This window comes from Scyliorhinus torazame, chromosome 21, assembly GCF_047496885.1.
Source record: "Scyliorhinus torazame isolate Kashiwa2021f chromosome 21, sScyTor2.1, whole genome shotgun sequence".
In the NCBI taxonomy this organism is placed as follows: Eukaryota; Metazoa; Chordata; class Chondrichthyes; order Carcharhiniformes; family Scyliorhinidae; genus Scyliorhinus; species Scyliorhinus torazame.
The window spans coordinates 71,947,022-72,091,200 of record NC_092727.1 but is presented as its reverse complement, the minus strand read 5'-3'; the positions used below and the strand labels follow the sequence as shown (position 1 = coordinate 72,091,200).

The following is a 144,179-nucleotide window of genomic DNA, read 5'->3' as shown; positions in this document are numbered from 1 at the left end:
CCTGGATTCAGTGCCTGAACGCTGTGCCTGGACACTGTGCCTGGACTCTGTGCCTGAACGCTGTGCCTGGATTCAGTGCCTGAACGCTGTGCCTGGACAATGTGCCTGAACGCTGTGCCTGAACGCTGTGCCTGGACTCTGTGCCCTGGACACTGTGTCTGGACACTGTGCCTGAACACTGTCTCTGGACACTGTCTCTGGACACTGCCTGAATACTGTGCCTGGACACTGGGCTTGAACACTGGGCCTGAACACTGTGCCTGGACTCTGTGCCTGGACACTGTCTCATGACACTGCCTGAATACTGTGCCTGGACACTGTGTCTGGACACTGTGCCTGAACACTGTGCGTGGACACTGTGCCTGGACACTGTGCACTGGACACTGTGCCTGGACACTGTGCGTGGACACTGTGGCTGGACAATGTGCCTGAACACTGTGCCCTGGACACTGTGCCCTGGACACTGTGCCCTGGACACTGTGCCCTGGACACTGTGCCTGGACTCTGTGCCTGGACTCTGTGCTTGGACATTGTGCCTGGACTCTGTGCTTGGACACTGTGTCTGGACACTGTGCATGAACACTGTGCCCTGGACTCTGTGCCTGGACACTGTGTCTGGACACTGTGCATGAACACTGTGCCTGGACTCTGTGCCTGGACTCTGTGCCTGGACACTGTGTCTGGACACTGTGCATGAACACTGTGCCCTGGACTCTGTGCCTGGACTCTGTGCATGAACACTGTGTCTGGACACTGTGCCTGAACACTGTGCATGAACACTGTGCCTGGACACTGTGTCTGGACACTGTGCATGAACACTGTGCCCTGGATTCAGTGCCTGAACGCTGTGCCTGAACTCTGTGCCTGGATTCAGTGCCTGAACGCTGTGCCTGAACGCTGTGCCTGGACTCTGTGCCTGAACACTGTGCCTGGACTCTGTGCCTGGACACTGTGCCTGAACACTGTGACACTGTGCCTGGACTCAAGCCTGGATTCAGTGCTTGAACGCTGTGCCTGAACACTGTGCCTGGACTCTGTGCCTGGACTCTGTGCCTGGATTCAGTGCCTGAACGCTGTGCCTGAACACTGTGCCTGGACACTGCGGGAGGCAACACCACACACGCAGCAGAGATCCGAACACCCATAGAACGGGACCAGCGCCCGGTCGAGGTGATGTTATGAGCTGATGTCTGGAATACAGGGTCTGGGATCCGGTGACTAGAGCCCGCTGAGGATGTGTGTGTGTGAGCAGGGAGGCGTTCTGGATTGTGAAGGGGGGGGCGGGGGGGTAAGAGGGTCCTGGGGTGGGAGCACCCAGTGTTTGTCAGTCTAACACCTTCTCCCAATGCCTTTGAGATATTGAACGCTATGGCAGGGATTTTGGACCCAGAATGTTCCCTCGTGGTGCTGATGGTAGTCTGAGTGGCAAGACGCCAGAGACGGTGGCAGCAGCAGCGTCTGCAGACGCTTGAGGCGGCAGCCCATGTACCGGATCCCACCCCACACCCTGAGGACCCGGCTAATGACGCCAGTACAGGGGCTTGAGACCGAAACAGAGACCGGTACAATGAGGCGCATGTGGCCATCTGGGCTGTGATTGAGCGGTGCATCGGACTCCTCAAGATGCAGTTCCAGTGCCTCAACCGTTCCGGTGGTGCACTGCAGTACACCTCCCAGAGGGTCACCCGCTTTGTGGTGGTCTGCTGTGCTCTCCACAACCTCACACAGCAGCCGGGCGAGGTGAGGATTCTTATGTCTGACATGCCTCCGCCAGTCTGGGCCCTCTCACGGCGATTATGGGAAAACCTTTCCAGAGGTGACATAGAGAGGGCATCGTTAGCCACACGCGTGGTTCACAGTGATGATGGTGGTGAGAGGGGGGTTGTAACGGAAGGATTGGAGGGGTTGAAGGGGGAGGGGCTGGAGGGAGAGTTTTGGTCCCATGGAGAGTTGGGGGTGGATGCTCGCATTGGGGCGGAAAGGTCTTGGGGAGGGTGGGGTGTCTACTCACTCGTGCTGCCCGGTGTAGGTCGTTGACCTTTTTCCTGCACTGGAGTCCAGTCCTCCTGGTCGCAAGTCCGGCGCTCACAGTCGCCACCACCTCGTCCCTGGCAGCACTGGCTGCCCTATGGTTTCCCTGCATATACCGAAAACTTTCCACCGCACCAGCCCATACTTCTCACCCAACTCCTTCAAGCTTGCAAATCACCCTCCCAGGAACAGATCCTTCATTTCCTTAATCCCCCTCTCTTCCCATCCCTGAAACCTTTCATCCATCCTCCCCGGCTCAAACCCATGATTTCCCCTAATCAGCATCCCCCCGGCCCCAACCTAAAATGCTGTCAACTGTCTCCATATCTTCAATGTGGCCTAATACTTCCCTGGGGCCATCGGGGGCGGTGCCGTTGCCAGTGTCTGCTACCCCAATCCCCTACAAGAGCCCACCTCCACCCTTACCCACAGAGATCCCCCTCCGTGTTCCAGCCCCGCACTTTCTCTGCATTTGCCGCCCAATAATAATACAACACATTTGGGAGGCCTAAAATACTCACTTCTCCCTAAATTCAGTTTTTATCCTGAAAACAGCCCAATTATACTTCCCACCTACGTACCCGGCTCTGAACTGTGCAGTAGCAAATCATCTGCATATAAGGACACCCTATGTTCCACCCCCTCCCCCACTCATATCCCCTTCCACTACCCTGAGCTCCTCAGCGCAATAGCCAAGGGCCAAGGACTCTACAGCCAATGCAAACAGAAGGGGAGACATGGGGCAGCCCTGCCTCGTACCCCAATGTAATGCAAAATATCCTGAATTCATACTGTTTCTGCGCACACTTGCCATTGGCTCCTTATAAAGCAGCTGCATCCACGCCACAAACTTCGTCCGAATCCCGGATTTCTCCAGTACCGCAATCAAATAACTCCATTCCACCCGATCAAGTGCCTTCTCCACATCCAACGCCACCACCACCTCCATCTCCCTCCCTTCTCCTGGACAGAGCACCACATTCAGCAATCTGCTCACATTCGAGAACAACTGCCTTCCCTTTACGAACCCTGTCTGATCCTCCCTGATCACCTTTGGGAGACATCCTTCTAACCTTAACGCCAACACCTTTGCCAGTATTTTGGCATCTACATTCAGCAGAGATATGAACCAATACGTCCCATACTCCACCAATTCCTTGTCTTTCTTTACCAGGAACGAGATGGAAGCCTGTCCCATTGTTTGCGGCAAGACACCCCTACCCATTGCGTCCTCAAACATTCCAACCATCAACAGCGCTTGCTTGTCTGCAAAGTTTTTGTAAAATTCAACCGGGAACCCATCTGGCCCCGCCACCTTCCCTGCCTGCATCCTCCCAATTGCCACCTTTACCTCCTTCTCCCCCACCAGCTCCTCCAACTCTGCCTCTCTCAACCTCAGACACTCCAGCCCACCCAAAAACTCCCTCATCTCCCACTCCTCCTCCAGTGGCTCTGACCTATACGGGTCCCTATGAAATACCTTGAAAACTTTAAATAATCTTTATTGTCACAACTAGTCTTACATTAACACTGCAATTAAGTTACTGTGAAAAGCCCCTAATCGACACATTCCGGCGTCTGTTCGGGTACACTGAGGGAGAATTCAGAATGTCCAATTCACCTAACAAGCACGTCTTTTGGGACTTGTGGGAGGACATGTGTATGTAGACAGTCCAACTAGGGAAGGGGCGGTACTGGACCTGGTATTGGGGAAGGAGCCCGGCCAGGTGGGAGAAGTTTCAGTAGGGGAGCATTTCGGGAACAGTGACCACAATTCAGTAAGTTTTAAAGTGCTGGTGGACAAGGATAAGAGTGGTCCTAGGATGAATGTGCTAAATTGGGGAAGGTTAATTATAACAATATTAGGCAGGAACTGAAGAACCTACATTGGGGGCGGATGTTTGAGGGCAAATCAACATCTGACATGTGGGATGCTTTCAAGTGTCAGTTGAAAGGAATTCAGGACCGGCATGTTCCTGTGAGGAAGAAGGATAAATAAGGCAATTTTCGGGAACCTTGGATAACGAGATATATTGTAGGCCTCGTCAAAAAGAAAAAGGAGGCATTTGTCAGGGTTAAAAGGCTGGGAACAGACAAAGCCTGTGTGGAATATAAGGAAAGTAGGAAGGAACTTAAGCAAGGAGTCAGGAGGGCTAGAAGGGGTCACGAAAAGTCATTGGCAAATAGGGTTAAGGAAAATCCCAAGGCTTTTTACACGTACATAAAAAGCAAGAGGGTAGCCAGGGAAAGGGTTGGCCCACTGAAGGATAGGCAAGGGAATCTATGTGTGGAGCCAGAGGAAATGGGCGAGGTACTAAATGAATACTTTGCATCAGTATTCACCAAAGAGAAAGAATTGGCAGATGTTAGTCTGGAGAAGGGTGTGTAGATAGCCTGAGTCACATTGAGATCCAAAAAGACGTGGTGTTGGGCGTCTTAAAAAATATTAAGGTAGATAACTCCCCAGGGCCTGATGGGATCTACCCCAGAATACTGAAGGAGGCTGGAGAGGAAATTGCTGAGGCATTGACAGAAATCTTTGGATCCTCACTGTCTTCAGGTGATGTCCCGGAGGACTGGAGAATAGCCAATGTTGTTCCTCTGTTTAAGAAGGGTAGCAAGGATAATCCAGGGAACTACATGCCGGTGAGCCTTACTAGAGCACCGAAGAATAAGAAGAGGGAGGAAAGGGGGTACGGAATCAGCCACACAAAGGGGCGCTTAGAACAAGGCCGCAGAGATAGAACCATACGGCAGGGATAAAGTGTCATAGGTCAGAATGGGGGCCAGCACAGGCCGAATTAACCCTGTACCCACCACCCACCCCTCCACCCACCTCCCACCCTCAAGATGGAAAAGTGCAAATATAACCGGCGAATGAACAGAGCCATTTGTACGACCGGTGGGCAGAGACGGAGGCGAGGTACCCCACAAGTATCACACCCCTCTCCCACCTTTGCTATTCCTTTTGTTGTGGTCGACACAAGTAAATATGTAAAACCCTGTAAATACGTAAGACAACATGTGACGCCAATGAAACACCCAAATTGTAGAGGGGGAGGAGAGGGGGATTATTCAACATTGCGGAGGAAGGGGGCTATTCCTTTTTGTAAACATTGTTAAAAAAAACCACAAAAATCTTAATTAAAATATATATTTTTTAAATTACCACATCTTTCAGGCGACGAGGATTAAAAAGGGACCGAAAAGGATTTGAGGTGTAGCACGATAACACAAAGTTTTGTAAAGTGAGTAGCTACTTTGCAACGTCATCAGCGGCAATGGCTATGTTCAGGACTCTCAGTGAGTTTGTGGAGGCTCATAAGAACCGGACTGAGTATGTGACAAGGCTGGGACACTTTTTCCTGACAAATAAAATTGCAGACGAGGCTAAAAAGCCCTCAATTCTCCTGAGTGGATGTGGGGCAAAGACCTATGAGCTAATGAGGAATTTAGTAACACCATAGAACAGTGTGGACATTCCATTTGCAGGGTTAGTTGCACTCATTCAGAATCATCACCATCCTAATCCCTCAGTGATTGTCCAACATTTAAGTTCCATAGTAATTTTCAAAAGGCAGGACGGTCTGTAGCTGCTCTTGTTGCTGAACTGCATCAACTCTCTGAGCACTGAGTATTTGGGTCAATGTTAGAGGATATGCTGTGGGACAGAGTGGTCTGTGGCATTAATGAAGACAGCATACACGTTGTTTGTTGGGGGTAGTCACACTAACTTTCAAGAAGGACAGCACGGTGGCACAGTGGTTAGCATTGCTGCCTCACAGCGCTGAGGTCCCAGGTTTGATCACAGCTCTGGGTCACAGTTTGCACATTCTCCCTGTGTTTGCTTGGTTTCGCCCCACAACCCAAAGATGTGCAGGGTAGGTGGATTGGCCATGCTAAATTGCTCCTTAATTAGAAAAAAATAATTGGGTATCCTAAATTTATTTTTAAAAACTTTTAAGAAGGCTCTAGAAGTTTATCAGGGCCTGGTGATGGCTGGCAACAATGCAAAGGATATTCAAAAGCCACATAGTGAGGCGCAGGCTGCACATCAAGTAAGAAGAGCCAGCAAAAAAAAAAGCAAATACAGTGGCGTGGAGGCACACACTATGCCAATCATTGCAAGTTCAGGGATGCTGTGTGCCACAATTGCAACAAAAAGGGACATTTGGCTAGAAAGTGCAAGAGTGCTAAGAGCAAGTCGAAGGCTGGGCAGGGAATTTCAAATTCAAAGAAACCTCAGTCTGCTACGCATCACCTGGAAAGCACAGAACAGGAACAACATGTTCAATGTGAATGAGGTGCATGCAAAGCCTATTTATGCTGCAGTGGATGTTGATGGACAGAAACTTAAGTTGGAGATGGACACAGGAGCCTCTACATCTGTCATCGGTGAGGAGATCTTCAGGAGGATGTGGGGCCCTATGCAGGCAGGGATAAACCTTCGAACATACACTGGCGAGATTATGCCATGACTTGGCGTTTGAGGTGGACATTGTGCATCACAGCCAAGAAACAAGACCACGGCTCCTGGTAGTAATAAGGCATAGGCCTACTCTGGCATGACTGGCTCAGCATTACAATCCTGGACTAGTGCCCAACTGTAGCGAGGATACTAGACAGAAACCCCAATATTTTATTTAATTTGTAAGACTGTGAGGAAAGGATACTTTGCTCCAAGATTGATTCGACGCACAAATAGGGAGATGGTTTATTGAAACAAACTTTATTATGAACACAATATTACTAACTTTAACATCATAAAGAAAATAGCTTACAATTACCAGTTAAACAATGGTTAACAATGAAATGAAACACTCCTAACTGCTATCTTTTATCTGCACTTAAGCAAAACCCAACTCAGGTCAAAATCTACATTTAAATACAGTTAGCAGACCCAGGAATATTTGCTGTACACTTGAATAAAGTTCCCTTTAAAACACTGATTGGAGAGGGAGAGAAATCTGGTCAGGAAACAGGCTTTACTACTGTTTAACCTGCCAGCCTTTGAGAAACTGCTCCTGTTCTATTCACAGGCAAATCTTTAACTCACAGTTTTTAGAGAAGCTGCTTGTCTGTCCACGTCCCAATCTAAAACTGAATTTCAAGAGTAAAAACTCAACACTGCTTCAGCCCTTGGCTCCACCCATTTACTATATCATCTTACTAAATTTAAACACAAGCATTTCTAATTATCCTCTCCCCAGGGAACCTCCTTTATATTAACAAAATTTGTTTGCCAATTTTTTACAATGCTTTAATTGCACCTCTGTAGCCAAAGTATCTGCTTTTAAACCGGGACATTTTAAAACAGTCACATACAAACCCAGGCTTTTAACCCTTATGGCACCAATTACATATCATACAATATATATCTATGGGGCAGGATTCTGCATCCCGCCAGCCCCTTTTTCCGGCCACGGCGTGCCCCCGCTGGCACTGGAATCCTCCCTTCCGGCAGCTGGCCAATGGGGTTTCCCATTGTGGCCATCCCACACCATCAGGAAACCCGCGATCGTGGGTGTGCTGCTGGCGAAGTGGAGGATCCCGCTGAAAGAGAATTCCGCAGAGGATTCCTACATTAACACAGGAAAATTCAGTTGAGCTGGGGTGAGATAAAGCACACAACAGTGACAGAGGGTGTTATTCAGAAAAATCTTGATGTTTTCAAAGTTGAACTTGGTACATTGCATGCCATTTGTTTGTGGATCCTCAGGCTACTCCTTGCTTTTTCAAGCCCAGTGCCGTACGTCATGAAAGGCAAAGTGGAGGAGTTGGAGCGGCTACAGAGGCTAGGAATCATTGAGTCCATTTAGTTCTCACGTTGGGCAGCTCCAATTATACCAGTTCTTAAAAGTGATGATACTGTGTGTGTATGTGGAAATTACAACTTAACATGAATCAAGTTTCCAAGCTGGGCACTTACCCATTGATGATCTGTTTTCAGCAGGAGGCAAGACGTTCTCCAAAATTGACATGAGTCAAGCCTACCAACAGCTCTCATTGGAGGAGAACTCAAAACAGTATGTCACTATCAACACCCACAAAGATTTGTTCAAATACAACTGTCTGTTTTTTGTGATGTCTTCCAGTCTGACGATTTTTCAATCGACATGTGGCAGTTTATTTGAATGATATCCTGACACAGTGAAAACAGAGGAGGAGCGCATCAGCAACCTGGATCAAGTGCTAAATACATTTTCAGATGCAAGTCTATGTCTGAAGCATGTGACGAATGTAGAAAATTGTTATATATTATATTTTATATTTTGTTCTAGTAATGTTATTAAAAACCCTGGGTTCAAATATGTAATGGCAGTATGCCTGCGAAAACTGTGGTTAAGGAGTCAAAAAGGTGAGCTAATCATTGATTTTAACCATTTGTTTATATATAGGTGTGTAGCGCACAATGACTTACAAGAGAGACGAGTAGAGATGAAGTCGATGAGGTTTTATTAAGCGAGACTTGTCCCCAGCAGTTCAGCAACAGAATGGAGCGGCGGGGAGAAGCTCGGGTTCTTATACTCCGCCTTCAGGGCGGAGCCAGGAGTCAACAGCCAACCAGGACCCGGGATCTGTCAGCCAATAGCATCACGGCTTCACAGTCCCACATGACCCCTAATACATACTACCACATTCACCCCTTGTTAAAAATGAACCCGGCGGGGTGGTGGTTTGCATGGTGGTAGGGGTTTACAAGGCTGGTCCTGGGAGGAAAATTTCGGGCATGTCATTACAGTTTTAGCCCTACACTGGGCTATGTACAAGGTTTGTGAAACTATTTACAATATTAGTAAGAGAAAAATGTTTTGTTACAATCCAGCAACATTCTTGGTGTCACGCCGATGCCACGAGTCGAGCGGGCGGTCTGGTCTTCCTCGTCGATCGCCTCAGCCCCGGTGGTGGTGCAGGTCCTTGTTCCGGCGTTGTCGTCTCCGGGAGCGTTTCAGTGTTTGTTCCTGTTTCACTCCTGGGCGGACACGGGAGGAGGACCGAACCTCCCGGGAAGGGGGCGGTCGCGGGGTGCGCCGGTGGCAGGGAGGGTATGATCGGTGTCGGGGGGGGGTGTGTGTGTTGCCGGCGGGCGCCAGGTCTCGCAGGGAGACCGTGTCCTGTCGGCCGTCGGGGTACACCACGTAGGCGTACTGCGGGTTCGCATGGAGGAGGTGAACCCTCTCGACCAACGGGTCCGACTTGTGCGCCCGCACATGTTTCCGGAGCAAGATGGGTCCTGGGGCCGCCAGCCAGGTCGGCAGCGACGTTCCGGAGGAGGACTTCCTGGGGAAGACAAGGAGGCGCTCATGAGGCGTTTGGTTAGTGGTGGTACACAGCAGCGACCGGATGGAGTGGAGAGCATCCGGGAGGACCTCCTGCCACCGGGAAACTGGGAGATCCCTGGACTGTAGGGCCAGTGGGACGGTCTTCCAGACCGTGCCGTTCTCCCTCTCTACTTGCCCGTTCCCCCGGGGGTTGTAGCTGGTCGTCCTGCTCGAGGCTATGCCCTTGCTGAGCAGAAACTGGCGCAGCTCGTCACTCATGAAGGAGGACCCCCTGTCGCTATGGATATATGCGGGGCAACCGAACAGTGTGAATATGGTGCCAAGGGCTTTAAGGACTGTGGCCGCTGTCATGTCGGGGCAGGGGATGGCGAAGGGGAAACGGGAGTACTCGTCCACCACGTTCAGGAAGTATGTGTTGCAGTCGGTGGAGGGGAGGGGCCCTTTGAAATCCAGACTGAGGCGTTCAAAGGGGCGGGAAGCCTTGATCAGGTGCGCTCTATCCGGCCTGAAAAAGTGCGGTTTGCACTCCGCGCAGATGTGGCAGTTCCTGGTGACTGTGCGGACCTCCTCCATAGAGTAGGGGAGGTTGCGGGACTTTATAAAATGGTAGAACCGAGTGACCCCCGAGTGGCAGAGGTCCTCGTGGAGGGCTTGGAGACGGTCTATTTGTGCGTTGGCACATGTGCCGCGGGATAGGGCATCGGACGGCTCGTTCAGCTTTCCGGGACGGTACAAGATCTCGTAGTTGAAGGTGGAGAGCTCAATCCTCCACCTTAAGATCTTGTCATTTTTAATTTTGCCCCGCTGTGCATTATCGAACATGAAGGCTACCGACCGTTGGTCGGTGAGGAGAGTGAATCTCCTGCCGGACAGGTAATGCCTCCAATGTCGCACAGCTTCCACTATGGCTTGGGCTTCCTTTTCCACTGAGGAGTGGCGGATTTCTGAGGCGTGGAGGGTTCGGGAGAAAAAGGCCACGGGTCTGCCCGCTTGGTTAAGGGTGGCCGCCAGAGCTACGTCGGAGGCGTCGCTCTCGACCTGGAAGGGGAGGGACTCATCGATGGCGCGCATCGTGGCCTTTGCGATATCCGCTTTGATGCGGCTGAAGGCCTGGCGAGCCTCTGTCGACAGGGGGAAGGTAGTGGTCTGTATTAGCGGGCGGGCCTTGTCTGCATACTGGGGGACCCACTGGGCGTAATATGAAAAGAACCCCAGGCAACGTTTCAGGGCTTTGGAGCGGCGGGGGAGGGGAAATTCCATGAGGGGGCGCATGCGTTCGGGGTCGGGGCCTATTATCCCATTGCGCACTACGTATCCCAGGATGGCCAACCGGTTTGTGCTAAAAACGCACTTTTCCTCGTTGTATGTGAGGTTCAAGGCGTTAGCGGTCTGGAGGAATTTTTGGAGGTTGGCGTCGTGGTCCTGCTGATCGTGGCCGCAGATGGTTACGTTGTCGAGATACGGGAACGTGGCCTGCAATCCGTGCTGGTCAACCATTCGGTCCATCTCCCGTTGGAAGACCGAGACCCCGTTCGTGACACCAAATGGGACCCTTAGGAAGTGGTATAGACGCCCGTCTGCCTCGAAGGCTGTGTACTTGCTGTCACCTGGGCGGATGGGGAGCTGGTGGTAGGCGGACTTGAGGTCCACGGTGGAGAAAACCTTATACTGGGCAATCCGATTTACCATGTCGGATATGCGGGGGAGAGGGTACGCATCTAGCTGTGTGTACCTGTTGATGGTCTGGCTATAGTCTATGACCATCCTTTGCTTTTCCCCGGTCTTTACTACTACCACCTGGGCTCTCCAGGGACTATTGTTGGCCTGGATTATGCCTTCCTTCAGCAACCGCTGGACTTCAGACCGAATAAATATCCGGTCCTGGGCGCTGTACCGTCTGCTCCTAGTGGCGACGGGTTTGCAATCCGGGGTGAGGTTTGCAAACAAGGACGGCGGTTCAACCTTGAGAGTTGCGAGGCCGCAGATAGTGAGTGGGGGTATTGGGCCGCCAAATTGAAATGTTAGGCTCTGCAGGTCACACTGGAAATCTAATCCCCGTAATGTGGGCGCGCAGAGTTGGGGAAGGACGTAGAGCCTGTAGTTTTTAAACTCCCTCCCTTGCACCGTTAGGTTCGCGATGCAGAACCCTTTGATCTCTACGGAGTGGGATCCTGCAGCTAGGGAAATCTTTTGCGTACTTGGATGGATGGTCAGAAAACAGCATCTTACCGTGTCGGGGTGAATGAAACTTTCGGTGCTCCCGGAGTCGATCAGGCATGATGTCTCGTGTCTGTTGATCAGCACCTTTGTTGTCGTCGTCTGGAGCGTCCGGGGCCGTGATTGATGCAGCGTCACCGAAGCCAGTCGTGGTCGGAGTGTCTCGGCGTCTTCTTCGGACCCCGTGGAGCCGTCGATGCTGGGGTCCTTTGTTGTCATCCAAGATGGCGGCGTCCATGAATCGCACGCGGCCGGGGGTGGACAAAATGGCCGCCCCCATGGATCGCACGTGGTCGGGGGCGGACAAAATGGCCGCCCCCATGAATCGCACGTGGCTGGGGAGTCACAAGATGGCGGTGCCCATCCTCCCCTCGTGGTGCCCGGGACCCAAAATGGCGGCGCCCGCGGGTCGCACATGGGGCGCTGGGGGGGTTGGGGAGCGTTTGGGATGCGCTGGGCTCGTTCTTCTCTGGGGATTGCGGCGACCCCCCGGGACCGGCACACAGCCGCGTAATGGCCCTTCTTGCCGCAGCTTTTGCAAATAGCTGCGCGGGCCAGGCAGCGCTGCCGGGGGTGTTTCGCTTGCCCGCAGAAATAGCAGCGGGCCCCCCCGGGATGATCTGGCGCTTTAACCGCGCAAGCCTGCGAGGGGGGGGGTTTATCGCGACGGGGGTCCACGGAGCCCAAGGGGCTGCCGCGCGGTCGGGGCCGTAGGCGCGGGCGTTTTGCGAGGCCACATCTAGGGAAGCTGCAATGGCCCGTGCCTCTGAGAGTCCTAGCGACTCTCTTTCTAAAAGTCTTTGGCGGATTTGGGGAGAGTTCATACCTGCCACAAACGCATTGCGAATTAGCATGTCCGTGTGTTCAATCGCGGTCACCGGCGGGCAGCTGCAGCCCCGTCCCAAAATTAGCAGCGCGGCGTAGAATTCCTCTAACGATTCTCCGGGACTTTGCCGTCTCGTTGTGAGTTGGTAGCGTGCGTAGACCTGGTTCACGGGGCGAACTTAGATGTTCTTCAGTGCTGCGAGCGCTGTCGGGAAATCCTCTGCGTCTTCTATGAGAGGGTAAATTTCTGGACTTACCCTCGAATGCAGAACCTGCATTTTAGGTCTTCTGTGATCCGGCCGGGGGCCGTTCGGAGGTAGCCTTCAAAACAAGCTTGCCAGTGTTTAAAAACTGCTGCCGAGTTCGCTGCATGGGGGCTGATCCGCAGGCATTCCGGGGCGATCCGGAGCTCCATAGTCCTTTAAGCTCGCTTAATAAATTGTAGCGCACAATGACTTACGAGAGAGACGAGTAGAGATGAAGTCGATGAGGCTTTATTAAGCGAGACTTGTCCCCAGAAGTTCAGCAACAGAATGGAGCGGCGGGGAGAAGCTCGGGTTCTTATCCTCCGCCTTCAGGGCGGAGCCAGGAGTCAACAGCCAACCAGGACCCGGAATCTGTCAGCCAATAGCATCACGGCTTCACAGACCCACATGACCCCTAATACATACTACCACAAGGTGGTTAATGGAATATTGTTTGTTTAGTTTGCTGGGGAGTAGATAATTTATGAGGGATTGTGTTTCGTCCGAGCTGAGTAGGTCAGGCGCGAGAATGTGGCGACTAGGGGCTTTTCACAGTAACTTCATTGAAGCCGACTTGTGACAATAAGCGATTATTATTATTATGAGACATCTCAGTGCCAGACTGGAGAGCTTGGAATACAAGTGATCTAATTAGTGCGAGGAGCCAGGTCTGTCTGGAGTTTTGCAGTTTGCCATAGGATTTTAGTCTGACAAGACAGAAGGATTTTCAGGTTGTTCCTGAAAGTCTCTCTACAAACATCTGCACAGAGATGCAAATAACCCTGAGTGTTAACTTTATTTTTAAATTTTTTGTTAAAAAATGTATTTATTAAGAATTATAACACAATTTTTCACCCTAACAAACTGCCCCCCCCCCCCCCCCCCCCGGCCGGAACAAAAAGAAAGCGCACATAGCAAGACATGAACATGGTAAATCAATATGATACAGAGCTTTGTACATTGGATTCCTCTCGTACATGTCAGTTTTCCAGATCCTTCATGTATTTTCTTGCTCCAATACCCCCCAAACAAGCCCCCCTCCCCCCCCCCCCCCCCCCACCCCCCCACGGGTTTCTGCTGCTGACCGACCTTCATCTAACGGTCCGCGAGATAGTCTAGGAACGGTTGCCACCGCCTGTAGAACCCCTGCGCAGACCCTCTCAAGGCAAACTTTATCCTCTCCAATTTGATAAACCCTGCCATATCATTCATCCAGGCCTCCACGCTGGAGGGCTTCGCCTCCTTCCACATTAGCAAGATCCTTCTCCGGGCTACTAGGGACGCAAAGGCCAGAATGCCGGCCTCTTTCGCCTCCTGCAATCCCGTCTCGTCCACTACTCCAAATTGTGCTAGCCCCCAGCTTGGCTTGACCCAGACTTTCGCCACCTTAGATACTGTTCCCGCCACTCCCCTCCAGAACCCCTCCAGTACCGGGCGTGACCAAAACATATGGACATGGTTTGCCGGACTTCCTGAGCACCTCCCACATCTGTCCTCTACCCCAAAGAACCTACTCAGCCTCGCCCCCGTCATGTGCGCTCTATGAACCACCTTAAATTGTATCAGGCTAAGCCTGGCACACGAAGAAGAGGAATTAACCCTACTTAGGGCATCAGCCCATAGCCCCTCCTCAATCTCCTCCCCCAGCTCCTCCTCCCATTTACCCTTCAGCTCCTCTACCAACACCTCGCCCTCTTCTTTCATCTCCTGGTATATCGCCGTCACCTTGCCCTCTCCGACCCATACACCCGAGATCACCCTGTCTTGAATCTCCTGTGCCGGGAGCAACGGAAATTCCCTCACCTGTCGCCTCACAAACGCCCTCAACTGCATGTATCTGAAAGCATTTCCCGGGGTAGCCCAAACGTCTCCTCCAGTGCCCCTAGGCTCGCAAACGTCCCATCAATGAACAGGTCCCCCATTCATCTAATCCCTGCTCGATGCCAGCTCTGAAACCCCCCGTCCATCCTCCCTGGGACAAACAGATGGTTACCCCTGATCGGGGACCACACCGAGGCTCCCATCGCTCCCCTATGTCGTCTCCACTGGCCCCAGACCGGACCCATGGTGTACCTTGTCGGCGAGAGCGGCAGCGGTGCCGTCACCAGCGCCCCCAGGTTCGTTTCCTTGCAGGACGCCATCTCCAACCTCTTCCATGCTGCCCCCTCTCCCTCTATCACCCACTTACGGATCATCGCCACATTTGCTGCCCAGTAGTAGCCACCCAGATTCGGCAGCGCCAACCCTCCTCGGTCCCTACTGCGCTCCAGAAACCCTCTCCTTACCCTCAGGGTATTATTCGCCCACACAAAACCCATAATACTCTTGCCTACCCTCTTAAAAAAGGCCTTGGTGATTACAATTGGAAGGCACTGGAACACAAAAAGAAACCTCGGGAGGACCACCATTTTGACCGCCTGCACTCTACCCGCTGGCGAGAGCGGCAACATGTCACATCGTTTGAAATCCTCCTCCATCTGCTCCACCAGCCTCGTCAGGTTAAGTTTATGTAGGGCCCCCCAACTCCTAGCTATTTGGATCCCCAGGTACCGAAAGCTCCTTTCCGCCCTCCTCAGCGGTAGATCGTCTATCCCCCTTTCCTGGGCTCCTGACTGTACTACAAAAAACTCACTCTTCCCTACATTAAGCTTAGATCCCGAAAAATCCCCAAACTCCCTTAGAGTCTGCAAGACCTCCACCACCCCCTCCACTGGATCCGCCACATACAGCAAGAGGCCGTCTGCATAAAGCGACACTCGATGCTCCCCTCCGCTTGGACCACCCTCCTCCATTTCCTAGACTCCCTTAATGACAGAGCCAAGGGTTCAATTGCTAATGCAAATAACAAGGGGGACAGGGGGCACCCCTGCCTCGTCCCACGATACAGCCGACAATACTCCGACCTCCGCCGATTCGTAACCACACTCGCCACCGGGGCTCTGTATAGGAGCCAACTAATAAACCCTTCCCCGAACCCAAACCTACGCAGCACTTCCCAGAGGTACTCCCACTCTACTCGGTCAAAGGCCTTCTCCGCGTCCATAGCCGCCACTATCTCCGCCTCTCCCTCCACCGATGACATCATTATCACGTTTAAAGCACATTGGTGTTTAGCTGCCTACCCTTTACAAATCCTATCTGGTCCTCGTGAATCACCCCCGGGACACAGTCCTCGATCCTCGTAGCCAGCACTTTTGCCAGCAACTTAGCATCCACGTTGAGGAGCGAGATCGGCCTGTACGACCCACATTGCAGTGGGTCCTTGTCCCGCTTCAGGATCAAAGAGATCGTCCCTCCCTCCCTTGCCTCATTAAAAGTCCTCACTAACAATGGGGCCAACAGGTCTACGTAGTTCCGAAAGAACTCAACCGGGAACCCGTCCGGTCCCGGGGCCTTCCCTGCCTGCATACTCCCCAGACCTGTGATCAGCTCCTCCAACCCAATTGGTGCCCCCAAACCAGCCACCTCCTGCTCCTCCACCCTCGGGAACATCAGTTGGTCCAAGAATCGTCGCATCCCCTCTTCCCCCGCTGGGGGCTGGGATCTGTACAGCTCCTCATAGAAGGCCTTGAATGCCTCATTTGCTTTTGTCGCACTCCGCACCGTAGCTCCCCTTCCATCCTTGACTCCACCTATTTCCCTCGCTGCCATCCTCTTACGGAGCTGGTGTGCCAGCATCCGACTCGCATTCTCCCCATATTCATACGTCGCCCCCTGCGCTTTCCTCCACTGTGCCTCTGCCTTCCCTGTGGTCAACAGGTCAAACTCCGTCTGGAGACGTCGCCTTTCCCTAAGTTGTCCCTCTTCAGGGGCCTCTGCGTATCTCCTGTCCACTCTTAAAATCTCCCCCACTAACCTCTCCCTTTCCATGCCCTCTATCTTCTCCCTATGAGCCCTGATGGAGATTAGCTCTCCTCTGATCACCGCCTTCAGCGCCTCCCATACCACCTCCACCTGCACCTCCCCGTTGTCGTTGGCCTCCAAGTACCTTTCAATACACCCCCTCACCCTCCCACACACCGCCTCATCTGCCAGCAGGCCCACATCCAACCGCCACAACGGGCGTTGGTCCCTCTCCTCTCCCAACTCCAGTTCCACCCAGTGCGGGGCGTGATCTGAAATGGTTATGGCCGAATACTCCGTTCCCTCCACTTTCGGGATCAGCGCCCTGCCCAGAACAAAAAAATCTATCAGGGAGTAGGCTTTATGCACGTGGGAGAAAAAAGAAAATTCCCTGGCCTGCGGCCTGGCAAACCACCACGGATCCACTCCCCCCATCTGGTCCATAAACCCCCCAAGCACCTTGGCCGCAGCCGGCCTCTTTCCAGTCCTAGATCTGGAGCGATCCAGTGCTGGGTCCAACACCGTATTAAAATCCCCACCCATTATCAAGCTTCCTACCTCCAGGTCCGGAATGCGCCCCAACATGCGCTTCATGAATCCGGCATCATCCCAGTTCGGGGCGTATACATTTACCAATATCACCCACGTCCCCTGCAACTTACCGCTCACCATCACGTATCGACCTCCATTGCCCACTACGATATTCTTGGCCTCAAACGACACCCGCTTCCCGACCAATATTGCCACCCCTCTGTTCTTCGCATCCAGCCCCGAATGGAATACCTGTCCTACCCATCCCTTTCTTAACCCGACCTGATCTGCCACCTTCAAATGTGTCTCCTGGAGCATGACCACGTCTGCCTTCAGTCTCTTTAAGTGCGCGAACACTCGGGCCCTCTTCAGCCGGATTGGGGGGGCCTCCCATCCCCCCCCCCCCCGACTAGCCATCTCCTTTTCTAGGCCAGTCCCGTGCCCGGGCCGCCCTCACCCTCCAGTCCCCCAGACGGGAGACCCCCGCCCCGACCACCTCTTCTGTCTCCCATTCCCCTTCGGCCAGTGCAGCAGCAACCCTATTTCCCCCCCCCCTCCCCGCTAGACCCGTGTCCAGCTCTTTTGCTCCCGCCATATCACTCCCGTAAGTCAGCTGACTCTGCTGACCCCGGCTTCCCCCGCCATCCCATTGACCCCCCCGTGTGGGAATCTCCCAATCAGTGTGCGCTCCTCCATTCCCCCCCACCCTCCGTCCTTCCCTAGCGCGGGAAAAAGCCCGCGCTTTCCTAAGCCTGCCCCGCCCCCTCTGGCGCAGCTCCTGTCGCGGCCTTGTCTCAGTTCCCCCATCCCCTAGCCTCCTCCCCCTCCAGCACCAGCGGCCACCGTCTCGTACGGTCTTCTCACCCGGTCCCTTTCCCCATCCCCATCCATCCCCCAACCCGTGGAACATTTCCTGCGCGTGATTAACACCCTATGTACAACAAACATCAAACATCCCCCCACCCTCACAAACCCTCAGTTTGAGTCCAACTTTTCAGTTTGAATAAAGGTCCAAGCCTCCTCAGGCGTTTCAAAATAGTGATGTTGATCCTTGAATGTGACCCACAATCGCGCTGGCTGCAGCATTCCGAATCTCATTCCTTTCCGGTGCAACACCGCCTTGGCCCGGTTGAAACCCGCTCTCCTCTTTGCTACCTCCCTGCTCCAGTCCGGGTATATTCGGATCTCCACATTCTCCCAGCTGCTGCTCCGCTCTTTCTTGGCCCATTTCAAGACCCTCTCTCTGGCCGTGGAACGGTGAAACCTCACCACAACAGCCCTTGGGGGCTCATTAGCCTTGGGCCTCCTCGCCAGCACCCGGTGCGCCCCATCCAGCTCCAAAGGCCTCGAAGGGGCCTCCGCGCCCATCATCGACTCGAGCATCGTGCTCGCATATGCCCCGGCATCGGCCCCCTCCACTCCTTCAGGGAGACCCAGGATCCGAAGATTCTTTCTCCTCGACCTGTTCTCCAGGTCTTCGAATCTTCCTGCCCACCTTTTGTGCAGCGCCTCCACCCTCACCGCCAGGCCCAAGAGCTCATCCTCGTTCTCATTAACGTTTTTCTGCACCTCCTGGATCTTTACCTCGTGGGCTTTCTGGGTCATCCTTAATCCTTCAATCGCCGACAGCATAGGCACCTGCATCTCTTTCCACAGCTCCTCAAAACAGCGCTTAATGAACTCTTACAGCTCCACTTTATCTCCGGCCGCCGCCATCTTGTTTTTCTTCCCCTGCTTCTCCCGTTGCTCCACGCCGCTTTTTTGGCCGTTTCACTTGTTGTTCGATCCATAAACCATGAAGGGGGACCTCACTCTCCCCTTCCCACACGGAACGTCTTCAAAAAATTCCCGTTGGGGCTCTTCTAGAGAGCCCGAAAGTCCGTGATCGCGGGAGCTGCCGAATCATGCGGCTTAGCTCCGCATCGCCGCAACCGGAAGTGTCGTTAACTTTATTTATAAGTAGCATTTGAACTGTTTTGGATTGCTTAATTGGAATATACAATGGAAGATATAGATAGTGACTTAAAGATTTTTAAATTTTATTTAAGAACTGTTTTAACTGTCAATTGGAAAGCTATTACTGTTTTGCTAATTTGATTGATTCTGTGTTTAAATTAAAGTTTCTTTAAACATTAAAAGATACCTACTGGTCAGTGTTATCACTCCTGTAGTTTAGTCGTCTTCCCTCACAGTCTTATAAATTTAAAATTGTTGGGATTCTTGTTGTACAGTCTGAACAAGCGCACCAAATGCATCTTCCAGGTACAGAATATCTGGGTAATAGAACTGTCTGTCCCATGGAGGAAAATGTTGGAGCTTTGAAGGGAGCTCCAAATCCCAAGAATGTATCCGAGCTAGATTTAATGAATGGCAAAGAACAAAGAAATGTACAGCACAGGAAGAGGCCCTTCGGCCCTTCGGCCCTCCAAGCCCGTGCCGACCATGCTGCCCGACTAAACTACAATCTTCTACACTTCCTGGGTCCGTATCCCTCTATTCCCATCCTATTCATGTATTTGTCAAGATGCCCCTTAAATGTCACTATCGTCCCTGCTTCCACCACCTCCTCCGGTAGAGAGTTCCAGGCACCTACTACCCTCTGTGTAAAAAACTTGCCTCGTACATCTACTCTAAACCTTGCCCTTCTCACCTTAAACCTATTGACAAATCCCAAATTTCATTACCCGTCAGTCTGGCCTCAATAAAAGTCGAGATGGATTTGCAGGTACAGCATTAGTTATTTTATTTGGCTTGCAAGCCTGACTCAGTTCACAGCGGTACAAAGCACATCTTGCTTCGTACACCTCTGGAATCAAGTGAGTCTGTAGAACAAAGAAGTCTCTACTGATACATTCAAATGGCATCAGGTTTCACATACACAATTCCCATATGTCATCCTATACCCCTCCTGACCTGGTGATACATTCTGATTGGCTCACTTCCAATCCCTTCCTCTGGCCCCTATTACCCAGCATCCTTTTCTCCTCCTTTGGTGGACACACCTCTTCCTTTGCTTTGCCATGCGGTCTGAAATCCTTTGTCTGTGAACTCACCAGGATTAGACTGGCCTATCTCTACATTACATTAACTAATATCACTAAAGTAACTATTTTATATCACATTCGTCACTATGCCCCCTAGTAATTGACCCCTCTACCCTGGGGAAAAGCCTCTGACTATCCACTCTGTCTATGCCCCTCATAATTTTGTAGACCTCTATCAGGTCGCCCCTCAACCTCCTTCGTTCCAGTAAGAACAAACCGAGTTTATTCAACCGCTCCGCTAATGCCCTCCATACCAGGCAACATTCTGGTAAATCTCTTCTGCACCCTCTCTAAAGCCTCCACATCCTTCTGGTAGTGTGGCGACCAGAATTGAACACTATACTCCAAGTGTGGCCTAACTAAGGTTCTATACAGCTGCAACATGACTTGCCAATTCTTATACTCAATGCCCCGGCCAATGAAGGCAAGCATGCCGTATGCCTTCTTGACTACCTTCTCCACCTGTGTTGCCCCTTTCAGTGACCTGTGGACCTGTACTCCTAGATCTCTCTGACTTTCAATACTCTTGAGGGTTCTACCATTCACGGTATATTCCCTACCTGCATTAGACCTTCCAAAATGCATTACCTCACATTTGTCCGGATTAAACTCCATCTGCCATCTCTCCGCCCAAGTCTCCAAACAATCTAAATCCTGCTGTATCCTCTGACAGTCCTCATCGCTATCCGCAATTCGAATGACTACTAGAAGTTTCTGCTAGACCTTTCAGCAGTGTATCTGTTGCTCCACAAAGGGACCAAATGCAAGTGGGGCCAGCACAAGGACAAACTTTCAAAGATGTGAAAGCACTGCTACAATCAGCTAATCTGAATGTTTGCACATTCTCCCTGTGTTTGCGTGGGTTTCACCCCCACAACCCAAAAGATGTGCAGGGTAGGTGGATTGGTCAAGAAAGAGAGTTCATTCTGTCATGTGATGCCTCGCCTTCTGATGTCAGGGCAGTTCTCTCTCATCTGATGGAGGACGGGTCAGAAAAACCCATTGGATTTGCATCTGCACGCTGACAACGGCTGAGAAGGGGTATTCCCAGCTCTACAAGGAAGGTCTAGCCAACATTTTCACTGTGAAACAGTTTCATCAGTACCTTTTTGGGCGTACGTTCACCATATGTACAGACACAAGTCATTGATGAGTCTTTTTGGTGGGTCCAGATGTATTTCTCCCATGGCCTCAGTGAGATTACAGCACTGGGCTCTCACACTGTCAGCCTACCAGTGCAACATCACGTACAGGGTGTGGTAGTCACCACTGTTTGTATATAGTACACATGAGATGTAATACGGTAAGGCTCGTGTACTACAGGTACGGGGGGGGTAGATCCCTGCCTCCTGGTTCCGCCCAGTAGGCGGAGTATAAATGTGTGTGCTCACTGAGCTGCAGCCATTTCGGCAGCAGCTGGAGGAGGCAACACATCTCTGCGTAATAAAGCCTCGATTACTCTCTACTCTCGTCTCGACGTAATTGATAGTGCATCACAGGGGAGGCAAGTACAACACAAAGGCAGAAGCACTGAGTCATCTTCCTTTACCGGACATGCCAACCAAGATATTATTATCTCCGGAGATAGTTTTCTTGCTTGAACGACTTTCAAATTCTGCTGTGAATGCAAAACAGTTTAAACAGTGGACGGACTGGGATACTGTTTTGTCCCGGGTGAGAAGAGTCCTAATGCGGGGTTGGCATATGACAGGCAAGCCTGTTATAGATGAGGAATTAAGACCATGGGCAGGATCTACTGGCCACATTGCACTGGAAGTCAGCGTGTCACGTGCAACGTGGCCGGTAGATGCCGCTCCCGGGATCTGTCCAGTTCACTGTGTCTCGCGAGGTCTAATGCAATCTTCCGAGACGTCGTAATGTGTTTCCTGCCCATTGTGGGCAGGATCACTTTTTGGCAAATCTGCATATTAGAAGGATACAGTCTCACTATAATATGCAGTTCCCTGAGGTAACTGGGGCGTTGGAATCTATCCCCTTCGCCTCGGAGACCTCAGATGAGCGCCATGAGTACTGGTACCTACAAACTGGGACTGGGTGGAACGGCACGTGGGGGTTTCCCAGGGGATCAGAGGCCCCCAGGTGCTGGCCCTCTGGGCAGGGTGGTACCCTGGCACTGCTGGTGCCAGCCTGACACTTCCAAGCTGGCATTTTGTTTACTGATGGGGATTGGACCCGGCAGTGCCCAGGGTGGGGGGGGAGGTGCCAAGGAACCCCTTTCAGGTGAGTTGGGGTTTGGGAGGAGTTCGGGGGTTGCGTCTGGGGCTCAAGAGATTGGGGCGCCATTTAAAAATGGCATCCTGATCTCTGCCTGCACTAAGGAGTACCGTCGAGCAGGGCTCCTCAGTGCAGGAAACAGGACTAAGGGCGGCCTCGGCCGGGCATTCCCTGCTGAGGCCCCATATCTAACTGGAGTTAGTTAGATAGCATTGTGTTTCTCAGTTCGGCACCAGGAAGCACACGGCTAAATGCATACACTTATGGGACTCTTCCCCTTTGGTTAGATTGGGCCCCATATGCGGAATTCAAGGGTGAGCTAAGTGTGCAGGTTGGTTGCATTCTTTGGGGCTCTGGAGTGGTTATTCTATCTCCTGGTCATCCGCAAGTCGTAGACGAAGTCCATGTAGCTTATTCGAATGAAAAGATTAAATGGTCATATGTTTGGTGGCCATAAATGGATCAGGACTTGGAGAACAAGGTGAAATCCTGTTCTACATGTCAAATAAGCCAAAAGATGGCACCACCACTCCATCACGGGAGTGGCCTGACCTCCCTGGTCTAGACTGCATGTAAACCTTGCAAGACCTTTTATGGGTCATATGTTTCCAGTCATTGTGAATTCACGTTCAAGTGGTTAGAAGTGCACATCATGAGCAACATTAAAGCTCCCATTGCAATAGAGAAGTTACGCCAGTCTTTGTGACTCATGGCTCTCTGCTTTCTGGTAACAGGACATTTATGAGTGATTCATTTCAAGAGTTTATGCAAATAAATAGGATACGCCTGTGCATAATGCTCCGTTTCATCCAACGTCAAATGGTCTAGTAGACCGAGCTATTCAGACACTGAATGAAGGTACTTTGTGAACTAAACTCTCAGTTCTTGGTTCAATACCGCACCACAAACGACAACAGGACTTTCACCGGCTGAAATGTTGACATGTCGGAAGCCAAAGTCTGACCTTGATCTGCTACAGCCAGATGTCAAAAGCGTAATCTAGAATCACAAATCCTTTGATGTTATTAACTATAGACTTAGCACAGGGCTGCATCGCTGGCTTTGAAAGCAGACCAAGGCAGCCCAGCAGCACGGTTCAATTCCCGCACCAGCCTCCCCGAACAGGCGCCGGAATGTGGCGACTCGGGGCTTTTCACAGTAACTTCATTTGAAGCCCACTTGTGACAATAAGCGATTTTCATTTCATATAGACTTAGCATGTACAATATATTGCGGTGCCCAACTCAAACTTTGACAGAACTTCATTAAGAACCATATTGCCATATGTTTGGTGTATAATCTGATCCTGCTGCTCTCTGACCCAGTCTAAGAACATTCTTAGAATTGGTTATGTGGGAGGTGGGCAAATCTTTCTCTTGAAAGCCTAGAAACAATCTGGAAGGTGGGTGGGAGTAAGGAAACATTTCTCTGAGACCTTCACCGGATACAAATCCAACACAGATCCAGTGAATTCACTTGCCTTGCACACAGTGTGGTTATCCTGAGGTTGCACTGAATGTTCACGTCTCCTCCAGCTTACAAGCAACATTCCCAAGCAGAGCAGCAGAAAATAGAAATCTGTTACAAATAAAAAGTGCTTGCATAGCGTTGATGTTGTTGAAAGCTTAATAAAAAGGTAACCTGCAACTGCTGTAAAACCCAAATAAAAGTTGAGATTGCCAGGTTTGAGGAGCAGGTCAATTAGTAAAAGAACCTGAACGAGAGGAGGTCAGGTCAACATCTCAGCTCGATACCACTGCGCATGGAATGTTATCCTGTCATTTCTCTCTCACCTTTATATAAAGTATATCCCAGGGACCAGTGATTTTTGTGTAAACAGCTAGTGTTGCACAAAAAGTAATTTAACTCCTTGAAAGCTTTTCTTCTCCTTTATCACTGGTTATCCTCCTCTCCTATCCCATCATCCCAGCTTCAATCTGTAATCTCTGACCCGACAGTAAATTTTCTGGAAGCTAGGGCAGCACGGTGGCGCAGTGGGTTAGCCCAGCAGCCTCACGGCGCCGAGGTCCCAGGTTCGGTCCCGGCCCTGGGTCACTGTCTGTGTGGTGTTTGCACATTCTCCCTGTGTTTGCGTGGGTTTCACCCCCACAACCCAAAAGATGTGCAGGGTAGGTGGATTGGCGATGCTAATTGGCCCTTAATTGGAAAAAATGAATTGGGTACTCTAAATTTTTTTTTAAAACTAAAAATTTTCTGGAAGCTGGAGATTCTCACATACTTCCCTTATACTCAGTACTATCCCTATCTTGGGCATTGCCTGTGCGGAGTCTGCACGTTCTCCCCGTGTCTGAACATAGAACATTACAGCACAGTACAGGCCCTTCGGCCCTCGATGTAACGCCGACCTGTGAAACCACTCTGAAGCCCATCTACACTATTCCCTTATTGTCCATATGTCTATCCAATGACCATTTAAATACCCTTAGTGTTGGCGAGTCCACTACTGTTGCAGGCAGGGCATTCCACGCCCTTACTACTCTCTGAGTAAAGAACCTACCTCTGACATCTGTCTTATATCTATCTCCCCTCAATTTAAAGCTATGTCCCCTTGTGCTCAACATCACCATCAGAGGAAAAAGGCTCTCACTGTCCACCCTATCCAATCCTCTGATCATCTTGTATGCCTCAATTAAATCACCTCTTAACCTTCTTCTCTCTAACGAAAACAGCCTCAAGTCCCTCAGCCTTTCCTCATAAAATCTTCCCTCCATACCAGGCAACATTCTGGTAAATCTCCTCTGCACCCTTTCCAATGCTTCCACATCCTTCCGATAATGCCGCGACCAGAATTGCACGCAATACTCCAAATGCGGCCGCACCAGAGTGTTGTATAGCTGCAACATGACCTCATGGCTCCTAAACTCAATCCCTCTACCAATAAAAGACAAAGGGTGGTGGTTGATGGGAAATGTTCAGACTGGAGTCCAGTTACTAGTGGTGTACCACAAGGATCTGTTTTGGGGCCACTGCTGTTTGTCATTTTTATAAATGACCTGGAGGAGGACGTAGAAGGATGGGTGAGTAAATTTGCAGATGACACTAAAGTCGGTGGAGTTGTGGACAGTGCGGAAGGATGTTACAAGTTACAGAGGGACATAGATAAGCTGCAGCGCTGGGTTTCCTCCCACAAGTGCTGTTAGGTTAATTGGACATTCTGCATTCTCCCTGTGTACGGAATGTGGCGACTCGGGGCTTTGCACAGTAACTTCATTGCAGTGTTAATGTCAACCTACTTGTGACAATAATAAAAATTATCTCTGGGTGTTGTAAATATTTTCACTGTGAGCCTCCTTGTGACTCGTGTACCGACCACTACACTCCCATTTAAATGAAACCAACACAAATAATCAAAAGGAACACAAATTTACATTTTGAAATGTTATATCTGCACATATTTTATTCATCACACCAATCTAATTTTTTTTCACTGAGTAAAGTTAAAGAAACAGCATTTGCAATGTATGGAAAACCCCTCAGGAGCAGAACATGCTGAAGCCACAATACCTGAAAGCTGCTAATTCAATATCCATAAAACTACGGTTCTGTACTCCAGCCGAATAACAATGGGCTGGATTCTCCATTGGATGACTCTGAAATCGGGAAACGCGATTGGTCGGAGAATAGGTTCCGACGCCAAAGTCTCAGCAGGCAGCGATCGGAGGCCAAAATGCAATTCTCCGTCACCTCGACACCATAGATCATAGATCATAGAATTTACAGTGCAGAAGGAGGCCATTCGGCCCACCGAGTCTGCACCGGCTCTTGGAAAGAGCACCCCACCCAAGGTCAACACCGCCACCCTATCCCCATAACCCAGTAACCCCACCCAACACCAAGGGCAATTTTGGACACTAAGGGCAATTTATCATGGCCAATCCACCTAACCTGCACATCTTTGGACTGTGGGAGGAAACCGGAGCACCCGGAGGAAACCCACGCACACACGGGGAGGATGTGCAGACTCCGCACAGACAGTGACCCAAGCTGGAATCGAACCTGGGACCCTGGAGCTGTGAAGCAATTGTGCTATCCACAAGGCTACCGTGCTGCCCCAGACACTGCTACCAGTGTCAATGCTGTCCAGAATGCATGTACAGCAAATACCATTTGCATATCATTAGCGTGCCTGACCTGGTATTCGCCAGGGTCTCCGCTATTCTGCCTCCGACGGGCTGAGTTCCCGATGGCACAGTTCACTTGTGCTTTTAAAAATCATGAAACCGGCGTCATGGCTGTTGAGAGAGAGGGGGATACGGAAAGTGTCCAACATTGCCATAGCTAGCTGACAGTTGCTCGCCGGTGGTCTTCTGCCAGGGCTGTGCGTAGTAGTGGGGGATGGTGTAGAAGCCAAGTATTTCAAATACAACTAGTATAGGTAAAAGATAGCTGTTTAAGCATAAATGTTGAGCCCCAGTTTTTAATACCCATTTATACAGCATAATTCACTTTTACTGAAGTCCGTTGTTCTGGCAAATGCATATTTTCAAAGACAGTGTGACATTAAAACAGCAAGATAATTTGACACTGCTTGTGCTAATTGTCAAGGACAGGGACTGAATACACAGCAACATTGTTCACAATGCAGATAACAGCTGGGTCAGAAAAGCTGATGTTGCACATTGAAGATGGACGGCTTGCCATCAAATCAAATGTGTTTGAGTCTAACCCAAACCAATTAGGATTATATTGGGGTGTAATTAGATGACTTAAGACAGATATGAAAGTGTATAACTAAAAAGTTTCTCCCTGCCATTTTGGGTTTTGTTGTCTTTGTGAGTATTGTCTTTGTAGGTTAGGTTTAGTTTTTAGTGTGTTGTCTGTGGTGTATTGTCTTTGGGGGTGTGTTGTGCTGTGTTGTCTTTCTGTTAGTTTAGTGTTTTTTGCCTTTGATTCTAGTCTCCATTTTAGTTTATGTCTTTTGGGGGTTGTCAGTCTAACAGTCTGTGTCAGTGATGTTAGTCCACTTTTGACTTTGAGTTTGAGTTTAGCTGAAGATTAGCTTTCTCTCTCTCTTCATGTTTCATTGCCAGACTTTGACCTTTAAAAAGTTACTTTCGAGCTGTCTGCCTAAGCAAAGAAAGATAATGTCTGTAATTCTCTGAAAGCTTCGAATTGTCTACGAATTGCCTTTTAAATGACTTTCAAATTGTAATCAAGCGACTACAAATAAAACAATTATTTTTGGCACCTGAGGAGTTTATACTGCAAATTTCTGCTGAGTTCCAGTATTCGCAAAGTACTACTGATAACCGAATAGCAGAGATGATATAAATTCCTTCAACTTTACACAGTCGAATAATACAAGGAATCAAACAACTTAACACAGTCTACAAATAGTACAAATCTTACAACTTGTCGTATTGCGCCAGGACTTGATTCATCAACTAAGTTTCCCCCAAACTTGGCGTAGTTCGACAGGTTAAGATCCTATAAATTAAAGATTCCTTCAGATGGCCAGGTGGGCTGTGGGGTCAGGATGGACGTCCAAGGAACATCATCGCCGCAGCCGGAAAGGCAGCCATGAGGCTGTGCATGCAGCTGACTGCCCACTGTGAATTTAGGGCCACAGGTCGTTCAGGTATCCCCCTCGGCCACCCCCCCACCCAGGTGTCCTCTGGCCCCAGCCAACCCATCAGCTCTATGGACGTGCTCCAGCACAACCAGTGCCATCTTGTTCGCTGGGATGAGTGTGAGCGTGGGGATTGTAATGTGCATATGCGGCTGCAGCTTGTCAGCGTCCCGAGTGTCAATCACAGGCCCGCCGAGTCCCGCACCGTTTTTCATTGGAATCGATTGTGTTCCACGTGGCTGGTGCCGGTGCTAGCTCCTCCACAGTTGCTGAATTGGTCCAGATTCGGCACCAGTTTTGCAGTCGTGAAAGTCCACGAATCCTGCCCCAGCATCAACACTTATTCTCAGGAACGGAGAATCCAGCCCTATAAATGAACTCATCCAGTGTTTATTTAACACCAGTTGAGCTTGATAGCCTTAAAGGAGGACACCAAAGGTTACATATAATAATTCACTGTCCATCAGCAAACACTGATATTCCAGTGGAGTATTAGGGGATGGTCAGTTAGAGGTGTTGTCATTTGAACGTAATCATAGAATTTACAGTGCAGAAGGAGGCCATTCGGCCCATCGAGTCTGCACCGGCTCTTTGAAAGAGCACCCTACCTAAGCTCACACCTCCACCCTATCACCATAACCCAGTAACCCCACCCAACACTAAGGGCAATTTTGGACACTAAGGGCAATTTATCATGGCCAATCCACCTAACCTGCACATCTTTGGACTGTGGGAGGAAACCGGAGCACCCGGAGGAAACCCACGCACACACGGGGAGAACGTGCAGACTCCGCACAGTGACCCAAGCTGGGAATCGAACCTGGGATCCTGGAGCTGTGAAGCAATTGTGCTAACCACCATGCTGCTGTGCTGCCCAATGTAATGTTAAATATCCTCGCAGGTGGACATAACAAATCCCGCAACATTAACTGAAGAGGAGCAAATGGGTTTGCCCCAATCTCCTGCCCAGCATTTACTTCTCAACCAACGTTAAAAATACGATTTGGTCATGAATGTGCAAATTGCCTGCCATATTTAACTGTCAGCACGGTAGCATTGTGGATAGCACAATTGCTTCACAGCTCCAGGGTCCCAGGTTCGATTCCCCATTGGGTCACTGTCTGTGCGGAGTCTGCACGTTCTCCCCGTGTGTGCGTGGGTTTCCTCCGGGTGCTCCGGTTTCCTCCCACAGTCCAAAGATGTGCAGGTTAGGTGGATTGGCCATGATAAATTGCCCTTAGTGTCCAAAATTGCCCTTAGTGTTGGGTGGGGTTACTGGGTTATGGGGATAGGGTGGAGGAGTTGACCTTGTGTAGGGTGCAGACTCGATGGGCCGAATGGCCTCCTTCTGCACTGTATTTTCTATGATATTTCCTATATTACAACAGTGAATACACTTCAAAAGTATTTCAATGGCCGTAAAATGCTTTGAGACATCTTGGTGTGGTAAAAGCTGACATTATATGCAAGGTATTTTCCTCCTAGACAGGCAGTGGCATAATGGTATTGTCGCTGGACTAGTAAACCAGAAACCCAGGGTAATGCTCTGGGGACCCAGGTTAAAATCCCACCACTGCAGATGGTGAAAATAAAAAATCTGGAATTAAAAGTCTAATGACGGTCGATTGTTGTTAAAAAAAAAAAAAAAACTGGTTCACCAAGGAAATCTGCTGTCCTTACCTGGTCTGGCCGACATGCGACTCCAGAACCACAGCAATGTAGTTGACTCTTAACTGCCCCCTCAAGGGTAATTAGGGATGGGCAACAAATGCTGGCCCAGCCAATGGCACCCACATCCAATGGATAAAAAGAAAATGTATCACCTACTGGACTGTGAGCAGTGCTGCAGGATATTTACCAGAATGATAACCAGAATTCTCAGGGAATTAATGGATTTGGTGAGCGAGAGAATTGAAGCCCAAGATCAGCAATGATCAGATTGAAGCATGGAGCAGGCTCGATGGGTTTACTCCTGCCCCTATTTCTTATGTTCTTCTGATAAATAATCATAGGTATTAGTATGCCTCCACTAATTAGATGTTCAGAAACTCAAAACAAGGATAGCTACAGACTGCAGTTAGATGCTACATTTTTTTTAAAGCCCTGAAATAGAATGGGTGGAGTAGGGAGTTAAATGCTGACCATTGACTCCATGAAACCTAGGCTCAAATCATGACTGAATGAAAGTCTCCCGTGTCTGCTGGGTGCACGAGTTCCATGTCAAATGAATTGGCCAGTCTCAATCCAGTTCCTAATTGAATAGGGCACAAAGCATAGAGGAATCGCTAATTCAGTAACAATTGGCTGTCTCCCTCAGATAGGCTACAGGATGCCTGCAGTGAGGAATAGAAAATGATCATATTGTGGTTAGGTGAAGCATTTTCTTTAAGCTAAGGGGCATTCACGCGAGTGTTACCCTCTCCTACACTGTTTCCGAACTGGGAGTGCAATGACAGACACTGGAGTTAACTTGGCAGTGGGGCAATATCAGATACCACCTGCTTCACAGCCTTCCCCATATCCCTATCCATTGCCAGAAGTTAATTTATCCTTGTTGAAGGCTATTTGAAAAGAGAAAATAACCTAATCCTATCTTAATTAGTGAAAAATTCATGCAAAAATAGCTACAAAAATGCCACAGAAGCAGTCAGAATCAAATGTTTGTTTTAATAATTAATCTTATTTTGACAGCAGAAAACATTGTTAATATTAGAATATCAGACTCAGAAATGCGAATGTTATGAGTGAGCACCCAATAGCCATTAAAAACCCATTTAAACAAAAAGATTATGAAATTTGTCAGGGTTAACATATTGGGAACAAAATATAAACCCCAGAATCTTCCCCAAATCAACAAAACTTAATCTCATTCAGTATCTGATACCACCCTCCGACAGATCACAATTCCAGAGTCACCCACCCACTCCCCACCTGCAACCCACTCCAAACCTGCCACCTTGGCACAGCACTGGTCTGGAAGGGGAGGCTGGACTCTCTGATGCCCAGGAATCTCCCAAACACATTCACCCGCTCAGAAGCACCGCTGAGGGTTTTCCAGAGTAACATCTTTCTCAGGTTTTGCAGCCACATACAGAACCTGCACCAGCAGAGGGCACTGGAGTCAACTGTTCAATGCAGGCAAGGGATGTATGAGCTTCACTCTGAGAAAATAAAAGATAGTGGGAGCCAGGGCCTTGAACCGGGGCTTGAGGAGAAGCCTGGAATCGGGGCACAGAAAGGAGGGGCATGGACAAATAAACTGTTGTATGGGACACAGATTGCCCACACCACAGCAATATTTCTGTGTACCAGCGATGCACAATTTGTCCTAGTTTCTGCACAAAGCGTGTGCACAATGAGGGAATCATAGAATCCCTACAGTGCAGGAACCATTCACCCCATCGAGTCTGCACTGACCCTTCGAATGAGCACTCTACTCATTCCCACACCCTCTATCCCCGTAACCTAACCTGCACCTCCCTGGACACTAAGGGGCAATTACCATGGTCAATCCACCTAACCTGCACATCTTTAGGGGGCCTGTTTCATGAAATATGATAGCACCTTCCTCCAATTAAGGCATAAAGAATTTTCCAACTGGATCAAAGACAAATGGAAATCTTAATAAATATTTTTCTGAATATGGATAGAGATGCGTTCAGCATTTTATTCTCTTTAAACGACAATTTTTCAAACCTCAGCAGAGTGCCTCCGACCCAAGGCTCTGTTCCTCCATTTTGCAGCGCTAATATCACTGCCAGGAATTAGCCACACATGCCCCAGGAGCAGAGCAGCCCTTTTGGTTGCAACAGAAACTGTGACTTTTCAAGCATGCGAGGTAATCCAGTTCTACCAAATCCCATGAAAACACATGATGGCCGAGATGTGCCATGGTTAATCACTCCCAACAAATACAGCCTTCACCACATGTGGCTGTGTTCGTGCAACATCAATTTGACCGCCATACACCATAGCCAGTACAAAGGGATAGCATTAAAAATTAAATTCATATGAGAGAGAAAGGAATGGTTAATGTTTACATTGCAGCACATGATAAAAGAGTACTGAACCATAAAAAATGTTGCAAAAACCAGCAACTCCATCGGTGGGAAGAAAACTAGTCAAACTAAAAAGTAGGACCTCAAAAGGTAGTAATCTCAGGATTGCTACCAGTGCCACGTGATAGTCAGAGTAGGAATGACAGGATAGCTAGGATGAATACGTGGCTTGAGAGATGGTGCAAGAGGGAGGGTTTCAAATTCCTGGGACATTGGGACCGATTCTGGGGGAGGTGGGACCTGTACAAATCGGACGGTCTGCATCTGGGTGGGACCGGAACCAATGTTCTCGGGGGGGTGTTTGCTAGTGCAGTTGGGGAGGGTTTAAACTAATGTGCCAGGGGGATGGGAACCGATGTAGGAAGTCAGTGGGGACAGAAACAAAAGGCAGGAAGGGAGAGTGTGTAAAGCATGACCAGAGAAAGCAGGGCAGAGAGCAAGGAAGGTCTACATTAAACTGCATTTATTTCAATGCAAGGGGCCTGACGGGCAAAGCGGATGAACTCAGGGCATGGACGGGCACATGGGACTGGGATATTATAGCTATGACTGAAACATGGCTAAGGGAGGGGCAGGACTGGCAGCTCAATGTTCCGGGCTACAGATGCTATAGAAAGGATAGAACAGGAGGTAAGAGAGGAGGGGGAGTGGCGTTTTTGATTAGGGAGAACATCACGGCAGTACTTAGAGGGGATATATCCGAGGGTTCGCCCACTGAGTCTATATGGGTGGAACTGAAAAATAAGAAGGGAGAGATCACCTTGGTAGGACTGTACTACAGGCCCCCAAATAGTCAGCGGGAAATTGAGGAGCAAATATGTAAGGAGATTACAGATAGCTGCAAGAATAATAGGGTGGTAGTAGTAGGGGACTTTAACTTTCCCAACATTGACTGGGACAGTCATAGCATTAGGGGCTTGGATGGAGGGAAATTTGTTGAGTGTATTCAGGAGGAATTTCTCATTCAGTATGTGGATGGACCGACTAGAGAGGGGGCAAAACTTGACCTCGTCTTGGGAAATAAGGAAGGGCAAGTGATAGAAGTGCTAGTGAGGGATCACTTTGGGACAAGTGACCATAATTCCATTAGTTTTAAGATAGCTATGGAGAATGATAGGTCTGGCCCAAGAGTTAAAATTCTTAATTGGGGCAAGGCCAATTTTGATGGTATCAGACAGGAACTTGCAGAGGTAGATTGGGGGAGACTATTGGCAGACAAAGGGACGGCTGGTAAATGGGAGGCTTTTAAAAATGTGTTAACCAGGGTGCAGGGTAAGCACATTCCCTTTAGAGTGAAGGGCAAGGCTGGTAGAAGTAGGGAACCCTGGATGACTCGAGATATTGAGACTCTGGTCAAAAAGAAGAAGGAGGCATATGACGTACATAAGCAACTGGAATCAAGTAGATCCCTTGAAGAGTATAGAGATTGTCGAAATAGAGTTAAGAGGGAAATCAGGAGGGCAAAAAGGGGACATGAAATTGCTTTGGCAAATAATGCAAGGGAGAATCCAAAGAGATTCTACAGATACATAAAGGGGAAAAGAGTAACTAGGGACAGAGTAGGGCCTCTTAAGGATCAACAAGGGCATTTATGTGCAGAGCCACAAGAGTTGGGTGAGATCCTGAATGAATATTTCTCATCGGTATTCACGGTGGAGAAAGGCATGGATGTTAGGAAACTAAGGGAAATAAATAGTGATGTCTTGAGAAGTGTGCATATTACAGAGGAGGAGGTGCTGGAAGTCTTAAAGCGCATCAAGGTAGATAAATCCCCGGGACCTGATGAAATGTATCCCAGGATGTTGTGGGAGGCTAGGGAGGAAATTGCGGGTCCCCTAACCGAGATATTTGAATCATCGGCAGCCACAGGTGAGGTGCCTGAAGATTGGAGAGTGGCGAATGTTGTGCCCTTGTTTAAGAAGGGCAGCAGGGAAAAGCCTGGGAACTACAGACCGGTGAGCCTAACGTCTGTAGTAGGTAAGTTGCTAGAAGGTATTCTGAGAGACAGGATCTACAAGCATTTAGAGAGGCAAGGACTGATTCGGGGCAGTCAGCATGGCTTTGTGCGTGGAAAATCATGTCTCACAAATTTGATTGAGTTTTTTGAGGGAGTGACCAAGAAGGTAGATGAGGGTAGTGCAGTAGACGTTGTCTACATGGACTTTAGCAAAGCCTTTGACAAGGTACCGCATGGTAGGTTGTTGCAGAAGGTTAAAGCTCACGGGATCCAGGGTGAGGTTGCCAATTGGATTCAAAATTGGCTGGACGACAGAAGGCAGAGGGTGGTTGTAGAGGGTTGTTTTTCAAACTGGAGGCCTGTGACCAGTGGTGTGCCTCAGGGATCGGTGCTGGGTCCACTGTTATTTGTGATTTATATTAATGATTTGGATGAGAATTTAGGAGGCATGGTTAGTAAGTTTGCAGATGACACCAAGATTGGTGGCATAGTGGATAGTGAAGAAGGTTATCTAGGATTGCAACGGGATCTTGATCAATTAGGCCAGTGGGCCGACGAATGGCAGATGGAGTTTAATTTAGATAAATGTGAGGTGATGCATTTTGGCAGATCGAATCAGACCAGGACCTACTCAGTTAAATGGTATGGCGTTGGGGAGAGTTATAGAACAAAGAGATCTAGGAGTACAGGTTCATAGCTCCTTGAAGGTGGAGTCGCAGGTGGACAGGGTGGTGAAGAAGGCATTCGGCATGCTTGGTTTCATTGGTCAGAACATTGAATATAGGAGTTGGGACGTCTTGTTGAAGTTGTACAAGACATTGGTACGGCCACACTTTGAATACTGTGTGCAGTTCTGGTCACCCTATTATAGAAAGGATATTATTAAACTAGAAAGAGTGCAGAAAAGATTTACTAGGATGTTGCCGGGACTTGATGGTTTGAGTTATAAGGAGAGGCTGGATAGACTGGGACTTTTTTCCCTGGAGCGTAGGAGGCTTAGGGGTGATCTTATAGAGGTCTATAAAATAATGAGGGGCATAGATAAGGTAGATAGTCAACATCTTTTCCCAAAGGTAGGGGAGTCTAAAACTAGAGGGCATAGGTTTAAGGTGAGAGGGGAGAGATTCAGAAGGGCCCAGAGGGGCAATTTCTTCACTCAGAGGGTAGTGAGTGTCTGGAATGGGCTGCCAGAGGTAGTAGTAGAAGCGGGTACAATTGTGTCTTTCAAAAAGCATTTAGATGGTTACATGGGTAAGATGGGTATAGAGGGTTATGGGCCAAGTGCGGGCAACTGGGACTAGCTTAATGGTAAAAAACTGGGCGGCATGGACTGGTTGGGCCGAAGGGCCTGTTTCCATGCTGTAAACTTCTATGATTCTATGATTCTAAAATATGGGCTTATGCTTCATTAACTTTATTAAAAACAACACTAATCCAACTAGTGATTTAATATGTTTCAATCGTGCTGATGGACTGATGGATTAAGCACAAATAGTTCTTTCTCTCTCATTTCTTCTTTGACCTGAAATAAACAGAGCCTTAAGTTGCTATAACCAGCAATTTTTAATTTGACATGAACACAAATGGATAATGATTATCACATTTTGGTCAAAGTAGAAAATTTTTAAAGGTGGACATTTTAAGTGGTGAGAGCTATATTTCTTTGAATGGACAGCGGTGGAATTACCTTGGACCAAAACTACCACCCCACAGGCTGACCCTCTCACATAATAACATATTTTACTCTATCTGAAGTGCAGGGAGAACCACAATGGTGTGAAATGGGAAAGAATTTTTCAGAGCTGCAAAGGCTGGACTAGCTCAACTTGTATGCGTCCATTAACTGTTGTAGCATTGCTGCATTTACCGTCTCCCCCACAGCACATTCCTCTTTTACAGCTTCCTGGACAGATTCCAGCTCCACCTCATTGCCCAACCGCAGAGGGCCATCTAGCTCCTGCCGCAGGATCTGAAATAACCTCATGCTTTTCTCTCTCTCTATGCCGTTCAGGAAATCCACATTCAGGTCAAATCTTTGAGTTTGTGAGAGATGCAGCAGGATCCAGTAAATTGCCTGGCCGTCTGTCGGTTGGAAGTGATCGCAAAGGATGACGAGGAACTCACCGAGGAATCCAAATCCAATTTCAGTATGGAAGATTTTCCCCAAAAGCTGACCGCCTAGGTTGAGAAGGAAGGTGTATTTCTCTGGTTCAGTGCTGTAGTATCGTCTCCAATCACGGCTAAACTCCGCTGCTGTCTTCGGTAGGGAATTCGAGTGCTACGTTTTAGGAAGAGATAATATGATACTGGCTTCAATCTAAATCAACATCAGTAATGTGACAAAGTGTTTAGAAATGTTGCTGTTTCACTAGCATGCGCTTCAGTGACATGAAATGGGCAGACTCAACCTAGCTCCAAGGAAATAAGGTCCATAGAAGGAAATGTGCCCATGGCTCAGTACTGATTTGGCAATCTCACTCCCTTTTGGACAGCTCACGCCTGAACATAGAACATAGAAAAATACAGCACAGAACAGGCCCTTCGGCCCACGATGTTGTGCCGAACCTTTGTCCCAGATTAATCATACATTATCATTGAATTTACAGTGCAGAAGGAGGCCATTCGGCCCATAGAGTCTGCACCGGCTCTTGGAAAGAGCACCCTACCCATAGTCAACAACTCCACCCAACACTAAGGGCAATTTTGGACACGAAGGGCAATTTATCATGGCCAATCCACCTAACCTGCACATCTTTGGACTGTGGGAGGAAACCGGAGCACCCGAAGGAAACCCACGCAGACACGGGGAGGATGTGCAGACTCCACACAGACAGTGACCCAAGCCGGAATCGAACCTGGGACCCTGGAGCTGTGAAGCATTGTGCTATCCACAATGCTACCGTGCTGCCCTTAAGAACAAATAAATCTACACTATATCATTTTACCGTAATCCATGTACCTATCCAATAGCTGCTTGAAGGTCCCTAATGTTTCCGACTCAACTACTTCCACAGGCAGTGCATTCCATGCCCCCACTACTCTCTGGGTAAAGAACCTACCTCTGACATCCCCCCCTATATCTTCCACCATTCACCTTAAATTTATGTCCCCTTGTAATGGTTTGTTCCACCCGGGGAAAAAGTTTCTGACTGTCTACTCTATCTATTATCATTATTTAGGTAATGCATTTTGGAAGGGCTAATGCAGGTAGGGAATATACAGTGAATGGTAGAACCCTCAAGAGTATTGAAAGTCAAAGAGATCTAGGAGTACAGGTCCACAGGTCATTGAAAGGGGCAACACAGGTGGAGAAGGTAGTCAAGAAGGCATACGGCATGCTTGCCTTCATTGGCCGGGGCATTGAGTACAAGAATTGGCAAGTCATGTTGCAGCTGTATAGAACCTTAGTTAGGCCACACTTGGAGTATAGTGTTCAATTCTGGTCGCCACACTACCAGAAGGATGTGGAGGCTTTAGAGAGGGTGCAGAAGAGATTTACCAGAATGTTGCCTGGTATGGAGGGCATAAGCTATGAGGAGCGATTGAATAAACTCGGTTTGTTCTCACTGGAACGAAGGAGGTTGAGGGGCGACCTGATAGAGGTATACAAAATTATGAGGGGCATAGACAGAGTGGATAGTCAGAGGCTTTTCCCCAGGGTAGAGGGGTCAATTACTAGGGGGCATAGGTTTAAGGTGAGAGGGGCAAGGTTTAGAGGAGATGTACGAGGCAAGTTTTTTACGCAGAGGGTAGTGGGTGCCTGGAACTTACTACCGGAGGAGGTAGTGGAAGCAGGGACGATAGGGACATTTAAGGGGCATCTTGACAAATATATGAATAGGATGGGAATAGAAGGATACGGACCCAGGAAGTGTAGAAGATTGTAGTTTAGTCGGGCAGTATGGTCGGCACGGGCTTGGAGGGCCGAAGGGCCTGTTCCTGTGCTGTACATTTCTTTGTTCTTTGTTTTGTTTTGTTCTATTCCCCTGATCATCTTATAAACCTCTATCAAGTCGCCCCTCATCCTTCTCCGTTCTAATGAGAAAAGGCCTAGCACCCTCAACCTTTCCTCGTAAGACCTACTCTCCATTCCAGGCATCATCCTGGTAAATCACCTTTTCCAAAGCTTCCACATCCTTCCTAAAATGAGGCGACCAGAACTGTACACAGTACTCCAAATGTGGCCTTACCAAAGTTTTGTACAGCTGCATCATCACCTCACAGCTCTTAAATTCAATCCCTCTGTTAATGAACGCTAGCACACCATAGGCCTTCTTTACAGCTCTATTCACTTGAGTGGCAACTTTCAAAGATGTATGAACATAGACCCCAAGATCTCTCTGCTCCTCCACATTGCCAAGAACTCTACCGTTAACCCTGTATTCCGCATTCATATTTGTCCTTCCAAAATGGACAACCTCACACTTTTCAGGGTTAAACTCCATCTGCCACTTCTCAGCCCAGCTCTGCATCCTATCTATGTCTCTTTGCAGCCGACAACAGCCCTCCTCACTATCCACAACTCCACTAATCTTCGTATCATCTGCAAATTTACTGACCCACCCTTCAACTCCCTCATCCAAGTCATTAATGAAAATCACAAACAGCAGAGGACCCAGAACTGATCCCTGCGGTACACCACTGGTAACTGGATCCAGGCTGAATATTCGCCATCTACCACCACTCTCTGACTTCTCTCGGTTAGCCAGTTCGTTATCCAACTGGCCAAATTTCCCACTATCTCATGCCTCCTTACTTTCTGCAGAAGTCCACCATGGGGAACCTTATCAAATGCCTTACTAAAATCCATGTATACTACATCCACTGCTTTACCTTCATCCACATGCTTGGTCACCTCCTCAAAGAATTCAATAAGACTTGTAAGGCAAGGCCTACCCCTCACAAATCTGTGTTGACTATCCCTAATCAAGCAGTGTCTTTCCAGATGCTCAGAAATCCTATCCTTCAGTACCCTTTCCATTACTTTGCCTACCACCGAAGTAAGACTAACTGGCCTGTAATTCCCAGGGTTATCCCTATTCCCTTTTTTGAACAGGGGCACGACATTCGCCACTCTCTAATCCCCTGGTACCACCCCTGTTGACAGTGAGGACAAAAAGATAATTGCCAACGGCTCTGCAATTTCATCTCTTGCTTCCCGTAGAATCCTTGGATATATCCCGTCAGGCCCGGGGGATTTGTCTATCCTCAAGTTTTTCAAAATGCCCAACACATCTTCCTTCCTAACAAGTATTTCCTCGAGCTTACCAATCTGTTTCACATTGTCCTCTCCAACAATATGGCCCCTCTCAATTTTAAATACAGAAGAAAAGTACTCGTTCAAGATCTCTCCTATCTCTTCAGACTCCATACACAATCTCCCGCTACTGTCCTTGATCGGACCTACCCTCGCTCTCGTCATTCTCATATTTCTCACATATGTGTAAAAGGCCTTGGGGTTTTCCTTGATCCTACCCGCCAAAGATTGTTCATGCCCTCTCTTAGCTCTCCTAATCCCTTTCTTCAGTTCCCTCCTGGCTATCTTGTATCCCTCCAACGCCCTGTCTGAACCTTGTTTCCTCAGCCTTACATAAGTCTCCTTTTTCCTCTTAACAAGACATTCAACCTCTCTTGTCAACCATGGTTCCCTCACTCGACCATCTCTTCCCTGCCTGACAGGGACATACATGTCAAGGACACGTAGTACCTGTTCCTTGAACAAGTTCCACATTTCACTTGTGTCCTTCCCTGACAGCCTATGTTCCCAACTTATGCACTTCAATTCTTGTCTGACAACATCGGATTTACCCTTCCCCCAATTGTAAACCTTGCCCTGTTGCACGTACCTATCCCTCTCCATTACTAAAGTGAAAGTCACAGAATTGTGGTCACTATCTCCAAAATGCTCTCCCACTAACAAATCTATCACTTGCCCTGGTTCATTACCAAGTACTAAATCCAATATTGCCCCTCCTCTGGTCGGACAATCTACATACTGTGTTAGAAAAGCTTCCTGGACACACTGCACAAACACCACCCCATCCAAACTATTTGATCGAAAGAGTTTCCACTCAATGTTTGGGAAGTTAAAGTCACCCATGACTACTACCCTGTGACTTCTGCACCGTTCCAAAATCTGTTTCCCAATCTGTTCCTCCACATCTCTGCTACTAAACTCCTAACAAGGTGACTGCTCCTTTCCTATTTCTGACTTCAACCCATACTGCCTCAGTAGGCTGATACTCCTCGAACTGCCTTTCTGCAGCTGTTATACTATCTCTAATTAACAATGCCACCCCCCCGCCCATCTCTTTTACCACCCTCCCTAATCTTATTGAAACATCTATAACCAGGGACCTTCAAAAACCATTTCTGCCCCTCTTCTATCCAAGTTTCCGTGATGGCCACCACATCGTAGTCCCAAGTACCGATCCATGCCTTAGGTTCACCCACCTTATTCCTGATGCTTCTTGCGTTGAAGTATACACACTTCAACCCATCTCCATGCCTGCAAGTACTCTCCTTTGTCAGTGTTCCCTTCCCCACTGCCTCATTACACTCTTTGGCGTCCTGAATATCGGCTACCTTAGTTGCTGGACTACAAATCCGGTTCCCATTCCCCTGCTAAATTAGTTTAAACCCTCCCGAAGAGTACTAGAAAACCTCCCTCCCAGGAGATTGGTGCCCCTCTGGTTCAGATGCAACCCGTCCTGCTTGTACAGGTCCCAACTTCCCCAGAATGTGCTCCAATTATCCAAATACCTGAAGCCCTCCCTCCTACACCATTCCTGCAGCCACGTGTTCAGCTGCACTCTCTCCCTATTCCTAGCCTCGCTATCATGTGGCACCGGCAACAAACCAGAGATGACAACTCTGTCTGTCCTGGCTTTTAACTTCCAGCCTAACTCCCTAAACTCATTTATTACCTCCACACCCCTTTTCCTACCTAAGTCGTTGGTACCAATGTGCACCACGACTTCTGGCTGCTCCCCCTTAAGGATCCTGAAGACACGATCCGAGACATCCCTGGCCCTGGCACCCGGGAGGCAACATACCTTCCGGGAGTCTCGCTCGCGACCACAGAATCTCCTATCTATTCCCCTAACCATTAAATCTCCTACAACTATTGCTTTTCTATTCTCCCCCCTTCCCTTCTGAGCCCCAGAGCCAGACTCAGTGCCAGAGACCTGGCCGCTAGGGCCTTCCCCCGGTAGGTCATCCCCCCCAACAGCATCCAAAACGGTATACTTGTTTTGAAAGGGAACGGCCAGGAGGGATCCCTGGACTATCTGCCTGTTGTTTTTTTTTCCCCCTGACTGTAACCCAGCTATTCTTGTCCTGTACCTTGGGTGTGGTTACCTCCCTGTAACTCTTCTCTATCACCCCCTCTGCCTCCCGGATGATCCGAAGTTCATCCAGCTTCAGCTCCAGTTCCCTAACACGGTCTTTGAGGAGATGGAGTTGGGTGCACTTCCCACAGGTATAGTCAGCGGTGACACCGGTGGTATCCCTCACCACCCACATCCTACAGGAGGAGCATGCAACTGTCCTAGCCTCCATCCCCTCTTACCTTACAGAATATAGCTGCCCTGAGGACCAACTGGATCTCCGCCCTCCGACTCTGCTCCCAGTCAGCTGCACTCTCTGTAAACTCCTGGCTCTCTTCTCACTCTTTGCGGAAATGTAGGAAACAAAATGAAAGGAGCACCTTACTCCCTCCTCACCTAACTCCCTCCTCACCTAACTCCCTAATCACCAAACTCTCACTATAGCACTCAAATGCACCAAATTCAGCACTCCCTCAATCACCAAACTCTCACTATAGCACTTAAATGCACCAAATTCAGCACTCAGTGCAAACAAAGTCTGCACTGTAGGGGATCACTTTTATACTGTGAATCTAGCCTCTGAAAACTGGCCTAATCCAATTAACTAATTAACAAGCTCCAGCTGCAAGTGCCTACAAGTAGAAGCTTTGTTTAAAGCTGATTGAAAACTCACCTTCTTCTAAACCAAACAGCAACTTTTAAGTTAATTAACTACATAAAAGACTAGACTTTAGATAAAAATGAAGCCTTATACTCCCTCAGTCACCAAACTCTCACTATAGCACTCAAATGCACCAAATTCAGCACTCAGTGCCTGGAGAGCCGAACTAGTTGAAGCAGAGCTGTTCCTCTGATGTTAGGGCTGAAGCACACAGGTGGGCAGTACAGAGGGAGCTCTACTCTGTAAATAATCATGCCAGATCTTCTCTGGGAGTAATTAAACTTAACATTGGGTATCTGAAAGTTTTGCATTGTCCAGCGCAAACATCCCACCTTTTCCAGCATACCTCAATGTGCTCATTAACTAGCTGTTAGGAGGCGCAGGAAAGAAGCCCTTGTGGGAACCTCGACCCTTCCTCACGTCAGAATTCAGGGAAGCATTATATGAGTAACTATGTTTTAGATTGTCTCTGATTATCAATATACCTCACTTTCATTTCCAGCATTGAGGTCCCACACCAGAACACTCCACCCAGCTGCTTCCCTCAACATCAGACATCTTCTGGTAATCATAGAATAGAACTACAGTGCAGAAGGAGGCCATTCGGCCCTTCAAGTTTGCACCGGCCCTTACAAAGAGCACCCCACCGAAGCCCACGTATCCACCCTACCCCATAACCCAGTAACCCCCACTTAACATTTTTTGGACATGAAGGGCAATTTAGCATGGCCAATCCACCTAACACACATCTTTGGACTGTGGGAGGAAACCGGAGTACCCGGAGGAAACCCACGCAGACATGGGGGGAAAACGTGCAGACTCCGCACATACAATGACCCAGCCGGGAATCGAACCGGGGACCCTGGAGCTGTGAAGCAATTGTGCTAACCACTATGCTACCGTGCTGCTGGTAAGAAACCTTCAATCTCACATCATTGATAAATTAGGACCAAACTTTTGAGCTACAGGTTTATAATCAGAGGATATCTACAGATACTCCATGGCGCATTTTTATGAACTGTAAGAGGCCATGAACTGCAGCCTCTGACCATCTTATACACAACACTTTACATTGTGTATACATTAAATACTATGGGTGGGATTCTCCGGCGGCGTCTGCCTAGCGACTGGAGAATCCTGCCCGAGGTCAATGGACTTCTCCATTGCCCGCCACTCGCCCTTGGAGTTCTTGCAGTGGGCCAGGCAAAAGAATCCAGCCCTATATGTAAATATCCTCAAAGATTCTCCAACTCTGTCATGGAACAACCAAAACAATTCAATATCATGAACAGAAGTTAAACTGAAAGGAAAATTAAATGCAAATATGAAAGTGGAAAATTGAAGTGATGAAGAGAACAGGGAAAAAGGTTACAATGAAAGAATGCACAAAAGCTTGGGGCGCGATTTAACAGAGAAGTCTCTGTGTCATTTCAGGCAGGTTTGGCTGGGAGTTTGTCCCCAGCTCTGTCAGCAAGTCCCCCACCGGTATCTAACCACACTTGGTCATTAATGGGCCCTGGGGAGTTTCTCTCCGGGCTAGCCCACACAGATGAGTTTCTCATCTGTGGGGAGCTGAACTCGCTGGCCAAACCACTCCTCAGAGATCAGGCCATCATTCTGATCTTTAAGAGAGCTTGAGGGTCCCCCACACCCTCACCCAAGGGAAATGTCCCCCACCCACCCACACACACACACACACACACACACACACACACACACACACACACAGGCATTACTCCTCGCCCCTCCAAGTGAGGACACCCCACTATGGGGTCGCTGAGGGGCCCTTTTTCAGTCCCTCCAAAGGCCCCCCTCCTCTCAGCACCCCTACCATTCACCCCCACCCACAACCTTCCAGATACCCCTTTGTACCCTCCCTCCATTCCCCCATCTTCATACACCCCTTCAGCCCTCCTTTCATGGGCATGGCCCCCCTCAGAGTCTGACCCTTGGCAGTGCCACTCTGGCATCTTGGCACTGCCACCCTGGCAGTGCTCCTGCCAATGTCATTGCCACCCAGGCACCCTAGCAGTGTCCAATGACCTCGGGGACCCTCCAGGTGCCGTGATACCTGGTCCACGTGGGTCCCAATTTGGACCTCTCCCCTGCTGTCCCTGCATCATCGGGCACTGCTAGCCCTGGTGGTTCCGCATCGTCGGCACCATCATGTCGACGCCCTCAGCGGTGCTCCGCAGTGACTGGATCATGCTCTGCAGTGCCTCAGTAATGCCCACCTGCGACTGGAACAAGCTCCACAGCGCCTCGGCCATTCCCAACTGAGAGCAGGACATGTCCCGCAGAACCTCATTAAGGTCGGCCTGGTACTGGGTGACAACCCCCAGCAAGGCAGACATTCTGCCGAGACCCTCAGCCATGGCTGTCACCGACTGCTCAAAGCCTTGGATACCTTCACTCCTGGTGTCGACATCGTGCACCATGCACTCCACTGCGAAGGCATTTGATAACGTCCCACACAAGAGACAGTCTACTAAGGTGAAAGCCCACGGAGTTGAGGGCAAATTATTGGCATGGTTGAGTGGCAGGTGACATAGAGGGAATAATTGGTAAGTGCCCTAATTAGCAGGATGTGGCTAGTGGTGTGTGTTGGGGCCTCAATTATTAACATTATTCATTAACGACTTGGATGATGGCATTGAAAGTCATATATCCAAATTTACTGATGATACAAAGTTAGGCGGCATTGTAGACAGTCTAAATAATAGTATAAAATTGCACGGCGATATGAACAGACTGGGTAAATGGGCAAAATTGTGGCAGATTAAATTCAATGTAAGCAAGTGTGAAGTTATCCATTTTGGACCAAAAAAGGATAGGGTGCTTTCCAAATGGGAAGAGGTTAAGTACAGTAAATGACCAAAGAGACTTGGGGATTCAGGTGCATAGATCTTTAAAATGCCATGAACAAGTGCAGAAAATAATCAAAAAGGCTAATGGAATGCTAGCCTTTACATCGCGAGCATTGGACAATCGCTGCAGCTGTACAAAACCCTAGTTAGACCCCACTTGGAGTACTGTGAGCAGTTTTGAGCACCACACCGAAGAAAGGATATACTGGCCTTAGAAGGCGTGTAACAGGTTTACACGCCTTCCAATGAAACCTGGACTACAGGAGTTAAGTTACAAGGAGAGATTACACAAATTAGGCCCGTTTTCACTAGAATTTAGAAGATTAAGGAGTGATCTGATCGAAATCTTCAAGATAATAACTGGAAAAGACAGGGTAGATGAAGATAAATTATTTCCACTGGTTGGAGATTCTAAAACTAGGGGGCATAGTCTAAAAATTAGGGCCAGACCGTTCAGGAGAGATGTTAAAAAGCATTTCTTCATGCAAAGGGTGGTAAAGGTTTGGAACTCTCTCCCACAAACAGCAGCTGAAGTTATAGTTGTTAAATTTAAATCTGAGATAGTTTTCTTTCAGCAAAGGTATTAAGGGATATGGGTCAAAGGCAGGTGTATGGAGTTAGGCCACAGATCAGCCATGATCTCACTGAATGGCGGGAGGGGTATGAGGGGCTGAATGGCCTGTTCCTATGTTCAGGGTTTGAGGGGCAGTAAAGAATCAGGAATAGGAGAATGATATTCCCCCCTCAACCCGATTCTGTCAATTAAATAGACAGCTGATTTGTAGCTTAACTTCATCTAGCCTTCCTGGTTCTATACCCTATCCTATCCTTAACTAATAAAAATCTCATCAATCTCAGCTTCAAAATTTTCAATTGACCCCAGACGGATCAGCTTTTTGCGGGAGGAAATTCTGCATTTTTAATACTCATGTGAAGAAGTGCTTCCTGACATCATCCCTGAACAACTTAATTTTAAGGTGACACCCCTTTGTTGTTGACTGTCACAGCAGAGGAAAGAGTTCATCTCTACATACCCTATCAAATCCTTTAATCATTTTAAACACCTCAATTAGACCACTCCAATTGGTGAAGTGCAAAGCTTTAATGTTGCATTAAAGATTGCATTGATTCCAACTCCTGCAGAAATCCACCTGTATTTAACCCTATGCCATGACCATTAGACACTCACCTTGGATAGTCTCACCTGAACACTGTCCTTTGTGCTCGTTGACCGGGCACATATATTCCAGGGTTGATTCCTTGCTCCCAACTTGTCTCGCAAGTCCAGGGGTTTCAGGTGCGATGCCAGCACAATATCCCTACACAAAGTAGAAACATCGGATTCATTTCTTGCGATTCTTCTGATCTCTCATTCTTCCAACCTCTAATTTTCATGTTGGAAGCCTTGTGATGCTCTGCAGGTAAGGGCTCGAGCTGGTTCAGCACTGATCCACACACATGATGTTCACAGGGTATCATTCCTAATATGGGCAACAACTGAGGTACCAATGGACAGAAATATGGCAGGGACAAGCATAAGAATGGCAGCACGGTAGCACAGTGGTTAGCACTGCAGCCTCACAGCACCAGGGACCAGTGTTCAATTCCAGCCTTGGCTGACTGTCTATGTGGAGTTTGCACATTCTCCCGGTGTCTGCGTGGGTTTCCTCCGGGTGCTCCGGTTTCCTCCCACAGTCCAATGACGTGCAGGTTAGGTGGATTAGCAGTGCTAAATTTCCCCTCAGCATCCAAAAGGTTAGGTGGGGTTACTGGGTTACGGGGATAGGGTGGAAATGTGGGCCTAGGTAGAGTGCTCTTTCCAAGGGTCGGTGCAGACCCGATGGACCGAGTGGCCTCCTTTTGAACTGTAGGGATTCGATTCTATGAAGAATGTTTTTGAATAGAAACAGATTTTTAAGTTTAAATGTCCCTTGTAGATAGACTTTGTAGAACACTCACTCGTCCGCAAAGAATTAATTCCTTTGCCAAAACTAAACCTTCAGTTCAAACAAACGTCGGAATTAGGAGGAGTAGGCCACTCGGCCCTGCAAGCCTGCTCTACCATTCAATAAGATCATGGTTGGTCTAATTTTACCTCAGCTCCACATTCCTGCCTACTCGCAATAACCTTTCACCACCCCATGCTTATAGAATCATAGAATACCTACAAGTAAAGGAGGCCATTCGGCCCATTAAGGCTGCACGGACCCTCTGAAAGAGCACCACACCCAGGCCCACTCTCCCACCCTATCCCCGTAACCCCACCCAACCTTGAACACTAAGGGGCAATTTAGCACGGCCAATCCACCTAACCTGCACACCTTTGGACAATGGGAGGAAACGGGAGTACCCGGAGGAAACCCGTGCAGATATGTGGGAGAATGTGCAAAGTCCACACAGACGGAAAGTCTTCCAAGGCCAGAACTGAACCCGGGTCGCTGGTGCTGTGAGGCAACAGTGTTAACCACTGTGCCACAATGCCGCCCACTATCAAGAAGTTATCTTCTTCTGAGAGTCAGAAATTCAAAGACTCTGCTCAACCACCTTTTGAAGAAGAGAATTCCAAAGTCTTAAAGAGAAACATTTAACACTTAAGAGGAAAACGTTTCCTCATCTCCGTCTTAAATGGGTGATCCCTAGTTTGGATTCTCCCACAACAAGAAACATCTTTTCGACATTCACCCTAATAGGATCTTATGGGCACGATCTTATGGGCGCGAACTACTGGCCACACTGCAGCGGAAAAGCGCAACGTGGCTGGTAAATGCTGGGAGACTCTGCTCCTGGGATCTACCCGGATTGCCACACCTCGTGAGATCTAACACGATCGTGCCACACGTCGCAATGTGAAATCTGCACGACCACGTTTTGGCAAATCTGCACGTTGGGAGCGAGACAGCTAGTCTCACTCTAATATGCTTTTCCCTGGAGTAACCGAGGTATTGTAATCCACCCCCTTCGCCTTGGAGACCTCGGGCAAGTATCATTCAGCACGAACGGGAACCAGACGGAACGGCACTCATGGGGGTCTCTCAAGGGATCAGAGACCCCCAGGTACTTGCCCTCTGGCCAGGGTGATATTCTGGCACTGCCAGCCTAGCACCCTGGCACTGCCAGCTGGCAGGGGCACTGCCAGGGTGCTAGGCTGCATTTTTGCACGGCGGTGATTGGTCTGGGGGTTCCATGTGCGTGTGTGGTGGGGTGTGTGAGGTGCGTGGGAAGACCCCCTTACAGGTGAGTTGGGGCTTTGGCGGGGTTTAGGGGTCAAGAGATTGGGAAACGCGATTTACAAATGGTGTCCAGATCTGTCCCTGCAACAAGTGTTGCCGAGCAGGGCTCCTCAGTGCAGGAAACAGGATTAAGTGAGGCCTCGGCTGTGCATTCCCCACTGAGGCTCCGTATCTAACCGGAATCGAGTTACATAGTGTTGTTTCTCGGCGCTGCAAGCTTCGGGAAACACACGGCTAAACGCGCTCACTATGGGTCATAATTCCCATTTGGATCGATCACGCCCTATATGTTTCAATTAAGTCATCTCTTACTGTTAAAATCCAGCGGATACAAGCATAGCCTGTCCAGCCTTTCCTCATACGACAAACCACCCATTACAGGTATTAATCTAGTAAACCTTCTCTGAACTGTTTCCAATGAATTTACATCTTTCCTTAAATAAGGAGAACGATACTGCACACAGTACCCCAGTTATGGTCTCACCAATGCCCTGTGTAACAGAAGCACAACCTTCTTACTCGTGTTCAATTCCCCTTGTAATAAATGATAACAATCTATTAGCTTTCCTAATTACTTGCTGTCTTGGGTTTCTGACCTTTTATGATTCATGCAGAACATTCAGATCCTTCTGAATCGGAGCTCTGTAATCTCCCGCCATTTAGATCATATTCTTATTTTTTATTTATCCTGTTGAAATGGACCTCATACTTTCCCACATTATTTTTATTTGCTAGATCTTTGCTCACTCACCTAACCTATCTATAGCCTTTTGTAGCCTCCTTATGTCCACTTCACAACTTATTTTTCTACATAACTTTGTGTCATCAGCAAATGTAGCAATTCCTTTAGTCCCTTCATTCAAATCATTTCTATAAATTGAAAAGAGTTGAGGCCCCAGCACTGATCTCTGTGGCACACTACTCATCATATCCTGCCAACCAGAAAATGACCTATTTATGCCTTAATTGCAAGAGGACTCAAACACAGGAGCATGGATATCTTACTGCAGCTGTACAAGGCCTTGGTGAGACCACATCTGGAGTAGTGTGTATAATTTTGGTTTCCTTATCCAAGAAAGGATATACTTGCCATAGAGGGAGTGCAGGCAAGGTTCACCAGACAGATTCCTGAGATGGCTGGATTGTCATACGAGGAGAAATTGGGTCAACAAAGCCTGTTTTCACTTAAATTTAGAAGAATGTGAAGAGATCTCATTCAAATGTATAAATTTCTAACAGGGCTGGACCGACTGAATGCAAGGGATGTTGTTTCCTCTGGCTGGAGGATCCAGAACAATGGGTCACAGTCTCAGGATATAGGTAAATCATTTAGGACTGAGATGAGGAGAAACTTCACACTCGAGGGTGAATTCTCTACCACAGAAGGCTGTGGAGGCCAAATCGCTGAATATATTTAAGAAGGAAATAGATAGATTTCTAGACTCTAAATATGTCAAGGAGTACGGGGAGAGTATTAGAGTATGGGGTTGAAATAGAGGATCGGCCATAATCATGTTGAATGGCAGAACTGGCTCGAAGGGCCGAATGGCCTACCCCTGCTCCTATTTTTTATGTCCAGTTTCTGTCTCCTGTTACCTAGCCAATCTTCTATCCATATAAATGTGTTACCCCCCTACACCAGGAGTTTTTATTTTCCGCAATAACCTCCGATTGCGTTCAATCATTGATCAATTCAGTGCCTTCCCAGGTAATTCCATATATCTATTATCCTTGGAGTGAAAATGTTCCACCTGACTTCCCTTGCTTCCCTCCCAACTTCCTAATTTTCAACTTCTGGCCCAATATTTGAAGTGTTCGCCAGCAAATGGTAGTTCCTGTTCCTGGTCATTATCCAGTAAAGCCTTTTCTGGGGAGGGGATGTGGACATTAGGCAAAAGCCAAGTTTCAGCTGACTCCCATAGTTTAATAACTTTGAAACGCTCAATGCCTCGTACCACACTTGAAGAACAGATCATAGAGCTGTTAATGCCTGTGAAATTTCTCCGGCACAAGTGAATGTATTTGGGAGAAGAGGAGGTGGAATTGGATGAGTAGGTCCATGGCTGATTTGCCAGGAATTGAAGACAATTAGGATGCTGTAGAAACCGCTGGTCTGACTTCAACAGCAAATAGTCCTGGGATCCAATTAGTTCCTATTTGGATTTTCTTCCCAGTACAAAGCACTTTGAAGCATAGAATCCATGGAATCCCTACAGTGCAGGAGGCCATTCAGCCGATCGAGTCCACACCAAGCTCTGAAAAAGGTTGGGCGGCAAGGTGGCACAGTGGTTAACACGGTTGCTTCACAGCCCCAGGGTCCCAGGTTTGATTCCCGGCTTGGGTCACTGTCTGTGCGGAGTCTGCACGTTCTCCTGTTAACTGCATAGATTTTCTCTGCGTGCTCCACTTTCCTCCCACTGTCCAAAGGTGTGCAGGTTAGGTGGATTGAGCATGCTAAATTGCCCTTAGTGTCTAAAACAGGTTCGGTGGGGTTACTGGGATAGGATGGAGGTGTGGGCTTAAATGGGGTGCACTTTCCAAGGGCTAGTGCAGATTCGATGGACCGAATGGCCTCTTTCTCCACTGTAAATTCTATGATTCCATGAAAAGCACTCTACCTAGGCCAACTCCCCCGTAACCGCACCTAACCTGCACATCTTTGGACACTAAGGGGCAATTTAGCATGGTCAATCCACCTAACCTGCACATGGACTGTGGGAGAAAACCGAAGCACCAACCCACGCAGACACGGTGAGAACGTACAAACTCCACACAGTCCCCCAAGACCGGATTCAAACCCAGGACCCTGGCACAGTGGGACAGCAGTGCTAACCACTGTGCCGCTGGCAGAAATTCAAATTGGATGTTGGACAAATGAACAATATAGCCACCCATTATACTCCCCTCCTCCCATCGACACCCCGCTCCCTTAGAACATAGAACATAGAACAATACAGCGCAGTACAGGCCCTTCGGCCCACGATGTTGCACCGAAACAAAAGCCATCTAACCTACACTATGCCATTATCATCCATATGTTTATCCAATAAACTTTTAAATGCCCTCAATGTTGGCGAGTTCACTACTGTAGCAGGTAGGGCATTCCACGGCCTCACTACTCTTTGCGTAAAGAACCTACCTCTGACCTCTGTCCTATATCTATTACCCCTCAGTTTAAAGTTATGTCCCCTCGTGCCAGCCATTTCCATCCGCGGGAGAAGGCTCTCACTGTCCACCCTATCCAACCCCCTGATCATTTTGTATGCCTCTATTAAGTCTCCTCTTAACCTTCTTCTCTCCAACGAAAACAGCCTCAAGTCCATCAGCCTTTCCTCATAAGATTTTCCCTCCATACCAGGCAACATCCTGGTAAATCTCCTCTGCACCCGCTCCAAAGCCTCCACGTCCTTCCTATAATGCGGTGACCAGAACTGTACGCAATACTCCAAATGCGGCCGTACCAGAGTTCTGTACAGCTGCAACATGACCTCCCGACTCTGGAACGCAATCCCTCTACCAATAAAGGCCAACACTCCATAGGCCTTCTTCACAACCCTATCAACCTGGGTGGCAACTTTCAGGGATCTATGTACATGGACGCCTAGATCCCTCTGCTCATCCACACTTTCAAGAACTTTACCATTAGCCAAATATTCCGCATTCCTGTTATTCCTTCCAAAGTGAATCACCTCACACTTCTCTACATTAAACTCCATTTGCCACCTCTCAGCCCAGCTCTGCAGCTTATCTATATCCCTCTGTAACCTGCTACATCCTTCCACACTATCGACAACACCACCGACTTTAGTATCGTCTGCAAATTTACTCACCCACCCTTCTGCGCCTTCCTCTAGGTCATTGATAAAAATGACAAACAGCAACGGCCCCAGAACAGATCCTTGTGGTACTCCACTTGTGACTGTACTCCATTCTGAACATTTCCCATCAACCACCACCCTCTGTCTTCTTTCAGCTAGCCAATTTCTGATCCACATCTCTCAACAATGGTGCTGAATGTCAGGAGTGCTGTATTTTGGATAGCCAGTGCAGTTTCATCCATTCTGCACTACCACCCAAGACAAAATTCTGTTCCAGTGCCTTCTGGACCATTTTAATAATCAAAGCAAAATAATGGATCGCAAAATTAAATGGGAATGATTAATAGGTTACGAGATTGGGGTGGAGGTGTGGGCTTAGGTGTGGTGCTCTTTCCAAGGGCCGGTGCAGACTCGATGGGCCGAATGGCCTCCTTCAGCACTGTAAGTTCTATGATTCTATGAACTCTCACTGCATCAACTACTGATTTATGCTGCATATTCAAATGCACTATGAATACTTTTGGCTGAAGGTTCAGTTAACAGTTCAGGAAAAAACAATAGGAGTAGTTTCAGGTTATCAGTAATAACGCTTTGGGTGGGGTGATTTGTTTAGACAACGACAGAGGATTCTAAAGTGTAGCCGGAAATTACATCAAGTCCAATATGTGCTTCCTTAGGCAATCCCCAACATAAAGCTGCCCATGCAATGTTCAGTTAAGTGTAAAATGAAAGTCACTGATCTCTGTGAAAGCTCGGTGAGTGGGTGTGCAACTCTCTAATGCCACTGTTCAGCTGGGCGTCACAAAGAAGTCCATTGAACAAAGAAAAGTACAGCACAGGAACAGGCCCTTTGGCCCTCCAAGCCTGCACTGACCATGCTGCCATTGGAGCAAGATCTTTCTCATTCTTCCTTGAAAAATAACAGAGTTAATAATGCACACTATTCTTAATGTGCAAATCCACAAGCCATTTCAGGAAAGAGGAAAAACAGTGTGATTTGCAAAGTTCTAGACATGCTGGTCAATTTTCAATTTACACTGCTCCATCACGTGCTTCACATAAATCACATCTCACCCTCCAACTCCCCATTAGTTTTATTTATTTTACTTTCATTGGCATTAATCACATTACGCTTTGACACATTTCTACACTGATTGTCCAGAGATTTACCAGAATGGGTGCAAGGATGGTGGATTTTAGCTACAAGATTGGACAGTTCTCCATGGAGCAAAGCAGGTATTTTTTTTTTTTAATTTAAAGGACCTGATTCTTTTTTTTCCAATTAAGGGGCAATTTAGTGTGGCCAATCTATCTACTCTGCACATGAAAGGGCCATGAATTCTTAGCCCTGCAGGGGGCTAGCAGGGACCGGGCATAGATTTCGCAGCTATTGCTGTTCGATACGGGCCCTCGCACTTCCAGGTCGGAGACCACGCATGCGCACGGCGATGGCCTCCAGCAGCCACGCCGTGCTCCATGGCGGTCTCGGACTGCGGAGCAGGACCCAAAAAAGAAATCCCCCCCCCCCCCCAAAATCGGCCGATCCTCAACGCCCGCACAAGCATTTACCGGCCATATACAAGGCCCCCCCCCGCTTCCAATCAGCCCACCGCCGACCAGGGCGGCCGCGGACTGCGAGTATCCCGACCGGCTGGAGCACATTAGTTCCACGCCGTCAGGACTTCGGCCGATCAGGGGCAGAGCAGGCCTCTGGCTTTTCGGCACCCGCAGAATCGGGGAATCGGCGCGGGTCCTGATTCCTTGTGGGAAAATGGATTCTCCGCCCCCCCACCAGCCGCAATTTCGGCGTCAGGGTGCAGAGAAGCCAGCCCCTAATATTTTCGGGAAGGGATGCTGGGTGCATATGAGGAAGAATTGTCTTTTAGACAGCAAATTGTAATTACCTGGAACATGCTGCTCACAGGAGTGGTGGAAGCAGAGACGATCAACAATTTCAAAAGGAAATTGGGTGAGCACTAAAGAAATAAATTTGCAGGACTTCAGGAATTCGTTGGGGGAAATGGGTCTGTCGTGATCATTTCAGAGAGAGCTGACATAGACTCAATGGGCCAAATAACCTCCTTGCCTACTATACATACGACTAGATTATCATCATCATAGAATTTACAGTGCAGAAGGAGGCCATTCGGCCCATCGAGTCTGCATCGGCTCTTGGAAAGAGCACCCTACCCAAGGTCAACATCTCCACCCTATCTCCATAACCCAGTAACCCCACCCAACACTAAGGGCAATTTTGGACACTAAGGGCAATTTATCATGGCCAATCCACCTAACCTGCACATCTTTGGACTGTGGGAGGAAACCGGAGCACCCGGAGGAAACCCACGCACACACGGGGAGGATGTGCAGACTCCACACAGACAGTGACCCAAGCCGGAATCGAACCTGGGACCCTGGAGCTGTGAAGCGATTGTGCTATCCACAATGCTACCATGCTGCCCCCTCTCTATAAAGTAATCTATAAAGTAATCACAGGAAGTTAGGACTTAACAACATGGGTACCCTTATTATGATAACCCTTAATGCAATCAATCCATCTGTCCCAAAAAAATATCAAATTTAACCTGCGGAGTTTAATTCCTGAAAGTAGTCAATTCTTCTTAGGAGGTTTTTAAGATATCAAATCTTATATCCTTTACTTTCTCTCCCTTAACCGATCCTTTCTTTCCCTCTCTTTCTGTACTTGATTTGACTCAAGTTTATCCTATTTCCTCCTCCATCATTCCTCTTTCTTTGTCAATAATTAAATCCCTAGGAGCCTGTTGGTTTCAGATTTCCCTTTGCATTTTGGGAGCAGTTTTCCTACCACGTTGCACCCAGTGCCGATCCAGACGAAACGGGTGATTCACGGGAGAGTTCCGGATCTCACCCAAACATAGCAAGACGGTCATTAAGTCTCATTAGCGAGATTGAAGTTAAATGCAGCGGCCTCCCAGAGTCACCCATCTCCCCAGCGAGAAGACACGCGGGCGTCGTTTAGTGTTTCTTTACAAAATCTTGAAGCTGGTGCAATGGCTACCGAGGGGAAGTGAGGAGATCAGTAGCCCTTTCGATTTATCGGCATGCAGCTCAAGGACACCAGAGATTTCCAGTGTTTGGGGGTGGGGGGCGCGGCCCTTCAGTGGGGTTGGATTGATTGTGGGGGGTAGCTGGAGGGGTCCGGGTCAAGGGTCGCCCCTGGGCTGGGGGGGGGTTGAGGGGCTTTGCGTCTGTGAGGTCTTCAAGCTATCTTTAAATATTGTGGCGACCCATAAACAGGGGCACAACAGCTGCAACCTGTCTGTCCTACCAAATCCGCCAGGGCATAGCCCTGCTGCAGCTTCCCTTGTGAAAGTTAATTTCATCCCCTTTGACTGTGAGCAGCCTTCGCTTCACAGCTGAAGGCTATTTCAAATGAGGAATTAGCCTTGTTGTGAGAGCACTTCACGCTCCTGAACTCTCAAGTGCCTCCTTGAAGGAACGGGGTGCCATGTCTGAGAGGATGATTACCGGACTGGATGTCCTGCAATCTTTGATGCCTGAACAATGTGCCTGTACTCCAGGGGAGTCAGCACTACAGGGGCAGCTGCCAACAATCAAACACTAAAGAGCACTCGTGGCTAAAGGGTAAGTGTCTGGATGAGTGGAGAGCAGCTGAGCACGACCTCCCAAATGTTGCTGGCAGAGGTCTGGGGTCTTGGGATTCCTGATCTGGCTGGGAGTGAGTGTGCAGAGTGAAGTTTGCCAGCACAACTGGCTCTCTGGATGGCACTCAGAGAAGGTGGGACAGTCATGGTAAGAGTGGGGGAGGCCTGGGGGTTTTGAGGCTTCCGGGATGGAAGCCCTAACTGATTGTCGGTCTCTCTCCTTCTCCAATTTCATTCCAGATAGATACATGCTTGATGGTGTGGATGCTGCGGAGGCTGCCCTCGCTGTGCTTATTGCAGCCAAGGCGGGCAGATGCCAAAGACCAACGCAGGCTGGAGGTGACACCACATGTGCGGGAGGCCACCGCACACCCTGAAGACCTGGCCACCCATTAGGCTGAGGAAGGGGCCTGAAGAGGAGGCCAGCGATGTGCCAGGATTTACAGGAGTCGTTGGTCCTTCCAGGAGCTGATAGACAGCATATGCCGCAGAGACTGCGTCTCAGCAGGGAGACAGTGCGGCACCTGTGCCACTTCCTTGCAGACATAGCACCCCATGAAAGAGGTGGACACCCGTTCCCGGTGGCCATCAAGGTCACTGCAGCATTAAAGATCTATGCCACAGAGTCATTCCAGAGCTCAAGCGGGGACCTGTGTGGCATATTGCAATCGTCAGCCCACAGAGTCATCCAGGAGGTGATGGATGCTCAATATGCCCGGGCATCAAACTATATCACCGTCGTCCTGGGCCAGGCCCACAAAAGTGCCTGGGTTGCAGGATTTGCCACCATTGCCAGGATGCCCCAGGTCCAGGGGACTGTCGATGGCATGCATGTCACCCTGCGAGCATTGGGGCACCAGGGAGTGCCCTATATTAACAAGAAGGAGTTCCACTCCCTAAATGTTCAGATCCTGTGTGACTACCGCCTGAGGATCATGCAACTGTGTGTCTGCGACACTGGGAGCATGCAGTTATGCTACATTCTGGAGCAATCGGAGATCCCGGTGACTTCAAGGACCACCTCAGGATGACGGGTTGGCTCATGGGAAATAAGCGATACCCACTGAGGTCATGGCTGATGACCGCTAGGTTCCTGTGGCAGTGATGTGCTCAGCGGACGCACATTCACAGTAACTCCATTGAAGCCTACTTGTGACAATAAGCGATTATTATTATTATTGTAAAGAGCAGGGCTTCACCACTGAGGACCCTGTAAAAAAATAGAAAATGCTTAAAACATTCAGCAGGTCAGGATCTGTGGAAAGAGAAACAGATTTACTGTTTCAGCCAACGATCTTGCATGCGAACTGGAAAATGTTACAGACGTAACCGATTTTAAGCAACTACAGAGGCAGGGAAAGAAAGGGGTGGAGGGGAGAACAAAAGTTTATGATACTGTCTGTAGAGAGAAGGGGAGATGAAATGGAAAAAGGATACTGATGCAAGGCAAAGGGAGCATGGTAATGAGACAAAAGAAGCAAAAGGTGGATCTCGAGGAACAATAAATGGCAACTGCAGAATCATTACCAAAAGCTGTTGTCTGCCCAAAAATGAGAGCAGTAAGTGGTTATGACCTGGAATTGCTGAACTCACTGTTGAGTACAGACGTTTGTAAAGTGCTAGAGCGAAATTATACCATAAATGGCGAAACTCTTAGGAATATAGAAAGTCAGAGATCTGGGCGTGCAGGTCCACAAATCTTTGAAAGTGGCAACACAGGTGGACAAGGTAGTCAAGAAAGAAAGCTGCACTTGGAATATTGCGCACAATTCTGGTCGCCACATGACCAAAAGGGTGTGGAGGCTTTGGAGAGGGTGCAGAGGAGGTTTACCAGGACGTTGCCTGGTCTGGAGGGTGTTAGCTATGCGGAAAGGATGAATAGACTTGGTCTGTTTTCATTAGAATAACGGAGGTTGAGGGGTGACCTGATAGAGGTCGACAAGACTATGAGGGGCATGGATAGAGTGGTTGGGCAGGCACTCTTGCCAAGGGTGGAGGGGTCAGTCACCAGGGAGCAGGTTTAAGATTCGTGGGGCAAAATTTAGAAGAGATGTGCGAGGCAGGTTTTCTACACAGAGGGTGGTGAGTGCCTGGAACACGTTGCTGGCGGAGATTGTGGAAGCAGATACATTAACGGCGTTCCAAAGGCATCTCGACAAATACATGGATAGGATGGGTATAGAGCGATACGGCACAAGGGATTTGGCCAAAGGTGGTATCGTGACCAGTACAGGCTTGGAGGGCTGAAGGGCCTGGTCCTGTGCTGTATTGTTCTTTGTTCTTAAGTCGAGAGATGAGGGGCGGGATTCTCCAAAATGGAGGCAGAGTGTTTGCGCCGGCGTGAACGCCGTCGAGGTTCACGACGGCGCGAAATGGCCCCTATCCCGACCGATTCAGGGCCCGATAATGGGCTAGGAGGGGCGCCGCATCATTTACGCGCGCCAGGCCTTGGCGCCGCGTAAAGGCAGCGCCGCATACATGACGCGGCCGGCGCCGCATGACTGGCGTCACCCGCGCATGCGTGGTTGCCGTCCTCTCCGAGTCCGTCCCGCAAGAAGATGTCCGACGGATCTTGCGGGGCTGCAGAAGAAAGGAGGTCCTCCTTCAGAGAGGCCGGCCCGACGATCGGTGGGCACCGATCGCGGGCCAGACCGATCGCGGGCCAGACCCCATTTGAGGCCCTCCCCGGTGCAGGATTCTCCCTCCCCCCCCGCAGGCCGCCCCCCCCCCAGCGATCCCGCACTGTTCCCGCCGGCAGCGACCAGGTGTGGACGGCGCCAGGGGGAACCCGCCGTTTTGGGCAGGCCGTTCGGCCCATCCGGCACTGAGAATCGCGGGAGTATCGGTGAATCGCCATTTTGGCTGTCTCGGGCGATTCGCTGGACCGTGCCGCGCAAAACGCTATTGTGCCGATCTGGCCGCTTCCGTGAACCGGCATCGTGGGAAAATTTTGCGACCCAGGCGATTCTCTAAACCGGTGCGGGAGCGGTGAATCGCGCCCGAGGTTCTGTGCAGAGTCTGCACATTCTCCCCATGTCTGAGTGGGTTTCCTCCGGGTGCTCCGGTTTCCTACCACAGTCCAAAGACATGCAGGTTAGGTGGACTGGCCATGATAAATTGCCCTTAGTGACCAAAAAGATTAGGAGGGATTATTGGGTTACGGGGATAGGGTGGAAGTGAGGGCTTAAGTGGGTCGGTGCAGACTCGATGGGCCGATTGGCCTCCTTCTGCACTGTATATTCTATGTTCTATTTCAACCTCCATTGAACTTCAGTGAAGGAGGCCAAGGACAGAGAGGTGGGTGTTGTTGTGCGATTTCTCTTTACTATGCTCTTTACTCTGGCTCTGTTCCAATTAGGGCAATCAGTGAATTTACCTTCTTTCTATATTGTCTATGTCCGAATGCTTAGAGTCGCCAGGTATCAAATGATACCACCACAAGTTTCAACCAACTATCGATCAAAGAGCCAAACACCAGTTAGTTAGTTCAAGGTCAAGGGTATTTATCAACAGACAATCAATCATGCAACGCAAACACTACTAGTTAACTACACCTATTACTAAGACAACCTGTACTTAACTTCGGGCACCCGGTTTAGGTCAGGAAACAGTGGCCGCTGTTCAGGATCTCTTGGGTTCGAAGTGGTAACTGCTGCTCGGCTGGGCTCGTCCTTCTGGTAGTGGGGGTTGAACTCGAACTTGCTTCTGGTGTTGCTGCAGTTGGCAATGGCCGTGACCAGGGTACCAAGGCCAAAAGAGAGCGAGCATATGGCAAACTCTTCCTTTATACTTGGGGGCTTTCGCGGTCTTTTGGGCAGTCCTTCGATTTGGGCCTTACTAATTGGGTGATCCCTGATCACTCCGGTCGATCCCTTAGCCAATAAGTGGGCGAGGATCTGGATGACTGGGCGTGTCTCAAGCGGTGCATTGACCGTGTTGTTTGCGTTTCCCTTGGATAGGGAGTGGCGCCGAAATGTCTGGGACTGTCCCGGTTGCTGGAGTACCAGTCCTTTGTGTTGGGGGAGATGGGCCATCACCTGCTAATCGGCCTGATTAACATGCTAATGGGACGGGGTTTTGCTGACTTTGCTGACAGATATGCATTTCAGGCTCAGAACCTGCCTGACTCTTGGCTTGTCCATTTTACCCATCAGTCTTTGCGAGTTGCTCTGTGCTTAGTTGGAAGTGGCCATGTCAGATGGCTACAGTGTGGGACTGAGCAGAGAATTAAAATGGTAAGTGACAGGAAGGCCAGGGTTATGCTTGAGGACTAAACTGAGGTGTTTAGCAAAGCAATTGCCCAATCCAGTACTCTGTGAGATTACAAACTAATGTGCAAGCAAATAGAGAACATAAAAGAACTGCTGGTAGTATAGGGATTAAGTCAAATGTTAAAGAAAAACTGGATTAAAATAAGTGCCTTTCAAATCATCAGGCTGCCATAAAGCACTTTACAACCAATGACATACTGTTTTAAGGTCTGATCACTTTTGGAATGTATGAGATGGCAGCAACCAATTTTGAGAAAGTAGCAACCAATTTGTGCACAGCAAGATCCAGCCTACAAATTGCAACGTTTTAATGATCAGATAATCTGTTTTGGTAATGTTAGTCGAGAGATAAATATTGGGAGACGGGGGAGAATACTCCACCTTTTCTTCAAAATAGTGCTGCGTAATCTTATATATTTAATTGACAAGGCAAATAGCATTCCGTCAGCACCATACTGGGATACTAGGTGTTTGTGCTCATATCCCTGGAGCAGGACTCATACCCACAATCTCTGACTCAGAAGCAAGAGTGCTACCACTGAATGACTGTCAAGACCCGGATAATTTAGATACAGGATACAAATAGAGTCAACTTCACCCTCCATTCTGGTTCTTTACATTGAATAAAGACTGGTGGTACAACTCACTTTCTTGCTGAAGTAGCTTATTGTGTCAAAGACAATGATTGAGCAATTGGAGGCTCATCTAGAAGCCAAGATACTTCTCAGAAGAAGTCTGGCACACTTCGAGAAACAGAAAATGCCAGCACACAGATAGGACACGTTTGCTGTTTCTCTCTCCACTGATGCTGCCGGGCCGGTTAAGCATTGCAAGCATTTTTAGTTTATATATCAGATTTTGCCTTTCTGGTGTTCTTCTGTTAAACCTTCCTTTAGATGTTAATAAAACTCATCAGCAGTACATTGGCTCCATTCATAGCGAGCATTACTGGGAAGAAACTTAGTTAATATTACAATTCATTGAGCACCTGTCTCACTTTCTAAATTGGTGACTAACCTTCAGCCTGCTGATGACACAGTGGGTCAGGAGTTCATAGAATCTGGCCAGGAAATGGGATGCCCTGCACAGGCTCAATCTGACCCAGTTGGTTGAGCAGATGGAAGGGGACTTTAAAAGATGGGACATGCTCCCGCTGTCATTGGCAGGGAGGGTACAGACTGTGAAAATGACGGTCCTCCCCAGATTTTTGTTTGTCTTTCAGTGTCTCCCCATCTTCATCCCTAAGGCCTTTTTTAAGCGGGTGAGTAGGATCATTTTGGGCTTTGTGTGGGCGAATAAGACCCAAGTAAGGAGATTGATGCTGGCACTGCCGAACATTCGCAACTGGGCGGCCAATATAGCCATGATTAGGAAGTGGGCGATGGGGGAGGGGGGGGGGGGGGGGGGGGGTCGGCGTGGGAGCAGCTGGAGGCGGCGTCATGTAAAGGTACTCGTCTGGGAGCTTTGATAACGGCTCCTTTGCCGTTCTCGCCGACCCGCTACTCCACAAATCCGGTGGTGGTGGCGACACTGAGGATCTGGGGGCAGTGGAGGAGGTACAAGAAGGTGGAGGGAGCGTCGGTATGGACCCCGATATGTAACAACCACAGGTTTGTCCCGGGTAAGATGGATGGTGGGTTCCAGAGCTGGCAGAGGGCAGGCATCAGAAGGATGGGGCATCTGTTCATAGACGGAAGCTTTCCCAGTTTGAAGGCACTAGAGGACAATTTTAATCTGCCGCCAGGAAATGCTTTTAAATATCTGAAAGTACAAGCCTTCCTGAAAAAACATGTGGTAGCCTGCCGCCACTGAGGATACAAGACAGAGTGGTCTCTGGCACCTGGGTGGGGGAGGGAAGGTGTCGGATATCTACCAGGAACTACAGGAGGCGGAAGAAACCCTGGTGGAGGAGCTCAAGGGCACGTGGGAGGAGGAGCTCGGTGAGGAGTTGGAAGCGGGTCTGTGGGCAGAGGTCCTGGGCAGGGTTAATTCCTCATCATCATGTGCCAGGTTTAGTCTAATTCAATTTAACCGGGCACACATGACAGCAGCGAGAATGAGCAAGTTCTTTGGGTGGAAGACAGGTGTACAAGGTGCAAGGGCAGCCCAGCAAACCATGTCCACATGTTTTGGGCATGCCCGGAGCTTAGAGAGTTCTGGGAGGGGTTCGCTAGGGCAATGTCCAAGGTGCTTAACACGGGTGGTGCCGAGTCCAGAGATAGCGATCTTTGGAGTGTCAGAAGACCCTGGAGTGTCAGAAGACCCTGGAGTTCAGGGGGCAAAAGAGGCCGACGTCTTGGCCTTTGCCTCCCTAGTAGCCTGGAGGCGGATTTTATTAATGTGGTGGGACTCAAAGCCCCTGAGTTTAGAGACTTGGGTTGACGACATGGCTGGGTTTCTCAGCCTCAAGAAAATAAAGTTTGCTTTAAGAGGGTCTACGCTAGGTTCTCTCAGAGGTGGCAGCCATTCGTCGACTTTCTCGGGGAAAATTAAAATGTCAGCAAGCAGCACCCGTTTTGGGGGGGGGGGGGGGTGCGTGAGTGCTTCATTGGGGTGGTGTGGGAAGACTGAGTCGCGTGGGGGTAATGCCTATTTAATTGCTATTGTATATTCTCTCCTTTTGCACTATGTTAATGTTCACTCTATTTTGTTTTGTTATTATTGTTACTACTGTTTTATTATGAAAAATTCTGCAAAACCTTAATAAAAATATTTTTTTCAAAAAGGAGTTCATAGAATCATAGAATTTACAGTGCAAAAGAAGGCCATTTGGCCCATCGAGTCGGCACCGGTCCTGACAAACAGCACCCTAGTCAAGCCCACTTCTCTACCCTATCCCCGTAACCCAGTAACCCCACTTAACCTCTTTTTGGACACTACGGGCAATTTAGCACGGCCAATCCACCAAACCTGCACATATTTGGACTGTGGGAGGAAACCGAACGTGCTGACTCCGCACAGACAGTGACCCAAGCCGGGAATCGAACCTGGGACCCCGGAGCTGTGAATCAACTGTGCTAACCACTATGCTATCGTGTTGATGTCAAAATAATGGTGCACTTGACCACCTTCATTAAATAACTCAGCAATTTGTAGCAAGGAAGAGATCCCCCTTGAATAACAATCGCCACAAATTGGTGGATAAATGTGACACTCCACCACTTGTCTCACAAAAATGAAAGCTCTCTAACAATCTCTCCGTGGATTGCAAGAGTTTTTTCAATTACGCTGTTAAAGCTTCACAGCTTCCGAAGTCAGACCGGCCTTCTTGAAAATGAACTCTCGGAAAGCGACAGGTCCGGACGGGGTCCCTGGTCATGCACTCAGATCCTGCGCAGACCAGCTGGCAGATGTGTTCGCAGACATCTTAAACCTCTCCCGATTCCGTTCCGAGGTCCCCACCTGCTTCAAGAAGACCACCATCATAACAGTGCCAAAGAAGAACCAGGGAGCTTGCCTCAATGACTATCGTCCACTGGCCTTGACAGTGATCGTAATGAAGTGCTTCGAGAGGTTGGTCATGGGACACATCAACTCCATACTCCCAGAATGCCCAGATCCACTGCAATTCGCATACCGCCGCAACCTGTTCACAGCAGACGCCATCTCTCTGGCCCTACACTCAACCCTGGAGCATCTCGACAACAAGACCTCCTACATCAGACTCCTATTTATTGACTACAGCTCCGCTTTCAACACCATAATCCCAGCGCTCATATTAAAGCTCCAAAACGACTTCCGGTTGCGGCGATGCGGAGCTAAGCCGCACGATTCGGCAGCTCCCGCGATTACGGACTTTCGGCCTCTACAGAAGAGCCCCAACGGGTATTTTTCGAAGACGTCCCGTGTGGGAAGGTGAGAGCAAGGTCCCCCTTCCCTGTTCATGGAACGGACAAGAAGTGAACGGCTAAAAAAGCGCGTTGGAGCAGCGAGGGAAGCGAGGGAAGAAAAACAAGATGGCGGCGGCCGGAGATAAAGTGGAAGGTGGGCCGGAGTTTATCAAGCGCTGTTTTGAGGAGCTGTGGAAAGAGATGCTGGCGCCTATGCTGTCGGCGATTGAAGGATGAGGGATGACCCAGAAGGCCCACGAGATAAAGATCCATGAGGTGCAGAAAAATGTCAATGAGAACGAGGATGAGATCTTGGGCCTGGCGGTGAGGTTGGAGAGGCACGAGGCGCTGCACAAAAGGTGGGCGGAAAGATTCAAAGACCTGGAGAACAGGTCGAGGAGAAAGAATCTTCGGATCCTGGGTCTCCCTGAAAGAGTGGAGGGGGCCGGTGCCGGGGCATATGCGAGCACGATGCTCGAGGCGCTGATGGGTGCGGAGGCCCCTCTGAAGCCTCTGGAGCTGGACGGGGCACATCGGGTGCTGGTGAGGAGGCCCAAGGCTAACGAGCCGCCAAGGGCGATTGTGGTGAGGTTTCACCGATTCACGGACAGAGAGAGGGTCTTGAAATGGGCCAAGAAAGAGCGGAGCAGCAGCTGGGAGAAGGCGGAGATCCGAATCTACCCGGGCTGTATCATGGAGGTGGCAAAGAAGAGAGCGGGTTTCAACCGGGCCAAGGCGGAGCTGCATCGGAAGGGAGTGAGATTCGGAATGCTGCAGTCAGCGCGATTGTGGGTCACATTCAAGGATCAACATCACTATTTTGAAACGCCTGAGGAGGCTTGGACCTTTATTCAAACTGAAAAGTTGGACTCAAACTGAGGGTTTGTGAGGGTGGGGAAGATGTTCGATGTTTGTTGTACAAAGGGTTTTAATCACACGCAGGAAATGTTTCACGGGTTGGGTGATGGATGGGGATGGGGAAAGGGATCGGGTGAGAAGACTGTGCGAGAAGGTGGGCGACGGTGCAGGAGGGAGGGGAGGCTTGGGGATGGGGGAAATGAGATAAGGAGCTGTGCCAGAGGGGGCGGGGCAGTCTTAGGAAAGCGCGGGCTTTTCCCCGCGCTCGGGAGGGACAGGGGGGGGGGTGGATGGAGGAGTGCACACTGATAGTTGGGGAGGGGAGATTCCCACACGGGGGGGTCAACGGGACGGCGGGGGAAGCCGGGTCAGCAGGAGTCAGCTGACTTACGGGAGTATTGGAGTATTATGGGGGAGCAAAAGAGCGAGGCATGGGTCTTGGGGGGGGGGGGGGGGAAAGAGAGGGGGGGGGGGAAGAAATAGGGTTGCTGCTGCACTGGCCAAGGGGGAATTGGACACAGAAGGGGTGGTCGGGGCGGGGGTCCCCCGTCTGGGGGATTGGAGGGTGAGGGCGGCGGGGGCACGGGACTGGCCGAGAAAAGGTGATGGCTAGTCGGCAGGGGGGAGGGGGGCCCAATCCGGCTGCTAACGTGGAATGCGAGGGGCCTGAATGGGCCGGTAAGGAGGGCCCGAGTGTTCACGCACTTAAAGGGACTGAAGGCAGACGTGGTCATGCTCCAGAAGACACATTTGAAGGTGGCAGACTAGGTCAGGTTAAGAAAGGGATGGGTAGGACAGGTATTCCACTCGGGGCTGGATGCGAAGAACAGAGGGGTGGCAATATTGGTGGGGAAGCGGGTGTCGTTTGAGGCCAAGAATATTGTAGTGGACAATGGAGGTCGATACGTGATGGTGAGCAGTAAGTTGCAGGGGACGTGGGTGGTATTGGTAAATGTATACGCCCCGAACTGGGATGATGCTGGATTCATGAAGCGTATGTTGGGGCGCATTCCGGACCTGGAGGTAGGAAGCTTGATAATGGGTGGGGATTTCAACACGGTGTTGGACCCAGCACTGGATCGCTCCAGATCTAGGACCGGAAAGAGGCCGGCTGCGGCCAAGGTGCTTCGGGGGTTTATGGACCAGAATGGGGGGGGGGGCCATTTCAGATCACGCCCCGCACTGGGTGGAACTGGAGTTCGGAGAGGAGAGGGATCAACGCCCGTTGTGGCGGTTGGATGTGGGACTGCTGGCAGATGAGGCGGTGTGCGGGAGGGTGAGGGGGTGCATTGAAAGGTACTTGGAGGCCAACGACAACGGGGAGGTGCAGGTGGGGGTGGTATGGGAGGCGCTGAAGGCGGTGGTCAGGGGAGAATTAATCTCCATCAGGGCTCAGAGGGAGAAGATAGAGGGCAGGGAAAGGAAGAGGTTAGTGGGGGAGATTTTAAGAGCGGACAGGCGATACGCAGAGGCCCCTGAAGAGGGACTACTTAGGGAAAGGCGAAATCTCCAGACGGAGTTCGACCTGTTGACCACAGGGAAGGCAGAGGCACAGTGGAGGAAAGCGCAGGGGGCGACGTATGAGTATGGGGAGAAGGTGAGCCGGATGCTGGCACACCAGCTCCGTAAAAGGATGGCAGCGAGGGAGATAGGTGGAGTCAAGGATGGAAGGGGAGCTACGGTGCAGAGTGCGATGAAAGTAAATGAGGCATTCAAGGCCTTCTGTGAGGAGCTGTACAGATCTCAGCCCCCAGCGGGGGAAGAGGGGATGCTACCATTCTTGGACCAACTGAGGTTCCCGAGGGTAAAGGAGCAGGAAGTGGCTGGTTTGGGGGCACCAATTGGGTTGGAGGAGCTGATCAAAGGTCTGGGGAGTATGCAGGCAGGGAAGGCCCCGGGACCGGATGGGTTCCCGGTTGAGTTCTATAGGAAATACGTAGACCTGTTAGCCCCGTTGCTAGTGAGGACTTTTAATGAGGCAAGGGAGGGGGGACCCCACAATGTCTGAGGCGACGATCTCTTTGATCCTGAAGCGGGACAAGGACCCACTGCAATGTGGGTCGTACAGGCCGATCTCGCTCCTCAACGTGGATGCTAAGTTGCTGGCAAAAGAGCTGGCTACGAGGATCGAGGACTGTGTCCTGGGGGTGATTCACGAGGACCAGACGGGATTTGTAAACACCAATGCGTGGCGGCTCCTAAACGTGATAATGATGCCATCGGTGGAGGGAGAGGCGGAGATAGTGGCGGCTATGGACGCGGAGAAGGCCTTTAACCGAGTAGAGTGGGAGTGCCTCTGGGAAGTGCTGCGGAGGTTTGGGTTCGGGGGAGGGTTTATTAGCTGGGTTAAGCTCCTATATAGAGCCCCGGTGGCGATTGTAGTTACGAATCGGCGGAGGTCGGAGTATTTTCCGCTGTATCGTGGGACGAGGCAGGGGTGCCTCCTGTCCCCCCTGTTGTTTGCATTAGCAATTGATCCCTTGGCCATGTCATTAAGGGAGTCTAGGAAATGGAGGGGGGTGGTCGAGGGGGAGAGGAGCATCGAGTGTCACTTTATGCAGATGACCTGTTGTATGTGGCAGATCCAGTGGAGGGGATGATGGAGGTCATGCAGACTCTAAGGGAATTTGGGGATTTTTCAGGCTATAAGCTTAATGTAGGGAAGAGTGAGTTTTTTGTAGTACAGTCAGGAGACCAGGAAAGGGGGATAGACGATCTACCGTTGAGGAGGGCGGAAAGGAGCTTTTGGTACTTGGGGATCCAAATAGCTAGGAGTTGGGGGGCCCTACATAAACTTAATCTGACGAGGCTGGTGGAGCTGATGGAGGACTTCAAACAATGGGACATGTTACCGCTCTCGCTAGCGGGTAGAGTGCAGTCGGTCAAAATGGTGGTCCTCCCGAGGTTTCTTTTTGTGTTCCAGTGCCTTCCAATTGTAATCACCAAGGCCTTTTTTAAGAGGGTAGGCAGGAGTATTATGGGGTTTGTGTGGGCGAATAAGACCCCGAGGGTAAGGAGGGGGTTTCTGGAGCGCAGTAGGGACAGGGGGGGGTTGGCGTTGCCAAATCTGGGTGGCTACTACTGGGCAGCCAATGTGGCGATGATCCGTAAGTGGGTGATGGAGGGAGAAGGGGCGGCATGGAAGAGATTGGAGATGGCGTCCTGCAAAGAAACGAGCCTGGGGGCGCTGGTGACGGCACCGCTGCCGCTCTCGCCGACAAGGTACACCATGGGTCCGGTGGTGGCGGCAACGCTAAAGATCTGGGGCCAGTGGAGATGGCACAGGGGTGCAATGGGAGCCTCGGTGTGGTCCCCGATCAGAGGTAACCATCGGTTTGTCCCAGGGAGGATGGACGAGGGGTTTCAGAGCTGGCATCGGGCAGGGATTCGAAGAATGGGGGACCTGTTCATTGATGAGACGTTTGCGAGCCTAGGGGCACTAGAGGAGAAGTTTGGGCTGCCCCCGGGAAATGCTTTCAGGTACATGCAGGTGAGGGCGTTTGTGAGGCGACAGGTGAGGGAATTCCCATTGCTCCCGGCACAGGAGATTCAAGACAGGGTGATCTCGGGTGTATGAGTCGGGGAGGGCAAGGTGTCGGCGATATACCAGGTGATGAAAGAAGAGGGGGAGGCGTTGGTAGAGGAGCTGAAAGGAAAATGGGAAGAGGAGCTGGGGGAGGAGATTGAGGAGGGGCTGTGGGCCGATGCCCTAAGTAGGGTTAATTCCTCTTCCTCGTGTGCCAGGCTTAGCCTGATACAATTCAAGGTGGTTCATAGAGCGCATATGACGGGGGCGAGGCTGAGTAGGTTCTTTGGGGTGGAGGACAGATGTGGGAGGTGCTCAGGAAGTCCAGCGAACCATGTCCATATGATTTGGTCATGCCCGGCACTGGAGGGGTTCTGGAGGGGAGTGGCGGGAACAGTATCTAAGGTGGTGAAAGTCCGGGTCAAGCCAAGCTGGGGGCTAGCACTATTTGGAGTAGTGGACGAGCCGGGAGTGCAGGAGGTGAAAGAAGCCGGCATTCTGGCCTTTGCGTCCCTAGTAGCCCAGCGAAGGATCTTGCTAATGTGGAAGGAGGCGAAGCCCCCCAGCGTGGAGGCCTGGATAAATGATATGGCAGGGTTTATCAAGCTGGAGAGGATAAAGTTTGCCTTGAGAGGGTCTGCGCAGGGGTTCTACATGCTGTGGCAACCGTTCCTAGACTATCTCGCGGAGCGTTAGATGAAGGTCGGTCAGCATCAGCAACCCAGGGGGGGGATGTCTTGCTTGCGTGTGTGTGTGTGGGGGGGGTTTATTTCGGGGGTATTTGAGCAAGAAAATACATGAAGGATCTGGAAAACTGACATGCACAGGAGGAATCCAATGTACAAAGCTCTGTATCATATCGATTTACCATGTTCATGTCTTGCTATGTGTGCTTTCTATCTTTTTGGGGTTTGTTTGTAAGGGTGAAAAATTGTGTTAAAATTCTTAATAAATATATATTTTTTTAAAAAACGCTCCAAAACCTAGGACTTGGCTCCTCACTCTGCAACTCGATCCTCGACTTTCTGACCCATAGACCACAATCAATAAGAACAAAGAAAAGTACAGCACAGGCCCTTCGGCCCTCCAAGCCCGTGTCGACCATGCTGCCCGATTAAACTACAATCTTCTACACTTTCTGGGTCCGTATCCCTCTATTCCCATCCTATTCATGTATCTGTCACGATGCCCCTTAAATGTCACTATCGTCCCTGCTTCCACCTCCTCCTCCGGCAGCGGGTTCCAGGCACCCACTACCCTCTGTGTAAAAAACGTGCCTCGTACATCTACTCTACTAAACCATGCCCCTCGCAACTTAAACCTGTGCCCCCTAGTAATTGACCCCTCTACCTTGGGGAAAAGCCTCTGACAATCCACTCTGTCTATGCCCCTCATAAGTTTGTAGACCTCTATCAGATCGCCCCTCAACCTCCGTCATAAGGACAACCAACAACACCTCCTACACGATGGTCCTCAGTACCAGGGCACCACAAGGCTGCGTACTTAGCCCCCTATTATACTCCCTATACAAACACGACTGCATGGCAAAATTTGCTCCTACTCCATCTACAAGTTTGCTGACGACACGACCGTAGTAGGTCGGATCTCAAACAACGATGAGTCAGAATACAGAAGGGAGATAGAGAACGTAGTGGAGTGGTGTAACGACAACAATCTCTCCCTCAATGTCAGCAAAACTAAAGAGCTGGTCATTGACTTCCGGAAGCAAAGTATTGTACCCCTGTCTGCATCAACGGGGTCGAGGTGGAGATGGTTGACAGCTTCAAATTCAGAGGTGTGCACATCACCAAAAATCTGTCCTGGTCCACCCAGGTTGATGGTACAACCAAGATAGCACAACAGCACCTATACTTCCTCAGGAAACTAAGGAAATTCGGCATGTTCACATTGACTTTTACCAACTTTTACAGGTGTACCAGACTCCAAAACGACCCTCTTATGGACTGATCTGATCTCTTCACACATCTTCTCTACCAAGTAGTACTGCACTCCTGTACGCTTCACCCGATGCCTGTGTCGAAGTATTTACATTGTGTATTTTATGTTTGCCCTATTATGTATTTTCTTTTCATGTACGGGTGCGATGTGAGAGTTCAGGGACACGTCCACTGACCCTGGCTCCTTCATGTGCAAGAAGTCTGTCCAGCTGCAGCTCCTGTTCGACCGCTTGACGGTTCTGGAGCTGCGGGTGGACTCACTTTGGAGTATCCGTGATGCTGATGACGTCACGGATAGCCCATTGCAGGACGGGCTCCTTGTCTGAAAATCGGTGGAAACGGACCACCATGGCCCTTGGCGGGTCGTTCGCCTTGGGTTTCCTTGCGAGTGCTCTGTGAGCTCCACCCAGCTCCAGGGGTCGAGGGAAAGGCCCTGTTCCCATCAATGATTCCAGCATACTCGCAACATACGCTCCCGCATCTGATCCCCCAATACCTTCAGGAAGGCCAACGATTCTTAAATTCTGCTTCTGGTTCTGTTCTCCAGTTCCTCCAGCTTCTCCTGCATCTGCTTGTGGCAGTCCTCTCGCACCTCCACCTTATGCTCCAGCACAGTTATCTCGTCCTCTTGGTTGGAGAGTTTTAATTTGATCTCCTGGATCGCTTTCCCCTGGGTTGCCGGAGTCGCGACCATTTGGTCGATCGATGCTTTCAACGGGTCAAGCGTATCCCTTTTTAGCTCAGCAAAGCAACTCTTGAAAAACTCCATCTGTTGCTCCTTCGGCCAGTGAGCTGTTGCTCCTTCGGCCAGTGAGCCGCCGCTCCCTGGTCCTTGCGGTCTGCCATGCTTCGCCGCACTGCCAGCTCCCCTCGCTTCTCTTTGTCGGAACTGATTTGTTTCACACGGCCACTTCTGGTCCAGCTATCCATACACCGGGGGGGAAATCCTCCTTACTGACGCGAACTCCACCGATTTATTTCATAAAGTCCGATTCAGGCGGGAGCCATCGAATGTGCGACCTACCGGAAGTCGTTGGGGAGGGTTTGAACTAATGTGACGGGGGATGGGAACCGATACAGGAAGTCAGAGGGAAGTAAAACGGTGACAGAAACAAAAGGCAGTAAGGGGGAAAGTATAAGGCAGAGAAGCCATAGTCAAAAATCAAAAAGGGCCACAGTACAGGGTAAGCTTAGTGAATATGCCCACTAATACTAAAAGGAATAAAACGGGAAGTAAAAGCATAAATGGAAAGCGAAGCAGCAGGTTATTACATGAAGATATGGGTTTCTACAAAGATGCAAGAAAGCAGACAAGATCCCGAAAGGGCTACAGATCACAAACCCACTCAAGTACCTGGGGTTACCCCCATCTCTGGATCTGTAAAGATTTAATCTCCTGCTAATGCTTGCATTCCTAGCATTGTTTGGCATCTTTGAATTTGTCTATATATGTGTTTCTGGAACAGACCTCTTCATTCACCTGAGGAAGGAGCAGCGCTCCGAAAGCTAGTGACATCGAAACAAACCTGTTGGACTTTAACCTGGTGTTGTAAGACTTCGTACTGTGCTCACCCCAGTCCAACGCCGGCTTCTCCACATCATAGTATTCAGAATAAGGTAAATGAGTTGATGGCGCAAATCATCGTGAATGACTATGATTTAGTGGCCATTACTGAAACATGGATAAAGGATGGTCACACCTGGGAGTCAAATAGCCAAGGGTATCAAACTATTCGGAAGGACAGAGTAGATGGTAGGGGAGGTGGTGTAGCTCTGTTATTTAAGGATGACTCCAGGCAGTAGTGAGGGATGACATCGGTGCTATGGAGGATGAGGTTGAATCCATCTGGGTGGAAATCAGGAATAGTAAGGCGAAAAAGTCACTGATAGGAGTCGTCTATAGGCCACCAAACAGTAACATTACGGTGGGCGGGCAACAAACAAAGAAATAACTGATGCATGTAGAAATGGTACAGCAGTTATCATGGGTCATTTTAATCTACATGTCGATTGGTTTAACCAGGTTGGTCAAGGCAGCCTTGAGGAGGAGTTTGTAGAATGATTCTGCGATAGTTTCCTAGAACAGTATGTAATGGAACCTACGAGGGAACAAGCGATCCTAGATCTGGTCCTGTGTAATGAGACAGGATTGATTAATGATCTCATAGTTAGGGATCCTCTCGGAAGGATACACACTGAAGCAGTGCATTCCTGATCCTGATCACTTGTGTATAAAAAAGCTCACAATATGGTGGAATTTAAAATACAGATGAAGGTGAGAAGGTAAAATCAAACACTAGTGTTTTGTGCTTAAACAAAGGAGATTACAATGGAAGGCGAGAAGAGCTGGCTAAGGTAGACTGGGAGCAAAGACTTTATCATGAAACAGTTGAGGAACAGTGGAGAACCTTCCAAGCGATTTTTCACAATGCTCAGCAACGGTTTATACCAACAAAAAGGAAGGATGGTAGAAGGAGGGAAAATCAACCGTGGATATGGAAGGAAACAAGGGAGAGTATCAAATGGAAGGAAAATGCATACAAAGTGGCAAAGATTAATGGGAGACGAGAGGATTGGGAAATATTTAGGGGGCAACAGAAAGCTACTAAAAAACAACAAAGAAGAGTAAGATAGATTATGAGAGTAAACGTGCTCAGAATATAAAAACAGATAGTAAAAGTTTCTACAAATATATAAAACAAAGAGATAAATATTGATCCTTTAGAGGATGAGAAGGGAGGTTTTTTGGGTCGGTCTTCACAGTGGAAGACACAAATAACATGCCAGTGTCTGATGGAAAGGAGGCTATAACAGGTGAGGACCTTGAGACAATTGTTATCACTAAGGAGGTAGTGATGGGCAAGCTAATGGGGCTAAAGGTAGACAAGTCTCCTGGCCTTGATGGAATGCATCCCAGGGTACTAAAAGAGATGGCTAGGGAAATTGCAAATGCACTCATGATAATTCACCAAAATTCACTAGGCTCTGAGGTGGTCCTGGCAGATTGGAAATTAGCAAACGTGACACCTCTGTTTAAAAAATGAGGTCGGCAGAAAGTGGGTAATTATAGGCCAGTTAGCTTAACTTCAGTAGTAGGGAAGATGTGGAATCTAGTATCAAGGAAGAAATAGCGAGGCATCTGGATGGAAATTGTCCCATTGGACAGATGCAGCATGGGTTCATAAAGGGCATGTCGTGCCTAACTAATTTAGTGGAATTTTTTGAGGACATTACCAGTGCGGTATACAATGGGGAGCCAATGGATGTGGTATATATGGATTTCCAGAAAGCTTTTGACAAGGTGCCACACAAAGGTTGCTGCATAAGATAATGATGCATGGCGTTAAAGGTAAAGTAGTAGCATGGATAGAGAATTGGTTAATTAATAGAAAGCAAAGAGTGGGGATTAATGGGTGTTTCTCTGGTTGGCAATCAGTAATTAGTGGTGTCCCTCAGGGATCAGTGTTGGGCCCACAATTGTTCACAATTTACATAGATGATTTGGAGTTGGGGACCAAGTGCAATGTGTCCACGTTTGCAGACGACACTAAGATGAGTGGTAAAGCAAAACGTGCAGAGGATACTGGAAGTCGGCAGAGGGATCTGTTTAGGTTAAGTGAATGGGCTAGTGTTTGGCAGATGGAATACAATGTTGACAAATGTGAGGTTATCCATTTTGGTAGGGATAACAGCAAACGGGATTATTATTTCAATTATAAAATATTAAAACATGCTGCTGTGCAGAGGGACCTGGGTGTCTGAGTCGCAAAAAGTTGGTTTACAGGTGCAACAGGTGATTAAGAAGGCGAATAGAGTTTTGTCCTTCATTGCTAGAGTGATGGGAGTTTAAGACTAGGGAGGTTATGCTGCAACTGGGAACCTGGATTGTAGTTTTAGGGTAAGGGAGAATGAGAGTATAGAGGTCAGGAGCATAGATTTGACGTCGCAGGAGGGGGCCAGTGTTCAGGTAGGTGGTTTGAAGTGTGTCTACTTCAATGCCAGGAGTATACGAAACAAAGTAGGGGAACTGGCAGCATGGGTTGGTACCTGGGACTTCGATGTTGTGGCCATTTCGGAGACATGGATAGAGCAGGGACAGGAATGGATGTTGCAGGTTCCGGGGTTTAGGTGTTTTAGTAAGCTCAGAGAAGGAGGCAAAAGAGGGGGAGGTGTGGCGCTGCTAGTCAAGAGCAATATTACGGTGGCGGAGAGGATGCTAGATGGGGACTCTTCTTCCGAGGTAGTATGGGCTGAAGTTAGAAACAGGAAAGGAGAGGTCACCCTGTTGGGAGTTTTTTTATAGGCCTCCTAATAGTTCTAGGGATGTAGAGGAAAGGATGGCGAAGATGATTCTGGATAAGAGCGAAAGTAACAGGGTAGTTATTATGGGAGACTTTAACTTTCCAAATATTGACTGGAAAAGATATAGTTCGAGCACAATAGATGGGTCGTTTTTTGTACAGTGTGTGCAGGAGGGTTTCCTGAAACAATATGTTGACAGGCCAACAAGAGGCGAGGCCACGTTGGATTTGGTTTTGGGTAATGAACCAGGCCAGGTGTTGGATTTGGAGGTAGGAGAGCACTTTGTGGGCAGTGACCACAATTCGGTGACGTTTACGCTAATGATGGAAAGGGATAAGTATACACCGCAGGGCAAGAGTTATAGCTGGGGGAAGGGCAATTATGATGCCATTAGGCGTGACTTGGGGGGGAATAAGGTGGAGAAGTAGGCTGCAAGTGTTGGGCACACTGGATAAGTGGGACTTGTTCAAGGATCAGCTACTGTGTGTTCTTGATAAGTATGTACCGGTCAGGCAGGGAGGAAGGCGGCGAGCAAGGGAACCGTGGTTTACCAAGGAAGTGGAATCTCTTGTTAAGAGGAAGAAGGAGGCCTATGTGAAGATGAGGTGTGAAGTTTCAGTTGGGGCGATGGATAGTTACAAGGTAGCGAGGAAGGATCTAAAGAGAGAGCTAAGACGAGCAAGGAGGGGACATGAGAAGTATTTGGCAGGAAGGATCAAGGAAAACCCAAAAGCTTTCTATAGGTATGTCAGGAATAAGCGAATGACTAGGGAAAGAGGAGGTCCAGTCATGGACAGGGATGGGAAATTGTGTGTGGAGTCTGAAGAGATAGGCGAGATACTAAATGAATATTTTTTGTCAGTATTCACTCAGGAAAAAGATAATGTTGTGGAGGAGAATGCTGAGCCCCAGGCTAATAGAATAGATGGCATTGAGGTACGTAGGGAAGAGGTGTTGGCAATTCTGGACAGGCTGAAAATAGATAAAAGTCCCCGGGACCTGATGGGATTTATCCTAGGATTCTCTGGGAGGCCAGGGAAGAGATTGCTGGACCTTTGGCTTTGATTTTTATGTCATCATTGGCTACAGGAATAGTGCCAGAGGACTGGAGGACAGCAAATGTGGTCCCTTTGTTCAAAAAGGGGAGCAGAGACAACCCCGGCAACTATAGACCGGTGAGCCTCACGTCTGTAGTGGGTAAAGTCTTGGAGGGGATTATAAGAGACAAGATTTATAATCATCTAGATAGGAATAATATGATCAGGGATAGTCAGCATGGCTTTCTGAAGGGTAGGTCATGCCTCACAAACCTTATCGAGTTCTTTGAGAAGGTGACTGAACAGGTAGATGAGGGTAGAGCAGTTGATGTGGTGTATATGGATTTCAGCAAAGCGTTTGATAAGGTTCCCCACGGTAGGCTATTGCAGAAAATACGGAGGCTGGGGATTGAGGGTGATTTAGAGATGTGGAACAGAAATTGGCTAGCTGAAAGAAGACAGAGGGTTGTGGTTGATGGGAAATGTTCAGAATGGAGTACAGTCACAAGTGGAGTACCACAAGGATCTGTTCTGGGGCCGTTGCTGTTTGTCATTTTTATCAATGACCTAGAGGAAGGCGCAGAAGGGTGGGTGAGTAAATTTGCAGACGATACTAAAGTCGGTGGTGTTGTCGATAGTGTGGAAGGATGTAGCAGGTTACAGAGGGATATAGATAAGCTGCAGAGCTGGGCTGAGAGGTGGCAAATGGAGTTTAATGTAGAGAAGTGTGAGGTGATTCACTTTGGAAGGAATAACAGGAATGCGGAATATTTGGCTAATGGTAAAGTTCTTGAAAGTGTGGATGAGCAGAGGGATCTAGGTGTCCATGTACATAGATCCCTGAAAGTTGCCACCCAGGTTGATAGGGTTGTGAAGAAGGCCTATGGAGTGTTGGCCTTCATTGGTAGAGGGATTGAGTTCCGGAGTCGGGAGGTCATGTTGCAGCTGTACAGAACTCTGGTACGGCCGCATTTGGAGTATTGCGTACAGTTCTGGTCACCGCATTATAGGAAGGACGTGGAGGCTTTGGAGCGGGTGCAGAGGAGATTTACCAGGATGTTGCCTGGTATGGAGGGAAAATCTTATGAGGAAAGGCTGATGGACTTGAGGTTGTTTTTGTTGGAGAGAAGAAGGTTAAGAGGAGACTTAATAGAGGCATACAAAATGATCAGGGGGTTAGATAGGGTGGACAGTGAGAGCCTTCTCCCGCGGATGGAAATGGCTGGCACGAGGGGACATAACTTTAAACTGAGGGGTAATAGATATAGGACAGAGGTCAGAGGTAGGTTCTTTACGCAAAGAGTAGTGAGGCCGTGGAATGCCCTACCTGCTACAGTAGTGAACTCGCCAACATTGAGGGCATTTAAAAGTTTATTGGATAAACATATGGATGATAATGGCATAGTGTAGGTTAGATGGCTTTTGTTTCAGTGCAACATCGTGGGCCGAAGGGCCTGTACTGCGCTGTATTGTTCTATGTTCTAACTGTATAAGCTGTTAGTGAGGCCACACCTGGAGTATTGTGTTCAGTTTTGGTCTCCTTACTTGAGAAAGGATGTACAGGCGCTGAAGGGTGTGCAGAGGAGATTCACTTGGTTAATCCCAGAGTTGCCCCCCTTGTATTACAAGGAGAGGTTGAGTAGACTGGGACTGTACTCATTGGAATTTAGAAGGATGTGGGGGGGGATCTTCTCGAAACACATAAAATTATGAAGGGAATAGATAGGATAGATGCAGGGAGGTTGTGTCCACTGGCGGGTGAAAGCAGAACTAGGGGGCATAGCCTCAAAATAAGGGGAAGTAGATTTAGGACTGAGCTTAGGAGGAACTTCTTCACCCAAAGGGTTGTGAATCTATGGAATTCCTTGCCCAGTGAAGCAGTTGAGGCTCCTTCATTAAAAGTTTTCAAGATAAAGATAGATAATTTTTTGAAGAATAAAGGAATAAAGGATTGTGGTGTTCGGCCGGGAAGGTGGAGCTGAGTCCACAAAAGATCAGCCATGATCTCATTGAATGGCGGAGCAGGCTCGAGGGGCCAGATGGCCTACTCCTGCTCCTAGTTCTTATGTTCTTATGATCTGTCTAAGCTGCATGCAGAACAATACTTTTCCCTGTACCTCAGTACATGTGACAATAAACAAATCCAATCCAATCCAAAAGCAAATTAAATAGGCTGCATAAAGTTAGGGCTGGTATTTAACACAAGGCCCCTTTTAACGTTAATACTCCCATAATACCACTCAACTCCTCGACCCACTGAAATGAGTCAAACTGTGAAGTTCCATTCCTCCAGAGAACCCTAGACATCAAAAAATATTTCAATTCAAAATGTTTAATTTTTTCCTTACTTTCTAAGGACCCATTATTCCCATGGTGATGGAGGTTCGGAGGGGGTGGTGAATTTCTCTCTGTAGGGTTTGGTGCATAATGAGGGGGTGGTATTTGAGGTTTCAGCCCGTCGATTATATTGAAATGGATAAAGATCAGTGATATGCATCCTCCAGCTGGCGTGGGTGGATAGTGTGCTTAGGCTACATGCAGGGGATCAGAGCATCACAATGGCGCCAAGCGCCTTCGGGGGACCCTGCCTGATTGGGAACCCCGGTCGCGGCAACAGGCAATGGAGAATACACCCCAGTATCTGCAAACATTGAAAACCTAGTTTCAGTAGGGGAGCATTTCGGGAACAGTGACCACAATTCAGTAAGTTTTAAAGTGCTGGTGGACAAGGATAAGAGGGGTCCTAGGGTGAATGTGCTAAATTGGGGGAAGGCTAATTATAACAATATTAGGCGGGAACTGAAGAACCTAGATTGGGGGTGGATGTTTAAGGGCAAATCAACATCTGACATGTGGGAGGCTTTCAAGTGTCAGTTGAAAGGAATTCAGGACCAGCATGTTCCTGTGAGGAAGAAGGATAAATACGGCAATTTTCGGGAACCTTGGATAAAGAGAGATATTGTAGGCCTCGTCAAAAAGAAAAAGGAGGCATTTGTCAGGGTTAAAAGGCTGGGAACAGACGAAGCCTGTGTGGAATATAAGGAAAGTAGGAAGGAACTTAAGCAAGGAGTCAGGAGGGCTAGAAGGGGTCACGAAAAGTCATTGGCAAATAGGGTTAAGGAAAATCCCAAGGCTTTTTACACGTACATAAAAAGCAAGATGGTAGCCAGGGAAAGGTTTGGCCCACTGAAAGATAGGCAAGGGAATCTATGTGTGGAGCCAGAGGAAATGGGCGAGGTAATAAATGAATACTTTGCATCAGTATTCACCAAAGAGAAGGAATTGGTAGATAGGGGCTGTTTAGCACTGGTGACTTAATTGAGGCATACATGATGATCAGAGGATTGGATAGGGTGGACAGTGAGAGCCTTTTTCCTCGGATGGTGATGTCGAGCACGAGGGGACATAGCTTTAAATTGAGGGGTGATAGATATAAGACAGATGTCAGAGGTAGGTTCTGGCACACTGAAGGATAGGCAAGGGAATCTATGTGTGGAGCCAGAGGAAATGGGCGAGGTACTAAATGAATACTTTGCATCAGTATTCACCAAAGAGAAGAAATTGGTAGATGTTAGGTCTCCTTACTTGAGAAAGGACGTACTGGCACTGGAGGGTGTGCAGAGGAGATTCACTAGGTTAATCCCAGAGCTGAAGGGGTTGGATTACGAGGAGAGGTTGAGTAGACTGAGACTGTACTCATTGGAATTTAGAAGGATGAGGGGGGATCTTATAGAAACATATAAGATTATGAAGGGAATAGATAGGATAGATGCGGGCAGGTTGTTTCCACTGGCGGGTGAAAGCAGAACTAGGGGGCATAGCCTCAAAATAAGGGGAAGTAGATTTAGGACTGAGTTTAGGAGGAACTTCTTCACCCAAAGGGTTGTGAATCTATGGAATTCCTTGCCCAGTGAAGCAGTAGAGGCTCCTTCATTAAATGTTTTTAAGATAAAGATAGATAGTTTTTTGAAGAATAAAGGGATTAAGGGTTATGGTGTTCGGGCCGGAAAGTGGAGCTGAGTCCACAAAAGATCAGCCATGATCTCAGTGAATGGTGGAGCAGGCTCGAGGGGCCAGATGGCCTACTCCTGCTCCTAGTTCTTATGTTCTTATGTTGAGTCTGGAGAAGGGTCTGTAGATAGCCTGGGTCACATTGAGATCCAAAAAGACGAGGTGTTGGGCGTCTTAAAAAATATTAAGGTAGATAAGTCCCCAGGGCCTGATGGGATCTACCCCAGAATACTGAAGGAGGCTGGAGAGGAAATTGCTGAGGCCTTGACAGAAATCTTTGGATCCTCGCTGTCTTCAGGTGATGTCCCAGAGGACTGGAGAATAGCCAATGTTGTTCCTCTGTTTAAGAAGGGTAGCAAGGATAATCCAGGGAACTACAGGCCGGTGAGCCTTACTTCAGTGGTAGAGAAATTACTGGAGAGAATTCTTCGAGACAGGATCTACTCCCATTTGGAAGCAAATGGACGTATTAGTGAGAGGCAGCATGGTTTTGTGAAGGGGAGGTTGTGTCTCATTAACTTTATAGAGTTTTTCGAGGAGGTCACAAAGATGATTCATGCAGGTAGGGCAGTGGATGTTGTCTATATGGACTTCAGTAAGGCCTTTGACAAGGTCCCTCATGGTAGATTAGTACAAAAGGTGAAATCACACGGGATCAGGGGTGAGCTGGCAAGGTGGATACAGAACTGGCTAGGTCATAGAAGGCAGAGAGTAGCAATGGAAGGATGCTTTTCTAATTGGAGGGCTGTGACCAGTGGTGTTCCGCAGGGATCAGTGCTGGGACCTTTGCTGTTTGTAGTATATATAAATGATTTGGAGGACTTCCGGTTGCGGCTATGCGGAGCTGAGCTGCACAATTCGGCAGCTCCCGCTACTACGGACTTTCGGGCTCATTGGAGGAGACCCAACGGAATTTTTTTGACGACCACCCGTGGGGAAGTGAAGAGAGAGGTCCCCCTCCAACTTTTATGGACCGGACCAGAAGTGCAACGGCCAAAAAAGCGGCACTGGAGCAGCGGGAGAAGCGAGGGAAAAAAATCAAAATGGCGGCGGCCGGGGACAAAGCGGAGGGCGGGCCGGAGCTGCAGGAATTCATCAAGCGCTGCTTCGAGGAGCTGCGCAAGGAGATGCTGGCGCCTATGCTGGCGGTAATTGAAGGACTCGGGATAACCCAGAAGGCCCACGAGGTGAAGATCCAGAAGGTACAGAAAAGAGTGAGTGAGAATGAGGACGAGCTCTTGGGTCTGGCGGTGAGAGTGGAGCGGCACGAGGCGCTACACAAGAAGTGGGCGGGAAGACTCGAAGACCTGGAGAACAGGTCGAGGAGAAATAATCTGCGGATCCTTGGTCTCCCAGAAGGAGTGGAGGGGCCCATGCCGCGGCATACGCAGGCACGATGATCGGGGCGATGATGGACGTGGAGGACCCTTCGAGGTCGCTGGAGCTGGACGGGGCACACCGGGTGCTGGCGAGGAAGCCCAAGGCAAATGAGCCGCCAAGGGCGATGGTGGTGAGATTTCACCGGTTCACGGACAGAGAGAGGGTCCTGAAATGGGCCAAGAAGGAGCGGAGCAGCAAGTGGGACAATGCAGAGATCCGAATATACCCGGACTGGAGCACGAAGGTTGCTAAGCGGAGAGCGGGTTTCAACCGGGCCAAAGCGGTGCTGCATCGGAAAGGAGTGAAATTTGGAATGCTGCAGCCAGCGCGACTGTGGGTTACATATAAGGACCAACACTACTACTTTGAAACGCCTGAAGAGGCGTGGACCTTTATACAAACTGAAAAGTTGGACTCTAACGGAGGGTTTGTGAGGGTGTTTGAGGGTTGATGTGTGATGGTTGTTGTATATAGGGGGTCAATCACGCGCAGGAAATGTTATATGGACTGGGGGAGAGAGACAAGGCCATGACAGGAGCTGCGCCAGAGGTGGCGGGGCAGGCTTTGGAAAGCGCGGGGGTTTTTCCCGCGTGCGGGAAGAAAGGCGGGAAGGGGAACGATGGAACGTATATTGATTGGGAGACTCCCACACGGGGGGGTCAAAGGGACGGCGGGAGAAGCCGGGGTCAGCAGGTGTCAGCTGACTTACGGGAGTGATATGGGGGGAGCAAAAAAGCTAGACAGGAGTCTAGCGGGGGGAGGGGAGGGAGGGGGGGGGGGGGGGGAAAGGGTTGCTGCTGCACTGGCCGAAAGGGAATGGGACACAGAAGAGGTGGTCGGGACGGAGGTCCCCCGGCTGGGACTGGAGGGTGAGGGAGACGCGGCCCCGGACTGGCCCAGAAAAGGAGATGACTAGTCGGCAGGGGGGGGGGGGGGGGGGGGGGGAGTCCGGCTGATAACGTGGAACGTGAGGGGCCTGAATGGGCCGATGAAGAGGGCTCGCGTGTTTGCGCACTTGAAGGGACTGAAGGCAGACGTGGCTATGCTCCAAGAGACACACCTGAAGGTGGCGGACCAGGTCAGGTTAAGAAGGGGATGGGTAGGACAGGTATTTCACTCGGGACTGGACGCGAAAAATAGAGGGGTGGCAATTTTGGTGGGAAAGCATGTGTCATTTGAGGCCAAGACTATTGTAGCGGATAATGGAGGGAGATACGTGATGGTGAGCGGTAGGTTGCAAGGGACATGGGTTGTGTTGGTAAATGGATACGCCCCGAACTGGGATGATGCAGGATTCATGAAGCGCATGTTGGGGCGCATTCCGGACCTGGAGGTAGGAGGCCTGATAATGGGAGGGGACTTCAATACAGTGCTGGACCCAGCACTGGACCGCTCCAGATCAAGGACGGGAAAGAGGCCGGCGGCGGCCAAGGTGCTTAGGGGGTTTCTGGATCAGATGGGGCGAGTGGACCCATGGAGGTTTGCAAGACCGCAGGCCAGGGAATTTTCTTTCTTCTCCCACGTGCACAAAGCCTACTCCGGATAGATTTTTTTGTTCTGGGCAGGGCGCTCATCCCGAGGGTGGAGGGGACGGAGTATTCGGCCATAGCCGTTTCGGACCACGCCCCGCACTGGGTGGAAGTGGGGCTGGGAGAGGAGAGGGACCAACGCCCGCTGTGGCGGCTGGATGTGGGACTGCTGGCAGATGAGGTGGTGTGTGGGAAGGTGAGGGGGGTGTATTGAAAGGTACTTGGAGGCCAACGACAACGGGGAGGTGCGAGTGGGGGTGGTATGGGAGGTGTTGAAGGGGAGAGCTAATCTCCATCAGGGCTCATAGGGAGAGGACAGAGGGCATGGAAAGGGAGAGGTTAGTGGGGGAGATTTTGAGAGTGGACAGGAGATACGCAGAGGCCCCGGAGGAAAGATTACTTGGGGAAAGACGACGGCTCCAGACGGAGTTTGACCTGTTGACCACGGGGAAGGCGGAGGCACAGTGGAGGAAGACGCAGGGGGCGACCTACGAGTACGGGGAAAAGGCTAGTCGGATGCTGGCGCACCAGCTCCGTAAGAGGACGGCAGCGAGGGAAATAGGGGGAATCAAAGATGGAAGGGGAGCCACGGTTCGGAGTGTAACAAAACTAAACAAGGTATTCAAGGCCTTCTATGAAGAGCTGTACAGATCCCAGCCCTCAGTGGGGGAAGAGGGGATGAGACGATTCCCAGACCAACTGAGGTTCCCGAGGGTGGAGGAGCAAGAGGTGGTTGGTTTGGGGGCACCAATCGAGTTGGAGGAGCTGAGCAAGGGTTTGGGGAGTATGCAGGCGGGGAAGGCCCCGGATGGGTTCCCGGTGGAGTTCTATAGAAAGTACGTAGACCTGTTGGCCCCACTACTAGTGAGGACTTTAACGAGGCAAGAGAGGAGGGGGCCCTGCCCCCGACAATGTAGGAAGCGACAATTACCTTGATTCGAAAGCGGGACAAGGACCCACTGCAATGTGGATCGTACAGGCCGATTTCGCTCCTCAATGTGTACGCTAAGTTATTGGCAAAAGTGCTGGCCACGAGGATTGAGGAGTGTGTCCCGGGGGTAATCCATGAGGACCAGGCGGGATTTGTAAAGGGCAGGCAACTAAACACCAATGTGCGGCGGCTCTTAAACATGATAATGATGCCATCAGAGGAGGGAGAGGCTGAGACAGTGGCAGCTATGGACGCGGAAAAGGCCTTTGACCGAGTAGAGTGGGAGTACCTCTGGGAGGTGCTGCGTAGGTTTGGGTTAGGGGAGGGTTTGTCAGCTGGGTTAAGCTCCTTTACAGAGCCCCGGTGGCGAGTGTAGTGACGAACCGGCGGAGGTCGGAGTACTTTCGGCTGTACCGAGGAACGAGGCAGGGGTGCCCTCTGTCCCCCGTTGTTTGCATTGGCGATCAAACCCTTGGCCATGTCATTGAGGGAGTCTAATAAATGGAGGGGGGTGGTCCGAGGGGGAGAAGAGCATCGGGTTTCGCTACACGCGGATGACCTGTTGCTGTACGTGGCGGACCCAATGGAGGGGATGCTGGAGGTCATGCAGACTCTAAGGGAGTTTGGGGAGTTTTCGGGCTATAAGCTCAATGTAGGGAAGAGTGAGCTCTTTGTAATACAGGCAGGGGACCAAGAAAGAGGGATAGGGGACCTACCGCTGAGGAGGGCGGCGGGGAGTTTTCGGTATCTGGGGATCCAGATAGGCAGGAGTTGGGGGGCCCTACATAAACTGAATCTGACGAGGTTGGTGGACCAAATGGAGGAGGACTTCAAAAGATGGTGCATTTTGAGTGCTATAGTAAGAGTTTGGTGACCGAGGGAGTGCTGCATTTGGTGCATTTGAGTGCTATAGTAAGAGTTTGGTGACCGAGGGAGTTAGGTGAGGAGGAGTAAGGTGCTCCTTTCATTTTGATTCCGACATTTCCGCAAAGAGTAAGAGAGCCAGGAGTTCACAGAAAGTGTAGCTGACTGGGAGAGTCGGAGGGCGGAGATCTAGTTAGTCCACACGGCAGCTATATTCTGTCAGGTAAGAGGTGATGGAGGCTAGGCCAGTTGCATGCTCCTCCTGTAGGATGTGGGTGGTGAGGGATACTTCTGGTGTCCCCGCTGACTATACCTGCGGGAAGTGCACCCAACATCAGCTCCTCAAAGACCGTGTTGGGGAACTGGAGCTGAAGCTGGATGAACTTCGGATCATCCGGGAGACAGAGGGGGTGATTGAGAAGAGTTACAGGGAGGTAACCACACCCAAGGTACAGGACAAGAATAGCTGGGTTACAGTCAGGGGGAAAAAAACGAACAGGCAGGCAGTGCAGGGATCCCTCGTGGCCGTTCCCCTTCAAAACAAGTATACCGTTTTGGATGCTGTTGGGGGGGATGACCTACCGGGGGAAGGCCATAGCGGCTAGGTCTCTGGCACTGAGTCTGGCTCTGGGGCTTAGAAGGGAAGGGAGAATAGAAAAGCAATAGTTGTAGGAGATTCAATGGTTAGGGGAATAGATAGGAGATTCTGTGGTCGCGAGCGAGACTCCCGGAAGGTATGTTGCCTCCCGGGTGCCAGGGCCAGGGATGTCTCGGATCGTGTCTTCAGGATCCTTAAGGGGGAGGAGGGGGAGCAGCCAGAAGTCGTGGTGCACATTGGTACCAACGACATAGGTAGGAAAAGGGGTGTGGAGGTAATAAACAAGTTTAGGGAGTTAGGCTGGAAGTTAAAAGCCAGGACAGACAGAGTTGTCATCTCTGGTTTGTTGCCGGTGCCACGTGATAGCGAGGCTAGGAATAGGGAGAGAGTGCAGCTGAACACGTGGCTGCAGGAATGGTGTAGGAGGGAGGGCTTCAGGTATTTGGATAATTGGAGCGCATTCTGGGGAAGGTGGGACCTTTACAAGCAGGACGGGTTGCATCTGAACCAGAGGGGCACCAATATCCTGGGAGGGAGGTTTTCTAGTACTCTTCGGGAGGGTTTAAACTAATTTGGCAGGGGAATGGGAACCGGATTTGTAGTCCAGCAACTAAGGTAGCCGATAGTCAGGACGCCAAAGCGTGTAATGAGGCAGTGGGGAAGGGAACACTGACAAAGGAGAGTACTTGCAGGCACGGAGATGGGTTGAAGTGTGTATACTTCAACGCAAGAAGCATCAGGAATAAGGTGGGTGAACCTAAGGCATGGATCGGTACTTGGGACTACGATGTGGTGGCCATCACGGAAACTTGGATAAAAGAGGGGCAGAAATGGTTGTTGGAGGTCCCTGGTTATAGATGTTTCAATAAGATTAGGGAGGGTGGTAAAAGAGGTGGGGGGGGGGGGGGGGCATTATTAATTAGAGATAGTATAACAGCTGCAGAAAGGCAGTTCGAGGAGTATCACCCTATTCAGGTAGTATGGGTTGAAGTCAGAAATAGGAAAGGAGCAGTCACCTTGTTAGGAGTTTTCAATAGGCCCCCCAATAGTAACAGAGATGTGGAGGAACAGATTGGGAAACAGATTTTGGAAAGGTGCAGAAGTCATAGGGTAGTAGTCATGGGCGACTTTAACTTCCCAAATATTGAGTGGAAACTCTTTAGATCAAATAGTTTGGATGGGGTGGTGTTTGTGCAGTGTGTCCAGGAAGCTTTTCTAACACAGTATGTAGATTGTCCGACCAGAGGCGGGGCAATATTGGATTTAGTACTTGGTAATGAACCAGGGCAAGTGATAGATTTGTTAGTGGGAGAGCATTTTGGAGATAGTGACCACAATTCTGTGACTTTCACTTTAGTAATGGAGAGGGATAGGTACGTGCAACAGGGCAAGGTTTACAATTGGGGGAAGGGTAAATACGATGTTGTCAGGCAAGAATTGAAGTGCATAAGTTGGGAACATAGGCTGGCAGGAAAGGACACAAGTGAAATGTGGAACTTGTTCAAGGAACAGGTGCTACGTGTCCTTGATATATATGTCCCTGTCAGGCAGGGAAGAGATAGTCGAGTGAGGGAACCATGGTTGACAAGAGAGGTTGAATGTCTTGTTAAGAGGAAAAAGGAGACTTATGTAAGGCTGAGGAAACAAGGTTCAGACAGGGCATTGGAGGGATACAAGATAGCCAGGAGGGAACTGAAGAAAGGGATTAGGAGAGCTAAGAGAGGGCATGAACAATCTTTGGCGGGTAGGATCAAGGAAAACCCCAAGGCCTTTTACACATATGTGAGAAATATGAGAACGACTAGAGCGAGGGTAGGTCCGATCAAGGACAGTAGCGGGAGATTGTGTATGGAGTCTGAAGAGATAGGAGAGATCTTGAACGAGTACTTTTCTTCTGTATTTACAAATGAGAGGGGCCATATTGTTGGAGAGGACAATGTGAAACAGACTGGTAAGCTCGAGGAAATACTTGTTAGGAAAGAAGATGTGTTGGGCATTTTGAAAAACTTGAGGATAGACAAGTCCCCCGGGCCTGACGGGATATATCCAAGGATTCTATGGGAAGCAAGAGATGAAATTGCAGAGCCGTTGGCAATGATCTTTTCGTCCTCACTGTCAACAGGGGTGGTACCAGGGGATTGGAGAATGGCGAATGTCGTGCCCCTGTTCAAAAAAGGGACTAGGGATAACCCTGGGAATTACAGGCCAGTTAGTCTTACTTCGGTGGTAGGCAAAGTCATGGAAAGGGTACTGAAGGATAGGATTTCTGAGCATCTGGAAAGACACTGCTTGATTAGGGATAGTCAGCACGGATTTGTGAGGGGTAGGTCTTGCCTTACAAGTCTTATTGAATCCTTTGAGGAGGTGACCAAGCATGTGGATGAAGGTAAAGCAGTGGATGTAGTGTACATGGATTTTAGTAAGGCATTTGATAAGGTTCCCCATGGTAGGCTTATGCAGAAAGTAAGGAGGCATGGGATAGTGGGAAATTTGGCCAGTTGGATAACAAACTGGCTAACCGATAGAAGTCAGAGAGTGGTGGTGGATGGTAAATATTCAGCCTGGATCCCAGTTACCAGTGGCGTACCGCAGGGATCAGTTCTGGGTCCTCTGCTGTTTGTGATTTTCATGAATGACTTGGATGAGGGAGTTGAAGGGTGGGTCAGTAAGTTTGCAGACGATACGAAGATTGGTGGAGTTGTGGATAGTAAGGAGGGCTGTTGTCGGCTGCAAAGAGACATAGATAGGATGCAGAGCTGGGCTGAGAAGTGGTAGATGGAGTTTAACCCTGAAAAGTGTGAGGTTGTCCATTTTGGAAGGACAAATATGAATGCGGAATACAGGGTTAACGGTAGAGTTCTTAGCAATGTGGAGGAGCAGAGAGATCTTGGGGTCTATGTTCATACATCTTTGAAAGTTGCCACTCAAGTGGATAGAGCTGTGAAGAAGGCCTATGGTGTGCTCGCGTTCATTAACAGAGGGATTGAATTTAAGAGCCGTGAGGTGATGATGCAGCTGTACAAAACTTTGGTAAGGCCACATTTGGAGTACTGTGTACAGTTCTGGTCGCCTCATTTTAGGAAGGATGTGGAAGCTTTGGAAAAGGTGCAAAGAAGATTTACCAGGATGTTGCCTGGAATGGAGAGTAGGTCTTACGAGGAAAGGTTGAGGGTGCTAGGCCTTTTCTCATTGGAATGGAGAAGGATGAGGGGCGACTTGATAGAGGTTTATAAGATGATCAGGGGAATAGATAGAGTAGACAGTCAGAGACTTTTTCCCCGGGTGGAACAAACCATTACAAGGGGACATAAATTTAAGGTGAATGGTGGAAGATATAGGGGGGGATGTCAGAGGTAGGTTCTTTACCCAGAGAGTAGTGGGGGCATGGAATGCACTGCCTGTGGAAGTAGTTGAGTCAGAAACATTAGGGACCTTCAAGCAGCTCTTGGATAGGTACATGGATTACAGTAAAATGATATAGTGTAGATTTATTTGTTCTTAAGGGCAGCACGGTAGCATTGTGGATAGCACAATTGCTTCACAGCTCCAGGGTCCCAGGTTCGATTCCGGCTTGGGTCACTGTCTGTGCGGAGTCTGCACGTCCTCCCCGTGTCTGCGTGGGTTTCCTCCGGGTGCTCCGGTTTCCTCCCACAGTCCAAAGATGTGCAGGTTAGGTGAATTGGCCAATGATAAATTGCCCTTAATGTCCAAAATTGCCCTTGGTGTTGGGTGGAGGTGTTGAGTTTGGGTCGGGTGCTCTTTCCAAGAGCCGGTGCAGACTCAAAGGGCAGGATGGCCTCCTTCTGCACTGTAAATTCAATGATAATCTATGATTAATCTCGGACAAAGGTTCGGCACAACATCGTGGGCCGAAGGGCCTGTTCTGTGCTGTATTTTCTATGTTCTATGTTACCGCTCTCGCTGGCGGGTAGAGTGCAGTCGGTCAAAATGGTGGTCCTTCCGAGGTTTCTGTTTCACTGCCTTCCCATCGTGATCACCAAGGGCTTTTTTAAGAGAGTAGGTAGGAGTATTATGGGGTTTGTGTGGGCAAATAAGACCCCGAGGGTAAGGAGAGGGTTCCTGGAACGCAGTAGGGACCGAGGAGGGTTGGCGCTGCCAAACCTAGGGTGCTACTACTGGGCAGCAAATGTGGCGATGATCCGCAAGTGGGTCATGGAGGGAGAGGGGGCGGCATGGAAGAGGATGGAGATGGCGTCCTGTAAAGGAACGAACTTGGGGGCATTGGTGACGGCACCGCTGCCGTTCTCGCCGTCAAAGTATACCACGAGCCCGGTGGTGGCGGCAACGTTAAGGATCTGGGGCCGGTGGAGACGGCACAGTGGGAGCCTCGGTGTGGTCCCCGATCAGGGGTAACCACCGGTTTGTCCCGGGGAAGATGGACGGGGGGGTTCCAGTGCTGGCAACGGGCGGGGATTAGAAAAATGGTGGACCTGTTCATTGACGGGACATTTGCGAGCCTAGGGGCACTGGAGAAGCTTGAGTTACCCCTGGGAAATGCTTTTAGATATATGCAGGTGAGGGCTTTTGTGAGGCGACAGGTCAGGGAATTCCCGTTGCTCCCGGCACAAGAAATTCAAGACAGAATGATCTCGTGTGTATGGGTCGGGGAGGGCAAGGTGTCGGCAATACACCAAGAGATGAAAGAAGAGGGGGAAGCGCTAGTAGAAGAGCTGAAGGGTAAATGGGAGGAGGAGCTGGGGGAGGAGATCGAGGAAGGTCTGTGGGCTGATGCCCTGGGTAGGGTTAATTCCTCCTCCTCGTGTGCCAGGCTCAGCCTGATACAATTTAAGGTGGTTCACAGAGCGCACTTGACGGGGGCGAGGTTGAGTAGGTTCTTTGGGGTAGAGGACAGATGTGGAAGGTGCTCAGGGTGCCCAGCGAACCATTTCCATATGTTTTGGTCATGCCCGGCACTGGAGGGGTTCTGGAGAGGAGTGGCGGGAGCAATATCTCAGGTGGTGAAAGTCCGGGTCAAGCCAAGCTGGGGGCTAGCAATATTTGGAGTAGTGGACGAGCCGGGAGTGCAGGAGGCGAAAGAGGCTGGTATTCTGGCCTTTGCGTCCCTAGTAGCCCGGCGAAGGATCTTGCTAATGTGGAAGGAGGCGAAGCCCCTAGCGTGGAGGCCTGGATAAACGACCTGGCTGGGTTCATAAAGCTGGAGAGGATTAAGTTTGCCTTAAGGGGGTCTGCGCAGGGGTTCTACAGGCGGTGGCCTGATTAGTAAGTTTGCAGACGACACAAAGGTTAGTGGAATTGCGGATAGCGATGAGGACTGTCAAGAGGATACAACAGGATTTAGATTGTTTGGAGACTTGGGCGGAGAGATGGCAGATGGAGTTTAATCCGGACAAATGTGAGGTAATGCATTTTGGAAGGTCTAATGCAGGTAGGGAATATACCGTGAATGGTAGAACCATCAAGAGTATTGAAAGTCAGAGAGATCTAGGAGTACAGGTCCACAGGTCACTGAAAGGGGCAACACAGGTGGAGAAGGTAGTCAAGAAGGCATACGGCATGCTTGCCTTCATTGGCCGGGGCATTGAGTATAAGAATTGGCAAGTCATGTTGCAGCTGTATAGAACCTTAGTTAGGTCATACTTGGAGTATAGTGTTCAATTCTGGTCGCCACACTACCAGAAGAATGTGGAGGCTTTAGAGAGGGTGCAGAAGAGATTTACCAGAATGTTGCCTGGTATGGAGAGCATTAGCTATGAGGAGCGGTTGAATAAACTCGGTTTGTTCTCACTGGAACGACGGAGGTTGAGGGGCGACCTGATAGAGGTCTACAAAATTATATGGGGCATAGACAGAATGGATAGTCAGAGGCTTTTCCCCGGGGTAGAGGGGTCAATTACTAGGGGGCATAGGTTTAAGGTGAGAAGGGCAAGGTTTAGAATAGATGTACGAGGCAAGTTTTTTTACACAGAGGGTAGTGGGTGCCTGGAACTCGCTACGGAAGCAGGGACGATAGTGACATTTAAGGGACATCTTGACAAATACATGAATAGGATGGGAATAGAGGGATACGGACCCAGGAAGTGTAGAAGATTGTAGTTCAGTCGGGCAGCATGGTCGGCACGGGCTTGGAGGGCCGAAGGGCCTGTTCCTGTGCTGTACATTTCTTTGTTCTTTGTTTCATGGTGCAGAAATTCAGGTGTTTCAATTTCTATTTGACCTTCTGACTGAATGGTGAGACATAAGGCATACTGGGTATCTGGCTAGTGATCTGCATATAGTAATCAATGTCTTAGTATTTCCATTCACTGCATTTAGCTTAACATTGGCAACAGAAGCATTCTGCAGAACTCTGCAGTAAACCTCCCAACCTCTTAGCATCAATGTCTGAATGTCATGTGCAACATTGCACTGGAGTCATTAAATTTCATATTACCTGAATTCCTCATATGATCCCACTTTCTGATGAATGGCCCTGAATTTTGCATCATTTTCACGTTTGTATTTTTCATCAAGGAACAAGGCTGTCTGTAACTCGCTCTCCAGTGCTTTGAAATCGAGGGTCTCGCTTTCCGCCATCTGCAGTGACTGCACAAAATAGGAGGAAAGTCACACATTAGCAGCAGTTTAGGGCATGGTGTATTCCAGTCAGTTTGGAGACTAACACAGATGCAGCTGACCAAAGGAATTGCCTAATGCCACTGCGCTGGAATCAGCTTTCATTTGTAACTCTGGCACATGGTGTGATTGCACCAGTTCAGACTGAGGGCCCCACCCTCTGCAGTGCTTGACATCAAGAGATTTGTCCAGGCTTGATGAACTATCGACTGCCCTACTGAACATCCAGCTCCACCCATTTCTCCCCCTTTCCATTTTGCGACTTTCATCACCCTGTCCTCTCTGATTACTTGCTTCACCTCTGAATTTGTCCTTTTTTCAACTCGGTGATTCTTGACCCATTCTGCCTCTCCAACGACTGATCCCTCACGGCACACAATGTCCATTACTAAATTCAAACCCATGTTTATGCCCAATTCCCATCCCCCTCAATCCCCCAGCCCAATCACAACCCAATCCTGCTCAATTCCCATGCCCCTCAATACTAAGCCTCCCTTAATCCACCACCCGTCAATTCTGAATCCTCTACCTCACATCAATCCTCAATCACTCACCCCCACAATACCCCACATCCCAATCCCACATCTCAATTCCCACATCCCCAAATCCACCATCTCCACCCCCAATTCACCCATCCACATCAATCTCCCAAATCATCCCATGCCCCTAATTCCCATCAATTCCCCATACCCCCAATCCACCATACCCCCCAAAATCCCCTATACACCCCCAAATCCCTTGAATCCCCCCCACACCCACAATACCACACCTCCCAACCTCCCCAATCCCACATATTCCCCGATGCCCCAACCATTCCCCCCATGCCCCAACCCCAATCATTGCCCCCCAACTCCCATGGATGGCACAATGGTTAGTCCTGCTGCCTCAGTGCCAGGGACCCTGTACTATTCCAGTCTTGGGTGACTCTCGGTGTGCACGTTCTCCCGTGAGTTTCCTCCCGGTGCTCCAGTTTCCTCCTACAGTCCAAAGATGTGCAGGTTAGGTGGATTGGTCGTGGTAAATTGCTCCTTAATTGTAGGGATAAGGCGGTGTTAGGGGACAGGTTGAACTGGGCTGAGGGAGGTTGAACTGGGCTGAGGGAGGCTGCTCTTTCTGCACTGTAAAAACCCCTCCCCCCCCCCCCATTCAATAGCCCATATCCTCCCCCCTTTCTCAATGTTATCCCGGTGTGACTGCAGGGAAACAGCCGGACAATGCAGCAGCGGTGAGGGAAAGAGTTGGACATTGTGGGGGTGCAGGGGGAAGGAGCCCCGTCCTGGACCCGGACGCTTTGGCCTCACCTGCCGCCTGGGGGGCCGCTCTCACTCCGCCGGTTGTTATCCGCGGCTGTTGCTATGGGTGTAGCCCCGCCCCTAGCGCCTTGTTGCCCTGACAATGGGGCCGCCGTCACGTGGCCGGGGGGTCCGAGGCCTGGGCTCCGGCCCGGGGCGGGGAACAGGCATCCAGCCTGCCTGGCTTGACCTGGGGGCTTGATTGAAGTGGGGCGGCTGTGTGTAACTGGACTGAGGCACGGAAGGGCAAGTAAGATTTCGAACGCGCCGCCGACTGTTATGTTGCTCGCTCAGGGAGAGCGATGTCAATGGTGCTTTGTGGACTCGGGTTTATTACTGACTGACTTACTACTCATCTGGTTCACCTTGAGGTGGCAGCATTAAACCTCATACTCCCAGCATTGTCAGCCCCAGCAAATTGCCTAAGAGCTCATAGCACAAAAACAGATCCTTTGACCCAAATGGTCCATGTGGTGTTTATTTTACATACCAACTAGGAACAGGAGTAGGGCACTGGGCTTTCAGTATGATCATTGTGTTGTGTTTTCAGCTGCACTTTCCATCCTACCCCATGTGCCCTTGGAATCTCCATAGAACCCCTACAGTGCAAAAGAAGGACATTCGGCCCTTAGAGTCAGCACCAACCCTCTGAAAGAGCCCCCTACCTAGGCCCACTTTCCCGCCTATCCCTGTAACCCCATCTAACCTACACATCTTTGGACACTAAGGGTCAGTTGATCATGACCAAACCACTGAACCTGCATACCTTTGGACTGGGAGTAAACTGGAACACGGGGAAAACATGCAAACTGCACACAATCAAGACTAAAATCGAACCTGGGTCCCTGGTGCTGTAAGGCAGCAGCGCTAACCACTATGCCACCCTCTCGCCAGTCAAGGAATTATCTAATTCAGCATCAAAGATATTCAATGGCCCTGCCTCCAGCATTCTCTGGGAAGAGTGTTCCACAGACTCATGACGCTAGGAGAGAAAATGATTCCCCTCATGTCTTAAATTTGAGACCCTTTGTTAATCTGTGCGCCCCCCCCCCCCGCAGTATATCCCACTAGAGGAAATATCCTTTCAGCATCCACTCTTGTCAACACAAGCCTCTTCCCATCCTTCGTCAAGACCATCCCTCTCTTTTCCTTTCTTTGTGTACTTATCTAGCTTCCCCTTAAATGCATCTATTTACCTCAACCATTCCTCAATGTGGTGACAAATTCCACAACTCTCTGGGTAAGTGGGTGGCACGGTGGTGCAATGGTTAGCACTGCTGCCTCACGGCGCCGAGGACCCAGGTTCGATCCCGGCCCCAGGTCACTGTCCGTGTGGAGTTTGCACATTCCCCCGTGTCTGCATGTGTCTCGCCCCCACAACCCAAAGATGTGCAGGGTCGGTGAATTGGCCATGATAAATTAGGGGCAGCACGGTAGCATTGTGGATAGCACAATTGCTTTACAGCTCCAGGATCCCAGGTTCGATTCTGGCTTGGGTCACTCTGTGCGGAGTCTGCACATCCTCCCCGTGTGTGCGTGGGTTTCCTCCGGGTGCTCCAGTTTCCTCCCACAGTTCAAAGATGTGCAGGTTAAGTGGATTGGCCATGATAAACTGCCCTTAGTGTCCAAAATTGCCCTTAGTGTTGGTTGGGGTTACTGGGTTATGGGTATAGGGTGGAGGTGTTGACCTTGGGTAGGGTGCTCTTTCCAAGAGCTGGTGCAGACTCGATGGGCCGAATGGCCTCCTGCACTGTAAATTCTATCTATGAAAATTGCCCCTTAATTGAAAAAAAAAGAATTGGGTACTCTATAAATTCATTTTTTTTAAACTCTCTGGGTAAGCAAGTTTCTACTGAACTCCTTTTATTAGTGACTGACTATCATACATTTATGAACCCTAGTTATTGACTGCCCACAAGATGAAACATCTCTATATAGAGGGTGCGGTTCTCCGCTCCCGCGCCGGTTCGGAGAATCGCCTGGGTCGCTAAATTTTCCCGCGACGCCAGTCCGACGCCCTTCCGCGATTCACGGAAGTGGCCAAATCGGCACAATCGCGTTTTGCGCGGCGCAGTACAGTGAATCGCCCGAGACAGCCAAAATGGCGATTCATCGGTACCCCTGCGATTCTCCGGCCCGGATGGGCCGAGCGGCCTGCCCAAAATGGCGGGTTCCCCCCGGCGTCGTCCACATCTGGTCGCTGCCGGCGGGAACAGCGCGGGAACGCTGGGGGGGCGGCCTGCGGGGGGGCGAGGGGGGATCCTGCACCGGGGGTGGCCTCAAATGGGGTCTGGCCCACGATCGTCGGGCCGGCCTCTCTGAAGGAGGACCTCCTTTCTTCCGCAGCCCCGCAAGATCCGTCAGACATCTTCTTGCGGGGCGGACTCAGAGAGGACGCCAACCACGCATGTGCGGGTGACGCCAGTTATGCGGCGCCGGGCGGGTCATGTATGCGGCGCCGCCTTTATGCGGCGCCAAGGCCTGGCGCGCGTCAATGATGCGGCGCCGCTCCTAGCCCATTATCGGGCCCTGAATCGGTCGGGATAGGGGCCGTTTCGTGCCGCCATGAACCTCGATGGCGTTCACGACGGCGCGAACACTCTGCCTCCATTCCGGAGAATCCCGCCCCTGCTATATCAAACTCCTTTGTAATTTTAAAAACTCCCTCCCAGTCACCTTGCCATCTTGCATTTTCTAAAATAAAGAGTTCCGGCCTTTCCAGTTCCAGAATCATCCTTGCTTCTATGTACATTTTGTGATATGGAGTTCAGAACTGTAAATGTGGCCTAACCAAGGCTCCATATAAAGTTAACATAATTTTTTCTGCTTCAGAATTCTGTCCCTCTAGAAATGAATCATAATGCTTTCTTTGAATTTTTTATGGCTTTGTTGATAAAATTTCTGTTTCAAAATTTATTGATCTATTTCTGTATCCAGTATCCCTTTGCAGCACTGCCCCATTTGGATTTGTATATTCTAGAGGAATATATAACCGCCTTACTTGTAGTCCTAAATGTATCACCTCACTCTTATTTACAGTGAAATTGATTTGTCATTTACCAATGTTACAAGTTTTCTAATATCTTCTTTTTTTAAAATATATTTTATTCAAGATTTTTCGGCCAAACATAACAGTACGTAGTGTTTCTTTTAAACAACAATAAAGCAATATAAATAACAGTGGCCAGTTTTAAACAAATAAATAAATAATATATGAACAGAAACAAAAACCAAACTAAATGGCAACTGCCTTGTCAAAAATAAATACTCTCCAAAGATACAATCTAACAGTCCAATATACATTACCTAAAACAAGTGCCTATACATATACAATAACATCCCTGAGAGTCCGTCCGATTCCTCCCGCCCCCCTGGGTTGCTGCTGTTGTCTTCTTCTTTTCCATTCCCTCTATCTTTCTGTGAGTTAGTCGACGAACGGTTGCCACCGCCTGGTGAACCCTTGAGCCGAACCCCTTAGTACGAACTTAATCCGTTCTAACTTTATAAACCCTGCCATGTCGTTTAACCAGGTCTCCACACCCGGGGGTTTGGCTTCCTTCCACATTAACAGTATCCTGCGCTGGGCTACTAGGGACGCAAAGGCCAAAACATCAGCCTCTCTTGCCTCCTGCACTCCCGGCTCCTCTGCAACCCCAAATATAGCCAACCCCCAGCTTGGTTCGACCTGGACCCCCACCACCTTCGAAAGCACCTTTGCCACCCCCACCCAAAACCCCTGTAGTGCCGGGCATGACCAGAACATATGGGTATGATTCGCTGGGCTTCTCGAGCACCTCGCACACCTATCCTCCACCCCAAAAAATTTACTGAGCCGTGCTCCAGTCATATGCGCCCTTTGTAACACCTTAAATTGTATCAGGTTTAGCCTGGCACACGAGGACGATGAGTTTACCCTACTTAGGGCATCAGCCCACAGCCCCTCCTCAATCTCCTCCCCCAGTTCTTCTTCCCATTTCCCTTTCAGCTCATGTACCATGATCTCCCCCTCGTCCCTCATTTCCCTATATATGTCCGACACCTTACCATCCCCCACCCATGTCTCTGAGATCACTCTATCCTGCACCTCCTGCGTCGGGAGCTGCGGGAATTCCCTCACCTGTTGCCTCGCAAAAGCCCTCAGTTGTATATACCGAAATGCATTCCCTTGGGGCAACCCATATTTTTCCGTCAGCGCTCCCAGACTCGCAAACGTCCCATCTACGAACAGATCTCTCAATTGTGCTACCCCTGCTCTTTGCCATGCTCCAAATCCCCCATCCATTTTCCCCGGAACAAACCTATGGTTATTTCTTATCGGGGACCGCACCGAGGCTCCCGTCCTTCCCCTATGCCGTCTCCACTGCCCCCAGATTTTCAATGTAGCCACCACCACCGGGCTTGTGGTGTATTTCTTCGGTGAGAACGGCAACGGTGCCGTCACCATAGCTTGTAGGCTAGTCCCCCTGCAGGACGCCCTCTCCAATCTCTTCCACGCCGCTCCCTCCTCTTCTCCCATCCACTTACACACCATTGAAATATTGGCGGCCCAGTAGTACTCACTTAGGCTCGGTAGTGCCAGCCCCCCCTGTCCCTACTGCGCTGCAAAAATTCCCTCCTCACTCTCGGGGTCTTCCCGGCCCACACAAAACTCATAATACTCTCCTCGATTCTTTTGAAAAAAGCCTTCGTGACCACCACCGGGAGGCACTGAAACACAAAAAGGAATCTCGGGAGGACCACCATTTTAACCGCCTGCACCCTACCTGCCAGTGACAGGGACACCATGTCCCATCTCTTAAAGTCCTCCTCCATCTGTTCCACCAACCGTGTTAAATTAAGCCTATGTAATGTACCCCAATTCTTGGCTATCTGGATCCCCAAGTACCGAAAGTCCCTTGTTACCTTCCTCAACGGTAAATCCTCTATTTCTCTGCTCTGCTCCCCTGGATGCACCACAAACAACTCACTTTTCCCCATGTTCAATTTATACCCTGAAAAATCCCCAAACTCCCCAAGTATCCGCATTATCTCTGGCATCCCCTCCGCCGGGTCCGCCACATATAGCAACAAATCATCCGCATACAGAGATACCCGGTGTTCTTCTCCTCCCTGAGTACTCCCCTCCACTTCCTGGAACCCCTCAATGCTATGGCCAGGGGCTCAATCGCCAGTGCAAACAGTAACGGGGACAGAGGACATCCCTGCCTCGTCCCTCTATGGAGCCGAAAATAATCAGACCCCCGTCCATTCGTGACCACGCTCGCCATCGGGGCCCTATACAGCAACTGTACCCATCTGATATACCCATCTCCAAAGCCAAATCTCCTCAGCACCTCCCACAAATAATCCCACTCCACTCTATCAAATGCTTTCTCGGCATCCATCGCCACCACTATCTCCGCTTCCCCCTCTGGTGGGGGCATCATCATTACCCCTAGCAGCCTCCGTATATTTGTATTCAGCTGTGTCCCCTTCACAAACCCAGTTTGGTCCTCATGAACCACCCCCGGGACACAATCCTCTATCCTCGTTGCCATTACCTTGGCCAGAATCTTAGCGTCCACATTCAGGAGGGAAATAGGCCTATAGGACCCGCATTGCAGCGGGTCTTTTTCCTTCTTTAGGAGGAGCGATATTGTTGCCTCTGACATAGTCGGGGGCAGCTGCCCCCTTTCCCTCCCCTCATTAAAGGTTCTCATCAGTAGCGGGGCCAGCAAGTCCATATATTTCCGACAGAATTCAACTGGGAATCCGTCTGGTCCCGGGGCCTTCCCCGCCTGCATGCTCCCAATCCCTTTCACTACTTCCTCCGTCTCAATCTGTGCTCCCAGTCCCGCCCTCTCCTGCTCCTCCACCTTAGGGAATTCCAGCTGATCCAGAAAGCACATCATTCTCTCCTTCCCATCTGGGGGCTGAGCTTCATATAATCTTTTATAAAATGCCATGAACACTCCATTCACTCTCTCCGCTCCCCGCTCCATCTCTCCCCCCTCATCTCTCACCCCTCCTATCTCCCTCGCTGCTCCCCTTTTCCTCAGTTGGTGGGCCAGCAACCTGCTCACCTTCTCCCCATATTCGTACTGTACACCCTGTGCCTTCCTCCATTGTGCCTCTGCATTACCCGTAGTCAACAAGTCAAATTCTACATGTAGCCTTTGCCTTTCCCTGTCCAGTCCCCCCTCCGGTGCCTCCGCATATTGTCTGTCCACCCTCAGAAGTTCTTTCAACAACCGCTCCCTTTCCCTACCCTCCTGCTTTCCTTTATGTGCCCTAATAGATATCAGCTCCCCCCTAACCACTGCCTTCAGCGCCTCCCAGACCACTCCCACCTGGACCTCCCCATTATCATTGCGTTCCAAGTACCTTTCAATACACCCCCTCACCCTTAAACACACCCCCTCATCTGCCAATAATCCCATGTCCATTCTCCAGGGTGGACGCTGTTCTTTTTCCTCCCCTATCTCCAGGTCCACCCAATGTGGAGCGTGATCCGAAATAGCTATAGCCGTGTACTCCGTCCCCGTCACCTTCGGGATCAGTGCCCTTCCCAAAACAAAAATGTTTATCCGTGAATAAACTTTGTGGACATAGGAGAAAAACGAAAACTCCTTACTCCTAGGTCTACTAAATCTCCAGGGGTCTACTCCTCCCATCTGCTCCATAAAGTCCTTAAGCACCCTAGCTGCAGCCGGCCTCCTTCCGGTCCTGGACCTCGATCTGTCCAGCCCTGGGTCCAGCACCGTATTAAAATCTCCACCCATTACCAACTTCCCCACCTCTAGGTCTGGGATACGTCCTAATATACGCCTCATAAAGTTGGCATCATCCCAGTTCGGGGCATATACGTTGACTAAGACCACCGCCTCCCCTTGCAATTTGCCACTCACCATCACGTATCTGCCCCCACTATCCGCCACTATGGTCTTTGCCTCAAACATTACCCGCTTCCCCACTAGTATAGCCACCCCCCTGTTTTTTGCGTCTAGCCCCGAATGAAACACCTGCCCCACCCATCCTTTGCGTAGTCTGACCTGGTCTATCAGTTTCAGATGCGTCTCCTGCAGCATAACCACATCTGCCTTAAGTTTCTTTAGGTGTGCGAGTACCCGTGCCCTCTTTATCGGCCCGTTCAGCCCTCTCACATTCCACGTGATCAGCCGGGTTGGGGGGCTCTTTACCCCCCCCCCCTTGTCGACTAGCCATCTCCTTTTTCAATCCAGCTCCTCACCCGGTTCCCACGTAGCCATATCTCCCCCCAACGGCGCCCTCCCGCCCCGATCACCCCACCCCATACCAGCTCCCCCTTCTCCCCAGCAGCAGCAACCCAGTTAACCCCCCACCCCCACCCCCCACCCCCCCGCTAGATCCCTCACTAGCGTAATTGCACCCCCCATGTTGCTCCCAGAAGTCAGCAAACTCTGGCCGACCTCGGCTTCCCCCCGTGACCTCGGCTCCCACTGTGCGAGGCCCCCTCCTTCCTGCTTCCCTGTTCCCGCCATGATTACCGTAGCGCGGGAACAAAGCCCGCGCTTCCCATTTGGCCCCGCCCCCAATGGCCGGCGCCCCCAGCTCCTCATCCTCCCTCCCCCCCTCCCCCACGGCATGGGGAAGAGAGAAAAGTTACAGGGTCGCAGGATTAACAACTTGGGAAATCATCTCTTCCCCCTTTTCCCCCCCTCTTCACCCCACATATTCGCCCCACCACTTTGTCCCAAACGTTCTTTCTCTAGCCCACTTATTCCAGTTTCTCCTCGACAATAAATGTCCACGCCTCTTCTGCCGTTTCAAAGTAGTGGTGTTTCCCTTGATGTGTGACCCACAGTCTTGCCGGCTGCAGCATTCCAAATTTAACCTTCCTTTTGTGCAGCAGCGCCTTGGCCCGATTAAAGCTTGCCCTCCTTCTCGCCACCTCCGCACTCCAATCTTGATATACGCGGATCGCCGCGTTCTCCCACCTACTGCTCCGAGTTTTCTTTGCCCATCTGAGGACCATCTCTCTGTCCTTATATCGGAGAAATCTCACCACTATGGCTCGAGGAATTTCTCCAGCCTTCGGTCTTCGCGCCATAACTCGATAGGCTCCCTCCACCTCCAACGGGCCCGTCGGGGCCTCCGATCCCATTAACGAGTGCAGCATCGTGCTCACATATGCACCGACGTCCGCCCCTTCTGCACCTTCGGGAAGACCAAGAATCCTTAAATTCTTCCTCCTCACATTATTCTCCAGCACCTCCAGCCTTTCCGCACATCTTTTGTGTTGTGCCTCGTGCATCTCTGTCTTCACCACCAGGCCCTGTATGTCGTCCTCATTCTCAGCAGCCTTTGCCTTCACGACCCGAAGCTCCTGCTCCTGGGTCTTTTGCTCCTCCTTTAGCCCTTCAATCGCCTGTAATATCCAACAGCTCCTTCTTCATCTCCTTTTTAAGTTCTTCCACGCAACGCCGCAGGAACTCTTGTTGGTCAGGGCCCCATATTAAACTGCCTCCTTCCGACGCCATCTTGCTTTGTGCTTGCCTTCCTTGCCGCTGCTCTAGAGGATCCACCGCAATCCGGCCACTTTCCTCTCCTTTTTCCATCCGTGTCCAGGGGGGATTCCCTTCTGGTTTACCGCACAGTGTTTTTAGCCGTTAAAATTGCCGTTGGGGCTCCTATCAAGAGCCCAAAAGTCCTTTCCACCGGGAGCTGCCGAAACGTGCGACTTAGCTGGTCATCACCGCACCCGGAAGTGTTTTCTAATATCTTCTAATTGCTAATTTATTGTCTTCAGATAATTATAAAATTGCCTTTTGAAAGCAACAATTGAATCTGCCTTCACCACACACTGAAGCATTGCGTTCCTGATCCTGATCACTTGTGTAAAAAAAAAGCTTTTCCTCATGTCACAATTGCATCTTTCACCAATCAACTGTCCTCTGGTTCTCAACCCTTCCAACAATGCCAACAAGTTCTCCTAAGTTACTCTCTGTTCAGACCCCTCATGATTTTGAACACCTCTCACAAATCTCCTCTCCACCTTTTCTTTTGTGAGTAGAAGAGCCCTCGCCTCTCTAGTTTATTTGCACAATTGAAGTTTCTGATCGCTACAACCATTCTCGTGAATCTTTTCTGCATCCTCCTGAAAGCCCTCCTAAAGTGTGGTGCCCAGAATCAGATCAAAGAACAAAGAACAAAGAACAAAGAAATGTACAGCACAGGAACAGGCCCTTCGGCCCTCCAAGCCCGTGCCGACCATACTGCCCGACTAAACTACAATCTTCTACACTTCCTGGGTCCGTATCCTTCTATTCCCATCCTATTCATATATTTGTCAAGATGCCCCTTAAATGTCCCTATCGTCCCTGCCTCCACTACCTCCTCCGGTAGTGAGTTCCAGGCACCCACTACCCTCTGCGTAAAAAACTTGCCTCGTACATCTACTCTAAACTTTGCCCCTCTCACCTTAAACCTATGCCCCCTAGTAATTGACCCCTCTACCCTGGGGAAAAGCCTCTGACTATCCACTCTGTCTATGCCCCTCATAATTTTGTATACCTCTATCAGGTCGCCCCTCAACCTCCTTCGTTCCAGTGAGAACAAACCGAGTTTATTCAATCGCTCCTCATAGCTTATGCCCTCCATACCAGGCAACATTCTGGTAAATCTCTTCTGCACCCTCTCTAAAGCCTCCACATCCTTCTGGTAGTGTGGCGACCAGAATTGAACACTATACTCCAAGTGTGGCCTAACTAAGGTTCTATACAGCTGCAACATGACTTGCCAATTCTTATACTCAATGCCCCGGCCAATGAAGGCAAGCATGCCGTATGCCTTCTTGACTACCTTCTCCACCTGTGTAGCCCCTTTCAGTGATCTGTGGACCTGTACTCCTAGATCTCTTTGACTTTCAATACTCTTGAGGGTTCTACCATTCACTGTATATTCCCTACCTGCATTAGCCCTTCCAAAATGCATTACCTCACATTTGTCCAGGTTAAACTCCATCTGCCATCTCTCCGCCCAAGTCTCCAGACAATCTAAATCCTGCTGTATCCTCAGACAGTCCTCATCGCTATCCGCAATTCCACCAACCTTTGTGTCGTCTGCAAACTTACTAATCAGACCAGTTACATTTTCCTCCAAATCATTTATATATACTACAAAGAGCAAAGGTCCCAGCACTGATCCCTGTGGAACACCACTGGTCACAGCCCTCCAATTAGAAAAGCATCCCTCCATTGCTACCCTCTGCCTTCTATGGCCTAGCCAGTTCTGTATCCACCAGTTGAGGCTAAACCAGTGTTTTATAAATGTTCACCATAAATTCCTTGATTTTGTTTTCCATGCCTTTGTTTATAAAGCCCAGGATCGTTTCTGCAATATTAATCATTTTCTCGAAACAGCTCTGCCACATTCAATGGCCTCTCCTGCTCCTTGTTCATATGATGTGCACACATTTGCTCCTGCACCTCTGTTAGGATTGTAATCATTATTTTATATTTTTTCTCTTTGTCCTTCCTATCAAAACATATAATTTCACACATCTCTGCATCAAACTTCATCTGCAAGGTCACCTTCTATTCCACCAGTGGGTCTACATCATCTTGGAAGCCTATTACTGTCCTCATTTGTTATCTGAAAATTTTGAAATTGTGCCCCATAAAACCACACGTCTAAGTCATTAATACTGATTTTTTTTTTTAAAGCAGGGTACTATAAATCTTCCCCGGCCTGAAAAACAACATTTTATCATTCCTCTCTATTTCCTGTCACTCAGTCAACTTTGCATCAATGCTGCCATTGTCACTTGTTTTTCCATAGACTAACTCCACTGACAAGCTTATTAAGTGACACTTCATTAAACACTTTTGGGACTCTATGTACACTACATCATCTGTCAAAGGAGCCTCACCGAATTACTGCAGCATCTTGCACACCTGTGTGCAAGAGTAAAAGTTTAAGCTTGTGGATGGAATCCCAATGAAGTGAGCTGTTTTGATCTGGACATTGCAGAATTCTTTGAGTGTTGTTGGAGCTGCACTCATCCAGGCAAATGGGGAGTATTCCATCGCACTCCTGACTTGTGCCTTGTGGCTTTAGGGGGTCGTGAGTTACTCACCATAGAATTTCCAGCGAAAGAGAAAATGCTGGAAAATCTCAGCAGGTCTGGCAGCATAGGGAGAGAAAAGAACGAACGTTTCGAGTCCAATTACTCTTTGTCAAAGCTAACAGTCAGAGAATGTGGGTAATATTTATACTGTGGAGTGAGAATGAAAAATGAGTCGTAGCCACAGAGACACAAGGAAACGGGGTGCTAATAGCCACAGAAACCAAGGGAAAAGAGTGCTAATGGCAATTCCCAGAGAGAACAAAAGGAGGGAGAGGCCAAACAGCAGAGAAACTAACATCAGAGACTAAACTGTGACAGATGGAGATGTGGGAGGAGGGAAAGGTGGATAAGATTGGGGGGGAGGGGGGGGGGATTAAATATATATTAAGAAAGACAAGAAAGAAAGAAATGGTAAGAGACAGTTGAAATGAAATGGGATGAAAACAAATGGGTCTAGGTAGAGTCGAGCTAATCATCTGAAGTTGTTGAATTCGATGTTGAGACCAGAAGGCTGTAGCGTGTTTAACCGGAAGATGAGATGTTGTTCCTCCAGTTTGCGTTGAGCTTCACTGGAACATTGTAGCAGGCCAACATTGTTGGAGCTGCACTCATCCAGGCAAATGGGGAGTATTCCATCGCACTCCTGACTTGTGCCTTGTAGATGGCTTTAGGGGGTCGTGAGTTACTCACCATAGAATTTCCAGCGAAATCCTATTTCAGGGATCAGGGGTTATGGGGAGAAGGCAGGAGAATGGGGATGAGAAAATATCAGCCATGATTGAATGGCGGAGCAGACTCGATGGGCCAAGTCGCCTAATTCTGCTCCTATTACTTATGGTCTTATGGACAGACATGTGGACATGGGAGCAGGGTCTTTTGTTAAAGTGGCAAGCAACAGGAAGGTCAGGATCCTGAATGCACACAGACTGAAGGTGCCCAGCAAAGCGATCACCCACTCTGCGTTTGGTCTCTCCGATATAGAGGAGACCACATTGGGAGCAGCGAATGCAATAGACCAGATTGGAAGAGGTGCAAGTGAAACGCTGCCTAATGTGGAATGAGTGTTTTGGGCCTGGGATGTTTAACATGGAAAAGGGGCAGGTGTTACACCTTCTGCGATTGCATGGGAAGGTGCCATGGGTGATGGGAGAGGTACTGGGTATGGTGGAGGAGTGGACTAGATTATCTCCAAGGGAACGGTCTCTGCGGAATGCTGAAAGAGGGAGTGAAGGAAAGATGTGTATGGTGGTGGCATCACGCAGAAGTTGGCGAAAATGGTGGAGGATTTTGCTTTGCATACGGAGGCTGGAAATGTGAGGACGAGGGGGACTCTATCCTTGTTCTGGGAGGGAGGGAAGGGGGCAAGGGTAGTGGCGCGAGAGATAGACTGCACACTGTTGAGGGCCCTGTCAACAACTATAGGTGGGAAATCACGGTTGAGGAAGAAGGAACGCATTTTCGAAGCACCATTTTGGAAAGTGGCATCATCGGAACAAATGCAACGGAGGCAAAGGAGTTGAGAGAAAGGAATAAAGTCCTTACAGGGTGTAGCGTGCGAAGAACTGTAGTCCAGATAGCTGTGGGAGTCAGTGGACTTGAAGTGGATATTAGTAGTCTATTGCCAGAAATGGAGACAGAAAGATCAAGGAAGGGAAGGGAAGTGTCTGAGATGGACCAGGTCAGAGATTGTCAAACTCGGGGGCGCGACCCGCGGGTAGGTCACAGGCGGGTGTTGGGAGGGTTGCGGAGCCGTCCTTCGCGGCGCTCCCGAACGCACAAATCCGCGCGCAACAGCCGTAGCAGCCGGCTTTTAATAACGCCAGATGCAAGCGGCCTTCAAAATGGCCGCAAAAACGAATGCAGCCGCATTGCGCATGTGCGTCTGATCATCGGTGCACATGCGCAAAACTATATAGTTTTGCGCATCGATGATTGGGCGCGCATGCGCAATACAGCCTCATTTTTTTTACATGTTCGCGGCCATTTTGGAGGCCGCTTGCAGCCGGCGTTATTAATAGCCTGCTTCTGCAGACACGCAGAAGATTTTTTTTTAAATGCTACCTAATCTTCCTGCCTAAAGGGAAGCAGAGGGCAGGTCACGCCCCCTGAACGTCGACGTCACGTGCTTTGGGCGCGATTGTGATTCCTCCATTTCGTTAGCAGCAAACAAGCAACAGGACAGTAAAATTTAAAATGGATCGTTTTGTTATAAGGAAGAGAAGGCCAGAGACACAAACAGGCCAGGATCTCACAACTAAACCTGCTGGAGAGAGTGGCTCAGAAGAGTCCACAGTAGGACAAAGCAATGTTGGTATGAGCTGTTCAGGAGAATCCACAGCAGGACAAAGCAGTGCTGGTGTGAGCTCCAGGGCCTCTGCTGAACAGCCCATTAAGAAGAAACTGAAATCAGGCACAAAGCAGTATAAAGATGATTTTTTAAGGTATGGATTTATTAATTGTGCCAATGCAAATCAGCATGCAAGGCCCATGTGCGTTATACGCAGGGAAGTGCTGGCAAATGAAAGTTTAAAACCCTCAAAACTTCAAAGGCATTGGAAGACTAAGCATGGCGAGTTCGAGGACAAACCTCTTGAATTTCTTCAAAGGTTGCAACGAGAACTTAAATCGTCAGCTGAAGTCCTCAGCAGAAATGTTACATTGAATGAAAAAGTACAATTAGCCTCTTACATGGTAGCTTACCGTGTAGCTAAAGAGAAAATGCCCCACACTGTAGCAGAGAGATTAATTCTCCCTGCAGCATTAGATATAGTTTGTAGGTCATAGATGAGAGGTTTGTTGAAAAAGTGAAATGCATCCCACTTAGTGAGAGCACAGTGGCTCGCCAAATTTCTGATATTGCTGAGAATTTAGAATCCCAGCTTATTTAAAATCACGCAGGCGTTCTCAATACAACTGGATGAAAGTACAGACATTTCAGATTGTGCAACCTTGCTAGTATACGTTAGGTATGTTTGGCACAATGAATTTGTTGAAGATTAGCAACCCACACGACTGGCACAGAAATACTTGAAGTTTTGAATAGTTTTATGGTTGGAAAGTGCGGGCTCGACTGGGGTAATTGCAGAGGAATCACAAGTGATGGAGCAGCCAACATGACTGGGAAAAACAGCGGAGTTGTAGTAAGGATTAAGGAGGCAGCTGGTCAGGACATTGTTTGGAATCATTGTTTTATTCACCGTGAGGCACTGGCATCGAAAGGAATTCCATCCAATCTTGAAGTGGTGTTGAAAGGAATAGTGAAAGTTGTGAATTTCATTAAACGCAGCCCACTCAATTCCAGACTTTTTGACACTCTGTGTTCCGATATGGGGGCTGAGCACACACATTTATTGTTCCACACAGAAGTACGTTGGCTGTCAAAGGGTCGGGTGCTACTCAGAGTTTACGAACTGAGGTACGAAATCCACGCTTTCCTCCTCGAGAAATTGTCCCCTCTGGCTGATTCGTTTGCTGATGAAACTTGGATGCTAACAATGTCTTACCTTGCAGACATCTTTTCAATTCTAAATGAACTGAACCTCAAATTGCAAGGGAAGGATGAAGATTCCTTTCAGCACTCTGAAGAAATCGAAGCTTTCCAAAAGATATTGAAAGTTTGGCAATTGCAAGCGCGAAGCCAAAACTACTAAATGTTCCTCACACTGCTACGACACATTGAATAAAACAGCATTAGTAAGAAAACAAAATGGATTGGTAAGACTTATTCAGTTGCATCTGGCTGCCCTGATTGACAATTTTGATCGCTACTTTCCAGAGGAGAAGTTTAAGATTTTGAGAGAGAAGTGGTGGGTGAAAAATCCCTTTGAGTTTGAGACCCCAGAATCAGTTCTTAACTTGCAGCTGACTCCAAATGAAGAAATTGAGCTTATGCACCTCAGCTGTGTCAGCACATTAAAAACACAGCACAAGTCAATGAGGCTGCAGCATTCTGGAGTAGCATCTCTGAGGAGAATCCAGAGCTGAGTAAAACAATCATTTTGTTGCTCTTGCCCTTCACAATGACCTACATGTGCGATGTTGGATTTTCCGTCCTCACAAAGATGAAGACGCCACAAAGGAACCGGCTGAATCCTTCACCCGATATGCGCATAGCCCTCTTCCTGTGAACCTGATTGGAGTGAGATCGTGAGGACCAAGCAGGCTCGCCTCTCGCATTAACGGTCAGAGAAAATGGTGGGTCGCGAATGTGAACACAGGTGAAAGTGATGGAGGGGTGGAAACTGGAAGCGAAGTTGATGAATTTTTCCAGCCTCTGACTTAGAGGCTCTCTAAGCCTCCAGCCTCTGAATAGAATTTCCAGCCTCTGACTTGCTTTTGTAGCCACAGTATTTATGTGTCTTAGCAAGTTATGTTTCCGATCACTGGTAACCCTCAAGGTGTTGATGATGGTAGAAATGTTGAATGTCAAGGCAGATGGTTAGATTCTCTCTTCTTGGCACATCGAAGCCTGGATGTTGTTCAGGTCTTTTTAAAAAAAATTTAATAATATTTATTGTCTCAAGTAGGCTTACATTAACACTGCAATGAAGTTACTGTGAAAATCCCCGAGTCGCCACATTCCGGCGCCTGTTCGGGTACACAGAGGGAGAATTCAGAATGTCCAAATTACCTAACAGCACGTCTTTCGGGACTTGTGGGAGGAAACCAGGGCACCCGGAGAAAACCCACGGTACTGCATATGGGAACGTTGTGTTTCATTAGCTGAGAAATTGTGAATAGAACGGAACATTTTAATTATCAACAAACATCCCCATTTCCGACATTATGGAGGGAAGGTCATTCATGAAGCAGCTGAAGATGGTTAAATCAAGGACACTAACCTGAGAAACTCCTGCGGTGATGTTCCAGGGTTTAAATGATTAATCTCCAACAACTACAACCACTTGTGTTGGGTGTGACGCCAACCATTGGAGAGATTTTCCTAATTTCAATTAAGTTTTAGTAAGTTTCCTTGATGGTACACTTGATCAAATACTGCCTTGATGTCAAAAGCAGTCACTCTCATCTTACCTTTGGAGTTCAGCTCTTTTATCCATGTTTGAACAAGGCAAGAATGAAGTCTGGAGCTGGGTAGCCCTGATGGAGTCCACATTGAGTATCAGTGAGCAGGTAGGTCATTGTTGTGTAGGTGCTGTGCTGCTATACAGTAATGACACCTTCCATTAGAAAACTGATGATTGAAAGTAGATTAATGGGGCAGTAATTAGCCAGAGTAGATTTACCCTGGTTTTTGTAGACAGGACACACCTAGGCAATTTTCCGTATTGTCAGGTAGATATCAATTTTGTGTTTTCACCGGAACAGCTTAATTTGGGGTGCAGCTAGTCTGGAGCACATATGTTCAGCAATATAGCTGCAATGCTGTAAGGCCCCAAAGCTTTTGCAGTATCCAGTGCGTTCAACCATTCATAGAATCATAGAAGTTTACAGCATGGAAACAGGCCCTTCGGCCCAACCAGTCCATGCCGCCCAGTTTTTACCATTAAGCTAGTCCCAGTTGCCCGCACTTGGCCCATAACCCTCTATACCCATCTTACCCATGTAACTATCTAAATGCTTTTTAAAAGACACAATTGTACCCGCCTCTACTACTACCTCTGGCAGCCCATTCCAGACACTCACTACCCTCTGAGTGAAGAAATTGCCCCTCTGGGCCCTTCTGAAACTCTCCCCTCTCACCTTAAACCTATGCCCTCTAGTTTTAGACTCCCCTACCTTTGGGAAAAGATGTTGACTATCTACCTTATCTATGCCCCTCATTATTTTATAGACCTCTATAAGATCACCCCTAAGCCTCCTACGCTCCAGGGAAAAAAGTCCCAGTCTATCCAGCCTCTCCTTATAACTCAAACCATCAAGTCCCGGCAACATCATAGTAAATCTTTTCTGCACTCTTTCTAGTTTAATAATATCCTTTCTATAATAGGGTGACCAGAACTGCACACAGTAGTCCAAGTGTGGCCGTACCAATGTCTTGTACAACTTCAACAAGACGTCCCAACTCCTGTATTCAATGTTCTGACCAATGAAACCAAGCATGCCGAATGCCTTCTTCACCACCCTGTCCACCTGCGACTCCACCTTCAAGGAGCTATGAACCTGTACTCCTAGATCTTTTTGTTCTATAACTCTCCCCAACGCCATACCATTAACTGAGTAGGTCCTGGCCTGATTCGATCTGCCAAAATGCATCACCTCACATTTATCTAAATTAAACTCCATCTGCCATTCGTCGGCCCACTGGCCTAATTGATCAAGATCCTGTTGCAATCCTAGATAACCTTCTTCACTATCCACTGTGCCACCAATCTTGGTGTCATCTGCAAACTTACTAACCATGCCTCCTAAATTCTCATCCAAATCATTAATATAAATCACAAATAACAGTGGACCCAGCACCGATCCCTGAGGCACACCATTGGTCACAGGCCTCCAGTTTGAAAAACAACCCTCTACAACCACCCTCTGTCTTCTGTCGTCCAGCCAATTTTGAATCCAATTGGCAACCTCACCCTGGATCCCGTGAGCTTTAACCTTCTGCAACAACCTACCATGCGGTACCTTGTCAAAGGCTTTGCTAAAGTCCATGTAGACAACGTCTACTGCACTGCCCTCATCTACCTTCTTGGTCACCCCCTCAAAAAACTCAATCAAATTTGTGAGACATGATTTTCCACGCACAAAGCCATGCTGACTGCCCCGAATCAGTCCTTGTCTCTCTAAATGCTTGTAGATCCTGTCTCTCAGAATACCTTCTAGCAACTTACCTACTACAGACGTTAGGCCCACTGGTCTGTAGTTCCCAGGCTTTTCCCTGCTGCCCTTCTTAAACAAGGGCACAACATTCGCCACTCTCCAATCTTCAGGCACCTCACCTGTGGCTGCCGATGATTCAAATATCTCTGTTAGGGGACCCGCAATTTCCTCCCTAGCCTCCCACAACATCCTGGGATACATTTCATCAGGTCCCGGGGATTTATCTACCTTGATGCGCTTTAAGACTTCCAGCACCTCCTCCTCTGTAATATGCACACTTCTCAAGACATCACTATTTATTTCCCTTAGTTTCCTAACATCCATGCCTTTCTCCACCGTGAATACCGATGAGAAATATTCATTCAGGATCTCACCCAACTCTTGTGGCTCTGCACATAGATGTCCTTGTTGATCCTTAAGAGGCCCTACTCTGTCCCTAGTTACTCTTTTCCCCTTTATGTATCTGTAGAATCTCTTTGGATTCTCCTTTGCATTATTTGCCAAAGCAATTTCATGTCCCCTTTTTGCCCTCCTGATTTCCCTCTTAACTCTATTTCGACAATCTCTATACTCTTCAAGGGATCCACTTGATCCCAGTTGTTTATGTACGTCATATGCCTCCTTCTTCTTTTTGATCAGAGTCTCAATATCTCGAGTCATCCAGGGTTCCCTACTTCTACCAGCCTTGCCCTTCACTCTAAAGGGAATGTGCTTACCCTGCACCCTGGTTAACACATTTTTAAAAGCCTCCCATTTACCAGCCGTCCCTTTGCCTTCCAACAGTCTCCCCCAATCTACCTCTGAAAGTTCCTGTCTGATACCATCAAAATTTGCCTTGCCCCAATTAAGAATTTTAACTCTTGGGCCAGACCCATCATTCTCCATAGCTATCTTAAAACTAATGGAGTTATGGTCACTTGTCCCAAAGTGATCCCTCACTAACACTTCTGTCACTTGCCCTTCCTTATTTCCCAAGACGAGGTCAAGTTTTGCCCCCTCTCTAGTCGGTCCATCCACATACTGAATGAGAAATTCCTCCTGAATACACTCAACAAATTTCCCTCCATCCAAGCCCCTAATGCTATGGCTGTCCCAGTCAATGTTGGGAAAGTTAAAGTCCCCTACTATTACCATCCTATTTTTCTTGCAGCTATCTGTAATCTCCTTACATATTTGCTCCTCAATTTCCCGCTGACTATTTGGGGGCCTGTAGTACAGTCCTATCAAGGTGATCTCTCCCTTCTTATTTTTCAGTTCCACCCATATAGACTCAGTGGGCGAACCCTCGGATATATCCCCTCTAAGTACTGCCGTGATGTTCTCCCTAATCAAAAACGCCACTCCCCCTCCTCTCTTACCTCCTGTTCTATCCTTTCTATAGCATCTGTACCCAGGAACATTGAGCTGCCAGTCCTGCCCCTCCCTTGGCCATGTTTCAGTCATAGCTATAATATCCCAGTCCCATGTGCCCATCCATGCCCTGAGTTCATCCGCTTTGCCCGTCAGGCCCCTTGCATTGAAATAAATGCAGTTTAATGTAGACTTTCCTTGCTCTCTGCCCTGCTTTCTCTGGTCATGCTTTACACACTCTCCCTTCCTGCCTTTTGTTTCCGTCCCCACTGACTTCCTACATCGGTTCCCATCCCCCTGCCACATTAGTTTAAACCCTCCCCAACTGCACTAGCAAACACACCCCCGAGAACATTGGTACCGGTCCCACCCAGATGCAGACCATCCGATTTGTACAGGTCCCACCTCCCCCAGAACCGGTCCCAATGTCCCAGGAATTTGAAACCCTCCCTCTTGCACCATCTCTCAAGCCACGTATTCATCCTAGCTATCCTGTCATTCCTACTCTGACTATCACGTGGCACTGGTAGCAATCCTGAGATTACTACCTTTGAGGTCCTACTTTTTAGTTTAACTCCTAACTCCCTAAATTCAGCTTGTAGGACCTCATCCCGTTTTTTACCTATATCGTTGGTGCCTATATGCACCACGACAGCTGGCAGTTCACCCTCCCCCTCCAGAATGCCCTGCAGCCGCTCCGAGACATCCTTGACCCTTGCACCAGGGAGGCAACATACCAACCTGGATTCTCGTTTGCGTCCGCAGAAACGCCTGTCTATTCCCCTTACAATTGAATCCCCTATCACTATAGCTCTGCCACTCTTTTTCCCGCCCTTCTGTGCAGCAGAGCCAGCCACGGTGCCATGAACCTGGCTGCTGCCACCTTCCCCTGGTGAGCCATCTCCCCCAACAGTTTCCAAAACGGTAAATCTGTTTTGGAGGGAGATGACCGCAGGGGATCCCTGCACTGCCTTCCTACTCTTCCTCTGTCTGTTGGTCACCCATTCCCTATCTGCCTCAGTAATTTTAATCTGCGGTGTGACCAACTCACTGAATGTGCTATCCACAACTTCCTCAGCATCGCGGATGCTCCAAAGTGAATCCATCCGCAGCTCCAGAGCCGTCAAGCGGTCTAACAGGAGCTGCAGTTGGACACACTTCTTGCAGATGAAGGAGTCAGGGACACCAGAAGGGTCCCTGACTTGCCACATCTCACAAGAGGAGCATGACACGGGTCTGAGCTCTCCTGCCATGACTTAAACCTGAAGTTAAATTTGAACTACACTACATAGCTAAGAGAAAGTCAAAGAGAGAGAAATCACTTACCAGTCACAAGCCAATCACTTACCTGCTGGCTGTGATGTAATTGCTCCCGAGACTCCTTCACAGGTCTGCTTCTCTGCACCTCCTTAAGATGAGCACCAAATTCCCTTAACTAGTTAATTAATTTACTTAATTAATTGGATTTTTTGGGGGGAAACTCACCCCCAAACACCAAAAAACACAGCCCTCACTCACCTCTTACCCGACTCAGCCTTACCCAAACTCAGATACACTCTGTTTGCCTCCAGCACTCTGTTTCTAAAGGCACTTCAGCCACACCCTTTGTATCATTCCTGATTTACAGTCAGCCAATAGGCCTGCTCCCGAAACTGATCTCCCGAAACTAACAGCTGACCTGCAAGGTAAGGAAGTTGTTAAGCAGTACTTACCTCACCCAGGCCGCGACCTTTTAAACTGTCCGCTCTGCCTCGCAGCTCCCGCGCTTTTTCAATCTCCCGCGCTGTTTCCAAAGTCTCGGCTCTTTCTCTCTCCCGCTCCCAGCTGACCTGCAAGGTAAGGAGGTTGTTAAGCAGTACTTACCTCACCCAGGCCGCGACCTTTTAAACTGTCCGCTCTGCCTCGCAGCTCCCGCGCTTCTTCACTCTCCCGTGCTGTTTCCAAAGTCCCGGCTCTCTCTCGCTCCCGCTCCCAGCTGACCTGCAAGGTAAGGAGGTTGTTAAGCAGTACTTACCTCATCCAGGCCGCGACCTTTTAAACTGTCCGCTCTGCCTCGCAGCTCCCGCGCTTTTTCAATCTCCCGCGCTGTTTCTAAAGTCCCGGCTCTCTCTCTCTCCCGCTCCCAGCTGACCTGCAAGGTAAGGAGGTTGTTAAGCAGTACTTACCTCACCCAGGCCGCGACCTTTTAAACTGTCCGCTCTGCCTCGCAGCTCCCGCGCTTCTTCACTCTCCCGCGCTGTTTCCAAAGTCCCGGCTCTCTCTCTCTCCCGCTCCCAGCTGACCTGCAAGGTAAGGAGGTTGTTAAGCAGTACTTACCTCACCCAGGCCGCGACCTTTTAAACTGTCCGCTCTGCCTCGCAGCTCCCGCGCTTTTTCAATCTCCCGCGCTGTTTCCAAAGTCCTGGCTCTCTCTCTCTCTCCCGCTCCCAGCTGACCTGCAAGGTAAGGAGGTTGTTAAGCAGTACTTATCTCACCCAGGCCGCGACCTTTTAAACTGTCCGCTCTGCCTCGCAGCTCCTGCGCTTTTTCAATCTCCCGCGCTGTTTCCAAAGTCCCGGCTCTCTCTCTCTCCCGCTCCCAGCTGACCTGCAAGGTAAGGAGGTTGTTAACATAGAACATAGAACAATACAGCACAGTACAGGCCCTTCGGCCCACGATGTTGCACCGAAACAAAAGCCATCTAACCTACACTATACCATTATCATCCATATGTTTATCCAATAAACTTTTAAATGCCCTCAATGTTGGCGAGTTCACCACTAGCAGGTAGGGCATTCCACGGCCTCACTACTCTTTGCGTAAAGAACCTACCCCTGACCTCTGTCCTATATCTATTACCCCTCAATTTAAGGCTATGTCCCCTCGTGCTAGCCATTTCCATCCGCGGGAGAAGGCTCTCACTGTCCACCCTATCTAACCCTCTGATCATTTTGTATGCCTCTATTAAGTCTCCTCTTAACCTTCTTCTCTCTAACGAAAACAACCTCAAGTCCATCAGCCTTTCCTCATAAGATTTTCCCTCCATACCAGGCAACATCCTGGTAAATCTCCTCTGCACCCGTTCCAAAGCCTCCACGTCCTTCCTATAATGCGGTGACCAGAACTGTACGCAATACTCCAAATGCGGCCGTACCAGAGTTCTGTACAGCTGCAACGTGACCTCCTGACTCCGGAACTCAATCCCTCTACCAATAAAGGCCAACACTCCATAGGCCTTCTTCACCACCCTATCAACCTGGGTGGCAACTTTCAGGGATCTATGTACATGGACACCTAGATCCCTCTGCTCATCCACACTTTCAAGAACTTTTCCATGAGCCAAATATTCCACATTCCTGTTTTTCCTTCCAAAGTGAATCACCTCACACTTCTCTACATTAAACTCCATTTGCCACCTCTCAGCCCAGCACTGCAGCTTATCTATATCCCTCTGTAACCTGCTACTTCCTTCCACACTATCGACAACACCACCGACTTTAGTATCGTCTGCAAATTTACTCACCCACCCTTCTGCGCCTTCCTCTCGGTCATTGATAAAAATGACAAACAGCAACGGCCCCAGAACAGATCCTTGTGGTACTCCACTTGTAACTGAACTCCATTCTGAACATTTCCCATCAACCACCACCCTCTGTCTTCTTTCAGCTAGCCAATTTCTGATCCACATCTCTAAATCACCCTCAATCCCCAGCCTCCGTATTTTCTGCAATAGCCTACCGTGGGGAACCTTATCAAACGCTTTGCTGAAATCCATATACACCACATCAACTGCTCTACCCTCGTCTACCTGTTCAGTCACCTTCTCAAAGAACTCGATAAGGTTTGTGAGGCATGACCTACCCTTCACAAAGCCATGCTGACTATCCCTGATCATATTATTCCTATCTAGATGATTATAAATCTTGTCTCTTATAATCCCCTCCAAGACTTTACCCACTACAGACGTGAGGCTCACCGGTCTATAGTTGCCGGGGTTGTCTCTGCTCCCCTTTTTGAACAAAGGGACCACATTTGCTATCCTCCAGTCCTCTGGCACTATTCCTGTATCCAATGATGAAATAAAAATCAAAGCCAATGGTCCAGCAATCTCTTCCCTGGCCTCCCAGAGAATCCTAGGATAAATCCCATCAGGTCCCGGGGACTTATCTATTTTCAGCCTGTCCAGAATTGCCAACACCTCTTCCCTACGTACCTCAATGCCGTCTAATCTATTTACCTGGATCTCAGCATTCTCCTCCACAACATTATCTTTTTCCTGAGTGAATACTGACGAAAAATATTCATTTAGTATCTCGCCTATCTCTTCAGACTCTACACACAACTTCCCATCCCTGTCCTTGACTGATCCTACTCTGTCCCTAGTCATTCGCTTATTCCTGACATACCTATAGAAAGCTTTTGGGTTTTCCTTGATCCTTCCTGCCAAATACTTCTCATGTCCCCTCCTTGCTCGTCTTAGCTCTCTCTTTAGATCCTTCCTCGCTACCTTGTAACTATCCATCGCCCCAACTGAAACTTCACACCTCATCTTCACATAGGCCTCCTTCTTCCTCTTAACAAGAGATTCCACTTCTTTGGTAAACCACGGTTCCCTCGCTCGGCACCTTCCTCCCTGCCTGACCAGTACATACTTATCAAGAACACGCAGTAGCTGATCCTTGAACAAGCTCCACTTATCCAGCGTGTCCAACACTTGCAGCCTATTTCTCCACCTTATCCCCCCCAAGTCACGTCTAATGGCATCATAATTTCCCTTCCCCCAGCTATAACTCTTGCCCTGCGGTGTATACTTATCCCTTTCCATCCTTAACGTAAACGTCACCGAATTGTGGTCACTGTCCCCAAAGTGCTCACCTACCTCCAAATCCAACACCTGGCCTGGTTCATTACCCAAAACCAAATGCAATGTGGCCTCGCCTCTTGTTGGCCTATCAACAAACTGTGTCAGGAAACCCTCCTGCACACACTGTACAAAAAACGACCCATCTAATGTACTCGAACTATATCTTTTCCAGTCAATATTTGGAAAGTTAAAGTCTCCCATAATAACTACCCTATTACTTTCGCTCTTATCCAGGATCATCCTCGCCATCCTTTCCTCTACATCCCTAGAACTATTTGGAGGCCTATAGAAAACTCCCAACAGGGTGACCTCTCCTTTCCTGTTTCTAACCTCAGCCCATACTACCTCGGAAGATGAGTCCCCATCTAGCATCCTCTCCGCCACCGTAATACTGCTCTTGACTAGCAGCGCCACACCTCCCCCTCTTTTGCCTCCTTCTCTGAGCTTACTAAAACACCTAAACCCCGGAACCTGCAACATCCATTCCTGTCCCTGCTCTATCCATGTCTCCGAAATGGCCACAACATCGAAGTCCCAGGTACCAACCCATGCTGCCAGTTCCCCTACCTTATTTCTTATACTCCTGGCATTGAAGTAGACACACTTCAAACCACCTACCTGAACACTGGCCCCCTCCTGCGACGTCAAATCTGAGCTCCTGACCTCTATACTCTCATTCTCCCTTACCCTAAAACTACAATCCAGGTTCCCATGCCCCTGCTGCATTACTTTAAACCCCCCCAAAGAGCACTAACAAATCTCCCCCCCAGGATATTTGTGCCCCGCAGGTTCAGATGTAGACCATCCTATCTGTAGAGGTCCCACCTTCCACAGAAAGAGCCCCAGTTATCCAGAAATCTGAATCCCTCCCGCCTGCACCATCCCTGTAGCCACGTGTTTAATTGCTCTCTCTCCCTATTCCTCATCTCACTATCACGTGGCACGGGCAACAACCCAGAGATAACAACTCTGTTTGTTCTAGTTCTGAGCTTCCATCCTAGCTCCCTGAAAGCCTGCCTGACATCCTTATCCCCTTTCCTACCTATGTCGTTAGTGCCAATGTGGACCACGACTTGGGGCTGCTCCCCCTCCCCCTTAAGGACCCGGAAAACACGATCCGAGACATCACGTATCCTTGCACCTGGGAGGCAACATACCAAACGTGAGTCTCTCACGCTCCCACAAAATCTCCTATCTGTGCCCCTGACTATAGAGTCCCCAATTACTAATGCTCTGCTCCTCTCCCCCCTTCCCTTCTGAGCAACAGGGACAGACTCTGTGCCAGAGGCCCGTACCCCATGGCTTACCCCTGGCAAGTCCCCCCCCCCACAAGTATCCAAAGCGGTATACTTGTTTCTCAGGGGAACGACCGCAGGGGATCCCTGCACTGACTGTTTTTTCCCCGTCCCTCTTACAGTTACCCATCTATCTCCAATCTTTGGTGTAACTAATTCCCTGAAGCTGCTATCTATGACCCCCTCTGCCTCCCGAATGATCCGAAGTTCTTCCAACTCCAGCTCCAGTTCCCTAACTCGGTCTTGGAGGAGCTGGAGATGGCAGCACTTCCTGCAGGTAAAATCAGCAGGGACACTAACGGCATCCCTCACCTCAAACATCCTGCAGGAGGAACATTGCACTCCCTTCCCTGCCATCCCTCTAACTTTCTACCAAGATCTGGCTAACAACTAAATTAAATTTTTTTTATATATAAACAAAAAATTATTAATAACAATAATAAAATATGGTACTTACCTCACACCAAAGGGTTTTATTATTAGGTTAGAGGAGGAAGGCGGGTGGGAGACACTACACGTGTAGTGTCTCGGGTTTCCTCTCCACCAGAATTTATTGGTGAGGGTCTTCCCAGAAGTCCGTGGGTCGACTTCCTGTTCCCACCTTAAACACTAGAATTTTTAAAAAAAATTTAAAGGAGAAGCTTACCTCCCAGAAATCACTTCCGCACTGCCCCCGCTGAAATGGACTCGCCTGCTCCGCTCCTGCTGAAATCGACTTGGCCTGCAAGGTAAGTAAATTGTTAATCTGTACTCACCTCACCACAGACAGCGACCTTTTAAATGGTCCCCTCAGCCTCGCAGCCCCCGCGCTTTTTCAAAATTCCCGCGCTGATTCTAAGGTCCCAGCTCTCACTTCCGAACTCAACAGCTGACCTGCAAGGTAAGCAAGTTAATCTGTACTCACCTCACCACAGACAGCGACCTTTTAAATGGTCCCCTCTGCCTCGCAGCCCCCGCGCTTTTTCAAAATTCCCGCGCTGATTCTAAGGTCCCAGCTCTCACTTCCGAACTCAACAGCTGACCTGCAAGGTAAGCAAGTTAATCTGTACTCACCTCACCACAGACAGCGACCTTTTAAATGGTCCCCTCTGCCTCGCAGCCCCCGCGCTTTTTCAAAATTCCCGCGCTGATTCTAAGGTCCCAGCTCTCACTTCCGAACTCAACAGCTGACCTGCAAGGTAAGCAAGTTAACCTGTACTCACCTCACCACAGACAGCGACCTTTTAAATGGTCCCCTCTGCCTCGCAGCCCCCGCGCTTTTTCAAAATTCCCGCGCTGATTCTAAGGTCCCAGCTCTCACTCCCGAACTCAACAGCTGACCTGCAAGGTCAGCAAGTTAATCTGTACTTACCTCACCCAGGCCGCGACCTTTTAAACTGTCCACTCTGCCTCGCAGCTCCCGCGCTTTTTCAATCTCCCGCGCTGTTTCCAAAGTCCTGGCTCTCTCTCTCTCTCCCGCTCCCAGCTGACCTGCAAGGTAAGGAGGTTGTTAAGCAGTACTTACCTCACTCAGGCCGCGACCTTTTAAATTGTCCGCTCTGCCTCGCAGCTCCCGCGCTTTTTCAATCTCCCGCGCTGTTTCCAAAGTCCCGGCTCTCTCTCTCTCCCGCTCCCAGCTGACCTGCAAGGTAAGGAGGTTGTTAAGCATTTCCTTGAAATTATGTGGCGTGAACCAAATTGACTGAAGACTGGCATCTGTGATATTGGGTCCCTCAAGAAGAGGCCAAGATGAATCATCTGCCCAAAACTTCAAGCTAAAAATGTTTTCAAAAGCCTTGCTTTTTGCACTGACATCCACCATCACAGATATGTTAATGTGCAGAAGAAGGCCATTTGACCCATTGTGTCTGCGCCTGTTCTTCAAATGAGCATCATGACTTAGCGCATTTTCCCCATACCCCTGCACATTGTTTCTATTCAGTTAATTATCTAATGCCCTCTTGAATGCATCGATTGAACCTGCCACTACCTTACTTCCAGACAATGCATTCTAAACCCGAACCACTTGCTGTGTGAAAAGGTTTTTCTCACATTATATTTGGGGTTTTTTTTTTTGCAAATCTGTGCCCTCTCATTCTCAATCCTTTTACCAGCGGGAACTGTTTCTTCCTACCTATCTGTCCAACCCCCTTGATTTTGAACATCTCTATCAAATCTCCTCTTAGCCTTCCTCTTTCCAAGGAGAACCATCCCAACATCTCCAATCTATCCTCATAACTGAAGTTTCTCATCCCTGGAACCATTCTTGTAAACCTCATCTGCACTGTCTTCAACGTGTCACATCCTTCCCAGAGTGTGGAGCCCGTCATTGAGGATAAGGATGTTTTAGCAAACTTTAGCACAGGAACAGGCCCTTCGGCCCTCCAAGCCTATGCCGACCATGCTGCCCGACTAAACTACAATCTTCTACACTTCCTGGGTCCATATCCCTCTATTCCCATCCTATTCATGTATTTGTCAAGATGCCCCTTAAATGTCACTATCGTCCCTGCTTCCACCACCTCCTCCGGCAGCGAGTTCCAGGCACCCACTACCCTCTGTGTAAAAAAAACTTGCCTCGTACATCTACTCTAAACCTTGCCCCTTGCACCTTAAACCTATGCCCCCTAGTAATTGACCCCTCTACTCTGGGGAAAAGTCTCTGACTATCCACTCTGTCTATGCCCCTCATAATTTTGTAGACCTCTATCAGGTCGCCCCTCAACCTCCGTCGTTCCAGTGAGAACAAACCGAGTTTATTCAACTGCTCCTCATAGCGAATGCCCTCCATACCAGGCAACATTCTGGTAAATCTCTTCTGCACCCTCTCTAAAGCCTTTACATCCTTCTGGTAGTGTGGCGACCAGATTTGAACGCAATACTCCACAAGTGTGGCCTAACTAAGGTTCTATACAGCTGCAACATGACTTGCCAATTCTTATACTCAATGCCCTGGCCAATTAAGGCAAGCATGCCGTATGCCTTCTTGACGACCTTCTCCACCTGTGTTGCCCCTTTCAGTGACCTGTGGACCTGTACACCTAGATGTCTTTGACCTTCAATACTCTTGAGGGTTCAACCATTCACTGTATATTCCCTACCTGCATTAGACCTTCCAAAATGCATTACCTCACATTTGTCCGGATTAAACTCCATCTGCCATCTCTCCGCCCAAGTCTCCAAACAATCTAAATCCTGCTGTATCCTCTGACAGTCCTCATCGCTATCCGCAATTCCACCAACCTTTGTGTCGTCTGCAAACTTACTAATCAGACCACTTTTCCTCCAAATCATTTATATATACTACAAACAGCAAAGGTCCCAGCACTGATCCCTGCGGAACACCACTAGTCACAGCCCTCCAATTAGAAAAACATCTTTCCATTGCGACTCTCTGCCTTCTATGACCTAGCCAGTTCTGTATCCACCTTGCCAGCTCACCCCTGATCCCGTGTGACTTCACCTTTTGTACGAGTCTATCATGAGGGACCTTGTCAAAGGCCTTACTGAAGTCCATATAGACAACATCCACTGCCCTACCTGCATCAATCATCTTTGTGACCTCCTCGAAAATCTCTATCAAGTTACTGAGACGCGACCTCCCCTTCACAAAACCATGCTGCCTCTCACTAATACATCCATTTGCTTCCAAATGGGAGTAGATCCTGTCTTTAAGAATTTTCTCCAGTAATTTCCCTACCACTGACGTAAGGCTCACCGGCCTGTAGTTCCCTGGATTATCCTTGCTACCCTTCTTAAAGAGAGGAACAACATTGGCTATTCTCCAGTCCTCCGGGACATCACCTGAAGACAGTGAGGATCCAAAGATTTCTGTCAAGGTCTCAGCAATTTCCTCTCTAGCCTCCTTCAGTATTCTGGGGTAGATCCCATCAGGCCCTGGGGACTTATCTACCTTGATATTTTTCAAGACGCCCAGCACCTCGTCTTTTTGGATCTCAATGTGACCCAGGCTATCTACACACCCTTCTCCAGACTCAACATAAATGAAATGAAAATGAAATGAAAATCGCTTATTGTCTCAAGTAGGCTTCAAATGAAGTTACTGTGAAAATCCCCTAGTCGCCCCATTCCGGCGCCTGTTCGGGGAGGCTGATACGGGAATTGAACCGTGCTGCTGGCCTGCCTTTGTCTGCTTTCAAAGCCAGCGATGTAGCCCAGTGCTAAACAGCCCCTATCTACCAATTCCTTCTCTTTGGTGAATACTGATGCAAAGTATTCATTTAGTACCTCGCCCATTTCCTCTGGCTCCACACATAGATTCCCTTGCCTATCCTTCAGTGGGCCAACCCTTTCCCTGGCTACCCTCTTGCTTTTTATGTACGTGTAAAAAGCCTTGGGAATTTCCTTAACCCTATTTGCCAATGACTTTTCGTGACCCCTTCTAGCCCTCCTGACTCCTTGCTTAAGTTCCTTCCTACTTTCCTTATATTCCACACAGGCTTCGTCTGTTCCCAGCCTTTTAGCCCTGACAAATGCCTCCTTTTTTTTTTGACGAGGCCTACAATATCTCTCGTTATCCAAGGTTCCCAAAATTTGCCGTATTTATCCTTCTTCCTCACAGGAACATGCCGGTCCTGAATTCCTTTCAACTGACACTTGAAAGCCTCCCACATGTCAGATGTTGATTTACCCTCAAACATCCGCCCCCAATCTAGGTTCTTCAGTTCCCACCTAATATTGTTATAATTAGCCTTTCCCCAATTTAGCACATTCACCCTAGGACCACTCTTATCCTTGTCCACCAGCACTTTAAAACTTACTGAATTGTGGTCACTGTTCCCGAAATGCTCCCCTACTGAAACTTCTACCACCTGGCCGGGCTCATTCCCCAATACCACGTCCAGTACAGCCCCTTCCCTAGTTGGACTGTCTACATATTGTTTTAAGAAGCCCTCCTGGATGCTCCTTACAAACTCTGCCCCGTCTAAGCCCCTGCACTAAGTGAGTCCCAGTCAATATTGGGGAAGTTGAAGTCTCCCATCACCACAACCCTGTTACTTTTACTCTTTTCCAAATTCTGTCTACCTATCTGCTCCTCTATCTCCCGCTGGCTGTTGGGAGGCCTGTAGTAAACCCCCAACATTGTGACTGCACCCTTCTTATTCCTGATCTCTAACCATATAGCCTCACTGCCCTCTGAGGTGTCCTCCCGTAGTACAGCTGTGATATTCTCCCTAACCAGTAGCGCAGCTCCGCCATCCCTTTTACATTCCCCTCTATCCCGCCTGAAACATCTAAATCCTGGAACGTTTAGCTGCCAATCCCGCCCTTCCCTCAACCAGGTCTCTGTAATGGCAACAACATCATAGTTCCAAGTACTAATCCAAGCTCTAAGTTCATCTGCCTTACCCGTAATACTTCTTGCATTCAGCAACTTCACCCTGTCTGCTCTGCCTCAGAGCCATACTGTTCCTATTCCCTAGTTCTCCCTCAATGCTCTCACCTTCTGACCTATTGCTCCCGTGCCCACCCCCCTGCCATACTAGTTTAAACCCTCCCGTGTAACACTAGCAAACCTCGCGGCCAGGATATTTATGCCTCTCCAGTTTAGATGCAACCCGTCCTTATATAGGTCACACCTGCCCCGGAAGAGCTCCCAGTGGTCCAGATAACGGAAACCCTCCCTCCTACACCAGCTGTTTAGCCACGTTTTTAGCTGCTCTATCTTCCTATTTCTAGCCTCACTGGCACGTGGCACAGAGAGTAATCCCGAGATTACAACCCTAGAGGTCCTTTCTTTTAACTTTCTGCCTAGCTCCCTGAACTCCTGCTGCAGGACCTCATGCCCCTTCCTGCCTATGTCGTTAGCACCAATATGTACAACGACCTCTGCCTGTTTGCCCTCCCCCTTCAGGGTGCCCTCTACCCGTTCGGAGACATCCTGTACCCTGGCACCAGGGAGGCAACAGACCATCCTGGAGTCTCTTTCACGTCCACAGAAGCGCCTATCTGTGCCCCTGACTATGAGTCCCCTATGACTATTGCTCTTCTGCGCTTTGACCCTCCCTTCTGAACATCAGAGCCAGCCGTGGTGCCACTGCTCTGGCTGCTGCTGTTTTCCCCTGATAGGCTATCCCCCCCGACAGTATCCAAAGTGGTATACCTGCTCGAGAGAGGGACAACCACAGGGGATTCTTGCACTGACTGTCTGCCCTTTCTGGTGGTCTGCCATTTCTCTGCCTGCACCTTGGGTGTGACCACATTTATATAGGAGGCTTTCCACCACCTGCATGCTCCTAAGTGCATCCAACTGCTACTCCAACCGAACCATGTGGTCTGTGAGGAGCTCCAGTTGGGTGCACTTTCTGCAGATGAAACCATCCGGGACGCTGGAAGCCTCCCGGACCTGCCACATCTCACAGTCAGAGCACTGCACCCCTCTAACTGACATTGCGTCAATTAATTAGTATATTAAAGTTAAAAGTTAATTTTTTTAAAGTTACTGTTAACTAGATGTTTCCTAGCACTAGATCTCTACTATAAATGTGAAAGCTAAATACAGTACTCTCCGATCTCTGGCTTAGATACCCCTCTAAATTATAATTAAGTAATTATGTTTAATTAGTTTACCACTTAAATCATTGATGTTAACAATGTAAATGATGAACACCAATAGTCTGACACCCATCCTTGTGGAAGACTACTTCTCATCTCTGCCAATCTGAGTAACTGCTCTGCTTTCTGTTTTGTAGCCAGCTTGTTATGTTACTTGTCCCTTGACTCCACATCCTCTGACTTCTGACGTAATTCTAACAGGCAATACCATAGATTTTCAAAGGGACATTTAAAGATATCTACATCACATCTTCTGCACCACACTAGGCTATTTCTTTAAAGAATTAAATTAAGGTTGGTCAATCATAGAATTTAATCATAGAATTTACAGTGCAGAAGGAGGCCATTCGGCCCATCGAGTCTGCACCAGCTCTTGGAAAGAGCACCCTACCCAAGGTCAACACCTCCACCCTATCCCCATAACCCAGTAACCCCACCCAACACTAAAGGCAATTTTGGACACTAAGGGCAATTTATCATGGCTAATCCACCTAACCTGCACATCTTTGGACTGTGGGAGGAAACCGGAGCACCCGGAGGAAACCCACGCACACACTGGGAGGATGTGCAGACTCCGCACAGACAGTGACCCAAGCCGGAATCGAACCTGGGACCTTGGAACTGTGAAGCAATTGTGCTATCCACAATGCTACCGTGCTATCCCGACCTTTACTTTTGACAAATTTGTTAGATGTTTTTGAGGATGTAACTAATAGGATAAAGGGGAACCAGTAGATGTAGTGTACCTGGATTTCCAAAAAGCATTTGATAAGGTGCCACACAAAAGGTTAAGGTTAATGGAAAAGGTAAGGGCCCATGGAGTTGGGGGCAATGTATATGGCATGGATAGAGGATTGGTTAACAGAAGACGGGGACATAAACAGAGCTTTTTCAAGTTAGCACGAGTGTCACTAGAATGAGTTCTGGGACCTCAGCTATTTACAATTTATATCAATGACTTAGGTGAAGAGACAGAGAGTAATGTATCTAGTTTGCTGGGGATACCAAGCGAGGTGGAAAGGTAAGCTGTGGAGAGAATACAGATAGGCTTCAAAGGGATAAAGGGAGGTTAAATGAGAGGGCAACAAGATGGCAGATGAAGCATAATATAGGAAGAGTGAAGTTATTAACTCTGGCCATAGGCATTAAAAAAGCATAATACATTTTAAAAGGCATGAAACTTTTAAAAGTTGATGTTCAAAGAGACTTGGGTGTGGCAGCATGGTGGCGCAAGTGGTTAGCACGATTGTCTCACGGCGCCGAGATCCCAGGTTCAATCTCGGCTCTGGGTCACTCTCCGTGTGGAGTTTGCACATTCTCCCCATGTTTGCGTGGGTTTCGCCCCACAACCCAAAAGATGTGCAGGGTAGGTAGATTGGCCACACTAAATTGCCCATAATTGGAAAAAATGAATTGGATACTGTAGAAGCCAAGTATTTCAAATACAACTAGTATAGGTAAAAGATAGCTGTTTAAGCATAAATGTTGAGCCCCAGTTTTTAATACCCATTTATACAGCATAATTCACTTTTACTGAAGTCCGTTGTTCTGGCAAATGCATATTTTCAAAGACAGTGTGACATTAAAACAGCAAGATAATTTGACACTGCTTGTGCTAATTGTCAAGGACAGGGACTGAATACACAGCAACATTGTTCAGAATGCAGATAACAGCTGGATCAGAAAAGCTGATGTTGCACATTGAAGATGGACGGCTTGCCATCAAATCAAATGTGTTTGAGTCTAACCCAAACCAATTAGGATTATATTGGGGTGTTATTAGATGACTTAAGACAGATATGAAAGTGTATAACTAAAAAGTTTCTCCCCGCCATTTTGGGGTTTTTGTTGTCTTTGTGAGTATTGTCTTTGTAGGTTAAGTTTAGTTTTTAGTGTGTTGTCTGTGGTTTTATTGTCTTTGAAAGTGTGTTGTCTGTAGTGTATTGTCTTTGGGGGTGTGTGTGTTGAGGAGATGTCTTTGTGTTGTCTTTTCTGTTAGTTTAGTCAGTTTTGTCCTTTATAGTCTCCATTTTAGGTTAGGTTTGGGGGTTCTGTCAGTCTACCAGTCTGTGTCAGTGATGTTAGTCCACTTTTGAGTTTGAGTTTAGCTGAAGATTAGCTTTCTCTCTCGCTTCATGTTTCATTGCCAGACTTTGACCTTTTAAAAGTTACTTTCGAGCTGTCTGCCTTAGCAAAGAAAGATAATGTCTGTAATTCTCTGAAAGCTTCGAATTGTCTACGAATTGCCTTTTAAATGACTTTCAAATTGTCTACGAATTGCCTTTTAAATGACTTTCAAATTGTAATCAAGCGACTACAAATAAAACAATTCTTTTTGGCACCTGAGGAGTTTATACTGCAAATTTCTGCTGAGTTCCAGTATTCGCAAAGTGCTACTGATAACCGAATAGCAGAGATGATATAAATTCCTTCAACTATACACAGTCGAATAATACAAGGAATCAAACAACTTAACACAGTCTACAAATATTACAAATCTTACAACTTGTCGTATTGCGCCAGGACTTGATTCATCAACTAAGCTTCCCCCAAACTTGGCGTAGTTCGACAGGTTAAGATTCCCTATAAATTAAAGATTCCTTCAGATACTCTAAATTTTTTTTAAAAAAGAGACTTGGGTGTGCTTGTATGAAGTGCAGAAAATTAACATGCAGGTACAGCAATCAATGAGGTAGGTAAATGTTGGCCTTTGTTGTAAAGGGGAGTGCAGGAATAAAGAAATCTTACTCCAGGGTTTTGGTGGGGCCACATTTGGAATACTATGTGCACATTTCAGAAAACATATACTTACATTGGAGGCGGTACAGCGAAGATTCACTAAATTGTGCCTGGGATGAGGGTTTGACCCATAATGAGAGGCTTTAGTGAATTGGGCTTATATTCTCTGGAGCTCAGAAGAGTGAGAGGGATCTCACTGAAACCTACAAAATTCTGAAAGGGCTTGATCGGGTGGACACAGAGATTGTTTCCACTGGTCGAGAATCTAAATCTCGGCGACACAGTCTCAGGATAAGGGGCCGTTCATTTAGGACTGAGATGAGAAAAAATTACTTCACTCAAATGGTGGAAGATCTGTGAATTTCTCTATCCCAGAGGGATGCAGATGTTCTTTTTTTATCATTCAGAGTACCCAATTTTTTTCCAATTAAGGGGCAATTTAGCGTGGCCAACCCTCCTCATCGTTTTGTGTTGTGGGGGTGAGACCCACGCAGACGCGGGGAGAATGTGCAAACTCCACAAGGACAGTGACCCAGGGCCGGGATCGAACCCGGGTGCTTGGTGCCCTAAGGCAGCAGTGCTAACCACTGTGTCACCGTGCCGCCCCGGGTTGTGGATGTTCCATCGTTTAATACAGTTAAGGCTGAGATAGACAGATTTTTGGTGTCTCAGGGAATCAAGTAATATGGGGAGTGGGCAGGAAAATGGAGTTGAAGCCCAAGATCATTCATTCTATTTGTGTTCCTGTGTTCGTGCTGACTAATCTTTGTCCTATATTTGGTTCTAGATGTTTTTCTATTGCATCTTTGAGTAAAGATTGCAATATCTTTCCAATCAGCTACATTGAGATATGGCGATGCTCTCAGATTTTTGCAAGGCCATCCGGAATTTTTGCTGCAAAGGAAATATCGAGAATGACAGTCCCGCACAGCAATCTAAACAAACATTAGGCCAAAGAAGAGCTGGACGGACTAGGAACAGAAGAATTCATTTCAACAATTTCCCGAAGGAGAGGCACTCCAGCAAAGAAAGCCATAAACATAGGCACAGAAAAAAATCAGAGGTTGCAAAAGGTAAAGAAAAGAACGACGCAAGACACAAACGGGAGAAGACGGACAGAGGCAGAGTAAGCAGGCAGCACAGCCAGGAGAATGTAAATGACAGAATAAGCTCTACACCACCCAGAGGCAGACAGCACAGCAGAGAGAAGCCGAGTGGGCAGAGAGACAGGACAGCCAACAGAGAAAGTGCAAACAGACAGCACAACAGAGAGAAGCTGAGTGGTAGAAAAGAAACTGCAACACACAGAGGGAGAACAAACCGCCAACACAGCAGAGAGAAGCTGAGTGGTAGAAAAGAGACTGCACAACACAAAAGGGGAAGAAGCAGACAGCGCAGCATTAAGTGACTGAATGAGAAGAAAGGCATTGTAGCACAGAGAACTGTCAGGTGGCACAGCAATGAAAGACAGAATAAGAGGGAATCACTGCAGCAGCCAAAGACTGAGCTAACTGGTAGCACAGTGAGCAGAGACTGAGCGAGAGGCAGGGCACAGAGAGAGAGAGGCAAACAACACAGCAAAGACACAGAAGCATACAGAGAGAGAATCCCAGAATGGGATGACCGAATGAGAGGAAATCAGTGCCTCACAGGAACAGAAACATCAATATAGCTTGGTAGCATGGGGAAAAAGCACTGGAGTGTACAGAACCCACAAGACAGAAAATTAAAATGAAGATGAGAAATAAATTGAATTAAAATGAGAATGTAAATCAATATTCATGACATACCTTGTCTGCCATGCTTTTAATTTTTTTGTGCACTTTCACATTTTGAATCAGGCCTGGGCTGGATTCTCCTCTTGTGAGCTGGGCCATTCTGTGACTTGCAAATTGCCCACCCAACTGTTTGAGACTTTGCCCAGGAATTTTGTCCTTTCCTGCAAGGTACAAACTAGCGGATCAGTGAGAATGGAGTTTAGGTGTGGAGGTAGACTGGTCAGGAAGCCCGCCTATATTCTCGACAGCATCACGGCTCCTAACATTATTTAAAGACCCCGTAAACCTCACCCTTCACTCCCCCTGTCTAACTTGAACAACCGCATGCCGCCCCAGTATCATCTGTAAGCAAGTCACCCAATATTCACTATGTATAGTCCTCCGATTCCATGCAATATCATTGGAAATTATTTACATTCTTTGGTAAATAAAATAAAACTCACCATCTAATAAAAGCCTTCTTAAAATGCGTCATCATCAATAGCCATTGTCAATACTTAGAAAGAATACATCCTTCCATGTGAATAAACCTTATGATACGCAACAAACCAGAAACCACATCCAAGGCACAATCTGTTATTAAACCTCTTAAAGTTGGCTAGCAACCAACACATTGACACACCCATGTTATGGGACAGGGTTTAAAAAACTGCAAAGTATATTATGGAGTTCACCTGATCTATAACTTTTATTAAATTTGGCTTGGATGAGCAGAAGACCTTTCAGATGTTATTCAATTGACTTCTTACGTGCTTTAAATTAAAAAAAATACAAGCTTTATTCTAAGAATTTAGTTTAAATTTGTATAAACATACACAGCATAACAACCCCACACAGCTACAGTAATCAATGTATAACCCTGAATGAATTCCCCCTTAACTGTTCCAATTCAAAAACAAAATCCCAAGTAAAACCAGAAACCCCTTTTCAAAGGCGTGGCCCTGCCCACGGCATTCTCACTGGTACAAGACTGGTTATTGATACTCTATTCCCCTTTACAAACAGCAGATTTGAATTCCTTCCAGAAAGCAATTATCTCTTTTAAATTACCAAATATCTGGAATAGCTTTTACAATTAAGATTGAGAAAAAACACTTCTTTCAACCTGTGCAGTTCAAAACAGTCCAAACTCAAAGCGAAAGTAAAAACTCACAGAACCACAGCCCCACACAGGTTCACCCACACAATGACATCACTGAAGCCATGTGATAAGACAAAACCTTTCTTAAAGGGACATTTGCATGACACCCGGAAGAAGCCAGCCCTGCAGCCATAACAAAAGTGTGGAGGGTGGTACTTTGGCCCTTCAGTGGGAGTAGGTCTGCTGGCAAATCTGATTGGCTGGCGGTGCTAGATCTCAGTTACAGGTGCTGCTAGGACTGAGCATGAAGAAAATGGATAGCTGCCCCAGAAAGATAAATCCTGGGGTTTTAGGGCAGGGAAGAACCTTGAAGCCAGGGAGGGCAGAGTGCTTTGCAGGCAATGCCGCACCTTGAGGGTACTTCACCCAATGCACAGAGTGCACTTCCCCAATGAGGTTTCCTCTTCCTGCCTTTTTCACATGGGCCATAAGAAAATGGCCTCCGCACTGCAATCCATGTTCCCTGGCAGGGTATTATCCAGGTCAATGAGCTTGCTAATGAGCCCTTTAGACTTTTAATCAGTTATTTACATATGCCTGGTGGGCTACTGATTTCAGTGCCAGCCGACTGAGCATCTTATGGGAGTTAGATCAGGCATGGGCAGGAAGGTGGTGGGCTGGTCAACGGACCTATTCGTTGATAACATGCCTGTCAGTGGCACATACATGCCTGTCAGTGGCATATACAACCCAGTTCATTGGCACTTGAAACACAGACACACAATCATAATGGCCACAGCTGTTCAAACAATCGAAGACTCTCTTGAGTTTCAAAGAACAGAATGTGCTCATTTCAAAGCAGAGTGCCTGTCAATCAATGGACAGGAACAGGTGGTTAGGATTTTTTCAGCTGTTAAAAGCAGTTTTTTAATCAGACCTATCACTCCAGTTAAATCACATAGATACATATATACATAGAAAATAGGAGCAGGTGGAGGCCTTTTGGCCCTTCAAGCCTGCTCCGCCATTCATCACGACCATGGCTGATCATCCAACTCAATAGCCTAATCCTGCTTTCTTCCTTAGGGCGAGATCTAGCCGCCTCTTGAATATATTCAACGTTTTAGCATCAACTACTTCCTGTGGTTATGAATTCCACTCTGTGGACTTCCGGGTGCGGCGATGACCAGCTGAGTCGCACGTTTCGGCAGCTCCCTGTGAAACGGACTTTTGGGCTCTTGATAGGAGTCCCAACGGCAATTTTGACGGCTAAAAACACTGTGCGGTAAACCAGAAGGGAATCCCCCCTGGATACGGATGGAAAAAGGAGGAGAGAGTGGCCAGATTGCAGTGGATCCTTTAGAACAGCGGCAAGGAAGGCAAGCAAAAACCAAGATGGCGTCGGAAGGTGGCAGTTTAACATGGGGCCCTGAACAACAAGAGTTCTTGAAATGCTGTGTGGAAGAGATCAAAAAGGAAATGAAGAAAGAGCTGTTGGCCCCGATACTACAGGCGATCGAAGGGCTAAAGGAGGAACAAAAGACCCAGGAGCGGGAGCTTCGGGTCGTGAAGGCAAAGGCAGCCGAGAATGAGGACGATATACAGGGCCCGGTGGTGAAGACGGAGACGCAGGAGGCCGGGAAGACCCCGAGAGTGAGGAAGGGATTCTTACAGAATAGCAGGGATAGGGGGGGGCTGGCACTACCGAGCCTAAGTGAGTATTATTGGGCCGCTAATATTTCAATGGTGAGTAAGTGGATGGGAGAGGAGGAGGGAGCGGCGTGGAAGAGATTAGAGAGGGCGTCCTGTAGGGGGACTAGCCTACAGGCTATGGTGACAGCCCCATTGCCGTTCTCACCGAGGAACTACACCACAAGCCCGGTGGTGGTGGCTACACTGAAGATTTGGGGACAGTGGAGACGGCATAGGGGAAAGACTGGAGCCTTGGGGGGGGTCCCCGATAAGAAACAACCATAGGTTTGCCCCAGGGGGGAATGGATGGGGGATATGGAATGTGGCAAAGAGCAGGAATAACGCAACTGAAAGATCTGTTTGTGGATGGGAAGTTCGCGAGTCTGGGAGCGCTGACCGAGAAATATGGGTTGCCCCAAGGGAATGCATTCAGGTATATGCAACTGAGGGCTTTTGCGAGGCAACAGGTGAGGGAATTCCCGCAGCTCCCGACACAAGAGGTACAGGACAGAGTGATCTCAAAGACATGGGTGGGGGATGGTAAGGTGTCAGATATATATAGGGAAATGAGGGACGAAGGGGAGTCTTTGGTAGATGAACTAAAAGGGAAATGGGAAGAAGAGCTGGGGGTGGAGATCGAGGAGGGGCTGTGGGCAGATGCCCTAAGCAGGGTAAACTCGTCGTCCTCGTGTGCCAGGCTAAGCCTGATTCAGTTTAAGGTATTACACAGGGCACATATGACTGGAGCACGGCTCAGTAAATTTTTTGGGGTGGAGGATAGGTGTGCGAGGTGCTCGAGAAGCCCAGCGAATCATACCCATATGTTTTGGTCATGCCCGGCACTACAGGGGTTTTGGATGGGGGTGACAAAGGTGCTTTCAAAAGTAGTAGGAGTCCGGGTCGAACCAAGCTGGGGGTTGGCTATATTTGGGGTTGCACAAGAGCCGGGAGTGCAGGAGGCGAGAGAGGCCGATGTTTTGGCCTTTGCGTCCCTAGTAGCCCGGCGCAGGATATTGCTAATGTGGAAAGAAGCCAAGCCCCCGGGGGTGGAGACCTGGATAAATGACATGGCGGGGTTTATAAAGCTAGAGCGGATTAAGTTCGTCCGAAGGGGGTCGGCTCAAGGGTTCACCAGGCGGTGGCAACCGTTCGTCGAATACCTCGCAGAAAGATAGACGGAATGGGAAAAAGAAGGCAGCAGCAGCAGCCCAGGATCGGTGGGGGGGGGGGGGGGGCGGGGAGGGGGGAGGAGGAACCAGAAGGACTCTCAGGGTTGTTAATATATACTGTATAGTATGTATAGGTCGTTGCTACAGATAATTATTTCTTGGACTGTTAAATTATATTTTTGGAGAGTGTCACTTGTGACAAGGCAGTTGCCAATTAGGGCTAGTTTTCATTTTTGTTATTTATTATTTATTCATTTTTTGTTTATAAAATAGGTCATTGTTATTTGTGTTGTTATAATATTGTGTAAAGGATGCACAATGTACTGTGTTGGTTGACCAAAAATTTTCAATAAAATATTTAATTTAAAAAAAATGAATTCCACTCTGTGAGTGAAGAAATGTCTTCTTATCTGTCCGAAATGGTTTACCCTGAATCCTCAGACTGTGACCCATGATTCTGGACACACCCATCATTGGTAACCTCTTTCCTGCATCTACCCTGTCTAGTCCTGTTAGAATTTTATAAGTCTCGATGAGATCCCTCCTCATTCTTCTGAACCCCAGCGAGAGCAATCCCAACCTAGTCAATCTCCTCATATGACAGTCACGCCATCCCTGGCTTCAGTATGGTAAGCCTTCGCTGCACTCCCTCAAGAGCAAGAACATCCTTCCTCAGAGAAGGAGACCAAAACTGCACACAATACTCCAGGTGTGGCCACAATACTCCAGGTATGACCTCAATTGCAACAACACATCTCTGCTTCTATACTCGAAACCTCTCGCAATGAAGGCCAACATACCATTCGCCTTCTTTACCACCTGCTCCACCTGCATGCTTACCTTCAGCGACTGGTGCACTCTCCCCTCTCCCAATTTACAACTACTCAGGTAGTAATCTGCCTGTCTGTTTTTGCTTCCAAAGTGAATAACCTCACACTTATCCAAATTATACTGCATTTGCCATTGATTTGCCCACTCGCCCAACCTGTCCAGATCATGCTGTAGGATCCCTGCATCCTTGTCACAGTTCACCCTCCCACCTAACTTGGTATCATCTGCAAAATTAGAGATGTTACATTTTGTTCCCTCATCCAAATCAATATATATTGTGAATAGCTGGGGTCCCAGCATCGGTGGCACCCCACTAGTTACTGCCTACCAATTTGAAAAGGACCCATTCATCCCTACTCTTTGTTTCCTCTCTGCCAACCAGTTTTCTATCCACCTCAATACATTTCCCTCAATCCAATGCGCTTTAATTTTGCACAATAATCTCTTATGCTGGACTTTGTCAAACGCCTTCTGAAAGTCCAAATATACCACATCGACTGCCTCCCCCTTGTGGTTACATCTTCAAAGAATTCCAACAGATTTGTCAAGATTTTCCCTTCATAAATCCATGCTGACACTGACTGATCCTGCCAGTGCTTTCCAAATGTTCCAAATCACTGTACTAAAGACAACAGCACAGGCTAAAAGAACATTTTTTTAAATTCCAATGCATTGTCATAATTTTTTCATTGGAAAGGTACTGTAATGAAGGTCAATGTATCTTTAAAGGACATTGCATGATGAATCCCTGCATTAAAAACATGTTTACATTACAATACAGCATCTAATAATGACATTTGAAGATGTGAAACATTTTGTTTCCTTTTCAGAATGTTCACGACTCCTCAGAAGGCTTTCCATTTTCTTCATGAACTCACAAACCTGACATGCTTTTAATGGACTTCCAAAATATCACACCATCGTTCAAAAATGGTGTACGGGAGGAAATTAGAGTTTTGCCCCTCCCGTTTAAAATGGCAAACCCAACCTCTGTGGGGACAGGTGAGTATTTTGCACACCAGGCATATGTGACCCACAAGTAGGACAAAGGAAAGTGGTACAGGATTGGTATTGTGGATTTCCTCCAAAAAAATGAATTTCCTCAAGATGACCAACTATAAAAGGGCTGCTCCACATCAATAATACACTGGGGGTGGCCTTAGCAAGTTAATTGTGGGCTTCCACCCTTCCGGGAAAGGAGATCCTGCCCTCCAGAGCTGCCTGATATCTGATTGGCTGGTAGTTGAGTTTCCCCATCAGCGCCAGAACTCAGAAACGGCCACTGCAGGGATTACAAGCAGTCCCAAAGAGAAGATCTATGGTGACCAGGCTTTGAGGTAAGTCCGGGTTGCTTCATTTGGGAGGGAACAGGGACCCCAGGGAGGGGAGAGAGGCATATCTTGTTAGCATTTGGATATCAGAGGATGTATTATGAGGGGGATGTAATATCTGAGGGGAGCACCCCGAGGGACAGAGGGCACTCCCTAAAATAAGTACCTTCACTTCCTTAATAAAAGCAAAATACTATGGATTCTGAAGATCTGAAATTAAGAAAGAAAGTGTTGGAAAAGTGCAGCACTTCTGGAAGCATCTGCAGAGACAGAAACAGAGTTAATGGGTGCAATTTAATGGGAGAGAAACAAATGGTGCGATCTTCCCATAAGGGAACAAAGTCCCCAAGCAGTCATGTTTAGCCGTGTGTTTGCCTGCACTCGCAGTGCTGAGAAACACATGGCTATTGTCATGTGAGAGTACCTTTAAGAAATGGGTGTTTATAAATGGGTGTGTATATAAATATCTGTAGTGAGAGTACCTTTAAGAAATAGGTGTTTACTACTGCAGTGGTGTCAGAGTGTGGGTGGAGCTGGGCTGTCTGTCAGCTTTTTACTTTTGTTTTAGGCTGTTTGCTGCAGGGTGTATTTTAGTTTCGTTTTCAGTGTTGGAGCTGAAGCCAGACCAAGCAGGTGTACTGCTGTTCCCTCTGCCATCAAAAGACTATCTCTTGATCATTTGCTGAATTCAGAATTATAAATGTTTTCACTAGTGACTTTAACCAGATGGGCTTCTGTTAAAGGTTATGTTTTGTGTAAGTCTTCTGGATGTTAAAAGGACAGCGTAAGCATTACTTAGTGTTGCGGTGGCTAAGCATTTAAAGTTGCCTGAGATACTGTTTGACTCATTGGAAATGGCAAAAATTCAGTTGCAAATTAAACAAATGGAACATGAGAAAGAATTAAAGCAGCTTAAATACGAAAGGAATAGGAAAAAGAAAGAGAAAGGGAGATACAGATCAGGGGAAAAGATAAAGAGAGAGAGTTTGAACTTTAGAAAATGGCCATGAAACATGAGTCAATTAAAATTGGCAGGCGTAAAGGGAAACGTACAGTTGGATGATAGTGATGAGGATAGTGAGAAAGAGCGTCATAGTCAAAGGCTTGGTGGTGATCTATTTAAATATGTCCAAGCATTGCCAAGGTTTGACGAGAAGGAAGTGGAAGCCTTTTTCATTTCATTTGAGAAGGTAGCTAAACAAATGAAATGGCCACAGGACATGTGGGTATTACTGATTCACTAGAGAAGTATTTGCATCACTACCGGAGGAGGTATCTGAGACGTATGAATTGGTGCAAAAATCCATCTTGCTTGCATATGAACTAGTGCCTGAAGCCTACAGACAAAGGTTTAGAAATTTAAGGAAAGAATTTGGTCAAACATACATGGAGTTTGAAAGGATAAAACAGAGTAATTTTGATAGGTGGATAAGGGCTTTGAAAATAGATCAAACGTATGAAGCTCTTAGAGAAATTATACTTTTGGAGGAGTTTAAAAATTAAATTCCTGATGTAGTGAGAACTCATATGGAAGAACAGAGGGTTAAAACTTCGAGATTAGCTGCAGAAATGGCAGATGATTATGAATTAGTTCATAAATCAACATTTGGTTTCCGACATCAGTTTCAGCCTGTGAGGAAGAGAAACTGGGGACATGAGAAATACTCAAGTGGTAAAGATAAAGGTGATCTGATGGGAGATAATAAGGAGAGTATACCTCAGATTTAAACCAGAAATCCAGGAGGGTGGCAGAGAAATGAAAGTTTCAAATGTTTTCACGGTAATAAACTAGGCCATGTAAAGTCACAGTGTTGGTGGTTGGAGAAAAGTACTGGGATGGCTGATGTGGTAAAACAGGATAAGACAGCAGGGTTTGTTAAAGTGGTAAAGGAAAGCCCAAGTGAAGCGAAGGAGGTGCAAAAGATTGTACTGGCTGATCAAGAGGTGATTGATAAGAAGGTGCCAGATCTCTTTAAAGTATTTATTTGTGTGGGTAAAGTTTACTCATGTGTATCAGGAGGAGCAGGTAATGAAGTCACAATTTTAAGAGATATGGGAGCTAGTCAATCTTTAATGATAAGAGATGAGGAGTTATGTAGTTTGGGAAGAATGTTGCCAGAAAAGGTGGTAATATGTGGAATTCAGGGTGAGAGGAGTAGTGTTCTCAGGTAAGGTTGGAAAGACCAGTGAAGAGTGGTGAAGTGGTAGTAAGAGTAATAGAGAAACTATCTTTTCCAGGAATACAGTTTATCTTGGGTAATGATATAGCTGGATCGCAGTTGGGAGTGATGCCTACTGTGGTTGATAAGCCAGTGGAAAATCAGACAACTGAAGTGTTAAAGGACGAATATCCTGGGATTTTTCCGGATTGTGTAGTAACAAGGTCGCAAAGTCACAGGTTAAGACAAGAGGAGAAATCAAAGAGTGAAGATGAAGTTGAAGTACAATTATCAGAAATGATTTTCGATCAGATGGTTGAAAAAGAACAGGAACAGGTGGAGGATGAGGTTTTTAGTTCAGGAAAATTGGCTGAGTTACAACAGAAAGATAAAGAAATAAAACTGATGTATCAGAAAGCATATACGGAAGAGGAATCTGAGTGTATCCCAGAGTGTTATTACCGTAAAAGTAATGTCTTGATGAAAAAATGGAGACCTTTACATATGCAGAAGGATGAAATGTGAACAGAAGTTCATCAAGTAGTATTGCCGGTCGGGTATAGAAAGGAGGTGTTGCGAGTTGCACATGAGGTACCAGTGGGAGGTCATTTGGGAATAAGGAAAACACAAGCTAAAATCCAGAAACATTTTTATTGGCCTGGACTACATAAAGATGTAGTTAATCATGTCACACATGTCAAGTGATAGGGAAACCTCAAGCAGTGATAAAGCCAGCTCCCTTAATGCCCATTCCAGCATTTGAGTAACCTTTTACAAGGTTCCTAATTGATTGTGTAGGACCGCTTCCTAAAACGAAAAGTGGGAATCAATATCTTTTGACGATAATGGATGTGTCTACTAGATTTCCAGAGGCCATTCCAGTATGTAATATTACAGCTAAAAAGATTGTGGAGGAGTTACTTAAATTTTTTACTAGATATGGACTACCCACAGAAATACAATCAGATCAAGGATCGAATTTTACCTCGCGGTTATTCAAAGAAGTAATGGATAGATTAGGAATAAAACAATTTAAATCAACTGCGTACCATCCAGAATCGCAGGGAGCGTTAGAAAGGTGGCATCAGACATTAAAGACAATGTTGAGGGCTTATTGTCACGATTATCCAGAGGATTGGGAGAAAGGAATTCCATTCGTACTGTTTGCAATTAGGGATGCACCTAATGAGTCAACCAAATTCAGTCCTTTTGAACTAATTTTTGGTCATGAGGTAAGAGGACCACTTAAATTGATTAAGGAAAAATTGGTGAGTGAGAAATTGGAACTTACATTATTGAATTACATGTCAAATTTTAGGGAACGATTAAATAGAGCAGGTGAATTGGTTAGACAACATTTAAAAGTTGCACAAAATGTAATGAAACGGGTCGCTGACAAGAAATCCAAAGTTCGTAGTTTTGCCAGTGGAGATAAAGTTTTAGTGTTGTTACCAGTGGTAGGTGAACCTTGAAAAGCAAAGTTTTGTGGACCTTATCAGATTGAAAGGAAATTAAGTGAGATGAAATATGTGGTAAAAACACCAGATAGAAGGAAGACTCACCGAGTGTGTCATGTGAATATGCTTAAAAGGTACTTTAAAAGGGAAGGAGAGAAAAAGGAGGAGGGTTTAATGATTCTAACTCAAAGTGACAAACCAAATCCAGATGGCTGTGAATTTGACATACCTCTAACTAAATTGGAAAATGAGGATGTTCTTAAAAATCGGGATAAATTGTTGAGTTACCCTCCAGAGGAAAAACAGACTGACCTGAAGGCGTTATTGATGTCACATGGGCAAGTTTGTGGCGATAAATTGGGAAGTACTAAAATGGCTGTACATGATGTAGATGTGGGAAATGCTGTTCCAATCAAACAACATCCACATAGACGTAACCCTTTAAAATTGGCACAGGTTAACAAAGAGATTGAGAATATGCTTAAAAATGGCATAATTAAGTGGGTTGCAGCCAATGGAGCTCACCCATAGTGATGGTACCAAAACCGGACGGTACCCAACGGTTGTGTGTGGACTATAGAAAGGTTAATGCAGTTACAAGAACAAACTCTTATCCTATCCCATGTTTGGAGGATTGCATTGAGAAAGTGGGACAATCAGCTTTTATTTCCAAACTGGATTTACTTAAAGGTTACTGGCATTACCTTTATCTGCAAGAGCGAAGGAAATTTCAGCTTTTGTGACTCCAGATGGTATATACCAATTCAAAGTTATGCCATTTGGCATGAAAAATGCCACAGCCACATTTCAACGGTTAACTGACAACGTTGTTTCAGGATTACCCAATTGTGCGGTATCCTTCAACGATCTGGTAATTTTCAGCCTGGCATGGAAAGAACATTTAAAACATCTGATGGAGTTATTCGATCAACTTCAGTAGGCGGGTTTGGTGATAAACCTAGCCAAAAGTGAATTTGGAAAAGCCCAAATCACTTTCCTTGGCCATACAATTGGACAGGGTCGAATGGTCACATGGGATGTTGTAGCCACGTAAAATGGCTGCGTTCCGATTAATCTGGCCAAAACCCAGTTTAAAATGGCTAACCCGAAAGACTGCTGTGAAAAGCAGCTAAGAAGACACAAGCAGGCAGCTGCAGACAGTATTGCATATTCGGCCCTGGGAAGTTAGCCCAGATCAATACTCAGGGCTATCAACAGCCCATCAACCCAGGTATTTGCAGTTGCATTCAGGACTGTTTGCAGCCCATCTATTCAGACATCCACAGTTAAATCGGCTATCCCCGGGAACAATTGCAACATATTAGCAATTGAATACCGGGCCAGATCTGTCGGCGCCTGCAGTGGCCGAAACAAAGACAGGTGAGCGACCACCCCCCGATTGAGGAATCGCCTCACCATTGGACACATCGACCCCAGAGATTGGGGACAGATCCAATCACTTGGGACTCAGGGTCAAGGGCCGCCCCGGGAGGCGGGAAGCCCCTGGGCCCTATAAAAGTGAGGGTCCAAGTTCAGATCTCTCTCTCTCTCCTCTTCGCCTGCTCGAGACCTTCGCAAGAACAGCAACCGGCAACAGTAAGTTTGAATCCAGCGATCGCTATCCGGTAGAGACACCTAGCCACCGACCTGTAGCAGCCTTTTGAATCCCACGGGCCAGATCTGATTGGACAAGCCATTCGTTTTCCTGACCTGGTGGGCTCTTCCTAAGTTAAGTATTGGCCAGTAGTGATAGGTTTATTATATAGAAAGTAGTATTCGGGTATTAATATTGCTTGTTGTATATAATAAACAACCGTTGTTTTAATCCTTACTAAGCGGTGTGCTGTATTATTAATCATAACCTGAACTTGAACCACGTGGCGGTATCATAAAGATACCTGGCGACTCATGAGCAAAGGTGACGTAATCAGAGCAAATAGACTAAGGTTAAAAAGAGCAACAATGTGAAACCAACAGTTATTGAGGAGTTTTCAATACCCTCAAGCCGAAGGGAAATAATGTTATTTCTTGGCATGAGTGGATTTGATCGAACATTTGTGCAAATGTTTTGTAGGGTGATTGCTCCACTGATGGACTGGCTGAAGAAACGTTGAAAATTTCAATGGACAGCGGAGTTTCAACAGGCATTTGACAGCCTGAAAGCTGTGATAACCAATGCTCCTGCGTTGGAGAATTACAAGGGACTCTGCGATCAGATTGAACTACAGTATCTGACTTTAAAGAGAAATGCCGAGGCGTAGAGAAATGGACGGATCATGCAAGGACCTTCTTGTTCAAAGAGACTGTCAATCGAGAAGGATTTCAGTTGGAGGAAGAAGAACAAAAAGGGACTATATTATTATATCTGTTTGCGTGTGTTTTTTTTTTAATGAAAAAGTATATTTACTGTGTGCATTTCTTAAAGAATGGTGAAAAGGTGAAAAATGAAATCATCTTGAAGTTGATTGTTTATTTATTTTTTCTTGGGGGGGAGGTGTCATGTGAGAGTACCTTTAAGAAATGGGTGTTTACTACTGCAGTGATGTCAGAGTGTGGGTGGAGCTGGGCTGCCTGTCAGCTTTTTACTTTCATTTTAGGCTGTTGCAGGGTGTGTTTTAGTTCTGTTTTCAGTGTTTGAGCTGAAGCCAGAACAAGCAGGTGTATTGCTGTTCTCTCTGCCATCAAAAGACTATCTCTTGATCATTTGCTGAATTCAGAATTATACATTTTTTTCAGTAATGACTTTAACCTGATGTGCTTCTGTTAAAGGTTATGTTTTGTGTAAGTCTTCTGGATATTAAAAGGACAGCGTAAGCATTACTTAGTGTTGTACACTTGGGGGTTGTATTTGAATTAATGGTTGCTGAGATGTTCAGTTTGTTTTAAAAAGGTTAACTTGAGTTCATAGAATAAACATTGTTTTGCTTTAAAAAATACTTTTCCATTTCTGCTGTACCACACCTGTAGAGTGGGCCGTGTGCTCCCCATACCACAATCTATTAAAGGTTGTGGGTGAGGGACTTCCGGGTGCGGCGATGACCAGCTGAGTCGCACGTTTCGGCAGCTCCCTGTGAAACGGACTTTTGGGCTCTTGATAGGAGCCCCAACGGCAATTTTGACGGCGAAAAACACTGTGCGGTAAACCAGAAGGGAATCCCCCCTGGATACGGATGGAAAAAGGAGAGAGTGGCCAGATTGCAGTGGATCCTTTAGAACAGCGGCAAGGAAGGCAAGCAAAAACCAAGATGGCGTCGGAAGGTGGCAGTTTAACATTGGGCCTTGAACAACAAGAGTTCTTGAAATGCTGTGTGGAAGAGATCAAAAAGGAAATGAAGAAAGAGCTGTTGGCCCCGATACTACAGGCGATCGAAGGGCTAAAGGAGGAACAAAAGACCCAGGAGCGGGAGCTTCGGGTCGTGAAGGCAAAGGCAGCCGAGAATGAGGACGATATACAGGGCCCGGTGGTGAAGACGGAGACGCAGGAGGCACATCAGAAACGATGTGTGGAAAGGTTGGAGGCACTGGAAAACAACGCAAGGAGGAACAACCTGAGGATTCTTGGTCTTCCTGAAGGTGTGGAGGGAGCGGACGTCGGGGCATATGTGAGCACGATGCTGCACTCGTTAATGGGAGCGGAGGCCCCGGCGGGTCCGTTGGAGGTGGAGGGAGCATACCGAGTGATGGCGCGAGGACCGAGAGCAGGAGAAATTCCCAGAGCCATAGTGGTGAGATTCCTCCGTTTTAAGGATAGAGAAATGGTCCTTAGATGGGCGAAGAAAACTCGGAGCAGTAAATGGGAGAACGCGGTGATCCGCGTTTATCAAGACTGGAGTGCGGAGGTGGCGAGAAGGAGGGCGAGCTTTAATCGGGCCAAGGCGGTGCTTCATAAAAAGAAGATAAAATTTGGAATGCTGCAACCGGCAAGACTGTGGGTCACATATCGAGGGAGGCACCACTACTTTGAGACGGCGGATGAAGCGTGGACTTTTATTGTGGAAGAAAAACTGGAATGAGCGGGTTATTAAAAAGAACGTTCGAACAAAGTGGTGGGGCGAATGTGGGGGGCAAAGAGGGGTTTTATGTACTAATCCTGCGATGTGGTAACTTTTCTCTCTCCCACAGGTGGTGATGGGGGGAGGAGGGGAGGTGGAGGAGATGGGGCGTTGGCCATTGGGGGCGGGGCCAAGGGAGAAGCTCGGGCTTGGTTCCCGCGCTATGATAATCATGGCGGGAATAGAGAAGCAGGAAGGAGGGGGTGTCGCACGGTGCGAGCCGAGGTCACGGGGGGAAGCCGAGGTCAGCCAGAGTTTGCTGACTTCTGGGAGCAACATGGGGGGAGTAATTACGCTAGCGGGGGATCTAGCGGGGGGGGGTGGGAGGGGGGAATTACTGGGTTGCTGCTGCTGGGGAGAGGGGGGAGCTGGTATGGGAGAGGATGGGCGGGGGGGGCACCGCCTGGGGGAGATACAGCTGCGTGGGAACCAGGTGAGGAGCTGGAAAAAGGTGATGGCTAATCGACAAGGGGGGGGGGGGTAGGAAGCCCCCCAACTCGGCTGATCACGTGGAACGTGAGAGGGCTGAACGGGCCGATAAAGAGGGCACGGGTACTCGCACACCTTAAGAAACTTAAGGCAGATGTGGTTATGTTACAGGAAACGCACCTGAAACTGATAGACCAGGTTAGGCTACGCAAAGGATGGGTGGGGCAGGTGTTCCATTCGGGGCTAGATGCGAAAAACAGGGGGGTGGCTATATTAGTGGGGAAGCGGGTAATGTTCGAGGCAAAGACTATAGTGGCGGATAACGGGGGCAGATACGTGATGGTGAGTGGCAAACTACAGGGTGAGACGGTGGTTTTGGTAAACGTATATGCCCCGAACTGGGATGATGCCAATTTTATGAGGCGGATGCTAGGACGCATTCCGGACCTAGAGATGGGAAAGCTGATAATGGGGGGAGATTTTAATACGGTGTTGGAACCAGGGCTGGATAGGTCGAAGTCCAGGACTGGAAGGAGGCCGGCAGCAGCCAAGGTACTTAAAGATTTTATGGAGCAGATGGGAGGTGTAGACCCGTGGAGATTTAGCAGACCTAGGAGTAAGGAGTTCTCGTTTTTCTCCTATGTCCATAAAGTCTACTCGCGAATAGACTTTTTTGTGCTGGGTAGGGCATTGATCCCGAAGGTGAGGGGAACGGAGTATACGGCTATAGCCATTTCGGATCACGCTCCACACTGGGTGGACTTGGAGATAGGGGAGGAAACAGGAGGGCGCCCACCCTGGAGAATGGACATGGGACTAATGGCAGATGAGGGTGTGTGTCTAAGGGTGAGGGGGTGCATTGAAAAGTACTTGGAACTCAATGATAATGGGGAGGTCCAGGTGGGAGTGGTCTGGGAGGCGTTGAAGGCGGTGGTTAGAGGGGAGCTGATATCAATAAGGGCACATAAAGGGAAGCAGGAGAGTAAGGAACGGGAGCGGTTGCTGCAAGAACTTTTGAGGGTGGACAGACAATATGCGGAAGCACCGGAGGAGGGACTGTACAGGGAAAGGCAAAGGCTACATGTAGAATTTGACTTGCTGACTACAGGCACTGCAGAGGCACAATGGAGGAAGGCACAGGGTGTACAGTACGAATATGGGGAG

At 48.5% G+C, this 144,179-nt stretch overlaps 1 protein-coding gene and 1 long non-coding RNA gene across 3 annotated transcripts; one reads left to right on the top strand and one right to left on the bottom strand.

Annotated features, from left to right (window-relative positions):
• Positions 1 to 33,980: 33,980 nt before the first annotated feature.
• dnaaf19 (dynein axonemal assembly factor 19) lies at positions 33,981 to 92,527 on the bottom strand. 2 transcript variants are annotated; one of them, XM_072486940.1, is made up of 4 exons: positions 92,401 to 92,527; positions 90,918 to 91,069; positions 45,920 to 46,034; positions 33,981 to 36,137 (listed from the first exon to the last, which is right to left on the bottom strand). In XM_072486940.1, exons 2-4 carry the CDS (start codon positions 91,058 to 91,060, stop codon positions 35,676 to 35,678), a joined length of 720 nt encoding a protein of 239 aa, XP_072343041.1. In that variant the 5' UTR covers positions 91,061 to 91,069; positions 92,401 to 92,527; the 3' UTR covers positions 33,981 to 35,675. The 2 variants fall into 2 exon arrangements, with proteins under 2 accessions (XP_072343041.1, XP_072343040.1); XM_072486939.1 differs by having other exon boundaries at positions 34,023 to 36,137; positions 45,905 to 46,034; positions 92,401 to 92,523.
• Positions 92,508 to 128,823, top strand: LOC140398352 (uncharacterized). Its single transcript, XR_011937459.1, has 2 exons — positions 92,508 to 92,641; positions 127,824 to 128,823. It is a non-coding gene; the product is annotated as an uncharacterized lncRNA (long non-coding RNA).
• The last annotated feature ends 15,356 nt before the right edge of the window (positions 128,824 to 144,179 follow it).

What these genes read in the sequence shown, in the direction of transcription:
- dnaaf19 (XM_072486939.1), bottom strand. Translation starts at nt 91,060, where the DNA reads ATGGCGGAAAGCGAGACCCTCGATTTCAAAGCACTGGAGAGCGAGTTA. An exon ending in GGATCATATGAGGAATTCAG is followed by an intron (nt 46,035 to 90,917) that starts GTAATATGAAAT and finishes TACTTTGTGTAG; the next exon opens with GGATATTGTGCTGGCATCGC. An exon ending in TTCAGGTGAGACTATCCAAG is followed by an intron (nt 36,138 to 45,904) that starts GTGAGTGTCTAA and finishes CCTAAAACGTAG; the next exon opens with CACTCGAATTCCCTACCGAA.